The sequence below is a fragment of the Salvia splendens genome, chromosome 18 (assembly GCF_004379255.2).
Source record: "Salvia splendens isolate huo1 chromosome 18, SspV2, whole genome shotgun sequence".
NCBI classification, from domain to species: Eukaryota; Viridiplantae; Streptophyta; class Magnoliopsida; order Lamiales; family Lamiaceae; genus Salvia; species Salvia splendens.
Genome location: NC_056049.1, coordinates 20,079,084 through 20,222,679, shown reverse-complemented (window position 1 = coordinate 20,222,679; position 143,596 = coordinate 20,079,084). Strand labels below are relative to the sequence as shown.

The 143,596-nt window shown below is 39.1% G+C and overlaps 10 protein-coding genes, 1 long non-coding RNA gene and 1 pseudogene across 19 annotated transcripts in view; 4 read left to right on the top strand and 8 right to left on the bottom strand.

Moving 5' to 3' along the window:
• LOC121777018 overlaps positions 1 to 4,784 on the top strand; it is an 8,194-nt gene extending 3,410 nt beyond the window's left edge. Inside the window, exons 5-9 of one of the 3 annotated variants that reach the window (XM_042174153.1) lie at positions 1 to 36; positions 125 to 310; positions 926 to 3,336; positions 3,572 to 4,239; positions 4,313 to 4,784. The exon at positions 1 to 36 is cut by the window's left edge and continues 67 nt beyond it. In XM_042174153.1, coding sequence (XP_042030087.1) covers positions 1 to 36; positions 125 to 310; positions 926 to 3,336; positions 3,572 to 4,162 — 3,224 coding nt within the window. In that variant the 3' untranslated portion in view covers positions 4,163 to 4,239; positions 4,313 to 4,784. Of the gene's footprint in view, positions 37 to 124; positions 311 to 925; positions 3,337 to 3,568; positions 4,240 to 4,312 lie in introns of all 3 variants that reach the window. The other 2 variants (XM_042174152.1, XM_042174151.1) reach the window with 2 other exon arrangements.
• Positions 4,785 to 5,150: 366 nt separating this feature from the next.
• On the bottom strand, positions 5,151 to 5,771 carry LOC121776506. Of its 2 annotated transcripts, none has more exons than XR_006045311.1 (2): positions 5,604 to 5,771; positions 5,151 to 5,530 (listed from the first exon to the last, which is right to left on the bottom strand). It is a non-coding gene; the product is annotated as an uncharacterized LOC121776506 (long non-coding RNA). The 2 variants fall into 2 exon arrangements; XR_006045312.1 differs by having other exon boundaries at positions 5,611 to 5,771.
• Positions 5,772 to 16,650: 10,879 nt separating this feature from the next.
• LOC121777713 (DEAD-box ATP-dependent RNA helicase 31-like) lies at positions 16,651 to 21,814 on the bottom strand. Its single transcript, XM_042175057.1, has 11 exons — positions 21,253 to 21,814; positions 20,526 to 21,111; positions 19,608 to 19,714; positions 19,233 to 19,288; positions 18,820 to 19,044; positions 18,434 to 18,640; positions 18,282 to 18,368; positions 18,096 to 18,191; positions 17,403 to 17,618; positions 17,136 to 17,318; positions 16,651 to 17,057 (listed from the first exon to the last, which is right to left on the bottom strand). The coding sequence occupies exons 1-11, from the start codon at positions 21,692 to 21,694 to the stop codon at positions 16,830 to 16,832; spliced, it is 2,433 nt and encodes an 810-aa protein (XP_042030991.1). The 5' UTR covers positions 21,695 to 21,814; the 3' UTR covers positions 16,651 to 16,829.
• A 32,605-nt stretch (positions 21,815 to 54,419) lies between these two features.
• Positions 54,420 to 58,903, top strand: LOC121777129. Of its 5 annotated transcripts, none has more exons than XM_042174269.1 (9): positions 54,420 to 54,716; positions 55,895 to 55,981; positions 56,297 to 56,449; positions 56,565 to 56,670; positions 56,778 to 56,960; positions 57,262 to 57,427; positions 57,541 to 57,866; positions 57,972 to 58,061; positions 58,545 to 58,903. In XM_042174269.1, the coding sequence occupies exons 2-9, from the start codon at positions 55,967 to 55,969 to the stop codon at positions 58,613 to 58,615; spliced, it is 1,110 nt and encodes a 369-aa protein (XP_042030203.1). In that variant the 5' UTR covers positions 54,420 to 54,716; positions 55,895 to 55,966; the 3' UTR covers positions 58,616 to 58,903. The 5 variants fall into 5 exon arrangements, with proteins under 5 accessions (XP_042030203.1, XP_042030205.1, XP_042030206.1 ...); XM_042174271.1 differs by having other exon boundaries at positions 55,557 to 55,981; XM_042174272.1 differs by having other exon boundaries at positions 54,420 to 54,834.
• Positions 58,904 to 59,021: 118 nt separating this feature from the next.
• On the bottom strand, positions 59,022 to 62,518 carry LOC121777128 (long chain acyl-CoA synthetase 4-like). 2 transcript variants are annotated; one of them, XM_042174267.1, is made up of 17 exons: positions 62,354 to 62,518; positions 62,218 to 62,281; positions 62,040 to 62,129; positions 61,847 to 61,952; positions 61,616 to 61,692; positions 61,500 to 61,539; positions 61,324 to 61,418; positions 61,075 to 61,242; positions 60,863 to 60,973; positions 60,686 to 60,773; positions 60,548 to 60,614; positions 60,368 to 60,443; positions 60,170 to 60,287; positions 59,837 to 60,082; positions 59,595 to 59,734; positions 59,345 to 59,527; positions 59,022 to 59,264 (listed from the first exon to the last, which is right to left on the bottom strand). In XM_042174267.1, the coding sequence occupies exons 1-17, from the start codon at positions 62,506 to 62,508 to the stop codon at positions 59,109 to 59,111; spliced, it is 1,980 nt and encodes a 659-aa protein (XP_042030201.1). In that variant the 5' UTR covers positions 62,509 to 62,518; the 3' UTR covers positions 59,022 to 59,108. The 2 variants fall into 2 exon arrangements, with proteins under 2 accessions (XP_042030201.1, XP_042030202.1); XM_042174268.1 differs by having other exon boundaries at positions 59,435 to 59,527.
• Positions 62,519 to 62,905: 387 nt separating this feature from the next.
• LOC121777967 (non-specific lipid-transfer protein-like) lies at positions 62,906 to 63,503 on the bottom strand. The gene is made up of 2 exons (XM_042175312.1): positions 63,149 to 63,503; positions 62,906 to 63,070 (listed from the first exon to the last, which is right to left on the bottom strand). Exons 1-2 carry the CDS (start codon positions 63,472 to 63,474, stop codon positions 63,064 to 63,066), a joined length of 333 nt encoding a protein of 110 aa, XP_042031246.1. The 5' UTR covers positions 63,475 to 63,503; the 3' UTR covers positions 62,906 to 63,063.
• Positions 63,504 to 63,765: 262 nt separating this feature from the next.
• LOC121777965 (beclin-1-like protein) lies at positions 63,766 to 68,060 on the bottom strand. Its single transcript, XM_042175311.1, has 10 exons — positions 67,761 to 68,060; positions 66,963 to 67,327; positions 66,631 to 66,801; positions 66,176 to 66,300; positions 65,947 to 65,995; positions 65,577 to 65,735; positions 65,410 to 65,495; positions 65,133 to 65,204; positions 64,567 to 64,716; positions 63,766 to 64,200 (listed from the first exon to the last, which is right to left on the bottom strand). Exons 1-10 carry the CDS (start codon positions 67,909 to 67,911, stop codon positions 63,966 to 63,968), a joined length of 1,563 nt encoding a protein of 520 aa, XP_042031245.1. The 5' UTR covers positions 67,912 to 68,060; the 3' UTR covers positions 63,766 to 63,965.
• A 356-nt stretch (positions 68,061 to 68,416) lies between these two features.
• On the top strand, positions 68,417 to 70,692 carry LOC121777320 (replication stress response regulator SDE2-like). Its single transcript, XM_042174541.1, has 3 exons — positions 68,417 to 69,305; positions 69,724 to 70,285; positions 70,399 to 70,692. Exons 1-3 carry the CDS (start codon positions 68,563 to 68,565, stop codon positions 70,543 to 70,545), a joined length of 1,452 nt encoding a protein of 483 aa, XP_042030475.1. The 5' UTR covers positions 68,417 to 68,562; the 3' UTR covers positions 70,546 to 70,692.
• A 6,616-nt stretch (positions 70,693 to 77,308) lies between these two features.
• LOC121776879 (putative RING-H2 finger protein ATL21A) lies at positions 77,309 to 80,415 on the bottom strand. Its single transcript, XM_042174032.1, has 3 exons — positions 80,121 to 80,415; positions 77,561 to 78,127; positions 77,309 to 77,478 (listed from the first exon to the last, which is right to left on the bottom strand). Exons 1-3 carry the CDS (start codon positions 80,413 to 80,415, stop codon positions 77,309 to 77,311), a joined length of 1,032 nt encoding a protein of 343 aa, XP_042029966.1.
• Positions 80,416 to 107,920: 27,505 nt separating this feature from the next.
• Positions 107,921 to 108,681, bottom strand: LOC121776187 (putative RING-H2 finger protein ATL21A). Its single transcript, XM_042173336.1, has one exon. It carries the CDS (start codon positions 108,599 to 108,601, stop codon positions 107,987 to 107,989), a length of 615 nt encoding a protein of 204 aa, XP_042029270.1. The 5' UTR covers positions 108,602 to 108,681; the 3' UTR covers positions 107,921 to 107,986.
• A 642-nt stretch (positions 108,682 to 109,323) lies between these two features.
• On the bottom strand, positions 109,324 to 112,166 carry LOC121776878 (annotated as a pseudogene).
• Positions 112,167 to 130,475: 18,309 nt separating this feature from the next.
• Positions 130,476 to 143,376, top strand: LOC121775982 (protein TSS-like). The gene is made up of 25 exons (XM_042173099.1): positions 130,476 to 130,666; positions 130,984 to 131,093; positions 131,207 to 131,268; positions 131,688 to 131,780; positions 132,148 to 132,220; positions 132,315 to 132,674; positions 133,190 to 133,257; positions 133,329 to 133,460; positions 133,904 to 133,945; positions 134,066 to 134,590; positions 134,684 to 134,841; positions 135,068 to 135,596; positions 135,675 to 135,737; positions 135,817 to 135,918; positions 136,124 to 136,441; positions 137,103 to 137,195; positions 137,305 to 137,406; positions 137,673 to 137,777; positions 137,905 to 138,038; positions 138,432 to 138,615; positions 138,978 to 139,109; positions 139,345 to 139,457; positions 140,050 to 140,140; positions 140,394 to 142,669; positions 143,004 to 143,376. The coding sequence occupies exons 2-24, from the start codon at positions 131,033 to 131,035 to the stop codon at positions 142,551 to 142,553; spliced, it is 5,700 nt and encodes a 1,899-aa protein (XP_042029033.1). The 5' UTR covers positions 130,476 to 130,666; positions 130,984 to 131,032; the 3' UTR covers positions 142,554 to 142,669; positions 143,004 to 143,376.
• Positions 143,377 to 143,596: the final 220 nt, after the last annotated feature.

Genomic DNA, 143,596 nt, shown 5'->3' with positions numbered 1-143,596 from the left:
GACCTGTAGCTATTAATTGCCTACCTGATGTAACTGGTATTAAAAATTCAGATTTTTGTTATAATTCATGCCCTGTACGCCATTTCTTTCCTTGGTAAAATGTCTTGTTTGCTGTATTTTGCAGCTGAACCTCCTAGGAAAGATAGTGGGGAGTTGCTACTTAGCAAGTTGTTTCTTGAAGCTTGTAGCTCTGTGTATGCTGTTTTTCCTGGCGGCCAGGAAAGTAATGGTCAGAAATTTTCTTCCAAGCATTTTAACGTGATTGATCCCTTACGAGTGAACAACAACCTTGGACGAAGTGTTAGTAAAGGTAAGTTCGAGTAGTTTTAAGGTTTAATATTTCTCAAGTTCTCTTTTTTTTTTCATATTTGACCTTTGCGCAAGTCTTAGCTGCATGCATGTTCTCCAACCTCTTCCCTCTTAATATTTCATAAGTATAGCTATATGGATTTAGTGCCTGATTTGTTTTAAAAATCTTTTTTTACAACGAGGTGTAGAAACATAGAGTATCGTGAGTTTGAAATGTATATGATCCCATGGCAGTTGCAAAGAGTATGATACTTATAAATATCTGTCCAGTAATATTTCCTTGGGGCAAGGCTGAATCTGTTTGTAACCCGAGGGAGCTGTATCTGATATATAATAAATAGTGAAGGATGGATTGATTTTTTTTCTTAATAGATGTACGCTGCTAGATTATGGCACTTTTTTAAATAAATCAGTTTTCTGATACAAATTTTCTTTCATATTGGGTTTATTGGAGAATGAATGTTATGTATAATTTGCTTTATTATGATCCTTAAGTACATTGACCTCTTAAATTCTTTTATTATACAATGATGGCCTCCAACAGTTAGCAATGTATTGATATTCATTTTCCTGACTCATTATAAATTCATGTAAATGACATGCTTTCTATTTCCAGGTAACTTTTTCAGAATACGAAGTGCATTTGCTTTTGGAGCTAAGAGACTGGCACGGTTACTTGACTGCCCAAAAGAGAACTTAGATTTTGAAGTCAATCAGTTCTTTATGAATACGTGGAAGAGACATGGAAGTGGTCATCGCCCTGATGCACCAGGAGTTGAGTGCTTGAGATTGTCAACTCCAGATAGCCCTCATGAGCTTCGTATTTCCAATAATGGGAGGAAGGCAAAAGAAAGCTCTAATGCTCATGGGGTAGAGGTTCGGAGCACTCATACTCACAATGTTTCCTGTGAGCACGGTGAAAACTCATATGGGATGTTTCCCATGAAAAGTGATTTGTCTTCAGCTTCACGCTCACTCAGCTTAAAAAGTCAATTCAATTTAAACAGCTTGCAGGTCACTGATCATATTGGAAGAGATACTGTCCCTGATCAGGTTGTACTTACTGATAAGAACCAGAGAGATCTGAGTGCAGATCATTCGGCAAATGACACTGAGGGAAGGCGTCTTATTGCCCGAACACACTCCAGTCCTGAACTGACTGATAACTATAGTGATGTCTCATCACAAGTACAACATAGCAGACATGGAGAAAATACAGATGCTCGTGCTGCTCATTCTAGATTGGATTCGAGTTGTAGGAGGAACGGGTTTGGGCCAGAGACTTTGTTTACCCACAACAATCATACTTCAGTTGAAGATACAGTGGCAAGATCACATCAAATTCTTGATGCTTCTGCCACCAATTGTGTTTCAAATAGCTACGCCCTAAGTGAAGAGTTTGCAACCACCTCTGGAACACAGCTGATGCACCCAGAAGATCAAGATATTGTGAATATGATGGCGTCTGCTTCACTTCAAGGGTTCAATGGCCAAGTTCAAGTTCCAGTTAATTTAACGTCAGGTCATCTACCTTATTCTATCCCTCCATCCTTTCTTGCTTCTATGGGGTACAATCAACAGAATTTTCCAAGATTTGTCCCTGCAAACATCCCTATGATGGACCCATCATGCACACACTTACAATTTCCTCACGGTTTGGTATCATCCCAATTGACTCAATATTTCCCGAGCATTGGACTTAATTCATCTGAAGAGTCACTTGACCGAATCAATGAGAATTTTGGTCGTATGGACTTGGGAGAGGCCAATAATGAGTTTTGGCAGGAACAAGATTCTAGATCGTCTTGTCCGTATGATCTCGAGAATGGAAATTTAGACACACTCCAAAGTCACGAAAAACCATCAGTATCACAGTCAGGTTTAAAATATATTCCTCCACAATCTCGAGTAACTGCCTCTAGCAGTGCGAGAACTCAGCAAAGGCATTTGAGGGAAAAATGTGGAGCAGAGAGGGATAATACTGATAGTTCTCTGGAGCAGGATATCAATGTTGGTGAGGTTCATGCAGATGAAAAATCAGGCAATTCAAGGTTCTCATCAGCTGTCCATAGTAATTCTTTGAGAAGTAGAACTTCTTCAGAGAGCTCCTGGGATGGATCATCAGGGAAGGCACCTAAATTTTCGAAAGAAAAAAGGGGAAAGAAAATTGCGACAGATCTAATTAACAACCACGTAAAAGGTAAAGTTATGTCTGAGCACGCATCAAATGACACAGATGATGACCAGGAGCGGGGTTCACTGTCAAATTTGGGGACTGAAGTCACTGAAAGATACCCTGAGTCTGAGCCGGATGTGTCTTTGCATGTTTCTAGGCACCATATGCCCGACTCTGAGGTTGCTCAGACTAGTGGATCAGACTCAATGATGCCCTTTGCCCCAGTACTGATTGGTCCTGGCTCAAGGCATAGAATGAGTGAGAATTCTGGGGTAATTGCATTCTACCCGACTGGTCCTCCAATCCCTTTCCTTGCGATGCTTCCGGTTTATAACATTCCACCTGAGGCAGGTATAGCTGATGCATCAAGTGGGCATTTCGGAGGTCATGAGACTGTGAATGATAGTGAATCTGTAATGAACATCAATCCCAAGGGATTAGATCAATTACACGAGTTACATTCCTCGAGATCCTTACTAGGAATCTCAACTAATGAGACATCCAAAGAACGGAAGCCTGATATTCTTAATAGTGACTTTGTAAGCCATTGGCAAAGCTTACAATTTGGAAGGGTCTGTCAGAATCTTAGGTACCAAGGGCCTTCTGCATTTCCTTCACCTGTCATGGTTCCACCATCATTTGTACAGGGTCAACTTCCATTCGACAATCTTGGTAGACCACTTTCAACCAATGCAAACTTGTTCTCTCAGCTTATGACAAATTACGGTCACCATATGGTTCCTATTGCTTCCCTTCAGTCAGTTTCCGGGCGACATCCCAATATATATCAAAGCTACATGGATGATGTGCCAAGATATCGTAGTGGAACCGGAACATACTTGCCTAATCCTGTAAAAACCACTTCTTATTATGATTCTATTTTTTTTTGTTTTGCTTATAATTTTCACTGATCTGTTGTCATTACAGAAATTGCTAGAATATTATCATCTACTACTATTTTAGGTCCTTGCTTTGGCTTGCCGGCTAGATTTTCTTTGGACAAAAGTTACACTAGCCATGTTCTATGTTTTAGCACTTCCCATCGAGTATAGTATTTTAACAGTTTTGTTTTCATTGATTCAGAAGATTACTAGTAGGGATTACCACTCGTCAGGCAGCAGAAGAGGGAACTATAACCATGACAGAAATGATAACTTGGACAAAGAGGTGAAGTGGACTGCTAATTCAAAATCAAGGGCTGCTTCACGTAGTCACAACAGAAACCAGACTGAGAAAACTAACCCTCGAACTGAACGTTACTCTCATGGAGAGGGTCGAGGTGACCACCGTTTTTGGAACTCCTACAGGAATAACTCAACCCCATCTTACCAGTCTCAGAATGTTCATTTGCACTCAAACTTTGGTCAAGATGGTCCTCAGAATGTGGCATATAACATGTACCCTTTGGCAGCGATGAATCCTAATGGAGTCTCAAACGGACCTTCGGTTCCACCAGTTATGATGATGTATCCGTATGATCATGATGCTGCCTATGCTTCTAATAATGAACAGCTTGATTTTGGTTCTCCTGGTCAATCAGGCTTGCCTGATGCAAATGAGCAATCCCAGCTAAATGATGGAAATCATGCCAGAGCATCTGAGGATCGTAGACTGCATGGGAGCTCTGCCCACTGCTCCTCGCCAGATCAACCAACTTCGCCTCACCATCATGGGTAATGCTGCATAGGTTTTGGTGTTCTTTTAACTCCAGAAGCACACGTGTTTCTGACTCACCGCTACAAATTAATAAACAGGTTAGCATCATTTAGTATCCCATATACATTTATTCTCTATGTTTTTGTGGTTATAGATCTTCTCTCCTAACAGGAGGGTTCGATAACGAGCCCAGCTGCACTGTCTTTAAGGAACATTCTGTTGAAGGATGATAATATTCCAGTCTAACTTTGGTTCCAAGAGCAGTGGCTGGAACGGGTCATGTACAGAATGCAGCTCGGCTTGGACCTCATGTCTCAGTAATGGTGCTCAAGAATGGGCCTTCGACGTGGTTCTTGTATGTAGAATAGAAAACCAACTCTGACCTTTACCAATTTGGAAACTGGAGCTGTAGTTAGTTACCAACACATTTTTACCTTTTTTGGTTTGCTCTGCCATAGCGTAACACATTATTTCAGATACAAGTGATCTAGAATTAGAGTTCCATTTTTAGACTAATTTTTTGTTTTATTCCCTTAGATTTTCCTCATACGATTTTAATCCTAAGTTCTGTTTGTATCAGCTTCGTCTCCAATACCAGTGTCAAATATTAAATTTTGGAGGACATTTCCTCTCCATTTTCTAACTCCAGGTTCTTGCAACTTAAAACGCGTATTATGAATTATAATTCCATCAAATTAATTCTTTTTTGAATTTACGACCTTTATCAAGAATTCAGAAGTTATACAACAAAAATATGGATTGTAGGACAGAATTCAAATAATTGACAGAGTAGTTGTTAATATATCTCTTTCTAAAATAGTGGATCCTAAAATTAATTTTGTATTTTTGCTATTAGACCAAATAGTAATATACTATGTAGAAGTAACTCGAATTGTCGAACCAACACAAAGTTCATTATTAAATAACTAAGAGTCCATTTTAAGATCGTTTTAGTTGATTATTAAAAATAAAACCCCCTCTGCCAAATCATCGGTAGTCAGCACCTTACTTGATTTTGTAGCTGCTAAAGCAATGGCAGCTTTTGCATCCGCTAAAGCAAGGGCAGGGTGTCCAAGATTAATCAAACATTGACTACTTGTATTTGAGCAATAGCTTGAAGAAGTTGGGTCGAATTTAATTGGGTGGTGAAAAACAAAAGTCAATCAAAACACAATGCAAACATAATAAGGTAATGTTCACAAAATCGTTTTCCCAGAAAGCAGAGGTTGCGTTGCCTCTTTGGAAATTCTAAAAGCTATCACGTATCGTATAAGCACAGAAGGGTATCCACCAGTTCTTCTCTTTCTCTACAACTTCTTCTTCTAACTGGACAAGATGATGAATATTCAGCTTCTGCTTCTGCTTCTCCTTCTCTGCACCTTCTTCTAACTGGACAAGACCATAAATCTTAGGATCCTATTTTATCTTATTCATATGAACAACCAAACATTTAATAATTCACCAATCACCATATCCGTCCCTCTTCTTCTTTCCAACTTCCTCCATCTCCTCCTGCACAAAGTAATTAAATCTTAGCAATTGGCATATATATACTCTACATTTTTATCTTAATCATATAAGCAAGCAAATCTTTCCCTCTTCTTCTCTCCAACTTCCTCTCTATCTCCTCCTTTAAATCGTCGTTTCTAGGTTAGTAATATATATATTTACATTTATTTAATATAATCAACGAGGAAAGCCCATAAGCTCCAAAGTCCAAACAGTCATAACGGTTTCGCTGAATATTCCTCTTAATTAGCTAAATGAATTTTTCTAACCACTCTGTCCCAATAATTATGAAATTATTTGATTTTCGATACAAGATTTTATTTAGTGTTGTTTTTTAAGTTAATTGAGAGAGAATAAAGTAAGAGAGATGACAAAATAGTCTACTATAGAAAACGTTTCATTTTTAATAAGACAATAAAAAAAGAACATGTTTCATTTCTAATGAGACATGGGAGTATTCCCTCCGTTTTTTTAAAATAGCAACTATTTCTATTTTTTGTCGTTCCTTAAAAATAAAAACTTTAAAATCTTTCTATTTTAGGATATGGACCCCACAATCCACTAATTTTACTTTACTCATTTTTCTTTTCATCTTTCTTATTTTACAAATTTTTCTCACTTACTTTACTAATTGTGCATTAAAATCCATGTCATTTCAAATGTTTATATTTTTTGAATACGAAGGGAGTACAATCTAAGAGCATCCACTATGCGTCTCGTCACCGTCCCGCGTTCCGTCACGGAGGGACGGAACCGCTGCGGGACGCGTTGCAGCAGGTCGTTCCTTCCCCAGCCAGTCCTCGTACCGTCCCGAGACTCGTCACGCCGCGACGCGGAACGCGACGTCTCGCCACGCGCCGAGGCGACGTGGCGAGCTCCCAGGCCATGCGTGACGCCCACTCGCTGGCTCGCGAGTGGGTTTAGTCACGCTGACGCAATAATTCATTTTTTTTTAAAAAAAATTGAATTTAAATATAAAAAAAATTCAAACGGTAATGTTACCATTTTTTTAGCCGTTTTTCAATTTGTTTTTAATTTCTTTACTCTATAAATACTCATATTTCATACTCATTTCACACACAAACACAAATCTATTCATCTCAAATCCTCTCTATATCCACTCCAATTTCCATCTCAAATCAACTCAAACTAATTGATTCTTTTGAGCAAATGCGTCAAATAATGGAACAATCACTTGAAGAAGATCGACGCCGGGAGGCGGAGGAAGCAGCGCCGCCCTAACGACGCTCCCGGATGTACATCCATCGTAACCGAGAGGAAGCCGTCGCAAGGTTAGTACGCGAATACTTCTGCGATAACCCGGGTTGGGGAGATACCTACTTCCGTCGCCGTTTTCGCATGGAAAACCGCTATTTCTCCACATCTCGAATACTTTGGCGGCCCGGGAAGAGTTCTTCCGAGAAGGGTTCGACGCGGTCGGCCGTCCCAGCCACACGACGCTGCAGAAATGTACTGCAGCAATCCGTCAGCTTGCGACTGGACAAACGGTCGACATGTTCGACGAATACCTCCACATCGGAGACACCACTGGGTGCATGTGCTTGCTCAAATTCTGCAAAGGCGTCCGGACGGCCTTCACAGACAAATTTCTCCGGAGGCCAATCACGACCGATTATCAGTTCCTCCTCGACCTGCACGAACAAGTGCAAGAATTCCCCGGGATGCTTGGCAGTGTCGATTGCATGCACTGGCAATGGAAGAATTGCCCGGTGGCGTGGATGGGGTCCTACACGAGCGGCCACAAAGGCACCCACCCAACCGTTGTACTCGAGGCCGTTGCCGACTACCGGCTTTGGATCTGGCACGCGTACTTCGGGGTCCCGGGTCGAATAACGACGTAAACGTGCTCCACCAGTCCGACCTCTTTACCGAAGTTTTGGACGGTAAAGTGCCGGCCATCAACTTCGTCGCCAACAACCGGCTGTATAAAATGGGGTACTATCTCGCCGACGGCATTTACCCGAAGTGGCCGACCTTCGTGAAGACGTGCAGCATGCGAACCCAAAGCAGGCTCTTTTTGCGCAGAAGCAGGAGGCTGCTCGCAGGGATGTGGAGATGGCGTTCGGGGTTCTCCAAGCGCGCTTCAACATCATCAAAGCTCCGGCTCGTTCGTGGTTCATGGAGAGCATGGTCGACATCATGTATACGTGCATAATCTTGAACAACATGATTGTCCAAGACGAAGGACCCCAGGCGGGAAATTGGTTCGACCCCGAATCCCCCGGAAGCTCAATCGCAAGTAGTCCGCCTCGAAGTGGAGCACATCCTTCTATACAAGACCGGTTATCTATTCGTGCAAGGACACGCGACTCTAGCACCCACACCCAACTTCAAGAGGATCTAATTGAGCACATTTGAGCAAACTTTAGCGGATGAAATTATTAAATTATGTATTTTTATTTTTTAGGAAATTATTAAATTATGTTTTTTTACGAATTTTATGTGGTAAGTTTATTTTATTTAATGAAGTGTGTTTTTATTAATTGAATTTGGTTGGAAATAAAAAAAAATGAAATTTAATGAATAGTAATTTAAGGGACGGTTAAGGGACGAAGGGTTGCAGGTTCCGTCCCTTAGTTAAGGGATGAAGTAAAAAAGGACAGCGTGACCCTCAAATAGTAGTTTAAAGGACGGTTAAGACACGGTATAGTGACAACGCAGTAGATGGTTTATGATTCGAAACTGATTTTACAAAGAGTACTACTGTAATCTAAGTTGCGAGTTTTATATGAGTAGATTCGAGTACTACAAATAATCTTAAAAAGTCACAACTTTCTATTCGAGAATCATGAAAATTTATAACGTTTCACGAGCTCGAGTATCGTTCTTTTTTGTCAAGTCAAATTTCAAGTAGCTCATGAAATAGATAAATATTCTACTCGGTGTTTATTTAATATATATTCGATTTGGTTTGCCAAATCAAATCACATTATTATGAATATAATTTGTACTGATATTGTGTGATACAAAACTTGTAATCCACGCCTATAATTTCACCTATTTCAAAATATTCACTACAATTAATACTATAAATCTTTACAAAAATCAAGTAATCCAAATTGTATTTATGCTAAATATACTCCCTCCGTCCCCATTAATTGTCTACTTTTGCCATTTTCGTCCGTCCCCGATTAATTGTCCACTTTCACTTTTTATCATTTGGGTTTCACATTGCACTAATTCATTTCAATTACACTTTATTATTAAATTAATATATAAAAGTGAGACTCATATTCCACTAACTTTTTTAACTCATTTTTCTTTAAATTTTTAAAACTCGTGTCGGAATCAAGTGGACAATTATTGAGGGACGGATGGAGTATTATGAAAAACCGTGGGCACCTCTCACGAGAACTTTAAAAATTCCTTAAGATGAGGCGAATAATATTCAGTAGGATGAATGTATTCTAATTAAATTAAACAATTTCTTATAGTTGATCAATACGTTATCTTTTACTTTCTAAAATGGCTATTCCTGTAAGACCGGAGCGAGAAGTTTCAATTAAGGACTTGAGCATACAAGTCGAGTTTTCTTCTTAAATGATGAATTATGTTTCAAGCATGATATTATAATGCGCAAATGATAACATGTACTATATTTTATCGTGCTATGTTTTGTTTTTTTAAGGAATGTTTAGCTGCTTTGGATTTGTCATAGTATAAGTTATTATTGAATTTGGTTCCTAACATAGCCGCAAACCCTACTCGAATTAGTGTGAACAAATAGACGGTGCGTCATCCCTAGAGTTGGTCAGTCATGTGATTGTCGTGGAAGGTGATCACCTTTCGGTTCACTAATATTCAGATATGGTAGTTTCTAAATGCACTTAGATTGTGCAATCAACTTTCTGTACGAAATTATTTTAGTGTACTCGGACCTTTTAAGATAAACCGCGTGCTCACTTAATTGATGGCTTAGCAAAACTAATTTTGTTAAACTTATATTTTCTGCAACTGTCTACAATGTACCAAGTCCTCGACCATGCATATGTTTTAAAATGTGTAGGTTGAGTAGTGATGGTGATTAAAGTTGTTGAGCAGAGAGGTGAGTGTCTTTTAATTAGTATAGTGTTTGAATGTGTCATTTCTTCATATATGATGTCATTTATTTTTATGAACTCTTCTGCTGCGATTTAAACTCGGAACTTATGTTCGTTCAAGCAGGGGCGGAGCCAGAGAATTGTACGAGAGGGGCAAAAATATAAATATATACAAATAAATGAATAAACATAAAACGACAAAGATACTAAAATATATTAAGCATGAACTAAACAATTACAATTGTTCCCGACGAGGTCTCATAACTTGAAAACTATGCAAAATTCTTTCAACTTCAATCTTACAAAATATATCTCTCTCAATATATGTAACCAAACAATCATTCATACAAGAGTCTCCCATCTTATTACGAAGACGGCTTTTCACAATTTTCATAGCCGAAAAATACCTCTCAACTGATGTGGTCGCAACAGGTAGAACCAAAGCCAACTTCACAAGCAAATAAACCAATGGATAGACAATATGTCTTCCTGTAGCAACTAACGTTTGAGAAAGATCTCCAATACTTTCAAGATTTGAGAACTCTTCATGTGATCTCATGTCACGGATATAAGTCTCGAGTTGTTTGTCAAGCAACCGAAAACTAACTTCAGAGAACTCCAAAGGATAACAATGAGCAAGTTCAATCAATTTGGATTTGTTAAAAGTAGCAAATGAACTCTTTGGGCTTAAGCAAGACACGCAAAGAACAAAATTTGTGTTAGCCTCATTGAAGCGATTGTTGAGTTCTTGTAGTTGCCAATCGAACACACCATTAAAAAGCTCAAACCTGAAATAATTCAAGTTCGTCAAAACTTCACCTTTCCTTCGAGGACGACCTCGACCAGGAGTCTTATACATGTCCTTCATATCTAAGATTTCAATATAATTTTTGTCACAAAATATAGATACTTCGCTGATTAGAGACTCCCATCCTTCATCCCGCATATCTTGTAGATGTTGTTTTGCTACTTCAACTAAGGCCATCGCATTGACAATATCATGATCTTTTCCTTTGCAATGCCAAAGACAGTTGATTCGTGATTGCCATGATTGTCGTTATCAAGTGCAAAATGAATGCAAACTCAAAAGTTGGCACAACACCTAATAACAAACATGCGTCACCACTTTGTTCTGCAGTACCATCTTCTTCAACGATTTGGAGAACCTCAATAACTGGAGTGAACACCATCGACAAATTTATCAGTGACCTATAATGAGACCCCCAACGTGTATCACCAGCTCTTTGAAGACTTCTTTCTTGATTAGAACCTGTGCCCGTTGAGAGTTCACCACAATCAAATGCTCCCAAAAGTCTTTCGATTTGCTTCTCCTGAAGTAAATCTTTGCGCTTGCATGAAGCTCCAACTATAGTAGTTATATTGTTCACCAAGTTAAAAAAACAGCAACTTGTGGTTTTTTCTTTGCCACAGCAACAAGAGCTAGTTGTAATTGATGAGCAAAACAATGAACATAATAGGCAGAAGAGTTCTCTTGCAGGATCAATGCCTTGAGTCCATTAAATTCACCTCGCATGTTACTTGCTCCATCATAACCTTGCCCTCGCACTTTAGACAAGCTCAAATTATGCTTCAAAAACAAAACTTCTATATCCGCTTTTAATGAGGAAGTTTAATTTCATTCTAAAGCACGGACAAGATCTTTTTGAATATCAGGAGGTATCATTTTTTGATTTCCCGGAGCATTGTTCAAGACAACCTTCTTTATATCATCATTATGACCAACAAGAAAACGTAGGAGCATAAGAAAATTGCCTTGATTTGTAGACTCTATTAATTCATTATGACCACGGAATGCCATACCTTGAGAGAGAAGCAAACGGATACAGTCAAGTGAAGCCGTCAAGCGAATGCGATAATCCTTCCGTGAGCAAATTGGATATGTTGTTGTTTCTTCATCAAATCCTCACAACTTCTCCATGCTCTATTGTGGGCACTATCTGGACCTCCAACGTGCTCGTTGAATTTTTCTTTTTTCTTCCAATTAGTATATCCATCTGATACAAACACTTCACCACTTGATTGTGCTCTAGTATTAGGCCTATAAAGATAGCAACACAAACAAAATGCAGCATATTTTGAAACACTATATTCCAAGCAATTTCCATGTTCGTCAAACCATTTTGGAACAAAGCGTCGATATATGTTGCCAATTTTTTCTGAGGAAAATCGTGTCCCTTCGGTTGACACGGGCCTTGTTGCAGATATTGCCTTATAATTCTATCACGGTCATTAGATAGCTGAAAATATTCTTTCTAAGCCCGGGATTAGAAGGAAGGCCTTCCAAATTGATTTCCACATGTCTTCTTTTAGAGTGATCATCATTTGCTATATCTCCAATTGATGGTATTCCTTCTACTATTAAATTCTTTGTTTTGAGAAACTTCTCCATCTGTTACTTGAATATCAATTAAAATTGAATTAGTCATAGGTTTAATCAAATGATGAATATTACTAATAACCAACACTCTAATAGAAGAACATGAAAAGTTAAAAGAATTTAGCATTGTATTTGTACAGTGTACACAAATATGATAAAGTATGATAAATTAGAGACAACAATTAAACCATATAAAAGAGATGGCATTTTATTATATTAAATATATATACCTTCTCGCCTCTCGGCTTCTCCTCCAGCAGTTCAGCAGCTGAGCAGCTTCTCCTCCACTCCCACAATCCAGCAGCCGCGGACGGCAGGCCAATCTCTGTTTGGATTTAGATTGAATGAATTTCATTTCCTCCAAGAGCCAAGTCGCAACTTGCAAGAACTTTGTATAATATCTATTTGGATTGTGATATTTCTTTTGTATAACTTTCTTCTCATTTTTCTCTGCAAGTTCCAAAGCAGAGAGACTCACGTTTGGCTTCTTCAATACTCAAATGACTTTTATTTTCTCTCCAAAAAAACTAAGTTTTATTAAATATTAATTAAAATACATGTTTGACTTTTCTTTTTTTCCAAGGTGGGGCAATAAAGATTTTTCTATTAAAATACTAAGAGCATCCACTACGCTGTTCCCCCACCGTCCCTTAAACTACTATTTGAGGGCTCCACTGTACTTTATTCCTCCATCCCTTAACTAAGGGACGGAACCTACAACGCTCCGTCCCTTAACCGTCCCATATTCCGTCCCTTATTCCGTCTCTTAAATTACTATTCATTAAATCTAAACAAACACACTTTATTAAAATTAAAACAACATTTAAATTCAAAAAGATAGAAAATGGACATAATTAAAATCCTAAAAAAATAAAAATGACATAATTTAATTTTCTCCGCCAAAGTTTTCTCAAATGTGCTCAATTAGATCCTCTTGGAGTTGGGCGTGGGCGCTAGAGTCGCGTGTCCTTGCCCGAATAGACAACCGTTCTTGTATTGACGGATGCGCTCCACTTCGCGGCGGACTACTTGCGGTTGAGCTTCCGAGGGATTCGGGGTCGAACCAATTTCCCGCCTCTCGGCGTCGATCTTCTTCAAGTGATTGTTCCATTAGTTGACGCATTTGCTCAAAAGGATCTATTTGTTTGAGTTGATTTAAGATGAAATTGGAGTGGTTATAGAAAGGATTTGAGAGGAATAGATGTGTGTTTGTGTGTGAAATGAGTATGAAATAGGATTATTTATAGAGTAAAGAAATAAAAAAAAAGAAAATAAAAAATTAACGGTAACATTACCGTTTGAAAAATAATTTTTTTTATTAAAATTTGATTTTTTTTTTAAAAAACGAATTATTGCGTCATCCGTGACGACGCCCACTCGCGGGCCAGCGAGTGGGCGTCACGCATGCATCGGGGGCGCGACACGTCGCCCGGGCACGTGTCGGGACGGCGTGTCCCTTGTCTCGCGGCTACGGGACGGGCTGGGGACGGGCTCGGTACGAGACGAACGTTGCAACGCGTCCCGCGGCGGAGCCGTCCCTCCGGGACGGAACGCGAGCCTCGTGGGACGCGTAGTGGATGCTCTAAGGGGGCAAAGCTATTACATAATACACATTTTATAATAATATTATATATATACCTATGTATAAATGAAATGTTGAGGTGGAGCAATTTCCTCTTGTGTATATACAGTAGATCCGCCCTACGTTCAAGTTATGTACTGATAAGCCGATACTATAATACTTTCAAGTCTAGTCCAATTTATTCAAGTTTATGATCAATTGTGTTGATATTTATTTTTTCTTCCTTGTTTCTTTAATCCTCTCCAAGTCAAGGTAACACAAGCTTACTATATTTAGTAAGTACAGTTAGTGACAAGTAAAACTATTCATGATATCTATTTTAAAAGATGTACGCTCAAATGATACTGCCAACCACGAATGTGTCTAGCGAGAAAGGGAAATTTGGTCACTGATTCTTTACGTGGAGGTGGCAATGCCTCTTGTTACTATGTTGTGTTGTTATTATTCCAATTGTTATTCAAATGAAGATATCTTATGACAATTATGCACAATTCTTTAAGAATTTAGGCCTAAAATATTTACTAATATTTTAGTTAATTTCGTTGATGGAAGTTGACGTGGAGAATAATCTACTGAATCTACACGAAAATCAAAAAAACTATTAAGAGGAGCTAAAATGTAGTTGCATTTACGACATACTTTTGTTATATCCTTGTTGGTGAACAGTAGTTATTGAACCAACAAGCATCCGACAAAAGTTGTGTGAATGCACCTACTTTTCTATTCGTCTTAATAGTTTTCTTAATTTTTATGCAAATTCAGCAAATTATTATTCACATAAACCTCCAACAATATCAACAATAGAAATATTATACTTCCTCTCTTATATAGAAATATAGAAATATGTTATTTAAAGTAACCTAGCGTTATAAAATTCAAGTGGGCTTCACTTAGTTGGGTTGTTGCTTAGTTATTTATTTTTGTTAAAAGTGTTTTATGGTTAGAGTTGTTTATATATGAGCCGTGTCATTTTGTAGATTATGATTGGTTGTTTATAGGCATTTTATAACAAATTATTAGCTGTGATTTTTGGGATTTAAGGTGAGATCAGGATGTTAGTTAAGGTTATCCGCAACGCTGTCTCTTATCCGTCTCTTAACCATCTCTTAACTATTTATGGGTCCCACTGTATTTTTCACTCCATCTCTTAACTAAGAGACAGACCCTGCAACTCTCCATCTCTTATCCGTCTCTTAACCATCTCATTCCTTAACTATTCATTCAATTTCATTTTTTATTTTTATTTCCAACAAATTCAATTAATAAAAACACCATTCATTAAATAAAATAAAAATTACAATTTAAAATTCTAAAAAATATACATAATTAAATTCGTGGCATAATAAATATAAAAAGACATAATTTAAAATACAATTTTATAGAAATTATAAAAACTACTCCGCCGGCGAATCATCCCCCGGAGGCGGTGGAGGCTGAATACCAAGTTGTCCCGCCAGATACACAATGCCGGCATGATGGGCTTGAAATCTGGCAGGCGTCATGAAGGAAGTGTCCTCCATCGTGGCGGTGAAGTACATGGACATTAAGGAGGAGGGCGGCCTTTGGGAGCCCGCCTGGCTTGATTCGCCTCGACCCCTCCTCCCTCTAGCCGCCTTCGCCGCCTTGGTCCCTTGCGGCCGACGGCGCCCACGGGAGGACCCCCCCTACATCGTCCGCCGTGCCCTCAACCTCCTGCGAGGCAACCTCTTGTGCGGCGCTGCCTGAACCGCCCCCACTAGACGAGTATTGGTCACCCGTCGTGTGCTTCGTGCGCTTCGAGGTCGAGCCCGTGCTGGACTGGACACCGGCCCACCTTGCCTCGTCTTTGACGACCTCCCAAACATCGACATGTTTGAATTCTTTGCCGGTGTCGTCGAAATAGACTCGCAAAGTCGATCTCAGAATGTCGGCTCCCGTGGCTCCGCTTTGGTAATGAGCCGCTTCAGTCTTGTAGATGCTGCAGAATTTTTGACCTCTCTGTCGACTCCATCAAAGTGAGCGCAGAGCATCTTCAATGTGCGGCGGCGGGACCCCTTCGGCTTAATCTCGTTGTAGGCATCGGTGACCTTTTCCCAGAAGCACTTCCGGGTTTATTGATTCCCGACGATGGGATCGTATGAGACGTTGATCCAGGCGTTGTACACAGCCATCGTATCCTTGCGGCTGTACGGATGTCGGCCTACATCCTCATCCTCCTCGGCCGCCTCTGCCTCTTCCTCCACAGCGTCGAATGCCCTGGAGCTTCAACCGCCTCGTCCTCCTTCCGGAGTGGGTTCATCCGGATAATCCTCCCTAATTTGGGATAATCCATGCGAATACCTCAGGGCGGAGGGACGAGAGTATGCATCCACATCAAAATGGGGTGGTTGGTACCCCGCCGGCGTCGACGAGCCTTGGGTGCCCGACGTCGACGAACCGGAACCCGAACCACCCAATACATTGTACATGCCCCCAGTCGCCAAACGCGTTGATGTCAAACCCACCGGAGCCGCCCTCGTTTCCGTCGCCGGACATTTTGTGATGAAAATTGGACAGGTTAGATGAAAATTGGAGAGGAAATGGAAATGATTTGGGAAGAATAGATGTGTGTTTGTGTGTGTAATGAGGATGAAATAGTAGTATTTATAGAGTAAAAAAATAAAAATAAAAAAAAAGAAAAAACGGTCGAAAACGGTAATATTACCGTTTGATTTTTTTTTATTAAATTTGAATTTTTAAAAAAAATGATTTATTGCGTCAGCGTGACGAAGCCCACTCGTCGGCCGTCGAGTGGGTGTCATGCGTGGTGCCATCCATCTCGGTGGGACGAGACAGGACGCTGCAACGCATCCCGCACGAGTCTCGTCTCGGAGGGACGAGATAAGAGACACCTGCGAGATGCATTGCGGGTGCTCTAATAGTAGTATGTTGTAAGATTGATGAGTAATCAAGTCTATGACCGTAATAATATGAGGCTAGATTTCCATCAAATTATCTTTGTTTACATTTCGGCAAAAGCATAAGCATTATAAATGTTTCTCTACAAAGAAATGGCCTACAAATTTCCTTGCTTAGATTGAATTTACAAAAATTTAGGCTAATGATGGTCAAGTCTCCTCACATAAAACTAACGTAAAATGAAAATGTGTCTTTCATTGTCTACTTTGATCTCAATCCAGGGATGTTCTTCAAACCCATCTTCCCGAGGACTAGCTTCGGAATGGCCGGAGGGTTGTCCAGACACATGCTCCTGCTGAACTCATTTGCAAGCTCCACGAGCTTATATTTGTCTCGACCAACACTTTTGTTGGAGTTGTAGTACCCGAGCCACGCCTGGTATGCTGATTCTTTGCTCTTCATCTCGACTTGGCACAAAGCACGTTCGACCTGCCACACGACACCAAAACTAAGAATAAAGAATGAAAGAATAATAATTCTATCTACAGTTGTGAATGATTTACTTACCCTTTTCGTAGTATCTGGATCGACCAATGGTTCAGATGCCTTCGATATTGGCAGGTCTTTGATGGTGTTCAAGAAGAACTCTTCCCAAGGTGCCAACAACAGCACACCTTCCCCTTCTTTTCCTTTTCGGCCGGTTCGACCCAATCGGTGGATATATTGCTGTTTATCTGCAGGAACACCGATCTAAACAAAAAAAAATGACAATTCAGTCAACATGTACAGCGAGGAATTTAAAACCAAAGGAACATGGATCGAGTATTGAATAACCTGCACAACGAGGGTGACATCAGGATAATCAACACCACGCGCAGACACGTCAGACGTGACGAGAATTAGACCAGTCGACTTCCTAAACTCATCCGAGACTCTCGTCCTGTAACTTTGTGGTTTTCGAGAATGTATCTCTCTGACATTCAAGTTAAGCTCGTTGAGAAGCTCAGCAACGAGCTTTGTCATCATTGCGGTGGTGCAGAAAACAAGGACCTGTTACACAAAAAAAGGCTGGATCACATAAGTAAATATTTTCCACGTATTTCGTAATGAATTACAGAAAAGTGTCCAATCTTCTAAGAATACATCTCGACTAGCTCTCTTGCGGGTGATAAATTATAATAGATGATATAGATTACACAACTCAAAGCTGTCTTGATCTGTCACTGTTTTGTATCAGAATTATAATGAACATTCCAATCATGGAGACACAAATAGATGCTAAGAATTGTTGAAGATCTCTGTCCCATAAGAATTCTAGAGTTATTCCATTTGACATCAAAGTGATTTTTATTTATTTCACAATGGGCTCTTCAAAGAACTTCAAGGCCTTACTCCCCCAAACAAACATGCCTTTATCACACTCCATTTCTAGGCTCGCTATTCTAATTCTTAATGTGATTTGAAGAATACCTAAATCAGAGTGAGGATGATTAAGGAGAATACTACAGAGTTCGTAGATATGGATACCTTGTAGTTAACATCATCTGCAACATGCTCTTTTAGCATAGTGTAAAGAAGCGAAAAGTGTTTGTCCAAAGGTGCGACTAGGTGCGTCTGCCTGACCTGAAAAGGTTGGAATGCTACAAATTATCACGACTCTGATTTACAAAACATCAGATATAGCAGTGAGAAGAATAGCTCGCTCCAACAAACCTGCGCATGTGTATCTTCACTTCCTTCTTCTACTGTGTTTATGTATTCATGGTCTCGTTTTAGGGCAACATGGCAGATTTGACGAACCTGCGTGCTATAAGTTCAGAATTCACCAATTCACAAGGTACCACATGATCAAAGACAAATATTACCTCTTGTGGAATTGTTGCAGAAAATAGAAGTGTCTGTCGTTGTTTTGGGACAGCAGCTATTATTTTCTCTATTTCTTTGCGGAATCCCATATCTAGTAAATGATCAGCTTCGTCAAGGACCAAGACTTTAACTCCCATGAGTCGAGTTGCAAATCCAGCTGTATTCTCTACATGATCCCTAAGCCTTCCAGGTGTTGCCACGAGTATCTGCATTTTCAAATAGAACAGATGATTGAGCCAGACATAGCCAGCCAGATCAGATAGAGCCTTACAAGCTCTTATAGTCTTATGTATTATACGACCAACTGAGGACAATCGGGCTCGTATACAATTAAAACAATAATAATTAAACCAAAGGGTAACACACAGTAACATAGAGAAATCACCTGGCATGCATTGGCTTGCATCTTTTTTTGCTCCATAGCTAACCGGGTACCTCCTATGACAACTTGAACACCAATAGAAGAATGATACTTCAACAATTTGTTGGCCTCGGCAGCAGCCTGAGTAGCAAGTTCTCTTGTTGGGCATATCACTAGCACGTGTATCGGGGATCTTTTTTGATCGCGGTCAGCAGGAGGTAATTGAGCTATGATTTCAATTGCAGGAAGCTGAATTGATTCAGCAATAGTAAGCACTGGAATTTTTCATCATATCTACCAGCATTATAAAATGACATAAAATTTAATTCGATAACCTTATACTGAACTTCATAATTTACTGGTGAAAATGTGGATCATTCATTTATTAAAAGTACTATAATAATAGAGAAACTGTAATGATAAGCCAAAACCATTACCAGAAAAGCAACAGTTTTCCCTGTGCCAGTTCTTGCCTTGGCGAGGACATCCTTACCTGGAAACAGGATCATTAGCGATTTGCAACAAAAACATACAAAAATAATAGTATGATGCATTGGTTAGATCCTGGAACTATATGGTGTGCTTATGTATGTTCTCATATATCTGCAATATAAGTGTGCAACTATACCTATTAAAATCACAAACCCTAAATGTACTTATGAAATGATCCTTTCTTAAGTTTCAACTTGAAAAGTATATGTAGTAAACAGAAGAGACAACTGCTGGCAAAGCATAGACCCCTAGTTTCAGTTTATGGGTAGTTCCGGCACATGTCAGAATCACAACAAAGTAACTTCTAAAGCCTTATCAACCTTTCAAAATGATAGGAAGAGTTGCATCTTGCACCATAGTCATCCTTTCATAACCAGCATCTTTGATTCCTTTAAGTGATAAAGGTGAGATGGGACATTGATCGAACCTGTGGAGCATACCCATTCAAAACAATTAAGCAATGTTATCAATCTCGTATGGCGGCTTATGGCGGTTTGCCTAAAAACTGCCACAGAGATATGGCGTATTAGCATGGCGGATATGACGTCAATAATTAAATAAATAAAATAATACATATATATTTATTTATAATTCAAAAAATAAAAAATATTAAAAATATAACATCTAAAACACTTTAAACAATTATTAAAGCATAAAATACAACTCCAACTCCATGTGTCTTGCATAATGCCCCATTCCTAAATGCAGTACACACGCAATGTTGTCTTATGACGGATATGCCGGTGCTATGGAAACGACATGGTGCTATGCTATGGCGTTTCCACCACCGAACGCCATGCCATAGCGTCATGGCTCCGTCATATCCGCTATTTGATAACATTGCAATTAAGAGAACACAAACACTACATAAAAAGTGATAAAAATAATGCTAAGGCCCTTCAATCTTAGGCAATTTTCTTTTGCCAACTACTTTGAGAAACTGATTTTTCGCTATTCAAAGATCCTCTGTATTTAACCTCCCAGCTGATATTCTTCTCAACCCATACCCATTACCATGTAATACATTTCCTAATGCCAAACAATAAGCAACTAAGTTAGTGGGATCTCTATAAAATGAATCACTGTTAACTCAATTTTACTTAGACCACACTGACAACATTTTTTGCTCTAATCCATTAAAACTACAATGCTACAGTTATACAGGCTATGTTCCCATTCGAAAACGATCATCTAACAAAGGAATTGTGTATGTACAACTAGAAGGATATAAAATTCACCTGCTTTCGCTAAGGTATGAATCGCTACTTTGGGGTGAGCTTTTAGCAGAGCTCCCTTTCTCAAGCTTGGCTCTCACCACTTCCACTTCTTCGTCATCTCTCGCTTCTTCATCTTCATCGTCATCATCATCGTCTTCATCTGCTTCATCACTGTTAAGTAAATCCTTAAAACTTGTATACCCCTTATCATTTTCTTCCTCATTATCATCATCATACTCATCCACATCCACATCCACATCCTCGTCATCTGTAACAACAAACCCTCTTCTTTCCATCCCTCTTCCTCCTCCTTTCGTCGCCAAACCACCTCGATCCCCACTTCTTCCTCCTCTATTTCCATATGTCATTCCCGAACCTCTCTCACTCTGTCTCTTCTCTTTCCACTCTCCACCCCCCCTGCTCACATAGTCATTGTTACGCTCTCTCCTCTCATCCGAGATACCCCCAAATCTTCCACCCCTGCTCAAATTACCAGAATCACGCCCCCCACCTCTGCCACCACCCCTGGTAAATTTACTTGTTTCACGCCCCTCGCCTCTCCCACCATACGAGCTACCACCGCCCCTACTAAATTCGCGCTCCTCACCTCTCCCTCCAAACGAACTACCACTACCCCTACTGAATCTACCCGAATCACGCCCCCCGCCTCTCCCTCCAAACGAACTACCACCACCCCTGCCAAATCTACCCGAATCACGTTCCCCGCCTCTCCCACCACCCCTACCACCAGAAAACCGCCCCCCACGTCCACCACCGCCTCGTCTACCACTAAAATCGGAATCTTTATCAAATTCTCCATCTCGTCTTCTCCTCCCATCCCCACCCCTTCCACCATCATCCTCACTATCACTATACACCCGAGTTTTCTTGAATGAGCTCGAATTCAGATCAGTAACCCAGTCACTCAGATCAGCCTCATCCTCAATCAAACTCTTGGAGGCCGAGGCCCGCGAGCCCTTGCCCATGCCCGAACTCATCCTCTCCCGGGACGAACGAGTCGAGAATCTGATATTACCGAGCGGCATCGGCCTAATTGCTTGAACCGAGGCTAACAGCAATCTCCTCTGCAAATTTGCGGGCCTGAGAAATTGATAATGCAGCTTGTGAGGGAAAACATCGCACAAAATGGGTCTCAAAATTGGGTGAAATGGGGCAATTCTGGAAGCCATGATATGAAAATACGTGTCAGCGAGAAGGGTGTGATGGGAATTTGAATACGGTTTAAGGGGAAATGGAGAGAGATAGGGTTTAAGCTCTGCCTCACCCAATTCAGGAAGAGATATCAGGGTTTAAGCCTTTAACGAATGGTTGCGTCGCCCTTTCGCCTAAACGATGCCGTTTAACATATCATGACTGTAGTTTCTTGGGCTGGGCCTAACTGTAATTTGAAAAATAGGAGCATGTGCAACTCTAATCTTTCGGATTTCAGATTAATCGGGCCGAATTATTTTTTTAAAGAAATACTACATTAACTTTTTGTAAATAAAAATGAAATTAATCGCAAGAACAAATTATATTAATTTACAAAACAACATTGTTAATCATAATAAAAGAAAATTAAATGTGTACAGACTTGTGTAATTAGTAAAGTTATACATATAAACATTTCAAATGTCTCTTTCAAATTAAAAATTATCTTCTGATTACTTAGAACAATCCAATATTTACTTCAAAACTATTTATCATTAACGTAAGCCTTAGAATTTTTTAATTAACCAATAATATGATCAATTTGAATGTATTAATTCAAACATAAGGAACATATTCATTAATGTCGGTTCAACATTATTCAGTTTTTATGATTTAAATTATAGCAAATGAAATATATTTCATTATAATATTTTAAATGCAAGTAATTATATTTTTCTAAAAATGAAAATAAAATGGCACTGTTTTACCACTTCACCACTACGGTTTTTTGATAAGAAATATACTTCAATTTAGATGAATAGCCAATAAGTATATGGTTTTTCTGTCTGTCTATTAACAACAAATTTGACAATCTAATGGTCTAGATTTAGTTTACAATTTGTAGTAAAAATACATTCTTAATTGATTACACTTATATATTACGTACTCTCTTAAAAACAAATGAGAAATATTTTGAATAACATATTTATATAACAAAATGAGAAGAGTTTCAAAGGACGAAATTAAGAGGTACTCATATGTCTGTGGATTATATTATTACAAATAATTAATACTTTAACAACACAATACCATCTGAGTATCCATATCCACTGAGACATAATCCTCACTTTACTAACCAAATTATCGAGTTGAGTCTAGACCTACATTTTCTGATATGACCTCACTTTACATGTCCTAAGTCATTAGTGATTATTTTTTGAAAAAAGTTTAAAGATTGTACTTTAAAAATTGACACAACTTTGATCTTTTTTTTTTTATTTTAACCTGAATTTGCCTATCTCCATTGTTCATTTTATAGCACGAGCTAAATTTTTAGCCAATTAATGCTAACATATATTGTTGGAAAATATCTTTACATCGTAATTCAAAATTAACAAAAAAATAATTTTTAATTTTCTCTAAAAAAGGAAAGAAAAGTAAATTTCAATTTTAAAAATTATTTAATTTTAAGTGTGGTATAATAGCTATTTATTTAAATATTTCGATTTTATATAATAAAAAAATGTCTCAAACTCGCTTACTCGCACATCTAGCTAGTAGCGGAGCCACATGGCTCTTAGGTGGTGCAAATTCTCTCTCTCAATTTGTATCTATACTGGTTTTTCTTTGAAATTTACAAATTTATTAAATTTCTTCTTAATGACCCTTTCTCAATTCTTTAATATTTGCTTGTAAATATTTTTATCCCTCCTAAGTTTAATTTCAGGGTTGCCCATGCATTTAGACTCTCTAGCGCATGCGTTGCACTCGCATTGTAAATGACTAAGAGATGTAAGTACAACACACGTGCGAATGACGACCTTTTTAGCCGAAGAGCCACAAGAGAGTCTCGGGCCGGCGACTCTATCCCTTGCATGGTGGTGGCTAATGGCAGATTGGAATGGCTAGCGTTGTGATCCACCGTTATGCATGTTCTTATGTAAAGTTTTAATTAATTTACTATGTTTGTTAAAAAAATATTTAAAACGTATAACCGGTATCGGTAACTAGGTCCACTTTGTTTATCTAAACTTTCATACAAGTCTATCTCATTTAATGATCTTGACCATATATCACATGCAACTCAAATTTAAATACATCAATTCATATCTCCTATGCCTATCAATGACAAATACATCACTCTCAATAAGTTTTCATGGTTTGTGCCTCCACTCCACACCACTTTCACAATTTAATTGACATCCGGGTTTGATGAAAAATCCATCCTTATCGCATTAAAATAAATTCCATATTTTTATGACTCGCATATCCCATATTCTATATTCCACTTTATTCATATCATGTTGAACCATTAATAATTTGCAATTAACATTATGATTTCGTATTCTTATATAGAAAATCTTCTGATTCACACAGAGCTAGTATACTCCTTTTATCCGCCATTTGTAATTTCATTTCTGTCCAACACATATTTTAAAAAATGTTAAGAATAGTGGGTGAAAAAAAAGTTAGTGGAATATTAGTCCCAATTATATATACTCTTATTAGGTTCAAATGAAATGTGAGTGAAATCATTAAATGGAATATGTGACCTTATTACCACTTATAATAAATATGACCGGAACTTTTATTCACGGAAGAACTAAAATGAAAAAAAGGATCTCATATTTACATACGAAGGGAGTAACAATCAGCATGAAATGAACATGACATGTTTGATTATAAATTTATAACGACTTTTATAATATAAGACATTGATATATTTTGTAGTGTACATAATTTATTGTTCGATAATATCTACTACCTAAGTCCATAAAAAATAGTCCTTGTAGTAAATGATTCATGTTTTAACATCTTACTAGAGAAATAATTTATTATAAATAGCTAGATACTTAATTTTAGTGGACAACCAAAAATGAAAAATAAAGAGTAATATTGTTTTTGGAAGGATGTACAATTAATCTATGACTTTTTAACACTGTATGAGGGAAACAAAATTTAATGAACAAGTTAATGATAAAATACAATCTTATTGCATTAAAATATTATTTTTTTTAAAATGTCATTAGGCATTTTACGGAGCTTACCTTGAGAAACTGACGGCCCAACAGCCCATTTAACTTGGTTGGACTTTTGGGGTAAAATGAGGCCCGGAACAAGCGTGTGCACGGGCGGTCAGCTGCAAGCCACGACGTACCACTCACGAATAGACATGTGTATGGAGACAGAGCTGTCACTGTCAGGATAAACACGCTCATTGGTTGGTGTGTTGTAGACAACAAAAACATCACCAAGTGTCACCTACTCATTCTTTGTCACTCTTTTTTTTTAATTATGCATTAATTTTCAATGTGTGAAATAAAATTATTGCTTGTGATTTCATTCTTGAGCAAAATTGTTTTCGACTGATTAGAAATTGAACTATTAAAGTATCGAAAATAATTTATGAATCATCTTTCTTTGTCATGATATGTGCATTGCAGTAATTAGAGTAAAATGTATGAAATTAAGAATGGATTACATCATTTTGATTATCAATATATATCATCCTGAATATTGTTGTTTCAATTAACTAGGAGGGATTCTCAGGCTATATCGATAGTTTTGATAAAATATTAAAATATTTAGGCTTCTGAGAATTTTAATTTGGTATATATTCAAATTTAGAATAATAAGATTGGGACTTATATGAAATTAGGTAGTTTTATTTCTATTTGTATGGTTAATACACTTCAAGTAGAAGCATGTGTCTGAACTTGCGTTTTGTTAACTACCCTATTAATATTAGCTCTATTTTAAATGGTCTTATCCACGTACAAAGTGAGTCGGGAGGATGAGGATTTTCTCCTGTGCAATTTTACATAGCAGCTATTAACAAAAAATAAATGAATATATAAATAAAAAAATAGAAAAAATTATGAATATAACTGGCTGTATTAGGAATAGCTGGGGTGGTTGTACAATTTTGGACAGCAGGGTATCCCATCCCGAGTCGGAAAGGGGATTATAGAAATTAATTTATAAGCTCCGAGCACATAATTATTATTTTATTATTATTATTATTATTATTATTATTATTATCTATATAAATATTGCTATTTTACCATCAAATACATAGTCAAATTTGGAAAATATAACCTATCTAACAATGGAAATATCATAGCTTGAAAATATAACCTGTCTAACAATGGAAATAATCAAAATATCACATTTTTATTCTTATTATAGGGTACTAAAAATGATTAAAAAAGATCAGGTACTATTTATGTGTGAAAGTGAAAAATCAAGTATAATTTATGTAATTCACTCTAGACAAAAACAGAAAACAAAAATGAAAATAAGAAGAAAAAGATAAGTTTGTGCAAACCGCAAAAGGAAAAAAAGGCACTTTTTTGCCTAGACGTGTAACCAAGTACAACAACTATTAAATGCAACAACGACAATCACTATTTTCCATTATATTTTTATTTGATAAATAAACCAAATTAAAAAAAAAGAAAAAAAAACCGACACCATTTAAATCCAAACCTCTCACTAAACAAATGGTTAAAAATTTACAAAAAGAAACAAATATTCTATTTATCTACACACAAACAAATGAGAGTCAATAAAATCACTTCTCATATAGACATTATCAAACATTATATAATTGCATGTTGAACCGGAACAAAATAATAATAGTACGAAAATGTTTTAAATTTATTATAAACTTGATATATAATCATTGATTACACATCTACTGTTTCCGCACATGGGAACATATTATAAATATTTTCCAATTAATGTAACACACCAATAAACGTTTTCAATTAATATAACACCATCAATAAACTTTTCTTTCTTTTTAAATAATAATAGTACGAAAAGGTTTTAAATTTATTATAAACTTGATATATAATCATTGATTACACATCTACTGTTTCCGCACATGGGAACATATTATAAATATTTTCCAATTAATGTAACACAACCAATAAACGTTTCCAATTAATATAACACCATCAATAAACTTTTCTTTCTTTTTTAGATCTTATTTCTCAAATGCAACTAAAATTGTGTTAAGAGGCATGGACATGAATTAATCAATCAAAATTTGGATCAACATCAGTTTTAATTTTGAAATAAATATCCATTTGATCGGATTTGGACCTTAAAAGGAGGACTATAAGTTGATCAAGACAGGGGTCATAGAAAAAGATGGAAAAAGAATAAGACTTAAAAGGGCAGAAAATAAAGTCTACTCTAAGTTTAGTCTTATGTGGAAAATATCTTGCTTTTATTCTAGAAACAATCCAGCTTTATAAATTTTGTCATTTAACATAAATTTTCATTTTCTTGCCAACTATTTTCTATAAGAGCATCCCATCCATGCTCTTACGGAAGTGGGCCCGGATCCACTTTTATTCATTTTTTACTCCATGCTCTTTCCCAAGAGCACAACACCCACATTCATGCTCTTCCGCAAGGACATGCTCAAGGGTCCCACAATTCTATTATTCAATTTAAATAAAAACATTTCCACAATATTAGAATGCATTAAAAATACCCGGAATACTATTACAAATTACTAAAAAATTAAAAATTACATAATTCAAATCCTAAAAATTAAAAATTACATAATAAAAGTCCTAAAAATTAAAAATTACATAATTAAATTCATAAAATTAAAAAAACCCACTACTCGTCGCCGAATTTCGCCAAAATGTATTTGATTAGGTCTTCTTGTAGCTCAATGTGGGTTTTAGTATCGCGCATTGTGTGTCTTGTTTCGATCCTCTCTCGCACCGTCTTATGCACACCTTGGCGTGGGGGAGACCTTGCGGTTGAGCTTCCGGCTTCATCCTCGTCGTAAAAGTTAGCCGCCCTCGGTCCTTCGTCAGCTATAATCATGTTGTGCAAGATAATACACGTGTACATGATGTCGACAATATTCTTAGAGTACCACAACCGAGATGGGGCCTTCACAATGTTGAATGGGCCTTGAAGGACCCCAAAAGCTCTTTCGACGTCTTTCCGAGCAGACTCTTGACGCTTGGCAAAAAGAACCTGTCTCGGGTCTTGCGGATTGCTAAGCATCTTCACGAAAGTCGACCACCTTGGGTAGATACCATCGGCTAGATAGTAACCCATGTGGTATGGATTTCCGTTGACGGTGAAGTCGACCACCGGTGCCACACCATTCAAAACATCATTGAAGAGTGGTGAAGAATAGAGCACGTTCAAGTCGTTGTTGGATCCGGCAACACCGAAATATGCATGCCAAATCCATAGGCGGTAGTCGTCGACCGCTTCAAGGATAAGCGTTGGGTCGCCGCCTTTGTGGCCGCTTAAGTGTTGCCCCCTCCAAGCATTCAGACAATTCTTCCACTTCCAATGCATGCAGTCAATGCTGCCAAGCATACCGGAAAAACCGTGGACTATTTCATGAAGATGAAGCAACCGTTGACAATCTTCGGTGGTGGGTGCCCGAAGGAATTCCTCACCGAAAGCAGAACGAATGTCGTCACAAAAAATTTTGAGGCATAGGATTCCAGTTGACTCACCCACATGCAAATACTCGTCGAAGAGGTCAGCCGTTTTCCTAGTAGCAAGTTGTCGGAGGGCACAAATACACTTATGCAACGCCGAGAGAATTTGTCGACCGGTTGCGTCTCTACGTGATTGAAAGTATTCAACACAGGCGGACAATGTGTTGACAATACGCATAAACAACCGTTTTGACATGCGAAAACGGTGCCAGAAGTAATCTTCTGGAAACCGCGGCGTGTCGGAAAAATAGTAAGCAACGAGCCTTTCATGGGCTCCTTGCCAGTCACGAGGAATGTAGCGGCGTTTTGATCTAGTTGGTTGAGGAGGAGGGGCGGGGGTGGCGACGGCGATATAGGCTTCATAGGCGGCACGATATTGTTCATAGTATTCTTGTTTTTTCGAGCTCCGCTTCAGCCATGATATCAGTGAAATCCATTTTTGAATTTTTAGAGAGGGTTTGAGTAAGAAAGGAAGATGGATGATGAATGTGTTGTATGAGAAAATGGATGATAAATGTGTGTATTTATAGATGATTTTGGGATTAAAATTTTTTAAAAAAATTCAAAAAAATTTCAAAAAAACGGTAATAAACGGATATATTTTTTGGGAATCCGAAAATATATATATTTTTAATTTTTGGTATTATTTTCAATTTTTTTTAAAAAAGGAAATTACAACGACATTGCCGTTGGTCAATCGCACGCCACCACGTCGACCTGCTCAGCGGCACGGACGTGCTCTTATTATCGAGCAGCGTCGTGCCGTTGGCGCGAGCACAACGGCGGACGGGGCTGTGTCGCTCCGCTGGCACGAACGCCGTCAGCCTCGGAGAGTAGCTATGGCGATGCTCTAATGTCTGCAAGAGTGTGATACAAATTGTATATCGCCGATTATGTTATTCCACTGTCGTGGTCTAAACTTTTTTTGAAAATTATACAGAATCACATATACTACTAGTACATATCATTTGTGTGTGAAAAATTTGATTTACCATAGATTCATAATGGCTACACTGGACAAATTGAACCATATGCCATTGTCTTCTTATTTTTGGTAGAACGTGGATGACACTTGGCATATTTCCAGAGGTCTGATTTTCAAATCGTGCGATCCAGGTGAGTTCTTAGTTAGGGCATTCACAATAGGGACGGATGTCCCGGCGGACATCCCAAAACACTTCCTGCCACGTCATAAGGACATCCCACTCCACAATAACGGACATCCCCAAGCACATCCCGGCAACATCCCAATAATCAAAATTCACAAATTCACAAATATGCAATTTTATAGAATTAAAATTTCGATACGAATACGGGGAAAATGCAACCACTTTATTTAAAAAACATACATAATTATTAAAAAAATGCATAGTTAAAAAAAATGCATAGTTCAAATTTAAAAAACATCCCAAAGCTTCGATACACGCGGCCCCCACCTCACTCCTCGCCGTCCCCTTGGCCAGATCTGCCGTCACTCCCGGGCAGTGGTGCGAGACCCAACTCGCGCTTCATACTGTCGATGACCCCCTTCAACATCTCCTTGTATAAGGGGTCAATCGCCTCCCGCCACTTTTCTATGGTGTCGAGTAAAGTATGATTGTGCTGCATGCACGCGAGGTGGGTGAGTTCGGCATTGTCCTCGCTAGGAGCTGCCGATTGGACCTTGTGGGACCCGCTGGCACTTCTCCTAGCCGTCTGCATCGCGGTCTTTTGCCCAATCGGGCTACGACGGCGGGAAAACGATGGAAGGGTCGAGATCTCTGCGGCGGCTTCGGGGAGGTCGTGGGAATCGGCACTACTGCTGTACTCGCCGGAGGCGTTGAGCTTCGTCCGCTTCGGCCAGCCAGCTTCAACACCTGCATGAAACTTGGCGGAATCCTGCAGCACAAGATAGACATCCCAATATTTGAAGACGCCGAACTTCTTCTTCTTGTCGATGAACTGCTGCATTGACAAATTCTTCACATCCTCCATGGACATGCCGTTGGTTTCCGTACGGACGTTGTTTTCGTAGATGCCGGAAAATCGGGTGAGCGATCTCCTCGGTTGCTCCCACTGTTTCCGGCATTGCTCTCCATCGTGAAGCTTCCTACCTGCCGGGCTGAATTTGATGTAGTTCTGGCTAATGCGCCACCACATCCTGTCGCTAGTCTGGTTAGCTCCGATGTAGGGATCCTCGACTATACTCCTCCTAGCCTTTGCCAGGGCGACGCACTCCGCCTCGCTCCAGACGGTCCTCTTTCCCTCGCCGGCCTCCTCCTCTCCCTCGTCCCCCCCTCTCGTCGATGAGGACACGCGAGGACTCACTAGTGCCCGTACCCTTCCCTTCCCTTTGATCTTCTTCTTCGACTTCCCTACCGCCGGTGGTATCTCAGTGGGAGACTCCCTGACCGCAGATATCTCCAACTCCTCCAAAGAGAAAGTCTCAATGCCGGTGAACTGAGTTTCAAGTGGAGTACTCTGGGAATCACTAGACAATAAATCCATGTAGTGGCGATACACATTGTCCCCAGGTGATAGGGGGACCTCCACTCTGCTACCCCCCGCAGCAGCAGGCATGCTCTGCATCATACCGGGCATCATCATCCCACGCATCATTACCCCCATCACGGGCATCATTTGGGGCACCATCCCCCCACTCCCCTGGGCATCATCATCCCCCCACTGCCCCCGGGCATTTGGGGCACCGTCCCTCCACTTTCCCCTGGCATTTGGGGCACCATCCAAGGGCACATATTATAGTACCCGCCCATCATCGCCGGCATTTGGGGCATCATCGCCGCCATTCCGGGCATTATCCTGGGCATCCCTGCAGTTCCGCCGGCGTTTCCCCCACCTCCAACGGGGAACGTCGGCGTTTGGACTCGCTCGTGGCGGGAGAATCAATGTCATGCTCCATTTATCTTCACAAGAAATGAAAGTAGAGAGAGAGAAACTCGTTAATACAAGTGGTGCGAATGAAATGAAGTTCAACGAGCCGTATATATAAAGTTTTTTTAAAAAAATAAAAAATGGGACGTCCGTCGTGTCACCGCAATAGCGGACGTCACGACGGACGTCCGCTCACACCCGCGGACGACCTCTCGTTCGTAAGGGACGTCCGTGTCCGTCTGTTCCGCTGCAATAGCAGACGTCCGCTATTGCGGATTCTATTAGTATCGAAGAAATTGTTAGTATTTGAATATATAGTCGGCCACATAAATAATTTTCCACTTTTGCGGCATCTCATATATCATAAATCATAATATTATCCCCGCCGAGAGTCAGATTTCAACACAAATTTTACCAAAATCCAACTGTTGAATAATTTGTGGACTCTCATGTTGGGCTGATTGTTTTGTAATGGCCTATGTGAAGTTGGATTGGGCTTGGCCCAAAAACTTATGCCTCTTACTCCAGATGCAGCCACGTGTACTCTCACCCGGATCAAGGTTCTTAGCCGTCGGATTGTGATGTGTGTTTGTTATGTGAGAGGTTAGTCTTTTGGCTTTTATTGATTCCTAACTCTACACTCTCTCTCTTACTCTCTTGATGCTCTCAGAAACTCTCTTCTTCTCTCTTTCTGCTTCCTTCTCCGACGGTTCTCCGGCGGTTTCTTTGTGACTTCTCACGGTTGGAAGTGTAGTAGACCTTGCTACAGTAGCAGAGAAGGCAACCACTTCGGTTGCTGAAGTGTTGGTGAAACTAGGGTTTTGGTGTTTGAATGTTTCTGTGTGAGTTCGTTCTCAGAGGTGATAGATCTGGTTTTGTGGAGTCTGTTGACGCTGGAATCTGGAGTGTGAGGTTAATCACTGGTAGATTCAGTTGTGCTCCTTTGGATCTGAGCTCTTGAGAATAGGCCTGTGCTATCGGCGGGTGTCTGAGCCGAAGCATCAGTTTCTTCTGTGTTCTTTGCATATTTCTTGTGTTTACTCGTGTTAGTGTGTTAGATCCGAGAGGATCTGTTCCTTGTGATACTGATACGTTTGTTGAGTGTGCAGGTGAAAGAAGCTCGATCTAGAAGAGGATCTTGATCTTGTGTAATATATAGAACTCTATTCTGTATTCAAGTTTTTGTAAACATTGAATGTAAATCAGTCGCGTGGTTAGAGTTTGACTGAGCTCTTTGATGAAGAACAAAGAGGTCTTGGTAATTTGTGAATCCGATCTACGTCTGATCCCTACAGTGGTATCAAAGCCATGGGGGGACTAGATCGGCACGCCAAGTCGCATAAGGAGGTGGGCAAGTGGAATCCTCCTTCGAGAGGGGATTCACTCTGGTAAATTGGCTGAAACCTGCTGGTATTTGCTTTTCTGTTGTAGTGCCAATCATAGGCTTGGGAATTTTTGCTGGTAGTTGGTTCTTGGCAAGAACTTAGGACATCGCTGCTTTCTTGTGTTCTGTTGTTGCTTCTGCTATTGTTTGGTAGTGCTCTGTGTATCTGACCTCACTTCACTTGGCCACCAAGCACTGATACTGCCAAAGTGACCCCCTGCGCCCTCCAAGAGAGAGTGATTGCGAACTGGGATAGCCTTTGCCAGTGTGATCGTGACAGTCAGGGAATTGAGGCTGGTTGTCTGTGAGAAAGTGTGTTCTAAGTATTTGTTGTATGTCTCTGTGCTGTAAGGTGTGTAAGGTTCTCTGTGTTTGTCTTGCTTCCTGTGCTCTTGTGAAAATCTTTGCAAAAATGACTCAGCCTGTCGGCCTGATCCCTTTCAATGGAAAAAATGACTTTATGATCTGGAAACAGAAAATGAAATGTGTTTTGATGGCTCCTTACCTGAAGGTACTGATCAGGATAAAATTGATGAGATGAATGAGTTGGCTAGAGCCACTATTGTGTTAAATCTGTCTGATTCTGTGATTAGGAAGGTTGATCATGTAGAATCTGCTTCTGAAATCTGGAAAAGTCTTGATTCTCTGTATACTGAAACTTCTATGTCTTCTAGAATGTATCTGCTTGAAAAATTGTTCAAATTTAAGCTTGACTTATCTAAAGACATTGATGATAATATTGATAGATTTCAGAAGCTTGTGCAAGACATTAAAAGGTCTGGTGATAAAACCATAGATGAATACACAAGTATAGCTCTAATGAATGCCATACCTGATTCCTATAGTGATGTTAAAGCTGCCATTAAGTATGGCAGGGATTCTGCCCCTCTTGATTTAATTGCGAGCTCCTTAAAATCTAAAGAATTGGAATTAAGGGAAAGGGCTGCAGTTAAGAGTACCTTTAATAAGGCCCTAAATGTTAGAGGTAGATCTCAAACTAGAGGGGGTAAAGACTTTAATAATGGATCAGGCTCTCACTCAAAGTCTAGAAAAAAGTATAGATCCAGGTCCAATAGCAGGGATCCTAAATCTTTTAGGAAATGTTTCAATTGTGGGGAAGTAGGACACTATAAAAAGGAGTGCACTAAGCCTAAAAGGAAGAAAAACCCTAATAATGACACTCAAATTGAAAATCTTGCTAATGTGGCTAAGTATGATGCTGATAATGAATGTGTTTTCATGGTGCATGATTTAATGTTTATTAATGCCTCTCCTGATTGCCCCTTTACCTCAAATGATTGGCTCTGTGACTCAGGGTGTACTTATCATGTTAGTCCTTACAAGGAGGTCTTCTCTGAGCTAAAATCTGTTACTAATACTTATGTGTCTATGGCTGATGATAAGAAATGTGAAATTCATGGTATTGGCACTGTGTATTTAAAGTTTGACAATGGTTTTGTGCTCTGTCTGAAAAATGTGAGATATGTCCCTGATCTTTGCTACAATTTGATGTCTTGCACTGCTCTTGAAGCTGCTAGGATGGGGGGAAAATGGGGGGATGGTGGCATGAAAATTTGCAGAGGATCTATGTGTCTCTTTAAGACCAGCAAGAAATGTGGTTTATATGTCTGCAATGCAGTGCCTCTTTCATGTGAAAATGCCTATGCTAATGTGGTTAAAAGTAATAAAACAATGTTATGGCATGATAGATTAGGGCATATGAGTGAAAAGGGTTTGAACATCTTGAAGAAACATGCCATTTTATTTGAGTCTGATGTGGATAGTAGCTTACCTTTCTGTGATACATGTGTGCTGGGTAAACAACACAGGGTCTCTTTTCCTTCTCCTGTGCCTACTAATGTGAGCAAGTGTGTTCTGGAATATTTGCACATGGATGTTTGGGGCCCTGCCTCAGTGTCTTCTCACTCTGGTTCTGTGTATTTTCTGTCTATTATTGATGATTTCTCTAGGAAAGTGTGGTGTTTTCTCATGAAACATAAGTATGATGTCTTTGAGAAACTGAAAAACTGAAAAATCTTGATAGAAACTCAGACTAGTAAGAAGATTAAAGCTATCAGAACTGATAATGGCCTGGAATTCTGTAATAAACAGATTGATGACTTATGTGCTGCATATGGTATTAAAAGACATAGAACTGTTCCTTATACACCCCAACAAAATGGGGTGGCTGAAAGAATGAATAGGACATTGCTTGAAAAAGTGAGATGTATGCTTAGTAAATCTGGTCTATCAAAGAAATTTTGGGGTGAAGCTTTGTTGACTGCTGCTTATTTGATCAATAGGTCTCCCTCTGTGCCTCTTAAGGGACAATGTCCTGAGTCTGTGTTTACTGGAAATACTATATCTCTTTCTCACCTAAGGGTATTTGGCTGTGCTGCTTTTGTGCATAACAAGACTGACAAACTTGAGCCTAGGTCTAGGAAATGTGTTTTCCTTGGATATCCTGAGGGTGTTAAGGGTTATAGGGTCTGGATAAGGGATGAATCTGGGTTTACGGTCATAATTAGTAGGGATGTGGTCTTCAATGAAGCTGAATTCCCTTGCTTAAAGTTGACTGCTGACCCAACTCCACAATATGTGGACAATGAACCTCTCAAGGAGGTGGAGTCCATAGAACCACTCACTGAAGTGGAGAATCAGGATGATACTCCAAGTGAGGTGGAGCAGCCTTTATGGAATACTTATCCAGTCTTTACACCTGATGAGACACCCAATGAGGGAAATCTCAATGATTTTGTTCCTCAAAATGTGGATATTGATGTGGATAACAATGATATGCATGCTAGTCCTTTAAGGAACAATTCTCCTGTCCAGAATATTATACAAAGTCCCTCTGGTGTGCAAAATGCTATTGATGATATTGATTTGAGCAATTATGTGTTAGCTAAAGATAGAGCTAGAAGACAGAATGTGTCAAAACCTACTAGATTTGTTGGCTTGATTGCTCTTATTAATTAGGCTTTTAATGTATATGAGTCTGATGGGGATGAACCCCAATCCTATAAGCAAGCAACTAAATCTAAGTTTTGGAATCAGTGGCATAAAGCTATGTTAGAGGAGATGCACTCTCTTAAGATTAACCTTACCTGGATACTTGTTCCTTTGCCTCCTGGAGCATCTGTGGTGGATTGCAGGTGGTTATACAAACTGAAAAATGAGGTGGAGGGTCTTAGGTACAAGGCCAGACTAGTTGCAAAAGGGTTTACTCAACAAGAGGGGGTAGATTACACTGAAATTTTTGCTCCTGTTGTTAAATTCACTACAGTCAGATTAATGCTTGCCTTGTGTGCTCATTTTAATTGGGAATTAAAACAGATGGATGTCAAAACTGCCTTTTTGCATGGTGATTTATATAAACCTATCTACATGAAACAGCCTGAAGGCTTTGTTGATCCCAAATTTCCCAATCATGTGTGTTTACTAAAAAAGGCTTTGTACGGTTTGAAACAATCTCCTAGACAATGGAATATTAAGTTTAACAGTTGTATGCATAAGTTGGGTTTTGTGAGAAGCACTTTTGATGCATGCTTGTATGTTAAGGACCTTAACTCTTCTGTGCCTGTGTTCCTGTTGTTGTATGTTGATGACATGCTTATAATGGGACCTTGTTTGAAAACCATAAAGTCTGTTCAGTCTGCTTTGGGTGTGAATTTTGACATGAAGGATTTAGGTGATGCTCAGAAGATCTTAGGGATAAATATTTTCAGAGATAGAAAAGTTTCTACCCTTGTGTTGCATCAGGAACCTTATGTGTGCAAAATTCTTAAAAAATTTAACATGTTGGATTCAAAGCCTGTTTCTGTTCCTTTGGCTTCTCATTTTGTGTTGAGTAAAGATCAGTGTCCTCAAACCAAGTCTGATATTAATGCTATGAAGAGGGTTCCTTATGCTAATGCAATTGGTTCTGTGATGTATTTGATGGTAAGTACTAGGCCTGATATTGCCTATGCAGTTTCATGTCTTAGCAGATATATGTCAAATCCTGGATCTGTGCATTGGGAAGCTCTGAAATGGCTTCTGAGATATCTCAAACATACTGCAACATATGGATTGTGTTATTCTAAGTGTGAAAATGGTGTTTCCTTAACTGGTTTTGTGGATTCTAACTATGCAAATGACAGGGATAAGAGGAAGTCAACTACCTCCTATGTGTTTACTGTTTGCAGTTCTTGTATCAGTTGGAAGTCCCAATTGCAGCCTATAGTGGCACTATCCACTACTGAGTCAGAGTACATTGCTATCACATAAGCAATGAAAGAAGCAGTTTGGTTAAAGGGAGTTCTCTCTGAACTTAAATTTCTGAAGTTATCTCCCTCTGTGTTTTCTGATTCTCAGTCTGCAATACAGTTATGCAAAAACCCTGTTTTTCATGATAGAACTAAACATATTGATGTAAGGTTCCATTACATTAGGGACATAGTAGAAAAAGGTGAAGTTTTTCTGTATAAGGTGCATACAGATAAAAACCCTGCTGATATGGGTACAAAACCTTTGCCTACTGAAAAACTTATTTTCTGCATTAAATTCCTGCATTTTGATCTAGGATAGTTGCTGTCCCGGGGATTAAAGACCTCAGTCATCCTACTTGTCTTGGTAAAGCTGGTATGTGAACTGAGGCAAGAAGTCCTCCTAGACTAATGGATTTAAACCCTATGGTGTCTGGAGGCAGCATGGTGATTCCCTAAATGCCAGTGAACCTTGTTTGTGTTCTTTGAGGCTGAGGGGGGATTGCCTTATAGGCTGTGATGAGTTTCACTTTAGCTTATAGCACAGGCTGGTTTCTCAGAATGAAGTCCAAGGTGGAGTATGTTGAATAATTGGTGGACTCTCATGTTGGGCTGATTGTTTTGTAATGGCCCATGTGAAGTTGGATTGGGCTTGGCCCAAAAACTTATGCCTCTTACTCCAGATGCAGCCACGTGTACTCTCACCCGGATCAAGGTTCTTATCTGTCGGATTGTGATGTGTGTTTGTTATGTGAGAGGTTAGTCTTTTGGCTTTTATTGATTCCTAACTCTACACTCTCTCTCTTACTCTCTTGATGCTCTCAGAAACTCTCTTCTTCTCTCTTTCTGCTTCCTTCTCCGACGGTTCTCCGGCGATTTCTTTGTGACTTCTCACGGTTGGAAGTGTAGTAGACCTTGCTACAGTAGCAGAGAAGGCAACCACTTCGGTTGCTGAAGTGTTGGTGAAACTAGGGTTTTGGTGTTTGAATGTTTCTGTGTGAGTTCGTTCTCAGAGGTGATAGATCTGGTTTTGTGGAGTCTGTTGACGCTGGAATCTGGAGTGTGAGGTTAATCACTGGTAGATTCAGTTGTGCTCCTTTGGATCTGAGCTCTTGAGAATAGGCCTGTGCTATCGGCGGGTGTCTGAGCCGAAGCATCAGTTTCTTCTGTGTTCTTTGCATATTTCTTGTGTTTACTCGTGTTAGTGTGTTAGATCCGAGAGGATCTGTTCCTTGTGATACTGATACGTTTGTTGAGTGTGCAGGTGAAAGAAGCTCGATCTAGAAGAGGATCTTGATCTTGTATAATAGATAGAACTCTATTCTGTATTCAAGTTTTTGTAAACATTGAATGTAAATCAGTCGCGTGGTTAGAGTTTGACTGAGCTCTTTGATGAAGAACAAAGAGGTCTTGGTAATTTGTGAATCCGATCTACGTCTGATCCCTACACCAACTTACGATTCTATCGTGTCCAACCATGTCTATACCACTATGTCCAAAAAGAATACTATTGTGTCATCAAGAACATTACTATATCCAGTCATGTCCGCAATAACATTACCATGTCCTCAAGAACAACCGAGATAGATCCAATCACACCGATCAATGTAAGTCAATAATCTGACTATTTTATTACATCAATGTCACTCTTTTGTACTCCTCTTTCCCCACTCCTCTGATCACCATTATCGCCAAATATTCTGAGAGTCGAGTTTCACTTTTATACTATCGTTTACTCTTTTTATTACATGAACATCGTACTCAATTTGATGCGTTGATATGTTATTTCATTAGTCTAAACTATTTTCCCCCAAGTGCAGGTAAAACTCAGAAAATGACACCTATTTTTTGGCCCAAGAATCTGAAGTACCAATTGGGCCCAACCCGACCCTTCTAACAACACGACTGTGAATATGTTACTACTACCATTTAAGTGAATTATTTGGAAAAATATTTTTGCAATATTGTCTATTATTAGAACAGTGGTCCATACATCCTCCTTCATTTCATACCTTAGGATTTCTTAATCAAAGTCAGTTTGATGGGCGATTGGATATAGGACATGGGACCACACAAACTATGGGCCCAATTCATATTATAAAAAAATGATTAATTTTCCCTATATTGTGAAGAATATGTGAAATGCCAAGAATATTATTGGCAAACAAACAAACAAAAAACAATTTGAGATTGTATTTACAGGCTGCAAATAACACAAAGTCATTTTCTAAGACCCCTCAAAACTGAAATAATTGTTACCTTTTTCAAAACAAAAAATAAAAAAATTAGTTCAAATGCTACTTAGAAAGAGCTGATACTTTCCAAACATCTATTTATATGGCCTACATCTAATATTCTTTGCCCACAGCTCTTCTTTTCTTCCTCCTTTTGTTCAAATCTGAAAAAATCAGAGCAAAAAAGTGACGGAAACTTTTGAACATTTATTCCAACAATTTTATTAATTGTTTCATACTAAATCACAACATGCATATAATAACAGTACCAAAATAATATTGGAATAACTCAACTGAGGGCAAGGTCCTCCTCCAACCTTATTTCAATTCGCATATATATATATATATATATAGGGTTGTGATCAATTGAGATTTTTTAGCCTAATTGAGAATTGAGATGCATTATAAGCCACTCATTTTTATTAAATGAGTGGTCCAGAATTTGCCACATGGAAAATATTTTTACATTAATTAATTGTGAAAGGGCATATTTGTAATTTCATCATATATTTTATTTAATAAATATTTTTTTATTTTTTTAAAAAAAATTATTTTTTTTCGATTTTTTATTTTTTTATTTATTTTATTTATTTTATTTTTTTTTATTTTTTGTCAACTACATATACAATTCATGTCAACTACACACATGTAATGTCAACTACATATACAATTCATGTCAACTACACACATGTAATGTCAACTACATATACAATTCATGTCAACTACACACATATAAGGTCAACTACATATACAATTCATGTCAACTACACATATATAATGTCAATTATAAGCTGTTGACATTTGATGTGCAGAGCTATTGACATTTGATGTGCAGACTACACATCGTAGTTGACATCATGTCTCAGTAGTTGACATCGCGCGAAAATTTAAAAAAATTTTAAAAAAATTAAAAAAAATTAAAAAAATTAAAAAAATTAAATTTTTTTTAGTTGTTGACATTTTAATACGAGTTGTTGACATTTGATATTCTGGCTATTGAAATGAAATGACGATAATACCCCTTAGTTGACATAATCTACTTGCAGTTGACATTTCAATATGAGTGGCTGAAAATGCATCTCAATTCTCAATTAAGCTAAAAAATCTCAACCTAACAAGACCCTATATATATATATATATATATATATATATATATAGGGGTGCATTATAATGATAACCCCAATTTGTGTGATAACCCTATAACTAAATTTGGACCACACATATTTTCTAATCATGTGGTTCAGATTCAAACTTAGCTTTCCTTCATAAAAAAGGCGCAGAGGGTAAATATGTCATTTCGCTCATTTAATTTCTGAATTTCGCTCATGATAAAATGATAACATGATAAAATGAACACCTACTTCGATTCGGATTTAGTTGATTTATGTTTTAGTATCTGGTTTGTAAGGTGTTAAGCTGCGACTACTCATGTTTTAATTTCTGATGATTATTCATGAAAACAGATGTATGAGGTTCAGTTACACGTATGTATGTATGTATGTATATGGCGTCCGAGTCTTTTATATTGATGTGATTGGTTGTGGACTAGATTCAACATGGATAGAGTAAATTGAATTGTGTTTTGACAGTCTGCATAATCGTGTGGATGCATAATAAATTCTTGTCAGTTATCATTTTATCATTTTATAGGCCAACATTATCATTTTATCATTTTATCAGTCAAAAGTATCATTTTATCAACTCAGAGTATCATTCTATCCGACAAAACTATCATTCTATGCAATAAACCTAACATATATCATTTTATCATTTTATCAGTCAAAAGTATCATTTTATCAACTCAGAGTATCATTCTATGCAATAAACCTAACATATATCATTCTATGCGATAAAATGATAGATTCCGGTAAAACTATCATTCTATGCAATAAACCTAACATATATCATTTTATCATTTTATCAGTCAAAAGTATCATTTTATCAACTCAGAGTATCATTCTATCCGGCAAAACTATCATTCTATGCAATAAACCTAACACATATCATTTTATCATTTTATCAGTCAAAAGTATCATTTTATCAACTCAGTCAAAAGTATCATTTTATCAACACAGAGTATCATTCTATGCAATAAACCTAACATATATCATTCTATGCGATAAAATGATAGATTCCGGCAAAACTATCATTCTATGCAATAAACCTAACATATATCATTTTATCATTTTATTAGTCAAAAGTATCATTTTATCAACTCAGAGTATCATTCTATCCGGCAAAACTATCATTCTATGCAATAAACCTAACATATATCATTTTATCAGTCAAAAGTATCATTTTATCAACTCAGAGTATCATTCTATCCGGCAAAACTATCATTCTATGCAATAAACCTAACATATATCATTTTATCAGTCAAAAGTATCATTTTATCAACTCAGAGTATCATTCTATCCGGCAAAACTATCATTCTATGCAATAAACCTAACATATATCATTTTATCAGTCAAAAATATTATTTTATCAACTCAGAGTATCATTCTATCTGACAAAACTATCATTCTATGCAATAAACCTAACATATATCATTTTATCAGTCAAAAGTATCATTTTATCAACTCAGAGTATCATTCTATCCGGCAAAACTATCATTGTATGCAGTAAACCTAACATATATAAGCCAAAAGTATCATTTTATCAACTCAGATTATCATTCTATCCGGCAAACTATCATTGTATGCAGTAAACCTAATATTTAGCGAAATTCAGAAATTAAACGAGGGAAATGACATATTTACCCCGCGCTTTTTTTTATGAAGTAAATCTAAGTTTGAATCTCAACCACAAGATTAGAAAATATGTGTGGTTCAGATTTGGTTATAGGGTTATTACGTGATTTAGGAGTTATCATATTATCATATGATTTAGGAGTTATCATATGATCACAACCCTTGGATCCTTGAATTGGATGGTTGTGATGATCTGCATTATTACACTATAATGGTGTATTATTAGTCGGTGTGCATTATTAACTGAAAATCTGCATTATTACACTATAATGGTGCATTATTAGTCGGTATGCATTATTCAACTGAAAATCTGCATTATTGAATGACACGTGGCATCAATCTAACAGTCGGATGACAAAATCGTAGGACTGAGATTAAAAAGAACAATAGAACAAAAGATACAAAAAGGAAATGAATACATCCCTATATATATATAGGGATGTATTCATTTTCTTTTCCCATATTTCCTCCTCTTTCCTTTTTCGTCTCAACCGTCTATTTTCATCATCCTAAGGCCAAAAATATTGAACTTAAATATTACATTTTAATCAATTTTAATTCGTGTAAGGGCATATTAGGGAAATAATATGTTGGTGGTTATGGAAATTTCCATGAAATCCTCCCTGGAAGATCTTACGCTTTTTTAAGTATTCCCACGCGTTCCAGAATCAATTTTTTCCATCTTCCATCGTTGCAATTTTTTATTTTAGAATTTCCGACGTTGCAATTGTCGACTCTCGGTTGGCGGATACTCGGTTTTTCGATCTTGGTTCGTCGGCGTTGTTGCAATCGTTTTTCTCTCAATAATGGAAGGTAATTCAATTCTTTTTTATCCGTATGCGTTATTTGTGTATCAATCGGCGGTATGAATACCAATTCAGATCCGTTTTTTAACCCGATACTTGTTGATCACGTATTTCGTGTATTGTTCTATATTGCGAAATTTTTTTTGCCCAGGTTTCAATTGTTGTCCGATAGGTTCTTGTTATGGCCTGTGGTTGCCCAATTTTGGGGGATTGCTGATTTAGTATAGGCTGAGAGACAAAACCATGATGATGGCCCGTTAGTATATATCAGTACTTGTGGGTGTAGATAACGGCGTTGCTAGTGTAGTACTGTAATTTGATACTAACAATACACCAAATAGTAATGGATAATGAATTATATAGACTATATAATGCGTAATATATGAAATGCCATGTACATGATAGAGTAAATAATGAGAGACCACGATTATGAAACATTCCTTCAGGGTTTCGCTCTCAGCTTATCTAGGGTAGTAGTTTAAAATGATACATGTAATGCACAAAATGATAAAGTATAAAGAATTTTTTTGACTATATAATGCATAATACGTGAGCGGCAATGTATAGGGTATAAGTATTGGGTTGTAGTATTGATGTTGGCACACGTTTCTTGTTTCCCCCAAGGGTTTAATAAGCCTAGGGGCTAGGGTATAGTACGTACACATTGATAACAACGTTTAAGAATAGCTTGTGTTTGACCTATAACTAAATCACGTAAGTTTCCAATGTACATAGTATACTGAATAAAGTTGGTACCAATAATGCACCAATTGAATACACGTAATGGATTATAATGTCTGTATAATGCATAATATGTTATTTGCAATGTATAGGATGTACAAATAAATATAGGACCGCTAGTATTCGTCGTTCCTCTAGGGCTTAAATATCGGTTAGTAGTTTTGATATTTGGCACACGTTTCTTGTTTTCCCCTAAGGGTTTAATAAGCCTAGGGGGTAGGGTGTAGTATGTACACATTAAAAACAACGTTTAAGAATAGCGTGCGTTTGACATATACATAAATCACGTAATTGTCCAATTTAAATATTTTACCAAATAAATTTATGAAAATCGTGCATTAATTGTCAGCATATTACATGGCAACATTGTACTTTTATGCTGACCCATTTTTTTTCCTATTCTGTACAGTGGTTGTTGTACCTGAATGTTCTCCCGAGCTAAAGCCTGTGGTTGGTCAGAAATTCCATTCCTTGGAATTTGCTTTCACTTTTTACGAGGTATATGCCCGCGCAGTTAGATTTGATACGCGCAAACAAGCGATGAGGAAGGGTGAAAAAAATTCCGGAGAAATACTGTGAAAGCCGATGGATGAAGACTCCCTTAGCCAAGGCTGTACATGGGGAGTTTCAGGATCCCCTGCTTACCCATTCCTCCGTTGACGATAGGCAAACTGTGTCTAAGCAGGCGATTTCGATGTTTTATGGGTTTCTTAGACGGTTTGAGACCGACATCGAGGTGTTACGTGCATTCGTAGGTTGCGTCGAAGAACTTGACAACACTGTTCTTTTTTTGGTCATATATTTCTTGTTAGTCGATTTGTTGTAATAGAAATCCAAGGTTTACTTGCTTTTTGAGAACCATTTTTTGGTTTGGTAGTAGATTTTAAACTGGTCACTTACTCTATTAATAAGCATTAGTTTAACTCAATCTCTCTTTCCCGAGAGCCCGCTGATATAAAGATATGATCTATTGCAAATAATGCAATTATATAAAGATATGATGCAAAGTATTTTTAGTCGTTTTCTGTATATGGCTTAATATACTTAGTGTATAATATATAAGTGCATTATATGATGCAGAAATTGCATTATGTACAATGCTTTATACATTATGGGGCGTACATTTAGCATTATGAGAGTTAACAGTAAACCTATGTAGTCAATTAAAATAATGCACACTAATTTTTAAGTTGATACATGCCGACATAGGTTGCTATATAATTTAATATCCCAAACACAAGTTAACGACATAAACTATAAAATTTAATCCATGTGACTTACCACAAAACCAATTCACCCAAATACACACAGAAAGTTTAATAATGCATAATCTTTTACAAATAATGCCATTATATGCAGATATGATGCACAGCATATTGAGTCGAATTCTGTATATGGATTAATATATTTAGTGTATAATATACAAATGCATTATTTAGTGTAGGCATTGCATTATGCACAAGGATTTGTACATTATGTGGTTTGTGTTCAACATTATGAGAGTTAATCGTACACCTACATAGACAAATAAAATAATACACACTGGATTGCAAATTAACGTAAACCGCGTTTAAAATAAAGGCAATTTGAATAAACATCATTCACATACTGTTCGGCTGAATGTTCGCCTACAGTACACATGTTCACTATTTCGTCCCTTAATCTGTTTTTGTTCACCATCACATGCGGACGTACTAGGGACACCCTCTGCCAACCTATCCCTCAACTTCTTAGCCAACGCAACTGGAATAACATCATCTACTGCATCGTCGATTTCTGTTCTTAGCCGCTTCTCTGAAATTGAACAAACAAAGTAATCTATCATAACGTTTTCAATAAAGTAGACTACAAAATGCTTACAGATGTTTACATATAAATGCATATATCATATGAATTAATGAATAACACAGCCTAATAATGCATTAAATATTACTGACAATGCATTGTTTCAACATGAAAATGCACATGTGTTACACACAAAATTTATTAAACTATATACATAATACCACTCATATAATGCAGACAAGACTACAAATAAATGCACTATTACAGTTTCACAATGCATTGCTCACACAACATAACAAAAAAAGTTCGTCCTGACTGATCATATATTACAACACATCCAATACCCTACCTAATGCATATTTTTGTAAACATAATGCATAAATTATGTTCCATAATGCATTGTCTATACTAAAATATGCACATATGAACTGATAATGCATCTTCTCAAAATGAAAATGCACAGGGGTTACACACAAAATGTATTAAACTATATAAATAATATCATGCATATAATGCAGACAATACTACAAAAAATTGCAAGATTACAGTTGCACAATGCATTGCCCACTCAATATAATACAAAAAACGCATCCTGACTGAGCATATATTACAACACTCCCAATATCCCGAGTGATGCAAAATTTAGTACACGTAATGCATAAATTATGTTCCAAAATGCATAGTCTATACTAAAAAATGCACATCCAATACCCTACCTAATGCATATTTTTGTAACCATAATGCATAAATTATGTTCCATAATGCATTGCCTATACTAAAATATGCACATAGGAACTGATAATGCATCTTCTCAAAATGAAAATGCATAGGGGTTACACACAAAATGTATTAAACTATATAAATAATACCATGCATATAATGCAGACAATACTACAAAAAAATTGCAAGATTACAGTTGCACAATGCATTGCCCACTCAATATAATACAAAAACTTCATCCTGACTGAACATATATTACAACACTCCCAATATCCCGAGTGATGCAAAATTTAGTACACATAATGCTTAAATTATGTTCCAAAATGCATAGTCTATACTGAAAAATGCACATCCAATACCCTACCTAATGCATATTTTTGTAACCATAATGCATAAATTATGTTCCATAATGCATTGTCTATACTAAAATATGCACATATGAACCGATAATGCATCTTCTCAAAATGAAAATGCACAGGGGTTACACACAAAATGTATTAAACTATATAAATAATAACATGCATATAATGCAGCCCATACTAAAAAAATGCAAGATTACATTTGCACAATGCATTGCCCACACAACATAATAAAAAAACGAATCCTGACTGAGCATATATTACAACACTCCTAATATCCCGAGTGATGCTAATTTTAGTACACATAATGTATAAATTATGGTCCATAATGCATAGTCTATACTAAAAAATGCACATATGAACTCTTTCCTGTTTTAGTCACCACACCACAAAACATGGATACTGCAGAATCTACCGAGTTGCTAATACCCTTTCACACAATCAACAAATAAGATATTGAATTGCATAAGGTTCGACGCAAATTTTACCTGCAGCCTCTGATACTTGAGAGAGCGGTCGGCCTCTCTTAGGAATTTTGGATCTGGCAGAAAACAAAAAAACATAAGATACTGGGATTCATGACTATTTAACCGAACCCAATGTGTAGACGACTGATTCAGAGAAAACCATAAATAAATAACAAGTTATGTCTGAAATTTATGATCCTCGACATATTCAAAGTTTCAATTTTAACTATTCGTGTCTGCAAAATCATGAAACAAAAATATCGGAATCCCTTTTCAAAACTACCTAGTCGAAAGGTATCGGTGTTTTGGAGCAGATGTTAGCGCCGGTGGCTAGTTGTCGTCGAACGCGTGGTAGATTGCTGCTAATTCTTCACACACGGCGAAGGGGAGTGAGATATAGGGTTTTCGGTAGTGGAGAGAGTGGAGGGAGTGGTTTCGGATGTGTGATTAATGAATGAGAAAAGATGAACAGACGGATTGTTTCAAATCCCTCAAAATTCGCAATTAACAAAATATGGTGGTTCATTTTCCGCCGAATGTCTATATTACCCATGTAATGCATAACGACACCTTCTATAATGCAACGAGGAACTAGATTTGTAGAATCAATCTGATCCGTTGATGCATAAGATCTAACGCGTAATATTAAGAAGAGAAAAGGATCTTAGAGATGAAAAGGAGAATAATGCTCCCCTATATATATATATAGTTGTGATCAATTGAGATTTTTTAGCCTAATTGAGAACTGAGATGCATTATCAGCCACTCATTTTTATTAAATGAGTGGTCCAAAATTTGCCACATGGAAAATATTTTTAGATTAATTAATCATGAAAGGGTAAAATGGTAATTTCATAGTATATTTTATTTAATAAATATTTTTTTTAATTACAAAAAGTATTTTGTTATATTAAGATCATCTCCAAATGTTACGATGAAACCCAAAATGGAATAAACAATTAGTTTCAATGGTTTCTAAAGCTAAATTCATTTTTTATTTTTGAGTAAAAATACCTATTTTTAGATTTACACTAAACCAAATTCAAATCATTTTTTCAAATTTTGTGAGTAAAAAAAAGGTAATATAGAGAATATTATTTTAAGTTTGAGTATAGTGTAAATTATTGGAGTAAAAGTATTTGATTTTGATGTGTCATTTACACTAGAATGAGTTTGAGTTTAGTGAAATAGTTAGAAATGCTCTAAAAAATACATTTTTAAGTTTATAAATTACTTCCTTAGTATAGAAGTCTAATTTAAAAGGTACTGTGACAAGATTTAGACGATATTTTATAACTAATTCTTTTTCATAATTTCAAGATTTACTTTTTCTTTCCTTCACTCTCTATGGCACCCACAACGAATGCCCATTCATGATGGACCTAAGGTATATATGTTGTGGGTGGGCGTTACAGGTGTCTGAACACGGGCCACACACAGAGGAGGTGCTGCGACTCGTGTTGCCGCGAACAATGCTTTCACACTTAGGGCATCATTAACCCCGTCCCCATTTCCGGCCCCAAGTCACCTCCACGTCATCATTCCTCTACAGTTGCGGCCCAGGCCCCAACTGCTGTAACCCTGCAGGTTGCGGCCCGGGCCGCAACTAATAAATGACACTATTCACAACTCCAACCTATTTAACTCGTAAAATAAAAAACGCTGGAAATTTATAACACGGAAAATTTAATTTCATCGAATACTGCAAAATTACAACATAGAAATTTTAAAACTGAAAATAAAATACATAAAAACATAACGTCAATTCTGGAAAACATTGGTGCGAGTCCAAATTTCTTCGATTAGATCGGCTTGGAGGCGAGTGTGTTGTTCCTCTTGGCGCATCGCAGCTGAACGGGCCATGACATTGCGGATGTCGTGAGGAAGGCCCTGCACGGGCGGCTCGGTGACAACGTAGTTGCTCCCGGTGCTGGCGAGCGGATCGTCGCTCCACAAAGTGACGTTATCTTGCTCGTCCTCAACGATCATGTTATGCATTATGATACATGCATACATTGTGTCGGCGATGTTTGACCGCTGCCAACCACGGGCCGCTCCCTTCACGATAGCCCACCGCGCTTGGAGGACTCCGAATGCACGCTCGACATCTTTCCGAGCCGCCTCTTGCCTTTGGGCAAACATTGCCCTCCGATCAGTTGTCGGAGCTGTGATAGTCTTCACGAACACGGGCCATCGAGGGTAGATCCCGTCTGCCAGATAGTACCCCATACTATACCGACGGTGGTTGGCCGTGAACTCTACGTTCGGTGCTCGCCCAGCACACAAGTCGTTGAACAATGGAGACTCGTTCAACACATTGAGGTCGTTGTTGGACCCCGCGACACCAAAGTAGGCATGCCAGATCCACAATCTGCAATCGGCAACGGCCTCCAACACAATCGTGGGATGTGTGCCCTTGTGCCCGCTAGTGTATTGTCCTCTCCAAGCCGTTGGACAATTCTTCCACTGCCAGTGCATACAGTCGATGCTTCCAAGCATCCCCGGGAAGCCGTGGGCCCGCTCGTGCATGTCGACCAACTTCCTAACGTCGTCGGTCGTTGGCTTTCGCAAGTACGTATCCTTGAATGTTTCGACGACTGCCCGACAGAATCTAGCGAGGGACTCCCGGCCAGTAGGCTCGCTTACATGGAGATACTCATCGAACATATCTGATGTAGTTCCGTAAGCGAGTTGACGAATGGCAGACGTGCATTTCTGCAACGTCGATATACTTTCCCGGCCCACAACATCGGTAGTTTGGCAGAAATACGGGTCACGAGCTACAACTGTGTTGACAATGCGTAGGAACAACGGCCTCCGCATCCGGAACCGGCGACGGAACATCTGATCACTCCATCGCGGATCTCTAGAGAAATAATCCGTGAAAAGCCGCAAGGCAGCTTGTTCACGGTCTCGATGAATATACATCCGGGTACGTGGTACCCGGGTTTGTTGTTCGTTCCAAGCTTGAATAACAGCTTGGTAGCGTTCAACTTCGTTGTTGATTTCTTCTTGGATTGCCGGTAGCGCCTCTGCTAACGACCGGGACATTTGATCTTCGAATATTCTTTGACGTGGAGGCATTTTTTCGAATTCTAGGAAGAGATTTGAAGTTGAATATGAAGTTGAATGTGTATGAAAATGGAGTAGTATTTATAGAAAAAAATTTCAAATTTAAAAAAAAAAAAATTGGTTGCGGCCCGGCCCCGAGGAGCGTGTAACGCTGGGCCGGGACTCTACAGTTGCGGCCCGTCACCGTGCAACGCCGTCCCAGGCCGGGACGCGGGACGCGCGACAGGCCGGGAACGCGGCCCCGGGACGGGCCTGGGCCGTGACTCTCCTACGTGCAACGCTCGGGATGGGCCGGGACTCGCGAGATGCGGCCCGGCCCCTTGCGTTACAGATGCTCTTAAGAATTACTCCCTCCGGCCCACTTTAGGAGTCCCGGTCACTTGAGTACACTCATTTTATAAAAATAATACTTAACAAATAGTTAAAGTGGAGAAATGATAAAATAAGAGAGAGAATAATATTAAAAATGACATTCTCCACATTATTCTCTTTTTACTTACGAATAAGGTGAGTGCATGTGTGAGCACGGCCATATTTATAGGACTATGAAAAATCAAAGAAATAAATATAACATTTACTAGACTTTTAAACTTCTAACATTTGACGATAAGAGTTCTAGACTTCTAATAATTAAAGATAGACTTATGGGCTTACAATATTTAATAATTTTGCTTTAACCATGTAATCCCCAAAGTTCCTATTTTTTTTCGATAAATAGAGTATACAAAAATGTATCCCATAATCTATTATATTTTTTCACCAATTTTTCTCTATATTTTTTAAAATCCGTGTCTCACTTAAATGAAACTTCTAATACTAGGAGGAAGGAGTAATTGAAATACTATAAATTAGAACAAAACAAACTATAATTCTCTTACGATACCAATATTGTAATCCTTTGAATTCAAGCATTGACGGTCCTCTCAAATCTATAGGAACGTATTTATAGGACTCTCTAAATACAAATGAAATAAAGAGAACATTTAATCGGAGACTTTTAGACTGGTAATATTTTAATATAAAATTTCTATATTACTATACTCTCAGTCCACCAATACAAGGCTAATTTGATTGGGCATGGCTTTTAAGAAATATAGTACTCCCTCCGTCCCAACTAAATTGAGTCGTATTCCTATTTGGGATGTCCTAACTAAGTTGAGTCATTTCATTTTTTAACAAAAAACAAAACATCAAATTACTCTTACTTTAGTCCACTATCTACTTTACTCTCTCTTTATCTTTCCCACTTTATTTATCTCTCCTACTTTTCAACACAATTTCTTAATATTCGTACCCAAACATTATGTCTCAAAGTAGTTGGAACGAAGGAAGTAGTAAAAAATGAGTGGAAAAAGTTAGTGGAAGATGAGTCCTACATTTATATATTAATTTTATAGTAAAATGTGAGTGAAATAAAATTAGTGGAGTGATGTCCATTACTAAAAATAATAAAAAAAACAATGAGACATTTATTGGTGGACGAAAGAAAATGACAAAATGAAACGTTTATTAGTGAACGGGGGGAGTAATAATTAAAGATAGACTTGTAGCCTTATAGATTACCAACTCTTCAGACGCACAATGTATGATATGATTTGTTGATTCATCGTTGCAAAGTATAATAGGGTATCAAAATCACGCGTATCATAATGTATGATATAATTTTCCAGTTAATCGTTGGAAAGTATAATAGGGTATCAAAATCACGTGTATCATAATGTATCATAATGTATGATATGGTTTGTTGATTCACAACTGAAAAGTATAATAAGGTATTAAAATCACATGTATCATATGATTTGTCCATTCATCGTTGGAAAGCATGGTATCAAAATCACGAGTATAGTGGTATAGTGCTGACATGTATAATAAGGATTAAAAGTATATGTAAATAGTAAATGTATATCATGAGTACACTAGCACGTAATCTATTAAAGCATCCACATCCCTATCTCCATTCAATCTCTAATTCATCTCATCTCTACACTATTCATGAGTCACGCACCACTTTTTACTCCATCTCTTCATCAAGAGATAATACTTGCAAATCTCCATCTCCAAACCATGTCATTCTTTCAAAATATTTCATTTGAAAAACATTTCAATTAAAAAAATATTAATTAAAATGCCCAAAAAATTACAATTTTAAATCATAAAAATTTAAAAATCCATAATTAAAGTCCTGAAATTAAAATGCATAATTTAAATTCTAGAAATTAAAAAATTACATAATTTCAAATCCTATCAATGGTGGCTGTCCGGAAACTACTTTTTTTAAAAATTGATTTTTTTATTAAGACTGATTTTTCGGTTAATAAAAAAATTAATCAGCTAAAATTAAAACGTCCACTTGCGGAGCGGCGAGTGGGCCATGCGCCAATGAGAGCACACCACGTGGGCGTCGCGCGTGGCGAGCTAGCTCAAAAAAATCTCCACTTGGAAGAAATTTTGGAGACAAGGGAGCTGCAGCACCAGCTTCTCGTAAGCTCTTAGTCTCTCCGACTCATTATTAAAACTGACTCGTATTTTTTTGGATGATATGGACACATTTTATTTTTTAGCAAGAAAAATATCTTTGTTATCTCCTATTATTTCTTGACTTCACTATTTATTTCCTCTCCTACATTATTATATTTCCACTTAACTTAACAAATACGTCCTCTGTTCTCTCATAGTTAAGTCATTTAAGTATATAGTAATAATAAAAACTTTTTCTCAGTCTTACTTTACTCTCTTTTACTTTATTATATCTACTTTATTCACTGTCTATTCTATTTTCTCTACTTTTTTCTCTCTATTACTTTGTTATCTATCTACTTAATATACTAATATTAATATCTTAAATTCCATCGAAAATTTTTGCCTCAACTATAAGGAAACAAAGGGAGTATAATTTTTTATAATCTCATACCCAAGAAAATGTATCTCTTTTAATGGGAGGAGTACTAATATTTATTCTATAACAACGAAGCTACATATTATCTCAGTCCAATTTTACTATCTCACGACGCACACCTTCACTCTTTACTATTCACAATCCTATCAACTCTCGCTCTCTCACTCACCTTTATGACAACAACTAAATCACAATAACTCCCCTAAAATTTATTACTGTAGAACTTATTTAACAAATAAGACTCTCTAAATACAGATGAAATAAAGATGATATTTAATAATCGACATTTACTGTTAACATTTAAATATAAAAAACTTCTATACTATACTTCTAATAATTAAAGATATACTTTTAGTCATATAATTTACCAACTCTTCAAGATCGTATCATAATGTATTACTCCATATGATTCGTTGATTCTCGCTGGCAAGCACTATAGGGTATCAAAATCACGCGTATCATAATTTATAGTACTCTTTCCGTCCATAAAAAATAAACTAGTAGTTTACTATTTTGGAGTGTCCACCAGTATTAGACAAAGTCTAAAAATGAAAAGGTTTTCAACTCATTCCCCTACCTTTTCCCTTCATCTCTCTTACTTTACCATTTATACATTAAAAATCGTGTCATTCATAACCTTGTCTATTTTTGGTGGACGTAAGCAGTATGATATATTGATTCATCATTAGTGAGCACTATAGGGTATCAAAATCACGCGTATATAATATGATTCGTTGATTCATCGTTGGCAAGCACTATAGGGTATCAAAATCACGCATGTCATAATGTATAATATGATTTGTCGATTCATCGCTGACAAGCACAACTGAGTATCAAAATCACGCGTATCATACTGTGACTTGTCGATTATCGTTGGAAAGCATTATGGGGTATCAAACTCACGCATATCATACTGTGATTTGTCGATTATCGCTGGAAAGCATTATGGGGTATCAAACTCACGCGTATCATACTGTGATTTATCGATTATTGCTGGCAAGCATTATGGGGTATCAAAATCACGCGTATCATACTGTGATTTGTCGATTATCGCTGGCAAGCATTATGAGGTATCAAAATCACGTGTATATTGCTAGCAAGTATAGTAAGGATTAAAAGTAATTGATAATAGTAAATGTGTGTATATCATGACTACACCAGCACGCAATCTATTAGTACTCTCTTTAATTCATTAAAACTGACTTGTATTTCTTTTTGGGATATATCACCTAATTGAACACTATTACTCCCTCCGTCCCGTGCTACTCGCACGTTTGCTTTTCGGCTAGTCACAAAGTCCTTACACTATTTATAATTTAAGTTAGAATTAATGCATTTAATTAATATGTTAGTTTAAGTTAAGAGCTCTTTTATTAAGTGATGTCTCATTACACCTAAAATTCTTTTTTAATTACACAAAAAAATCAATCCTAAATTTACGGCCTAAAATGAAAAGTGCGAGTAGCATGGGACGGAGGGAGTATTTAGCAAAAAAAACATCTTTACTATCTCTTATTTTATTATTTTTTAACGTCTCTATTTTATTTTCTCTCCTATATTATTTTATTTCTATCATTTCTGAAAATCTCGTATCCAATATCTCTGTTAATAGTACTATAGAGTAATACTCCCGCCGTCTCACAAGAATATGCACTCTTTCCTTTATAGTCTGTTCCACAAGAATATACATTTTCTAATTTTGGAACCAAAAATTAATTGAGACTCATTATCCACTAATAATATTTTAATTATTTTTCTTCTCTACTCTTACTTTATTAATTTTGCATTAAAAATTCGTGTCAAATTCAAAATGCATATTTTTTTTTAGGACGGGAAAGTATTGATTTTATAACAACAAAATAGAGATTATCAGAGTCTAATTTTACTCTCTCCCACGTTCACTTTCACTGTTCACAAGCCTATATAAGTCTCGCTCTCTCACTAAACTTTATGACAACAATAAAACCCCTCACAAGATTCAGCATATCCACCATTTTTACCAAAGGCAAAATCCTCCATGATTCTGACCAACCACTACTTTCTTAGTTTCCTCTCCCTCAATTCAAAATTTGCTTCAAATTTTCTCTCATTAAATAACCAATTCAAGTTTTCTGCAAGAATGCAACTTTAGATGGACTCCAGGGGAGGAGATTTCTTGAACTTTTAGTTTTGAATTGCACCTTCAAGTCTGAAACTTTTCTGTGACCTCCTTGCTCATCTCAGTGTTCTTGGTTCAGCTCGTAAGTTTCTTTGCCCTGATTAAATCTGCTTATTTCCAAACTGGGCGTGCATAATTTGTCAAAAGAATCATAAAGTTTGGATCTTTTAGGCGTTTGAAGTCGAAAGTTTCTTCAAAAGGTAAATAACTTGTTTTATAATTATTTTCTATAATTCGGTGATGACATGCGCCTTTTAGATTCTGTGGATCTTTTATAAGAGGTGATGTAGTGCATAAGAATGAGCTGGTAAACTTGTGTATTTTGATTCACAAAATCAGTCTACATTTATAATTTATCAAGTAGAATCAAGTAACAGATAGGACAGATTTCATAGCCAGCTCTGGATTATGAAATTTTCTGAATTTTGCTACATCTTTTTGCTGTGGAAGTGCTATTTAATTCAGTTGCTTATTTTTTATGGTTGAATTATTGAAGTAACTGATTTTCATTTCAAAGTTTGAATCTTGGTTTAAAATGCGCCAGATCTTTTCTCTTAAGTTCTGCCAAAGTAATTCACCGAGGCCAATGTATATTCTTTTTAGGATGTATTATAAATTTTTGGTTACCTTGGGGAAAAATGAAATTCTATTGGCAGTGCTTTCTTCAGTATTTTAGTTCCTCGCGTAAATAGTTCACTGGACTTTTTCCTTTCTGGATTCTTGTTCAACGATGTAATTTGTATGGTTGAAGGTAGTGGTTCTGTTAATGCTGAGATTTTCATATGCAAGGCAGTAGTTTATTTCTTTTCAATTTAGATTGGATAAATATCTTGTGTAATATGTATGCTTTAGTGCTTTGAAATCTCTGGAATTGAATAATGGAATAATTACTAAGAGAATGAAGGCCTGGATTGTTTGTTAGTATTAATGAGGATTGCCGACTCTCTTAAGCTTGGGCATGATCTGTATGGCACCAGTGCAGCTAGAAGTTGTACATCATCATGTTGAGCTCATAATGTTGGCTTATGCCGGTATCATGCATCCTGAAATCCGAAGACCAACTAGTGGATTGCTTGAACATACTTTTCTTACTTCAGCCTGTTGTCATTTGCATATTCCTCGAACTGTATTTTGATCAAATGAGTCCTAAAAGAATCTGTATTGACCAAGATATGGTAACCGTGCATTTCTCTATAGATGGCAACTGGCAAGTGAACCATGGATGTAAAAACTAGTTAACTCTTGAATTTTCTGTTTCAGGTGGAGAGTGGAGCAATACCACCCATTGGATAAACAGTTTCATGAAAAACTGCTCCCGTCTTGCTTGTTAAAATGAAGAACGTGCAGGTTGAACTCTTACATTTTAATAATCATTTTCTACTATATGAAGGATATAAGAAGTGTTACAGAAGTTATTACTAAAAGTGTTTCAGATTACTATGCCATATAATGCTTGTGATGTGGTGTCTATATTTTCACTTATTAAGGTTGAGATTATTTTTGTTCCATTTCATGCTTATCCTCATGCATGATCCCCCATGAAAAAGGCGCCTAGTCGATTTTATACAGCTTATATTCAGATTCCGATCTGATCTCAGTTAGGAAAGACCCTAGAGAAAGGGAGAGAGAGAGATCATTATCATTCTCTTTTTGTATTCTCAGGATCAACAGCAAGACATCAAGCCTAATATTATTGCGCATGATTACCAAACTGAGCCGCCAAATAATGCCACAGAGGCGGCTATACCAGACTCAGGTTCAGTCTCGGCATCAAGCAATGACAACAGAAAAGTATCCCGTGAGGATATCGAACTTGTAAGGCTATAATTTTCTCAATTCTTTTTCCCGTCTCTCTTTTCCTCCTCTCCTTAGGGCTTCAACTATTAATGCTGAGCTGCATACTGATTTTTGTTGTTTTATTCTGCTGCAGGTGCAGAATCTAATAGAACGATGTCTACAGCTGTACATGAATAGAGATGAGGTGGTAAAGACCCTACTCAATCGTGCTAGAATTGATCCTGGTTTCACAACATTAGGTAGGTTAGGTATTCTGTTTAACGCGTTGTTAATTAGACATTATACCATAGTTATAATAACTTAAATCTATTTACTCATTTACCAATATATTTCTCTGTATTGACAGTGTGGCAGAAGTTAGAGGAAGAAAATGCTGCCTTCTTCCGATCCTACTACATAAGGCTTAAGTTGAAAAAACAAATAATTTTATTTAACCACTTGCTAGAGCATCAGTTTCATCTAATGAAATACCCTGTGCCTCCGAAGGTTCCATTAGCTCCCATGCAGAACGGAATCCATCCAATGCCTGGTAAACCTTTTCTTCTGATTTGGAGCATCATAACCTCAATTTGTAACATATTTTGCTTTAGTCCCATCAAAAAGATTCATTTGTGAAGGTTTAGACACAAATTAAAGTTGCCCAGTTTGGTCTTTACCATCAATGATGTCTTTTTTGGAGCATGGCTAGCTTTCTGCTGGCTGTATATTCAAATAGAGTAGGATATCATACAAGAAAAAACAAGGCAACTACCAACTGGAACAATGGTCTCGTGTTGTATTTCCTATATTATATCGTCATCGTTATTCAGTGTCACTTCTTTGCAGTGCAGTCACCAACTTGCCAATGGGATACCCTGTTATACAGCATCCTCCCGTTCCAGCTACCGGTCAACCTCATATCGACCCTATGGGCTATTCAACATCTAGCTGTCACATTGTCAATGGTGTTCCTGCCCCGGGAAATTTTCATCCTATGCGAATGAACTCTGGGAACGAGTGAGTCCCTATTCTGAACTTCATTTTCTTGTTTGGCATTTGGGGTATGAAAATAATTCTCAAGTTTCAGGATTTTGTTTTGATGACTTCTTGCTCTCATCCTTTCTCTGCAGTATGGTGATTGACACAAATACATCCGATGTATCCCCAATTATGCCACCAAACAATGCGATGTCCTCAATGTCGGATATACCTGTAAGCCCTACATCAGTGGCATCAAGCGGCCATTTCCCGTTTAGCACATCGGAAATATCAGGCATGGGGGTTGATGCTTCGGCACTTGACACAGCTTTTACATCTGATGTGGCAAGTTCAGTAGGACTGCAGCTTCCTCCGGATAATGGAGTTGGAAATTCTAGAGATTCCCTCAGGTCCTTGGCTCAGATTCCCTGGAATTTTAGTCTTTCAGACCTGACAGCAGATTTATCAAACTTGGGAGGTAATTTCTGTTTAGTTTGAAATTTTATTCTTTAATACAAGACTGTAATGATCCTGAGTTCTCATATTTTATGTGATTCTTGTTGTTAAAAAATAATGTACGCAGATTTAGGAGCTCTCGGAAACTATCCTGGCTCTCCATTTTTGCCTTCTGATTCTGATATTCTACTTGATTCTCCAGAACAAGAGGATATAGGTGAGTACCAAAATTGCCCTTTGCTTGACTACCCTTTGTAGATCAAAATGTTGTTTTGGATCATGGATGACATAGAAGTGCGACTTGATGATACTTTTCACGAAAAACCTTAATGATCTTCAAAAGTTAACGTTGTAGACAATAACTCTTTTTCATATTCCCAACTGCATGAACTTACCTTTCTATTAATTTCCTTTGGCACCATTTGCAAGCGTTATTTGAACCCCCAAAGTGTACTGTAGAAGGTCTATTTGTGGGTGCATTTCTAGTTTTGTAGACATTTCTTGCATATAGCCGTTCATTTGACCTAATGCTTTGATACATCCCACATTGGTTCACACGAAAGTGTGTAAGCATATAAGTGAGTCAACACTTCATTTGATCATGGTTTTGGGTTAAGTAAGGGCTTTCTATCTTATATTGCTATCATGTTTGCTTTGAATACTACAACTGGTTCCTTACTCGTGTCTGCCTTTGTTTCAGTAGAGGAGTTCTTTGTCGATTCTGATTCTGTGCCAGGGCAATGCCCACCATCGGATGAGGAGAAGTCGTAGCTGGGGACCTCAGTTTGCTGAAGTTTGCCAAACTTTAGTCTAGTTTGAGGTTATGTTTACAATAAAATCATTAAAGGATTATCTATATTAGGATACAACGATGAGGGCCTAGTTTATAACAACGTTTAGAAACCACCAGAGATATCGGAACATTAACCGCTCCATCTCTGTTGGCGTTGTAGAAGCAGGCGTTTTAGTTCCCACCCTTTTGTGGTGGATGTTGTTGTCCTAATTTCATGTTTTGATGGATTTTCGCACCACAGTTTTTTATAAACCAAGGTTTTATCATGCTGTGCTTACTTTACTTTTCTCTACTGGAATAATGTTGTTGCATTTTGGCCGTGTTTCTCGTGTTTCATTTCATATGTTACGTGTATAGTGATGGTGTTACGAAAATGTTGTAGAGGTGTAAATGCATGGTATTTGAGATGATTGGTTTCTTTTCTGATCTATTCTAAAAGGTGCATAAATCACACTCTTCTCTGTATCTCTCTCATTTGGTGTTCTTGTACATATCTTCAATGGGCTTCTGGTAATACTTGAGAAACTTGTTCCTCTTCTTCTTGTAAGTCGGAGTTATAAGATCGCGTTCCATGTCAAATGGCACCGGCTCTAGATACATGCCTTTGATAAACTCAAATCCCTTCAGCTGCAAAAGAAAAAACATCATTTTCCACAAAAAAAAACCCTTATATCTTCATTCTTCAACCATCATAGTCAGAGACAAACCTTGTTCTCTTTCCCAGTCTTTGTCAGCTCTCCAAGAATGTAGTCTATAGCTCTTGTATCTCTGCATATGGCACTAACATCTCCATCAACCTTGTTCTCTTCAGCCCAGCGCTCAAGGGAATCAAGGTTGGGGTTGACAACAGCAACGAGGAATGACTCGTAGCTGCTGCCATAGATCCATATCTGTCGATAAACATGCATCAGAATAATCTGATCATACAAAAGAATTGTGATATAGCAGAGAACTTACCGAGTCTATGGTGGATGCTAGGGAATAGATGCCTTCCAAGTTCTCGACTGACACGTACTCCCCCTGCGAGAGCTTGAAAATATTCTTCTTCCTGTCAATGATCTTCAAGCTCCCATCTGGCTGCCATTCACCAACATCCCCTGTGGTAATGCACTGCCTTATTAGTACTAAAACGACGAGGTGTTTTTTCAAGAATCTTGAATGATTTCTGAACTAGCTAGGTAGTGAACCTGTCTACCTACCTGTGTGGAACCATCCATCAATCATGACCTCCTTGGTGAGATCTTCGCGCTTGTAGTAACCCGAGAACAAGCATTTCCCTCTTATGCATATCTCTCCACGAGAAGTTGAAGATAGAGCGTTATATTCCATATCAGGAATAGATTCTAGGCATATGTCTACAACTGGGAGGGGAGGGCCAACTGTGGCCACCATACTTAGGTCATCTGGCCTAGCAACGAACGATCCTGCGCAGGTTTCTGTCAAACCTGCATCGCAGTACCACTGTTTTGTCACAATTCTTAAACACACAGGTGACTTATAGTAATCATAAAAAATTTATCCGCCCAATCTACCATATCCTTGTAAGACATGAGCACAGGTAACAACGCGTAGATATGTCTCCACGTTGGGAGAGAGAGGCGCTGCTCCAGATAGGATAAGGCGCAGTTTTCCTCCTAGGCCTTCTCTGACCTGTTTATTAGGGTGTAGTAAGTTTGTTGAATTTGAAGGCGAAAGAAAAGTTCATACGTTGCATTGTGCAATTAAATTACCTTCTTGAATACAAGTTTGTCGATTTTTGGAGCTGCCTCAGAATGCTTGTACCCTTTGCTCATGTTATGCAGCTTGCTGCATTTTTTTTTTCAAATGCAGTGTTATATGTAAGAACTACTATTAAAGTTTTGTTCAAATTCTTTAAGTGGATGAATGGAGCGAGCACATTCGGTACTTACTAGGCATAGGCCGCGTTGAAGAGTGTTTGTCTGACTACACCAGCTGAAGAAATCTTCTCCATCAATCCTATACAGTTGGCCAAATCATTTTACATGAGCTTCTACTCTTTCAAGATTTTAGTACATGATTTGTTATACCTGTGTATATCTTGTCTAGAACGCGCGGAACAGCACATAGGACTGTCGGTTTGAGCTCTTTGATGTCGTCTAGAAGCTTCTTAATATCCTGATGAGACCACTCACTAACATCAGATAAGATAATTTCAAGAGATGCTGCAGTCTACTTTGATTTTTTTTCTATATTCCAAAACTTGCCTTATGCCAGAATCCAATCGAGGCGCCCTTTGAGATGAACAGTTCTTCAATAACGCGGTCAAATATATGTGCCAGTGGGAGATAGGAAAGGAACACATCTGCCTCACTGAACTGTAAATGGAAGAGAATTGGTAAATAGAAGAAGAAATTATGCTATCTTGTGTACCAAAGTATTTATTTTTATATATAAAAAAGTATGAAAAATGTCACACTTCTTCATTTATGCTCTCTAAATGGTGATTCACTCCAGAAATAACTGACAGAATGCTTTCATTTGAGATCATCACTCCCTTTGGATCGCCTGTCGTCCCACTAGTGTACATTATTGTGCAGATATCGGCTTTTTTCTTCACCGGGATGTCGTATTTCTTGCTCTTTCCCTGAGATAGCCGCATCGTATTACAATAAAACTCTTGTTTGGAAATCATGATAGAAGTTTATTAGGCCTAGAGGAATTATACCAGAAGCAAAAATTCACTCCAAGAATATATATTTGTGCCAAAACTTGCAGCAACCTCCCTTTGTTCTTGAGTTACCTCTCCAAAGCTTACAATAGCTATAGGATGTTGTGAGTTTCTGGTTATGTATCCTTCAAAAATCACACACATATACAGAATCGACAGAAAAAAAAGCTTACTTTTCAAGTATTCTTCAGAGCTGGGAAATGTTTTCAACAGCTGCAGCATTGATGATAAGACAAGTCATTTATTTACCTCAATTAAGCAAAAAAAGTGGGGAAAGAAACTGCATTACCTCAGAGATTTTGGTTTCTTCTACAAAAGCAATTGAGATCTCGGCATGGCAGATGATGTATTCCACTCCACCAGCACCTGGTATCAGAAGCAGAAGAGACGGGAGAGTCCAAAATTAGTCAATTGTCGATATCATTGTCGGTAGTGATGCTGAATCTAATGAATGATCATATGAAACTACTTTTCTGTGTTGATTTTGGAAGAAGAGTGAAGGAGATGGCGCAGAGCGTACCTAGAGTGTCGTATAATGGCACACAGTAGAGACCGTGTGCATTGCATGCCTGCATGCTTACAACCCAACGCGTGCAATTTGCACCATAGATGCCACATTTGTCGCCCTGCATACATTTAGAAACTTGTCATAATTCAGCATAAATTTTTATCTTGAACTCAACATTTGGTAGGATATATGTGAAAATTCTTACTTGAGTGACACCACAGGAACGGACAGATGCACCGACTGCTAGGACTAAATCGTACACTTCTTTGTAAGTTAACCAAACGTATTGGCCCGCCTGCCAAAACATGCTTAAACAAACTGTGACAGTGGAACTACAAAGCATTTTTTGAGAAAATGCATAAAAAATCTCCCTATACTAATACCTTTCCATCTACCATTTCTCTTTCACCAAGCATTTGGTTATTGGGGTATTTCTCCACAGATTGGCTGCAAAATATGCAAACATTATCAATTAATTATTGCTAGTTTCTCTATTTTGTATACTGACAAAGTCCTCACCAGAAACTATCCCAGCAGCTCTCCAGGCCTTGTGGCAACGGCCTGAATCCATCTTTGACAATCACGTTTCTGTAAACCGGCCCAATTGATGGCTTCCCGTCTTTAGCTTCTCTTGCCTTCTCAATCTCTATGATGAACTTCTTAGTTTCTGCCATCTCTATCTAGTTTTTTTGCATGCAAAAGTTGAGTATTAAAAATGCCTTCTTATAGGAGGGATAAACTGAAACTTCAGTGGAGCCTTTTCAAGATTCTTGGTGACCAAAACATAAGTTTCTGCTTTTATTTTTATTCAAAGCCAACCACCCTACTATAAAATTGACAGTAGTTTCTTCAAGAAGAAGGAAACAAATGTTTCGTCCATGCATATGAATTAAAAAAAAATAAAATTAAAAATACAGCAGATATATTTGATTCAGTTCCATAAATGTTAGGTAAATCTGATCAACCCCTTTTTATCATCACCAATATTAATATTCTCTTATTGGTTTACTTGTTCCTCATTTTAGTATAATCCATAAGGCATAAGCACTGTTTATACATGTAAAAAGAGGAAAAGCAAAAGGCAAATATCTTTTACCCAAATGTTTATTCTCCATCTCAGCAAGATCTATTACATCATCATATTATAACAACTTGTTTGATTTATTTATTTTTTCACAAACAACTAAAGATTTGTCTCGTCCACCAAATCATATCTCCATCTTCATAATCTAAACCCTGCAATCATCATCCAAACAAATCACAGTCAAAAGTGAAACTGAACATAGTTAAAAAAAAAGGAAAATTGTTGCTTACTTGGAGCAATCATAGTCTTTATCAATGGGTGGTAACTCAAGGTTTGATCCACATTTCTTAGGAAGAAGAGGGATGAGCTTGGGATCATACTTATAGGAAGAAAGAGCTTGCTTCACACAGTTACAAATGGCGGTTCGATCTTCTTTGGTTTTAGCGTGGCCACTTAAATCATTCACCCCTTGGCAGCACTCAGGGGAGGCGTCTTTCCCCTGCATGTACCCGAGGCAAGGCGCTATGTCCTTCACAACCAGCTCACATGAAGGAGCAGAGAAGACGTATTTTGAGACGAAGAAGAGGAGGGCGAGTATGTAAAGAAAGCGACTCATTTTGATGTGTAAACAGAGGAGTTTCAAGTGAGGCTTATATAGTTAGCTAAATTTGTTTTTGTTAGTTAGTTGAGTTTGTTTAGTGATAGTTTCTTGTGTGGCTTTCTTGATGTGATATTTGCATGATCTTCTGATTGTCACCTTTTTTGTGTTGTGCCAGAATTCAAGAAAACATGGCTTCGTTTCATTTACTGCTATCTGATTTGTAAATTTCACCCTTTCAATCTCGATATACCTACACATCATCAAACTTTTAAATCACAGCTTGATTACTGAATCGAGCATGATGAATTCAAACAACGAAAATTATTAAAATTAGAGCAATCTTATCATGTCAACAGAGAAGAAGTAAGATTACACTGTGCTAGCAACTCAGAAACTGCATTTGTGGTACAAGTTGGAGTTGCCACTGCCTATTTATATTACAGCTGTTTAATCACATTGTGCACTGTACAACCATGGTCTCTAACCTTTCTATATGAGCAGAAGATTTACTTTGACTGTAACCTGGTATCGGCTGGTCGTTTATTGTAGATCGACCCAGCGCTTGAGACGTCAGCATGGGTTGCTACGGAGGCAGTGAGCGGCTGGAAGTTTGTATTCCCAACAAACCAGTAGAGAGCCCATTTGAGATCACAAAGGGTGTATTTAAGAGCTTTGGTCCAATACTCCTGCTTATTGAAGCTCTGTGTTATGGAGTAATTTTCCACTTTGTCATTCTCAATTCTGTGAATACATCATGTGAAAGTCAGAAACCAGAGTAGATTGGTAAAAGCTCTCGCACAACATCATTGTTCTCATTAAGCTTCAAAAGTAATTTTAGGCCCGACTAATAAAGCTGCACCGCAACTGATTGCGATTAGTTGGTCAGATGAAAGCAAGCACAATAAATTACGCCAGCTTAACGTTAACTTAAGAGAATCAGCTGAGGAAACTAGAGACTGCAGCGTTTCTGGCAGAATGGTATGTGTTTCTTGAGATTGGGGATGCTTCTGATTTTACGAATTCAGTAGCTAGTAGCTACTTGGACTTTTTGAATGAACAATTAAATGATACCACCAATGTAATACATGTATATGCAAATCAACTTACTTGTAAGGAAGCTTGAAACATTTTTCTGGAGGAATGTTGTTTTCCTTATCCTTTGAGTTTGCAAATTCCGCAAACTCCTTTAGACACGTTAAGAATAACGTCATAGCTTTGTCATAACGAGTGCTCCAGAATACATTCACAGGGCCAAAGCTGAGAAATAATTAACATTATATGTGTCAATATGCAAGTAAGATCAAACACTTGTGCTTAATTAAATATACAGCAAACCATGTGTCCACTGTCCCGTTAAAAAAAGAGCAGCAAAATTGTTGAAAAATGGCAGGCTACATCTGTAAGGTTTAAAAAAGAATGAGAATATACCTAGATATGCACAAATAAATGGAACTAAAGGCACTGTCTACAATTAGACATTAGATCCAGAGAAGGTTGCAGAATAAAGATGCAATTGGAATTATTGGATTCTTACAACATGAATCATTATGAATTTATGATATACACAATAATCAACCCCGCTACAAAATATCAATGTTTTACTACCCTTTTGGATGTGGCCAAAGAATAATGTCAAATTTGGTGAAGAGATGTGGGCATCATTTCCGACTTACAGCTCATAAGTATTGTTGCTGCTGTCCATTATGCGAGGATAACTTCCCATTGGAACTATTTTAATGCGATATCTGAAAGCAAGAATTACGGAATAACAATTGAGAAGGCAGAGATTTCAGTTCTATGAAAATAACACTCAGATATGCTTGAGCAGAAAATAAAGGATAAACCAGAAAGGTAACATAAATTTTTGAACTCAAAGTTCATTGCTAGATACTTTTACAAAGTAGAACATCAGAAAATAATATGCAGACATTTGACATTATAGAAGGATACAGAAACTTTGGTCTGAAGTATTGTGCCATCGTATGAAGGAGAAGGCAAGCTTGTCCCCAAGCAGCATTTATCTCATCCCACTCAACCTAACAATATTCCACAGACCAGGTGAAAAAGGTGGACATTTAAAGAAAAAATAACATAATTCATTTACACAGTTAATATACCTGAACTTTAGGAAGTCTTCCCAGGCGAAAGTTGTTGATAGTTCCAAATTCTCCATCATACCAGATCGGGAAGGCGTCATTTAGCACATTGGTGCGCTTCAACTGCTCTAAGTGAGCTTGTGAGACCTCAATCTTCGCCAGAATTGCATCCCGCTCTTCCTAGCGACCATACATTTGAAGCTAAATGATTTTACAGAACATATTTCTGAGAGAAAAAAGCTAGGACAGATAGGAGAAAGGGATCTTTTCTTTTCAAGCATCTCTATCTTCTAATCTTAAGGAAGCATGGAAAGTATAATGCCCTTAAGGAGTGGCTGCGAGGAAGAGCAAGAACAGAAACTAAGACTCAAGAGGAGCTACTGAGATAAACCTGATGAGAGATCAACTGAAACTGGAAGTTATTGAACTCCTGCCAGTATCTGTAAAAGATATAACACTATATGAATAATCCAAAGGAATTGCAAGAAATATGGCAACAAAGAAATGGAAATGAAGAAGAATGAATGAACAAAAATATGCACATTTTTCTCAGACATCACCACAGAAACAACTCAAAGGCACATGTCCCAGAATAATATAATGAAGTTTATTGGCATTACCGCTCTTCTAACTCTTTGAAGCGGCTAGACTTTAACTCCAGCTCATTTAGTTCAGCAGTTACTTCAGCGCATTGTTTCTCTGTTTCTGCAATTGCTGCTTCGAGCTTTCGTTCTTCTTCTTCTATCTTATAAGTTAACCAAATATGACATAATCAGTCTTTGAATTCTAGTTAGATACTAAAGGGCACACTTCCCACAAAGTTACTCAGTGCATACAGCATAAAGTGATTAACTATTTCCCCTTTGACATTGATTACATAATTTCTGGAGATACATAAGCATGATCTACAGTGTATTTCTATTTCAATCATGAAGATTTAACATCAACAAATAACTTGAACATTCTGCTAGATGACAGACAAACTGGTAAACAAATATAGCACTGAGCTCCATAAAATTCACATATACAAAACAAACACGACATACTAATTTCAATATGATCATAGAATAAGCACCTTCAGTTTCTCCTTAAGAAACTCTGGTTCGCTGAGCACAGTTTTGGCTTCTCCTTCCAATCTTTGAAGACACATTTCATATGATTTTATGTCCCTATTCACATCTTCAACCTCCTTATCAAGTTTATCAGACAAAACACGCATGCACTCCAGACACATAGGCTGCTCAACCTGAACATAAGATGTACAGAAGATAAAGGAGTTTGGAAATTGTTAATTGCATGCCGCACGCTGAACATGAAATGTTTGAAGTCAAATTAGTACAATGTGGAATCTTAGACAATGTGCCACAAACTTTTGCAAAAAACATGAATAATATATATTATGTGCACCTGTGTTTGTGTAGTGGCAATATCAAATGCACGATTCAGGACTGTTATTGTGGAGTGGAAGCCAGAATTGAGTGGTTGTGTAGGGGAGCTAGTGGGTCCACCCTCAGGTGACGACAAGTTGGTCCCACCTCCATCAACTCCAGGTTCCGATTTATACACTGAAGCAGCTGGCGGAGGTAACACAACAAATGACTCGTCTATTGCCTTCCCAGACTGGCTAGCATCTGGGTGCATTGCTCCCCCTCGAGGGCGAGGAGGAACACCAGGGGTCTGATTCCTTTGTTTTGGCAACACAACAAATGAGTGGTCCATCCGTGTTGAACCAGAAACACTACCCGTTCCAAGGATTGAAGAACCTTGCATACCTGCACAACACACACCAAAAATCTCAATGCAGAATACTTATACTCATCAACTTGCACCTAAATAAAACTATGCAGTTCCGATAGAAGAGGGCATCATCTACATAGTTGACAAAAATAATGCTAAACTCACATATGAGCTAAAGCAACTACACATCATAGCTATGCCCTAGAAGCACAATAAAGCACATACTTTTACAAACAATGAACTAAACTAAACTTGTAAATCAATCCTGCTCAAACAAAATCTCGATCACTCGAAAAAGTAAAAACTAAGAAAACAACCAGTTTAGCTAAAAATAAGCATTTTTTCCAAAAATATTGTTCTCCGTCACTGTACAATCTAAATATAATATTCTATCAACCACAATTTCGACAATCAACTCGAGTAAAAAAAAGAACAAAAATTGAAACCCGAGAATCATAAAATTGGAACCTGAGCCGGGGAATCTGTCGGCATAGGAATCGACGCCGACGATGCAGAGACTCTGGCGGCATTTCTGGCAGAGAAACCGCGGGAGATTCGGGTCGACCGCCAGGATCCGACCCTTATCAGAAACGTTGCTCGCGCTTCCGTTTTTCTTCATATCAAATTGAATTTTCTGTATCCCTCGATCCGTTTGAAATTCTTCAATCAAAATTTGGATGATGAATATTTGCTTAGTTCGCAAAGCAACAGAATAGTGAGATATCGTGCATCCAATGGAAATATTTTTCCCTAAAATTTGGACAAATAAAAGAAAATAAAAAGATTAAGTATAACGAGTATTTTAACATTTTTAATTCTTAATTAAGATTTGTGTACATATAACCCATTTTTAACCCTAATTAATATTTGTGTATAGGAATGGGAGTTAATTTGTTTTTAGTGTATGCACAATGATGCGTGTTGAAAAATAGCTCATTTCTTAAAGGGCTTGAAAATTTATGCAAATTTATTTTGCATATGAAATAAATAAAATAAAAAGAAAATAAAGTAGAAATAACATAAGGAGTCTTATTGGGCTTACAGTCTCACTAAGAAGCCCAACCAACTATAAGGTTTTGAGCAAAGCCCAGATATTTTTTGAGTGTTCATATAATCGGAGAAGCATTAAAATTGGTAGCAAAGTTGGGAGTGATTTCAAAATCATTGTCCGGTTTCCTCCTTCAATCAGATTCCAAGTGCGCGCACGTTAGCAGAGAAGAACAACCGTAACCTTATCAATCCGTCGAAGATCGTTCATCACAAGTTATCAATGGATGCGTTCGAGTCCGAGATTCACCAGGTGTTTGTCAAATTGCTAGATGGGAGCCACCGGATCTTGAATTTTGCCGCGCCTTCCGTCTCCATCTCCGTCCTCAAACGCCGCATCGAAGCCCTAACCTCCATCCCCTCCGGCCTCCAGCTCCTCCTTAACAGCTCCCGTATCCTCGATGACCACCAAACCCTAATCCTCGGCCAGAATTTCCAATCTTCTGAAACCCTAATACCTGATTCCAGTTCCGAATTAGGCCAAAATCGAGGCTTTACTCGATCCCGTTCTGATGGATTTGGGAATTTTCCTGTTGTGCTGAATTTGTTGCTGAGGCTAAGAGGTGGGAAGGGGGGATTCGGGTCGTTGTTGAGAGGGGCGGCGACCAAGGCTGGGCAGAAGAAAACGAACAATTTTGACGCTTGTAGGGATATGAGTGGGCGGAGGCTGCGGCATGTGAACGCCGAGAAGAAGCTGGAGGAGTGGAAGGCGGGGGCAGAGGAGAGGAGGTTGGAGAAGATGGCGGATGAGTTCCTTAAGAAGAAGGCGAAAGAGATCAAGAAGAGTGGCAAGGGAAATGGGGGTGATGGTGCTGAGAAGTATGTGGCTAAGTATAGGGAGGATTCGGAGAAGTGTCGGGAAGAGGTAGAGAGGTCGGTGCGCGAGTCTGTTAAGGGATTGATGAGCTCGAAGAGGAAGAACCAGGATGAAGGGAATGAGTCTGCGGCGAAGAAGTTTAAGATATGGTATGGAATTTCTGAAACTCCGCATTATGATGCATTTGCTTTGTGATTGTTTGCATTAGGTTGGTATGAGTAAATTTATTTATCGATTTCTGCAATTATAGGGTGATTAGTTAATACTAGAAGGCTTGATTAATATGCTGCAATGGGGTGTTTTCTATGACCTGGGTTATCGCCTTATCGGTGAAAACAGAAATTTGTTTAGTTCATTGCAGCTTAATTTTTTGCCCTATGCTGGTTGTTTGAAAGAAGATTATAGTTTTGGTTTCAATACCATTCGTTTATATCTGAGGCTTTTGTTGTAGTTTGATATATATGTTATGTATACCAAGTGTGGGGAACCATGCTCTGAATCTCGAGTATGTTTATGTGTTCTGTCCACAACATTGGTCATAATTGTTGAATGCACTTTGTTCCTCAGGTATGGTAAGAGAAAATTGGGTGACAACGACAGTGATGAGGATGAGGATGACGATGAAGATGGTACATGCGCAAAAGAAGAGAAAAATGAGGGGTCTGTGATAATAGATGATGGGAATCATTCAGATTCAAGCAATGAAGTAGGTGGAATTTCAGGTTCAGTTGCTGGTGGGGAACTTGGTGCTGGAACTATTGAGCAAGGTTCCTCTGGGATTTGCTCGGAGGAAGAAGGTAGCGAGGAGTCCTTAAAATCGACAAAAGGTCTCGATGGCTGTGGTGAAGATGGCGATAGTAAAAATGGGGATACTCCTGTGATAACGATAGAGAGTCCCAAAGAAAGTAAAGACAATAATGGAGTCGTTTCTCCCAGTGAATCTCACCCCAGTGAGGTACACGAACTGGTTAGCCAACCCCCTGGTACCTCTGGTTCAGAGGATGAAGTGGTTCTAGCTGCAGAAACAAGAGGAGTTTCTGCAGTGGAATCAGCATCCGCTGCTGCAACTCTTGAAAATGTAGAGAAACCTCTTAACTTTGATGATTATAATTCAGCTGCTATGATCGAGGTGCGTTTCTGTTTCTCTTCTGCTGATGATATGTCAACCTCAGTTGTCATGTGTATTTCTGTAAAGTTAAATGTTATTGGCAACTTATCCTTTGTTTCATGGATCCGTTGCAGGTTCTTGGCTTGGAACGGTTAAAATCAGAACTTCAAGCGCGTGGGTTGAAGTGTGGTGGCACTCTGAAAGAACGTGCAGAGAGGCTTTTCCTTCTCAAAACCACCCCGTTGGAGATGCTTCCTAAGAAGCTGTTTGCCAAGAAATGAAACCCTAGTACTCCTTGTCTTTCTATGACGGGGAGCTATTCTACTGTTTGTATCGAATAGATGATGAAGTCGTCACTATTTACTGATGATGTATGTGAATTTTCAGTGTGAGCTGTTCAAAGAAATGAACTTTCTGCTTCATATTTATCTTGTTCTTGCAATTTAAACTTGGTAATATTTGGCTGATATAATTAATTACTGTATTTATTTTCTTGTACATTTTGGTAAAATAAGGATGCTTTTATATTGCAGTTTTGCAAAACATTCAAGAACAGGTATTAAATTCCAATTTACTTATAATATTTTATGTTTGACATTGGCCTTTGAAATAAGTCCGTTATATTGTTGTTGCTAGAACATCTTCAGCGTATAATTTTAGTAAACCTATATTTAAGCACCAGAGCTGCAATCACCAATCACAATATAATTAAATCAGAAAATATTTTACAATTTTAATCAAAAGCAAGTCAAGTCGGATGAAGAATCATCAGACGAAGCTGTGGCTCCCTCTTGGACTTGAGTCGAAGATATGACTGAAGAGTCATCAATGGAATCTGTCGCCACGAGCTGCAAGGATGCTGAAGCCATGACTCAGACGAAACCATCAACGACATCTGCAGCCAAAACATTGTAACACTGTTATTGCACTAACTCACTCCTAGAGTTTGTTGCCAAAAACCGTGCTGAAAATGCAACGATAAATCAGCAACCTCTGCTGTTTCCTTTGGAACTAGGATCAATCTATGCCAACTGAAGATCACCATCACAGCCATTGTCCACATACTCTAAAACCTGCGAAACCCGGACTTGCAGACTGTACATCCTTGATCTCATCCATCATAGAAATTTCCAATGCAGATGCGACCGAGGTGTTGAGTTGCTCAAGCAGCATATCCCAGTGAGATTACGAGAAATCGGGCTTTCGAGAAGGCAGCTTAAGAAGGTATAATTCTGATAGCTCACGGCAACAAATGGAGAAGACGATAAGCTCAAGAGCCTCCTTGGAAGGAAGTTGCTTGGGTCTTAGAGCTCTGTCTGCTGCTGAAAAATGCGATATCTTGAAAGTAGAACTCCCCAGAAAAAGGGAATTTCATATCATAGCGGATTATGTGATGAGCAAATCTCGAAACAGACAGCAGAAACTAGCAGAAACATAAACAACTTGAGTTGCAATAAGCCCATATTGTTCAGCCATTGGTCACATTTTGGAAAATTAGCAAAGATATGATGAAGGTTTAAATGTAGCACAGATTTTTAATATTTATGCGTCAAAGCACTCGATGACTAGAAGATAAGAGGTTTCTCCATCAGCTAATGCGTTTTTGTTTTAATTTCCATACTTATCCAAAGATATGTGTAAGAGATCACCCATTTATAAAAGTTCATTTGATAAACTTGCAAGCTTTGGTGGTGATAAAGTTACTTTCACTCTCTTAAGTGGATTTTCTTTTCAGGACCTGATCTTGGAATGCAAGAAAACTTTTCATACAAATTCATAGCACTGACTGTCTGATATATAACACACACTTATATAAAGAAACACACACACACACACAAACATAGGAAACAGAAATGGGAGTTCTACAGATTGGGCAACTATTGCTTTTCAGTAGCCATTGATCTATGCATTCAGCATGAAAAAGGTGTCCACATTGACCCAAACTTCTCACCCTATCTTTGCCATGGTATTCTTCAAGGCATATTGAGCAACACATCAATGCTGTGTCTTGATTCCCTTCATCAATGACCATCACTTGTGAGAAACTCTCCACTTTGGAGGCCTCGGCGCTGGTGGGCCCGCCTGCAGTGGCTGGTGGTGGTGGTGGTGGTGCTACTGTTGCTGTGGTGGAACCTTCTGGGATGTTTCGGGCCACTGTGGTGGTGCTGCCGCCACCGGCTATGAGCTTCAGAAGGCGAATGATGCAAGCTATGCTGAAGAATGTTGTGAGTATAACAGCTAAAGGAATGAAGACAGATGATCCTGTGATGAATTTGGCCAATCTGCTCTTGGTTTCACCTGTGAGAGTTAGTGATTTCAAGAAAGATGATTATACTAAAACCAAACTGTCTTACATCATGATAAATTCAGAAAATGTTGAAGAAAGCTGAGAATTGATAATTAACATAACTTAACCTTGTTTATCTTGACCATAAAGCAGTTCACAATGTTGTTGGCAGCTAGGAAGATTCCATGTTAGTTCAAGATGATCAATATTCTGCCAATCATTGTCTTCATTTAACAATGGGACAGGGATCATCGAGCTAACTATTGGCCGGCATCCTAGCCCTTCAACATGTCCACTTGAATCTCTAGTCATCGCCACAGTTGCTTTAGTGGAGTTGCTCAGGCATCGGATCTCATACCGACGTGTAAAGCGATTTTTGTCACACACGAAAAACGTGTAATTCTCAACAGAGAAGGCAGCTAGAGGAGACACAGAAAAATTTGTCATGAGCATTCTTGGAAGGCAGTTTTTTGCATATGTCAGAGCTATTATTCTGAGATTGTAGTTGATATCAGTGACATAAAAATCACCAAAATGAGGGAGATTTATCACTGTCCGGCCATCATCACCACATCTCAGATTGATGGAGTTGTGACAGTTTATTGGTGGCTCGTCCGTTTCTAGCTTGAAAGGGTGCTTTATTGGGAAGGAACTGCTTCCACAGCTTGAATTCAGGCACAAATCTTTGGAGTGGATTATGACAGGGGAAATTATGAGAATAATGAGAAAAGTACGCTTGATTGTAAGATCCATAGTTTCAAAATCTGGAATTATTTTCTGGGTGATTAAGCTGCAAAATATGGCAGCTGAATAATGCATGTGGGAGAGAGCAAACTAGAGACAAAATAGTTTTCTGCTAATATATATCATAATCTTAATGTTAGTATTAGAAAAAAGCAAGCATTGACTGATCATGCAGTGTTATTCTGTCATCTTAAAAAGAAGAAGACAAAAGTATCATTTACAAATAATGCACATAAAGTTGCCATTTTATCACAACTTTACATCAACAAATGGAAGTCAAATACTTTTCAATGCAATGATCAAGTGCATTTAGTTATCATGAAAATAATGGTGACACCAAGTTAAGACCATGTCCATCTAGAGGGCCTTTATTTCCAAGAAAGGTAGAAAATTGCCACTCTACTCTCTGCGGTGGTGGTGGCAGCGGGCTGTTGTTACATTTGGGCTGCTAACATGGTGTACGGAAAGTATGAGATGCGCAGGAAGCTGAATGCTTTAGTAAAACTTTGTGATGTTTTAGTTTTATATAGTCACAGCCAACTAGTGCCCCAAACAACAAAGGGTGCCACACTAGGCTCAGGGCCAGGTGCGCCAGGTACTAGGAATGAACTGCAAAGATAAAATTTACATATCCCAAAACCAACAAAGAAAATACACGTGAAAATTACAACGTATCAAATATAATCTACATATATTTCACAGTCTCTCTATCTCTCTGACACACACACACATTATACATCAAAGATTGAGTTCCTGCAAACTGGACATGTGTTGTTATCTTGGAACCACCTATCAATGCATTTTGAATGGAAATAATGGTGGCATGAAGTTATGCACCTGATTACATCTTGAGGACTATATTCTTCAAGGCATACGGTACAGCAACTACCTTGTTCATGTCCCTCGAAACTTCCATGATTCCATTCAACAAACGTCGAAAAGTTCATGGTTTTCAAGCAGGCCTGCTGACCATCAGGGACCATCATAGCTTCAACGCTAACCAATCGTGGCTGCATTACACCATCACCAGCGTTGGTGGTGGTCGTAGATTGTTGTGTCAGAGCCACATCCCTCCTGGTGGATCTTGCTGCTGCTACTCGTTTGAAAGATGCAATCAGAAACGCCACCACTATCGCCAAAGGAATCAATAAGACGAATTCAACGTGTTTGAACGTATTTCCCTTGGATCCATCTGTCATGATTTATTCTTATATTAGATTTTGGATACAACAAAGATAGTTATACAATAAGTCAATAACTATGTAAATTTTTTGGACAAAATTAGTTTAAACTTGCTCTTGAAGTAATATAGAAAACAGTTTCTACCTTTTCCCCGAGGTCCAAATCCTTCACAATCAGCACAACTTGGAACATTCCATCTCAACTTGAGTTCACTAAAAGTATCATTCTCAAGAAGAGGGAATTCCTCAGTACTAATTTTGCTGCAGCCATAGAATTTCATCATTTCTGAAGACGAAAGCTGGGAGCTAACAACAGTAACATTAGGAACGATGCTGAGGCAATTAATCACTTTAAATTTGTTCATCGGACTGTCACCAGGGAAGTTATAAAATGTAAAGTTCTGGTAATCATATGCAGCTGCAAAAGGAGAAGAAGAAAGGTTCAACTTCATTAGCCGCTTTACAAGGCAGTTTTTAGGATCGAGAAGTGTGACTGTTCGTGCAGAATAGTTGACAGAGTTGACATAGAAATCTCCTGAAAAAGGAATACTCAGAACAGTATTGGTTTGAGAAATGCATGTGAGGTCTATGTAGTGACTGCAAACTTGAGGCCGTTGGCCTTTTAATATGAAAGGGTATTGTATAGAGTAAGGATTGCTACCACAGCGAGAATATGGACAGTTTATGTTGAGGGCATGGATGACTGGATCATCGAGGAAGATGAAGATGAATACAGAAAAGGAAAAATTAAGGATTCTCATGTTGTTAACTGATCTTTTTACAGTGCGTTTTTGATTGATCTTTATTTCTACAAGGGATGATATGTGCAATGCCAAAAACATTACCTGTAAAATTCCCTAAAGTCAAGTCTGAATGAGATTGATTCATTACATAAGACAAAATGGTGTCATGTTTCAACTATTTTAGCTTGAGTTATAACAAGGAAACATATGTGAAAGACAAAATCAGGTCTTTCTTTATTCTTGTTCTATCTTTCTTCTAGAAAATATATTACTCTATCTGGTGTTTGAAGGATTCAACAATCAAAAAGCTACACGCACCGTATGATAACACATATATATTTCGGGAGAGAGAGTTTTTCTTGCCATCGTTACATGTGATTATCGTGCTTCTCATTTATTTAAATCTATGTCGAAAATGGTTTTATACATTGGAACATTTTCTGAGCAGTTTATCTGTCACAACGGGAGCTAGTTCATACGTTCTCCGAAAAAAATTCAAAAACTAATCAGCAATACCAAACTATAAAGAAAAGGAAAAAAGGAAAGAAAGGGAATGCCTTCTCATTGCTCTTGAATATCAGATTCTTCACAATCTTTACACAAAAAATAAAATGGTTACAAATTTGTCATGTTTTAAAACTTGAAGAAAATGCTACAATTTCTCATCTAACAGAGACACTCTGCAAATAGGGCAGGTGCTATTCTTTCGAAACCAATGATCAACACAATCAGCATGGAAGCGATGTTGGCATAGATTTATCTGCCTTACCTTCTCGTTGGCACAGTATTCTTCTAAGCAGATCGAGCAGCCATTCTTCTCACTCTGGCCTTGAACTCCACTGCCATTAGTCTCCATGTCTATCAGCTTGCAGCATGACTTAATTTGGGCATCATCAAGATATGTTGCATTAGTAGCAGCCGGAGCTGCATTCAACGTGGTGGATGAAGTTCCAAATTCAGCCATGATCCTTCTACGAGCAGTTTCAGTGTCTATTTCTCCAGTGTAATTGTCCATTGTGTACGAGAAGCATGCCACGCAGAGGAAGACCACCATCAAAAGGAAAGTGATAGCTGGTATCATAAGTATAAAACCAAGTATTAATCTCAGAACATTCATCATTCACATCCACCTGCAAAAAAATTTAAATTTTCTCTCAATGCATATTCAAGAACATAGATTTACTAACAAAATCCACAAACAAAGATCATATTCATAGTCAAGATTCATGGTATAACATAGGAAACTGAACTTATTAGGTGGGCTGAGCTAATTTGGAGTGAGTAATATTCACCCTTTTCTCTTCTTGGAACAATCTTCTTATTTATGCAACAACTACTATTCTTCCAAAATAACAATTTTGGACTATCTATTGCAGTTCCATATGTAATGAAACTTATTTTCTTGTGCCTCGTTGTATGTATGTGAAGCTGCCGGCCAAAGTAGAATCTTTGGAGTGTGTTTGAAACATTGTTGATATCACGTTTTGGACACTGGCAGCGCTAATAGCTCATTGCTATTAGCTTTGAGTTTTCCAATGAAATTTACGAGGGAGAGAGTGAGAGAGTAGGACAAGATTACCTTGTTTGACAATTAACCTTGTACTTCCCCAAAATAGATGACGAAATATGCTGTTTCATCAAATAATCGTACATCACGCAAAGATCAATCTCGATATCTTCTTGTTCTCTGCATCAATATAGTGACTGAACCATTAGCTTTCCTTCATAAAATATCCATGATTGTTGGTTAAGACCATTTGTCTCTGTCTAATACCTTCAAGAAATGCATTTGTCATTATTACATAGTGTGGTTGAAACATTTGACAGCAGATCATTGTTTGTGGTTAGCATTGCAAGAAAATTTCTTTGTTCTAACATCCTTGATTCGTGGGAAACAACTAGATATTTTGTCTCAAACTATGCATTCATCTTCAGACAAAATGGGAACTTGGCAAATATACACATTTTAGATATCTCAATAGAAAAATAGATTTTCTGATCTTTCAAGTATTACACTATTGACTAATAAGCCTCTCCTGTAACAAATTCAAGCAATAGCCGCAATCTCTAGGCCGAAGCCTGAAAACAGCTAAGGTGCATTTGAGATGCTAGTAGGTGCATTTGACCTATTCGCCTTGAGTTCCTTCCTAAACATTGAGATGAAACTCACACAGCAGCCTATGCAGATTATACCCGGCACTATTATTGTAGAGTAAACGATCATAACTAAGGCCATCCAAACAGGACCCGAAACCACTCCTGCGAAAACAAACTAAAACACTTCATTCCAAGCTGCATTGATGGTTGATGAAGGTAAACACTATGAAAAAATAATGTTTACCTGTTCCCATATAAGGGCAACTCACACAGCTACCGGCACGCCATTCCAAAGCAAAATCAGTCTCGTCTCCAATAAAATCTGGTGGAACGCGCCCTGCAACTGCCACAGATGAGGTAACAACCTCCTTGCAGCTATACATGTCTGTCATCGTCTGCCTTGAAACTGCGTGAGTAGCTACTACAGCACTCGAGGAGTTGCTTAGACAAGCAATGGTCGGAAATCCTGTCCGAGCAATTTCTTCAGGAGGGCAGCTGTAGAAGGTGTAGTAAAGAAAATATGCAGCCTTCCCAGGTTTGAACGACGAATAGTTTGAGGCCATGAATCGCTTAGGGAGACATTTCTGAGGGTCATAGAGCAAGATCAGAGGGTCTTCTTGTCCATAACGTATGTCTCGTACGTAGAAATCTCCGAAGTTAGGAAGGTTTATGATCACTGCACCTTCACTGCTGCATCTGAGATCAGTATAGCTGCACTGTGGAGTGTGATAGCCTTGTATTCTGAAAGGGTATTTGACAGGCAAGGTGTTGTTTGGACAATGTGAAGTTGGGCATAGGTTGTTAGAGTTTCCTGATAAGAATAGATTGAAGAAAATCAAGAGTTGAAGAATATCCATATGCATAATTAAGATTGAGGTTTTAACTGGAAGAAGAATAAGAAGGTTGTTGTATAAGTCTGCATCATAAACATTTACTAGTACTACTTTACATGTAAACTTGTTTAATATTTTGTCTGATGCCCCATATTTTATTACTCAGGCCTGCTTAGAGAGTAAAGACAAGGGAAGGTAAATGTTGAGACATTGTCAACTTTTGCTTTAGTCTTCTTTATTTTTCTGGATAATATTTTTCTTTTTTTCAGTTGGAAGACTGTTCTGCCGTTTGCATGCTGCAAACTAATTTATTGAATGTTTTAGTAAAACTTAGTAGTTGGGAAAAATTTATTCTGGGAAAGTGATAGACATTTTTCTGATTTCTCATTCCCTTCATTTTAGCATGAATTTGCTCTGATATCATGTTAAACATGAATTGAAAAGCTATGATAATAAAATTGAGTTCAATGGAATGAAAGCAATGTTGACACTCTAAGCACTCTAAGCATTTGAGTTCATCTTTTGGACAATAATCAACTAGGCATATCGAACATTTGACATCATTAGGTCCGGTAACATGTTTGCTTCCGCCTAGTACAATTTTCTTAAATGACTTGATGGTTGTCTCGTCGAGACCCACCATCACCAGTGAGGACGCCGGCACAATGGCAGCCATAATCCGCAGAGCTTCCCTATTCCAAGCTGCCCACCTTGCCTCTATCAATCCGAAGCATAGGATGATTGGTATCACTATTGATATTGTAAAAATGGTTGTGAATAGCTGAAGCCCTCGTTTACCTGTGCCTGTAGTTAGATCATAATTTCTCACAACTTTGATAAAAACTAATCTCACAACAAATAAATATTGTTTTAAGTAAGTCAAGTAAAAAGAAAATAAAGTAAAAAGGAAAAAAAGTGGAGATATGAAGAGATAATAAAGTAAGAGAGAATAAATATATTGGTTTTTTTTATCAAAAAAGGAAATAACACAGTTACAATGGGACAATCCAAAAAGAAAAATATGTCTCTGTTAGAGGGAAAGGCTGTCGGCTTTATTGAGTACTGAACTGAAAGGAAAATGAATATGAATATGAAAGAACTATCCTCGCCAAGGAGGCCTGCGAATACTTCGCCCAAAATATTGATCCCCAAAGATGATTCTCCCCACTTTGAGTCTCTCTATATATAGGCGATTACAATGTTAATATAAAGGAACAGAATAACAAATTTGACTAATGAATAAAGACTTCTTGACTGTCGAGATTTGATGCTGATGCAACTACTTTTACTCCCCCATTTCCTCACTTTCAGTTTGCTGAACTTCTTCCTCAATATCCTCACTTTCGGTTGGGTAAACCACTCTCCTGCTTCCACGTGTATATACCTTCCACACTCCCCCTTTATCAACTGCCCTGTCGGACAAAACAGTCTGGTCCCCAAGGCGGAAGTAAGGAAACTGTCTGCGTACGTCAGCCACGTCCATCCACGTTGCCTCGTCTTCTCCCAGACCTTCCCACTTTATCAACTGCCCACCCGCGCCTCAATCGCAAAAGGACCAAAATATCGTAGAGCCAGTTTTTGGTTAGTGGAAGTAAACAAGGTCGACTGTCTGTAAGGTCTGAATTTCAAGAAGACCGAGTCGCCTACTGCATATTCAACATCCCTCCGATGTCAATTAGTTGCCACGGTCATACGATGTTGCGCGCGCAGCAAATGGTGTTTCAAAAGGGCAAGAGCCTCGTCCTTGGAGCGGAGGCTGTCGACAATGGCATGTGAACGAATCTCGCCAGGGAGGAAGTTGTGAAGAGTCGGCGGCGGCCGGCCATAAACAACCTCAAAGGGGGTCGTGCCCGACGCAAAATGCACACTTGTATTGTAGCTATATTCAGCCCATGCCAGCCAACGGTTCCAATTTTTTGGTCGATCGGAAGAGAAACAACATAAGTAAATCTGTAAACAACGATTTAGTACCTCCGTTTGGCCATCCGTTTCTGGGTGATATGCGGAGCTCATCTTGAGTTTGGTACCCGTAGCTCGAAACAACTCCTGCCAAAATGAGCTCAAGCAAAATTGGGTCTCGGTCTGAAACGATGGATCTTGGGATGCCATGAAGCCTCACTATCTCTTTAGTGAACAGGTCTGCGATCTGTTTTGCTGAGAACGGGTGGTGGAGTCCAGTAAAGTGGGCGTATTTGGACAAACGATCCACTACCACGAAGATGCAATCCATCCCACCTGTCCTGGGAAGACCGGAGAGAAAATCCATGCTAATATCTTCCCAAATTCGCTCCGAAATAGGGAGGGGTACTAGCAGCCCTGCCGGGGACTGCGTGTCAGACTTATGGCGTTAGCATGTTGCGCAAGCCGCCACAAAATTTGTGACATGCTTCATCATTCCTGGCCAGTAGACGTTGCTCGCGAGGCGTCTATAGGTGCGGTATGCGCCAGCGTGACCTCCACTTGGTGTGAGATGAAATTTAGCCAGGAGCTTAGGAATCCAAGATGATTGGGCTGGTATCACGATGCGGCCTTTGTAAAACAAAACGCCATGGATGAGTTCATAATGGGCTGCTACCGGCCGATCTCCCTCAAGGTCAGCCTTGATCTTTGCCAAGAGGGGATCAGCTGAGATCGTGGCTTGCACCTCGGACCAGGCCGGCCAGGTTGGTCGTGATAAGGTGGAGAGCTAGCGAGTCTCCTCGTCTCTGCGAGACAGCGCGTTAGCGACGCGATTAAGCCTCCCGTCTTTGTACAATATGGAGAAATCATAGCCAAGAAGTTTGGTTGCCCAATTCTGTTGTGCCGGCGTGGAAAGAGGTTGTGCCAATAGTTGCTTCAAACTTCGCTGGTCGGTGTGAACCACAAAATGACGCCCCAATAAATATGGACGTCAATGGTGGATGGTCAGGACTAGAGCCATAAATTCCTTCTCATAAGCTGATTTAACGAGCCAACGACTAGACAAGGTCTTGCTGAAATAAGCGACCGGCTGTCGGTCCTGCATGAGAACGGCGCTGAGACCACGGCCAGACGCATCGCACTAGATGACGAATTCCTTCCAGAAATCAGGCATACGAAGGAGGGAGGCAGAAGTTAGGGCCGCCTTCAGATCAGAGAAGACCATTTCCGTCTTAACAGGCCAAACCCATGCCTTTTTCTGGGGACCTATCGCTGATTTCTTCAAAAGTGCAGTTATGGGAGCCGCAATCTTGCCATTGTCTTTTATAAAATGCCAGTAATAGCCGGTAAGGCCTAAGAATCCACAGACCCCCTTAAGAGTTGTTGGAGTTGGCCACTGCAGCACCGTTGAAATTTTGAATGATCCATTCGAACTCCTTCGAAGGAAACTATGTGACCAAGATATTCCATGCTGTCACGCCCCAACAAACACTTCTTTGGACCACCAGCGCGTGTTCCTGTAGTAAATAGAAAACCTGTTGAAGGTGATGAAGATGGGTTGACCAAGAATCGCTGTAGACGAGAATATCGTCAAAAAATACAAAACAAACTTGCGCAAAAATGGCCGGAATATGTCGTTCATGAGTCCTTGAAATGTGGCGGGAGCATTGGTGAGGCCAAAAGGCATCACAAGGAACTCGTAGTTGCCCGAGTGAGTGCGAAAGGCAGTCTTGTGAACATCAGCAGCAGCCACGCGGATTTGGTGATATCCAGCTTTGAGGTCCAGCTTGCTAAACCAACACGCCCTATGTAATTCATCTAATAATTCTTGAATCACTAGAATAGGGTATCTATCGGGCACCGTGCGTTTATTCAGCTCGTGATAGTCCACGCAAAAACTCCACGAGCAATCCTTCTTGCGGACGAGGAGGACTGGGCTCGAGTAGGGGTTCGTACTTGGCTGGATGAGCCCTGATGCCAGCATTTCACCGACGAGCTTCTCTATCTCATCCTTCTGCAAGTGATTATAACGATAAGGCCGCACCGAGACTGGCTAGGACCCTGGTTGGAGAGGAATTTGGTGGTCAATCTGGCGCACCGGAGGCAGCGCAGTCGTCGCACAGCTGACAGAGGGAAATGCTGCGATGATATCCCGAAGCTGGCGCTGTGCTATGGCTGAGACTGTCTCGCTGAGGCCGAAACCTGTTAGCTCTGTAGTGCTTTCCAAGGATCGCAAGACCCAGCAAGAGTCGTCGTCTGTGATAGAATTGATGTCGTGGGAGGAACAGGCCCTTCGAGTGAGAGTAGGATCTCCCTAGATAGTAAGCATTCGGTCATCGACTGAGAATGTCATCCGCAAGGTCTGCCAATTGGCAGTCACATCTCCCAACGCTGCCAGCCACGTTACTCCTAGAATGACATCCACATTTCGAAGGGGGAAAACGTAGCAAGACAGATGAAAATCTGTTGAAGCCATAGTTAAAACCAAGTCTTGGCATATCCCAGCAGCCTGCACTCTAGAACCATCGCCCAACATCACTAAGTAGGGCGAAGTCAGCGTGACCGTCAGCTTGAGGGCGAAAATGACTTGGTCTGAAATAAAACAATGGCTTGCGCCGATATCAACCATTATCTTGACTTGGTAAGGACCGATGGACCCAAATAGCTTCAAGGTGTGTGACGTGTCAAGCCAATTTAAAGATAACTCAGAGAGCTGCAATTCCGCCTTCTCAGCCTGGTCATCGGATTCGTCGGAGAACAGCTCGTCCCCATCACCCACCAATACATTCAGTGTCTTTGGAGGCACCGGTGAGTACGCCCGAACTTCAGACCACACTTGAAACAAGTCCCAACTGCAAGGTGCTTCGTGTACTCCTCCGAAGACATAGTCCTAAAACGGCGCGCCGGAGGTCGAGAGGACCCCCCCCGTTGATTGTGAAGAAAAGGACTGTGAATATCCTTTCGAGAATGATCTCCCCTGACTCACAGCCGCATGCGCAGGTTTGGGTATGGATCCGCCGGGGGTTCTCCGATGTCTGGTCGATGTCTAGGGCTAGCTGAACACGTCTGCATAGTGGGCGATCTTGGCCACCTTCATCCTTTCGAGAATGATCTCCCCTGACTCACAGCCTGCGCAAGACGAGATTCGAAGGCTGCTACGAACTCCGGAAGGGACCCCGTGTGGCGTACTGCCGCGAAAGCCTCATATTCGTCGCGAGCCACATTGTTCCCAAATCGTTTTAGAAGCTCCCGGATAAACTCCGCCCACGAGAGCGTAGGGCAGCGCTTAATCAGCATCTGGTACCAAGGCAGAGCCTGCCCTGCCAACGCCACCATAGCCACCTTCACCTGATTTTCCGATGGCGTGTTCTGAACCAAAAAATACCGCTCCGCTCTGGCCAGCCAAGCCATTGCTTCTGAGCCGTCAAAAGTGGGCATAGTTAAAGACCCGCTACCCTCCGTAGTCGCTGTGTTGGACTCGAGATTGTTGCTGGAGCCCTCACCAGTGGGCCAAGACTTTGGGCCAGAATTTTCGTTGGAATGGCTCGCCCTTAATTCCTTAACGAGTAGGTCGAGTTGAGACTGGATCACCTTGACTTGGACGGTCAGTTCGGCAATCGACTCATTGGCAGAGTCGACCCCTTTCTCCAAGTCTCCGGTCGCCTTCTCTAACCCATCTAGTCGCGAGTCCGTGCTTCGAGTTGCCACCACGTTCACCGAACCAATCTTTTAGAGGGAAAGGCTCTCGGCTTTATTGAGTACTGAACTGAAAGGAAAATACTATATGACAGAACTATCCTCGCCAAGGAGGCCTGCGAATACTTCGCCCAAAATATTGATCCCCAAAGATGATTCTCTCCACTTTGAGTCTCTCTATAAATAGGCGATTACAATGCTAATTTAGAGGAACAGAATAACAAATTTGACTAATGAATAAAGACTTATTGACTGCTAAGATTTGATGCTGATGCAACTACTTTTACTCCCCCATTTCCTCACTTTCAGTTTGCTGAACTTCTTCCTCAATATCCTCACTTTCGGTTGGGTAAACCACTCTCCTGCTTCCTCGTGTATATACCTTCCACACTTCCCCTTTATCAGTCTCAATTGACAATAGGAATTAAAGAAGAAGGCAATACTATATCATAACTTAAAACTTCCATTAATTTGAAAATTTTCTATTTAAAAAATGTACATTCAAAGAACAAAGAGTTATATATATATATATATATATATATATATATATATATATAAACATAAGTATCAATGTGTATGTTTTACTTAGTCACCTAATCAAAGAAAATCATTAGGATATCAATCATATATAGACTCATAGTTCCTCAATCCTACATCCAAGATTTGATTTTGCTTGAATTCCAACAAATTAATGTCTCAACAAAGTCATATCCAAAAAGAAATACTTATGTATTAAGTACTAATATTATCACCCTAATTCATAAAACATAGTTTAATTTTACCATTTTGAATCATCAGACCAATTCTAAATAAAGAAAATTTTAAACAACTAATAATATAGACTCCATAATCCATCAGCGATACTTATACTATTTTTTCTCTATTTTATTTTTACTTTACCAATACGCATTAAAAATCGTGTCATTTATAGTACCTTTTTCGTTTTTGCACGTAACCCCTCTTCGGACGGTGCTGTTCCAATCATACCCACAAACTCCACCCCGCTCCTCACATCCTTTGCAGTCGGGAAAGCTCCACGTCAGCCTCAGATCTCCGCCAAGATTCAACGACAGCCAATCACCACTTCCTCTGGTGCCGCTGTTCCACGACACGGGGATCGGGAGAGCGAACATAGTCATGCACATGCTCAATATCGGCAGGCGAGGGTCCCCAAAGTGGTGGCCACAACCGCGGAGGTGGAGTTCCCGAGGCAATCGACGGTGGTGAGCCCCGTCCCGGACACCGCGGCCCGGGGGCAGCTGAGGAAGACGTACTCATCGATGTAGATGGCCTCGAAGGGAGAGGAGGTCAGGTTCAGTGCCATGAGCTTCCGTGGGAGGCAGCCGTCTAGGTTGTATAATTGGATCTCTTAAATGAGGTAGCTTATGCAGCGGACGGAGAAGTTTCCGGAATATGGATTATTGGAATCTTGAATTTAAGAAGCCCGGTCAATGAAGTTTGACCAATAATAAATGTGACGAGATATTTAATTTTTTGGAAATTAAATAATATAGCGTTCTACGTTCCGCGTAGATGACCGTAGTATATTCACTTTCTCAAATCCGATTCCCGGTGAGTGAGAAAAAGTGGATTAAAGTTGGTCACATTGTAGCTTTTAATAAAGCTATGAGATTAAAGCTTAGGGAGTAATTAACTAGTGATAATTATCCCACATAGGAGATGAGACACATCTTTTAATGTGTATTTATTAAGTGACTTTACTACACTTCATAATTATAGTGGACTAAGATGGGTTGAAGAAGCCCATACGCGCGCCGAGCCGAGCCGTGCCCGCTCCCGCACCCGCGCCCGAGCCCGTGCCCGAGCCTGTGCTCTTGCTCTTGGCAATTGGTCTTTGGGTGGTCTTCGGGCTTGTCCCTGGGCCCAAACTTAATGTTTTGGACCAACGCTTAGTCAGCGAGACCAGTGGCATGACACATCGTCAACTATGACGCAGTCAAAGTCTACGAGGCTGCCACGTAACGAAGTCCACATGTGACGGATGAACTGGGCATGCATAGCGTCTAGATTCAACGTCGACCACTCCAGCTTTCAAATTCGTAACGGCTAGCCGTTACAGCCACGCCATGATGACAGCCATCAAGACTGAGTTGACCCCTGCAGTGGACTAGGCCTATAAATAAGCTAGTCATTTCTTGCATCAATATAGAACATACACACAAGCATCATACTCTCTCTGCATAGTCTTTCTTCTCGAAGCACTGCCCTCTCCTCTTCCAGTTTGACGGAGCTCTGCTGATAGTGGTGCTGCTTCGCCAGAGACGTTGCCATTTTATCGTTGGGGACGACACGCCAAATCGAGAGCACTACCGGGGCGTATCTCCTTTTGCGGAAAGAGGACTTTCCTCGACTCGGCTAAGTTTGATTTCCAGTTTACAGTTTCATTTTTCATTGTATTTTCAGTTTCCGTTCTTCCTTCTTGGGTTGTATTACGCCCGGTTTTTGTTTATCTCTTGTAATTCCAGTCATTCGTACAACAATCGCAAGACGAGATAGACTTGCCGTTGAAGGATCGAACCTTAACTGAACTTAAAACTATCGGAACCTAATCATTTGCTTGGAGATGTCGACCAACGCCAACACCTCCGTTGCCACTACTCCGGCCACCGCCGCCTCCACTGTTCCGACCACCACCGCCTCCACTGTTCCGGCCACCACCGCCTTCACTACTGTGGCTTTCTCATCAACCTTGATGGGTCAAGGCACTCCCTTTTCTGCCTCAAATACCTCTTCGGTATAGGACAACCCCTTTGGGGCGTTCACTGGATCCACCTTTGGTGGGTCGATAGGTTCCACTTTTAGTGGTTCCTTTGGATCCTTTAATAGATCGAGTGTTGGTGCCTCCGGGCTCAATACTAGTGTTGGATCTATTCGGATCAACACGAATGTGGGGTCCTCTATGGGCAACACATATGTGGGGGACAATACGCTCCACACAAACTTTGGAGGCTCAACTGGAGCCAACATGAACGGTTCATATCAAGGACCAAACTCGGTGCCTTTGATGCCGAGGATGATGCCTCCCGCCGAGAAGCCCTCCAAGTTTGGAGGATCCGACTTCAAGAGGTGGCAACAGAAAATGCTGTTCTACTTGACAACATTGGGTGTCGTGCACTATCTCAAGGAAGACGAGCCACCCACGCCAAGCGATCAAGAGACAAGATTGGAGGTCTTCTCCGACTAAGACGCATGACACAAAGGGGATTATCTATGTAAAAATTTTATTTTAAGTGCATTAGATGATAGCCTCCATAATGTATACTCTAATGTAACAACATCTAAATAAATGTGGGAAAACCTAGAGAAAAAGTACCGTAGTAATGATGTCGGTACTAAAATGTTTGTAATAGCTAAGTACATGGGCTACAAAATTGTCGATTCAAGACCAGTGATAGACCAAGTACAAGAGTTCCAAATAATCATCCACGAACTCGCCGCCGAGGGGATGATCTTGCCAGAAAACTTTACTTCTGGCACGATAATTGAGAAGCTTCCACCTAGTTGGAAGGACTTCAAGAGCTACCTTAAGCACATGCGAAAGGAGATGACCCTTGAAGAACTGATCGTGAAGTTGCGCATTGAATCTGAGGTGCGCAAAAACGATCTAAAGGCTAAAGACCATGGCCCCTTTGAAGCCAAGGCCAACTTGTTGGAGCGAGGCGGTCCCTCCAACAAAGGAAAAAGGCAAGGCAAAGCAACCTGTGAAAGGCTACTGCTACAAATGTGGCAAACCTGGGCACTACGCCAAGGATTGCCGAAGCAAGAACAAGAGGCCTGCTGCCCACGTCGTCGAGAAGGAGCTCAAAGACTGGGACGAGAATGACCTCATTGTCGTGGTCACTGAAAATGCCAACTTGATTGAAAACAAGGGAAGCTGGTACATCGACACTGGAGCAACTGCTCATGTTTGTGCCGATAGGAACAAGTTTTCAACTTACAATCCTGTTGATGGGAGGAAGATCAGCATGGGGAATCAAGCATCATCCGAAGTGAAAGGGACTGAGATGTGATCCTCAAAATGACATCTGGCGTCTCTATCACCTTGAAGGATGTGCTGCATGTGCCCGACATCTGAAAGAACCTAGTCTCTGAATCTATACTATTTAATAAGTGTTTTAAACTTGTATTTGAGTCCGATAGGTTTGTATTGTATAAGTTTGGAAAGTCCCTCAGAAAAGGTTATATAACCGATGGACTTTTTAAGCTTAGTGTGGCTACGCGCCTTGTTCCAAAGCCTTTGGCTATCAATAACAATGCATCTACTTCCTCTTACTTGACTGGGCATTCAAACTTGTGGCATTGTAGATTGGGACATGTAAATATAAACGCCATTAAAAGATTAGTAAATCTTGATTTACTAAAGGCAAGTGAAGTTTATAGTACAGATAAATGTGAGATTTGTCTTGAAGCCAAAATGGCTAAATTACCGTTTCATTCAGTTGAAAGAAACACCAAACCCCTTGAATTAATTCACATTGATGTATGTGACTTAAAATTTGTGCAAACAAGAGGTGGTAAAAAGTACTTTATCACCTTTATAGACGATTGCACAAGATATTGCTACATCTATCTTCTGAAAAACAAAGATAAAGCAATAGAAGCGTTCAAGAATTATAAGAACAAAGTTGAAAATCAACTTTGTTGTAAAATCAAAATGATTCGAAGTGATAGAGGAGGCGAATATGTAGCCCCGTTTGAAGAACTATGCAATGCAAGTGGCATAATTCATCAAACAACTGATCCCTATTCACCCCAATCTAATGGGGTTGCAGAACGCAAAAATCGAACTCTAAAAGAGATGATGAATGCACTGCTTCTGACTTCAGGATTACCACATAACATGTGGGGGAGAAGCAGTTTTGACCGCCAACTATATCTTGAATAAAATCCCTCTCAAAGGCAAAGATGTTACTCCTTATGAGCTATGGAAATGAATGAAACCATCCTACAAATACCTCAAAGTGTGGGGGTGTTTGGCTAAGGTGATGGTCCCCCCGCCCAAACAAGTTACAATCGGACCTAAAACAGTTGATTGCATCTTCATTGGATATACACTTAATAGTAGTGCATACAGATTTGTGGTCTACAAGTCCGAAATTCCAACAACGACTGTAGGAACAACGATTGAATCAAGAAACGATGTATTTCTTGAAAACATATTTCCTTGTAAAAATAAGGAAAACATAGCATCCAATTCTGAGACAAAAATTGAGGATGAAACCATCAGTTCTAAACCATTGGAGATAGAGCCCGATTCACGCAAACGTGCAAGGCCTGATCCGAATGAGGTAGCACTGAGACGTGGGAATAGGGTCAGAACACCAAAGACATTTGGTCCTGACTATATTGCATTCATGTTGGACGAAGAACCAACATCAATAAAAGTAGCCTTTGCAGGCCCAGACGGGTTGCATTGGAAAGAAGCTGTTCAAAGCGAAATTGATTCAATTTTGCTAAACCACACGTGGGTGTTGGTTGATCTACCTGAAGGTGCTAAACCTTTAGCATGCAAATGGGTCCTTAAAAGAAAGCTTAAGGCCGATGGAACAGTGGACAAGTATAAAGCTAGACTGGTAGTCAAAGGCTTTAAACAAAAGGAAGGGTACGATTTCTTCGATACCTACTCAACTGTAACGAGGATTACATTAATTCGAGTGCTTCTCGCGATTGTTGTTGTACACAATCTTGAGATTCAACAAATGGATGTTAAGACTGCATTTCTAAACGGTGACCTTGAAGATGAAATTTATATGGAACAAACTGAAGGTAGTGTTGCCCACGGTTCACGAACCGGCGGTTCCGGTTCGGAACCGCCGGTTCCGGTTCGGTCGAAGGCGAAACCGGAACCGAACCGTGAGGCTATTTCACGGTTTCGGTTCCGGTTCGAAAACCGGCGGTTCCGGTTCCGGTTCGGAACCGCCGGTTTTTTCGGCGGTTTAGGCGGTTCCGGTTCGGAACCGGCGGTTTCGCGGTTCGGTTGTATTTTTTTTTAATTTGAAATTTGGATTTATACAACAAATTGGAACAAGACAATGTATACTTCAAATAGAAATACGGCGAATAAGGAAGAAATGATATCTATTTTATTGAGTTTGAGTTGTAACGGACAACGATACATTACAATTTACAATATGTATACAAGTATACAACATATAATAATGTAATATAAATTTGAAATTTGGACTTATACAATAAATTGGAACAAGATAATGGATAATTTAAATTGAAATAAGACGAATATGATGAAAATGATATCAATTTTATTAAATTTGAGTTGTAACGGACAACGATACATTACAATTTACAATACATATACAAGTATACAACATACAATAATGTAATATAAATTTGAAATTTGGACTTATACAATAAATTGGAACAAGAGTACAAGACAATGGATAATTTAAATTGAAATAAGACGAAGAAGGTGAAAATGATATCAATTTTATTGAATTTGAGTTGTAACGGACAACGATACATTACAATTTACAATACATATACAAGTATACAACATACAATAATGTAATATAAATTTGAAATTTGGACTTATACAATAAATTGGAACAAGAGTACAAGACAATGGATAATTTAAATTGAAATAAGACGAAGAAGGTGAAAATTATATCAATTTTATTGAATTTGAGTTGTAACGGACAACGATACATTACAATTTACAATACATATACAAGTATACAACATACAATAATGTAATATAAATTTGAAATTTGGACTTATACAATAAATTGGAACAAGACAATGGATAATTTAAATTGAAATAAGACGAATAAGATGAAAATGATATCAATTTTATTGAATTTGTGTTGTAACGGACAACGATACATTACAATTTACAATACATATACAAGTATACAACATACAACAATGTAATATAATTTACAAATAAAAAAACATGAAATGGAGGGAAAAATGGAAGAACTACGGGAACAAGTATAAGTGTATAACAATGCGTAATAAGAGTAGCACTTGAGTAATTAAATGGAAGCACAATAGCACAAATGAGAAATTGGAGACAAAGAAAGAGAATTGGGAGATTGAAGAGAGAAACTCTTATTAACATAAGAGTGTGGTGAATGTAAATGAGAATAGAGGGGGGTATTTATAGATTAAAAACTGGGGGGAAATGGAAGAATTTAATTTCAAATTTATATTACATTATTGTATGTTGTATACTTGTATATGTATTGTAAATTGTAATGTATCGTTGTCCGTTACAACTCAAATTCAATAAAATTGATATCATTTTCACCTTCTTCGTCTTATTTCAATTTAAATTATCCATTGTCTTGTACTCTTGTTCCAATTTATTGTATAAGTCCAAATTTTAAATTTATATTACATTATTGTATGTTGTATACTTGTATATGTATTGTAAATTGTAATGTATCGTTGTCCGTTACAACTCAAATTCAATAAAATTGATATCATTTTCATCATATTCGTCTTATTTCAATTTAAATTATCCATTATCTTGTTCCAATTTATTGTATAAGTCCAAATTTCAAATTTATATTACATTATTGTATGTTGTATACTTGTATACATATTGTAAATTGTAATATATCGTTGTCCGTTACAACTTACAACTCAAACTCAATAAAATAGATATCATTTCTTCCTTATTCGACGTATTTCTATTTGAATTATACATTGTCTTGTTCCAATTTGTTGTATAAATCCAAATTTCAAATTAAAAAAAAAATACAACCGAACCGCGAAACCGCCGGTTCCGAACCGGAACCGCCTAAACCGCCGGAAAAACCGGCGGTTTTGGCGGAAAACCGCCGGAACCGCCGGTTTTCACGGTTAACCGCCGGTTTCCGGTCCAAAAACCGCCGGAACCGGCCGGTTTTGCCGCTGAAAAGCTGCCGCCGTCAGCCCCCATCCCTGACGCCTTGATTTACGCGCCCGAACCGGCGGTTCTGCCGGTTAACCGGTGGTTCCGAACCGTCCCGAACCGCCGGTTCGGTGACGGTTCCGGTTCGAAAAATCATGAACCTGAACCGGACCGCGACCCGAATTACGACGGTTCCGGTTCGGAAAAATTGCCACGGTTCCGGTTCGGAACCGGAACCACCGGTTCCGGTTCGCCGGTTAACCGCCGGAACCGGAACCGGAACCGGTGGGCATCTCTAACTGAAGGTTTGGTAGTACCTGGACAAGAGAAAAATGTATGCAAACTGGTTAAATCCCTCTACAGATTGAAACAAGCGCCGTTGCAGTGGCACTTGAAATTTGATAACGTGATGTTATCAAATAGATTTAAAATCAACGAATGTGACAAATGTGTCTATATTAAGAACACTAATAATGGATACGTTATAGTGTGTCTCTATGTTGATGATGTGTTAATCATGGGTAGTAACACCCAAGTGATTAACGACACGAAAGCCATGTTAAAAAGAAACTTTGACATGAAGGACATGGGTCTAGCCAATGTAATTCTTGGAATGAAAATTCTAAGAACATCCGAAGGAATCACCTTAACACAATCTCATTATGTTGAGAAAGTACTAAAAAGATTCAACGCTTATGATAGCATGCCGGCTAAGACACCTATAGAGATAAATGTTCATTTAACCAAGAACAAAGGCGAACCTGTCGCACAAGAAGACTATGCGAAGGTCATTGGGTGCATTATGTATCTGACTAATTGCACCCGGCCCGATATCGTTTGCGCTGTGAACAGATTAGCACGCTACACGTGCAATCCAAACAAAGAGCATTGGACTGCTCTTGTAAGGGTTTTGAGATATTTAAAATATACTCAAAATCATGGGCTACACTTTACGAGATACCCCCGGTACTTGAAGGGTACTGTGATGCAAACTGGATATCCGATAACAAAGACTCACTCTCTACAAGTGGATACGTCTTTATTATTGGGGATGGTGCTGTCTCGTGGAAATCCACAAAACAGACTTGTATAGCCCGATCAACAATGAAATCTGAATTCATAGCTTTAGATAAAGCTGGTGAAGAAGCCGAGTGGCTTAAGAATTTCCTAGAGGACATTCCTTGTTGGTCCAAGCCTGGGCCTCTAGTGTTAATTCACTGTGATAGCCAAGCAGCTATTGGAAGAGCAAATAATGGCTTCTATAATGGTAAGTCTCGACACATTCGTCGAAGACACAACACCGTGAGGCATTTGATCACAACTGGCGTGATTACAATCGACTATGTGAAGTCAATAGATAATCTAGCGGATCCGCTAACCAAAGGGTTAAACCGTGATCAAATGAATAAACTGCTAGAGGGAATGGGTCTAAAATCCACAAACTAAAGGAATAATCATAGTGGTAACCCAACCATGATGACTGGAGATCCCAAGAACTTGGTTCAATGGGAAAACTAAGCTATGAGAGTTCATGAGAAACACTCATCTACATCTATTCCTTAAAGAGCAATAGAGTGTTGAAAAACCTGCCTAAGTGGTAAGGCTAAGTCTATGACTTTTAATGGTTCTTAAGGATCTCAAAGAGATGGAGTTCTCAAAAAGACCAAGTAGGGCAAGGTACTTGACTAAGAATCGCCTATGTAAATGCAAAGTGTGGTCGCTTCACAAAACGCATTTATGAATCCAAAGTGGTGTTCAAGACAGCAATGGACACAAACCGTGAGAACGGAAGAGGTTGAGGTGTTTAAGTGTTAACATCATTGTCTCGGTACACGCCGTGGAGGAATAGTTCAAAGCACCGCACTACTAGTCCGCTTGTGTATCCGATGGTGCTATCTATGGATGGTTCAAAGCCAAAAACTACCTATCCTTATACTTATATACATCGTGAGGGTTGAGCTTATGTTTGCATGCATATGCATTTGGCTTTTTCCACTCATGTGGGGGATTATTGGAATCTTGAATTTAAGATGCCCGGTCAACTAAGTTTGACCAATAATAAATGTGACGAGACATTTAATTTTTTGGAAATTAAATGATATAGCGTCGATCTATGTTCCGCGTAGATGACCGTAGTATATTCACTTTCTCAAATCCGATTCCCGGTGAGTGAGAAAAAGTGGATTAAAGTTGGTCACATTTTAACTTTTAATAAAGCTATGAGATTAAAGCTTAGGGAGTAATTAACTAGTGTTAATTATCCCACATAGGAGATGGGACACATCTTTTAATGTGTATTTATTAAGTGACTTTACTACACTTAATAATTATAGTGGACTAAGATGGGTTGAAGAAGCCCACAAGCGCGCACACGCGCGCCGAGCCGAGCCGAGCCGTGCCCGTGCCAGTGCCCGCCCGCTCCCGCACCCGAGCCCTTGCCCTTGCCCTTGCCCTTGCCCTTGCCCTTGCCCTTGCCCTTGGATCTTGACAATTGGTCTTTGGGCTTGTCCCTGGGCCCAAACTTAATGTTTTGGACCAACGCTTAGTCAGCGAGACCAGTGGCATGACACATCGTCAACTATGACGCAGTCAAAGTCTACGAGGCTGCCATGTAACGAAGTCAACATGTGACGGATGAACTGGGCATGCATAGCATCTAGATTCAGCGTCGACCACTCCAGCTTTCAAATTCGTAACGGTTGGCCGTTACAGCCACGCCATGATGACAGCCATCAAGGCTGAGTTGACCCATGCAGTGGACTAGGCCTATAAATAGGCTAGTCATTTCTTGCATCAAAATAGAACATACACACAAGCACCATACTCTCTCTGCATAGTCTTTCTTCTCGAAGCCCTGCCCTCTCCTCTTCCAGTTCGCCGGAGCTCTGCTGATAGCGGTGCTGCTTCACCAGAGACGTTGCCATTTTATCGTTGGGGATGACACGCCAAATCGAGAGCACTACCGGGGCGTATCTCGTCTTTCGGAAAGAGGACTTTCCTCGACTCGGCTAAGTTTGATTTCCAGTTTACAGTTTCATTTTTCATTGTATTTTCAGTTTCAGTTCTTCCTTCTTGGGTTGTATTACGCCCTATTTTTGTTTATTTCTTGTAATTCCAGTCATTCCTACAACAGGAGGGTCAAGAGAAGGGCTCCTCTCCCTCCAATATCGTCGGAGCAAGTGAGGGAGAAGTCGAGGTAGCCGCCGCAGTTTTGAGGCTGCTGTTGTCCCTGCAGTTTGAATGGGAAATGGATAGGTATGTCATTGCTTCTACAGAATTGCGGTGGGCAAGGGTGTGTTTGAGCTTGGACATTGTGGGAGGAGAGGATGAAAGTGAAGAAGAGGATGATTTTTATGAGAATTTCCATTAGTCAAACATAACCTGAATTTGACGTGTTAAAGAACGTTCTGATCAATCTAAATACAGACTCGGTCTGCTACCTTCAATTCTGAACGCTGCCCGCACACGGCATGAGCTAGTTAACGACCCAATATAAATATGGGTTTACACAATAGCTCGAACCTGATTTACGCGATATGAGCACGATATTTCGTAATTAAACATTATTTACACGATTAAAACTTGATATTACGTAATTGAATCTTATTTTTAAATGTGATTTACGCAATTAAAACCTGATTTACAAACCTTATAATATAGTACACAATAAAAATATGATTTATATTATTAAAATCTGATATTATACCATTAAACTTGATTTACTCGATAAAAATTTGATTTATACAAAACTAAAGAATAAAATATAAATTTGAAAAAATACTACCTCCGTATTTTAAAAATAGAAACTATTTCCATTTTGGGTCGTCTATTAAAAATATAAACTTTACAATCTTTCTATTTTTGGACGTGGACCCCACAATCTACTAACACTATTTTCACTACTTTTTCTCTTCCTCTCTTATTTTATTCATTTTTTTCATTCTCTTTCTTACTTTACCAATTTTTCTCTCTTATTTTACCAATTGTGCATTAAATCTCATGTCGTTTCAAATGTTTCTATTTTTTAAATACGGAGGTAGTATATATTATTATTTTTAATGGGTTATTTGAACACAACCTAACAGAACATGTACCTGAATCCAACAAAAAATTATCGACCCCCAACATGTCAATCTTATAAGGAACCAAACCAAATCCATTATTTTTGTACGTGTCTGTATCAAATTTTCATGCCTTATTGAAAATGGTCGCTCTTTGGAAAATAGTGGATTGATAATCGTGTTTTAACCAAAGCAAATAAGTAATTGACTTGGGTGTTATTTGGAAATGAATGCAATTCTAGAGAGTACATAGAGAAAAATATAGGTCACCTACTATTTACCTCATAGTTAATTGGTAATATTAACATACGTAAACGCTACAAAGTTTTTGATAGCAATTGTCTTATTTAGAAAGCATGTTGGCTCAATTTAGAACTCCCATAGACCATAACTAATTACATAGGTCCTAGCACCTAATTTGAGAAGGTTCTCTCTGTCTTCTTTCTTGATCTCCTATCACATGAGATTTAATTCTTGTTTTTATATTGCAGAAGTTGAGCGTGCCGACCACATTCATTTGATATTAAATGTCAATGTTATTGCACTTCAATTAAGTTTAAAATCAAAATTATGGAGTATGCTTTATTAAAATTGGTAACATCGAAAAAGGTTGATTTAAATAATCTTTTTGTCTAATAAAATAATGGGCAGATATAGTTCTTCGTTGATGAGCATGGATCGTGCGGGCTTCTAAGTTAATATTATCATCTACTTTCTTTTTCCTCTTCTTAGTTATCTAATCAAATAATTGCATGTTACTCCTTCTGTTCCACCAGAGGATTCACTCTTGTTATGGGATACGGATTTTAAGAAAAGTAAAAGATAGTGGTTTGAAAAAGTTAGTGGAATAGTTTTATAATAAAATGCGAGTGAAACGAGTTAGTGAACCAGAAATGTGACTCTTATCGTGGGACGGACCAAATTGGCAAAATGTGACTCTTACTATTGGACGAAAGGAGTATAAAATAAGCTTTCCAAATCTTCATTGTATTCTATCATTTTAATTTATGAATCATATTTCACGGTTACGACATCCACATTACTGGGTATAAAACTTGCCCGAAAATCCGTCATTGTGGATGTTCTTAGGGATGTAAATAAATCGACTCGAACTAAATATCTTTATATTGAATTTGTATTTATTAAAGGGGGTGAATATACAAATTGATATTTAAATAATTTACGAATATAATTTGCATTTCGCGGTTCATATTCAATTCGTTCGGGTATAGGGAATATCAAATCGAGCATTCGATTCGCTTTTTAAGGTTAATTAGAAAATACAATTAGAATATTTGATACGTTTAGCAATTTTGAAGGAGAAAATTTGTAAAATCAATACTATGGAATGTATCCAACACAATTACTGTAAAATTTATGTTTCTTTATAGTTACCTTTTTATCCCTTTTCAATAAATGTTCATCGAGTTCAACAACCTGTGCACTCATATACAAAGAATTATGGCTAATTATTTTTTTACATAACTAAATAGTCAAAACTAAAATAGACTTGATAGTAAAATATACAGAAAAAAGAAAAAAAAACTCTCATGCCCTTATTGATTATCATGTATAACTCCAGAAAATTTTATTAACATGATGTATCCTTTTAAAACTTACAATAATCAACTAGGCATATAGGGCAGGTGACACCATTAGGTCCGGGAAGGCGTTTGCTTTCACCGAGTACAACCTTCTTCTATGACTCGATGGTTGACTCGTCGAGACCCACCATCGCCAGTGGCTGAGGTGGAGGCGGCGCCACCGTGGCAGCCCTATTCCGGGCTGCCCTCCTTTCCACTATGCATGTGAAGCATGAAATGCATATGGAGCATATGATGGCTGGTATCACTATTGATAGTGCAATGATTTTGAATACCTCAAGCCCTCGATAGTGCAATGATGGTTTGGCGAATTTTTGATGGTGATGAATGCAGGAAAATACAGATCTCGACACAGAGATTTACGTGGTTCGATTTACTGAGGTAAATCTACGTCCACGGGAAGAAAAGAGGGCAGAGTTGTATTGCTTGATCTGTTTTTTACAGCTAACAATACAGACTTGCTATATGATGGTTTTATCTCTAGAGAACTTCTTTAGAACTTAACCCTTTTCTATCTGATCTAAGTTCTATTTATACATTGAACTAAGATCGTGGCTTGCATCACCACTAATGATGGTTGTGGATGTCGTGGAGGTCATGGAGATCCTGCATGGGTCCACTATCTTGCATGAGATCCTGCATGAGTCCACTATCTCTGTACTTGGTCCACTATCCTGCATGTGATCCTGCATGAGTTGACTATCTTCCAGTTCGGTCGAATACTGAGACCGAACTGCTGAACTATTGCCGAGCAGCTTTAGCCGATCTGAGAGTAGAGCTTGACTGGTCGGCTTTTACCGAGCTGTAGGCTGGGGCCGAACTCTTTGGTAATGCCGAACTGATACTCTTCCTTGGGCTTTGGGCTGATGGGCCGTCACTGCTGTTGGGCTTGTTTAGTCCGTACCCCATCACTACCCCCCCCGAAAAACGAAGTGAATCACTTCGGCGAAGCGAGTCACTTCGGCATTTTGATAAAGGTACGGGGGAGGCTGACGTCAGGGGACGTGCCTTGCGCGTGACTGCATTAAATGCGACAGTAAAATCCGGCCGTTGAATCCTAAAAAGGTGGGATTCGAAACGGTGCGATGATTTTGAAATCTTCTCCGAATCTGATAAATACGCCCTTTCTTCATCCTTTGAATACTTTTGCTATTGCTTCTTCTGCACTCTGTCTCTTTTGCGTAAAAATTTCCTTCCGCTTTCAAGAATTTCTTCAGAATTTCTTCAGATTTTGCAAAGAGTAAGAACCATGTCTTCTTCTTCTTCTTCTGAGTTAGGTAGCCGTAGGAAAGGGGGCAAGGGGTCTTCTAGCCGGAAAGAGTCCGGGGAGAGGACCGTAGAGTACTTTCACAGCAATTTGAGTAAGGACACCGTGATATCCCTACCCGAACAATACTTTTTTCCCGGGGGGAAGGCGGTGGTACCTGACGGTGATCATAGGGCTGACGCCCCGCCGGAGGGTTATGCCACCGTTTACGAAGCCTGCTTAGAATGCGGGCTTCGTTTCCCTCTTCCCCCACCTTTTGTAGAGCTTCTTGATTTTTTTCAACTCCCTTTAGGTCAGGTGACTCCGAATTCTTGGAGGCACTTGTCGGCTTTTGCTGCCGAACTCCGTAGGCTAGATAAGGATCTGTCTCTGCGGGCAATCCTTAATTTTTTCCAGTTTAAAAGGAAGGGATCTTGGTTTTACTTGATCCCCTTACAGCCTTTTAGGGCCTTCTGCAAAACCAAGTGGCCGAAATGGCAAAACCGTTTCTTTTTTTATAATAGGACTTCGGCTCCGGGCTTTCCTTGGAGAGGGCCGAAGTCCGTGATTCCCCATCCTCGGTTAGAACCGTTGGCCGAGCTCGAGGGCGAGCTCAATAAGATTCCTATGATTAGGAAACAATACTCGGAAACTGAGCTCGTCAAGGGCGACCTCGTGTTCAATATCTCGTCTTCGGACGAAGAGACTGAGGGTGAGGATTTCTTTTTTATGCCTTACTGCTTTAGCGGCGAAAACTAACCTTGTTTCCTTGTTTTTCGGTAGTGAACATATTGAATAAGCTGAGCCGCAAATCTTCGGAGTCCAAGGAGCCGGAGAGGCCGAAAACCACCAGCTCGGCGTCTGATGCCGAGAGGACTCCGAAGAGGCAAAAAACCTCTTCGGATCCGAAGAAGCCGGAGTCGACTTCGGCAAAGGGGAAGGGGAAGGCCCAGAAGCCCCCAAGAGCGTCGGAGAGAGACATCGTCATGGGGCCCCCTTCGGAAAATGTCTGTGAGCCTTTTGCATGGCCCACGGACTTCGCCGAGGTGAATTGTCTTCTTGATTCTTTGGCTTTGCTTCTTTCCTGTATTTTTGGTGCCCTCTGTTGACTTTTTTCTTTATCCATTTTCAGAGGAACGATATGCTCTCCAAGCTCGTCGCCGTCGAACTCTCCAAAGCGTCCAATGACTATGCTGAGATGCAAAGGAAGTTGGCGGCTGCTTGTCATCGGGCCGAACAGGCTGAGGCCAAGTTTGAGAAGGCCAGAGCTGCTAGGATCTCGGCCCAGGATGAAGCTCAGTTTGCCAAAAACCAGCTCATCATCCAGCGAGAGCAGACGAAGCGGAGGGATGCTGCCGCCGTGGTTGCCCAAGGAGAGGGTCTCCGTGCTTTCGTGGAGAAACTCTTTCTGAGCAACCAATTCTCGGCCTTTGTCGGTGATCTTCTGAAACTGATGACCGATAAAGCCGAGCAGGGGCCTGAAGTCGTCCTGCCGCTGTACGGCCGGGAGATAGCAGCTCGGCTCCAGAGTCTGCCGGTGCTTGAGGAGCTTGCTTCGTCCTCGGTCCTGCTTTCTGCGGACCAAGTTCGTAGTTGCCGAGCTGACCGCGATGAGAATATGGAGGCTATCTTTGCCTCCATAGGGTCAGTTTCACCCGCTCCAATTTTCCATGGAGAGGGTGAGACCGAGCAGCATGAGCGGCAGACCGGCGATGAGCAGGCCGAGCAGGAGGCGCAGCCGATCGGCTATGGGGGCGCCGAGCAGGCTGGGGGGAGCAAGGAGGCCGAGGCTGAAGCTGAGGCAGACAAGGAGAAGGAAGCTGAACCTCACCGAGGAGCCGGAGACGAAGCTGGCGGAGTATGATTTCGTCTCCCTTCTCCTAGTTTAGTTTCTTCCTTCTTGTAAGATGGCCTTGAAGCCCTCCTTGTGTAAAAAAATTTTTCCTTATGTATGAAAAAATTCTTCTGTCTACCCTTGTGTCTTCGTATAGCTTTTCGTACTCTCTTACTCCTGTTGTGGTTTACTACCTGCTCGGTAAGCTGAAATGCCGAACTGACGTAGCTGCTTTGTATTCTTAACTCTCAAGGAGCTGGAGGTACTTCACTGGAAGCGGCTGTACTCTTCGGCTTTAGACGAAGCTGAGAAAAGAGCTATAGCTGACCAGATGAAGAATGACGAACTCTTGGCTCGTTCAATGAAGCTGGAGGCCGATAATAAGGACTTAGAGTCCGAAAAGAAGGATCTGGAGGCCGAGCTGAACACTGCCGTCGCTGAGAGGACTGCGTATGAGGATTTCATCTGCAGGCGTGGGGGAATGACCATCTCTGAAGTTCAGGAACGAGTTGACGAACTGTGGGAGGAATATCATGTACTCCGGAGGAACAATGCGCTGGAGAGCTCGGCTTGCCAACAAGTCGTGAAATCATTGCGGCGCTGGGCTTCTCGGTACGACATAGTTCTTTCCCGGCGTCCCTCAATTGAGAGATTCCTCAGGCATTTCCCGCCAACAGATGCTAGTACTCCAGCTCAAACCTCTGATTCACTTGCTCAAAACCCTACTCCAAGTCAGCAACGAACTCAGGGACAACCAGAGACGTCAAGTCGAGGACGGACTGAAGTTCGCAGAGGAGCTGAGGTTATGAGTGAGCAAGATCGGCAAATGCTTCGTGAAGAGACTCTTCGCCGCCGAGGTGCTAGGGCTTCCCGGGCTCAGAGAAGAGGTGGCAGGTCGATTAGAGCATCTCGTCGACCTGCTTATTCTGCAGCTGCCTGGAACGCCCGAACTCAGCTTCACGAGGATTTTGTGAATAGATGGCTCAACTTTAGCAACCCTGGACAGTAGAATAGTCCTTTGTAATAGCGTAACGCCATCTCGTAGGGTAGCGGAGTTGTGTGCCGAACAAGATTTGAAAAATGAAATTTTGTTTTCGCTTCTAACACTGTGTATTTACAGCTTAGCGAAAAAATTTCATCGTACTTGTCCTCGGTCTCATGAAGCAAACTTCTTTGACCGGACTTGGTCCTTGGTCTTATGAAATAAACTTCTTTGACCGGACTCGTCTTTGGTCTGATGAAATAAACATCTTTGACCGGACTCGTCTTTGGTCTGATGAAATAAACATCTTTGACCGGACTCGTCTTTGGTCTGATGAAATAAATTTCTTTGACCGGACTAAGCTTGTGTCTTAATTTGGCGAGTTTTATCGCTTGGATCGGACTTTCCCTTGTCCTAATTCGGCGAGTTTTATCGCGTGGATCGGACTATCCATTTGTTGCAGTTCGTTTCAGACGAACTGCTTGTTTTTTAAGCCGAATTGTGGTCTTGTATCTTCTTCAGAAGCTTGGACTCACAATCGTTGGCTTATTGTTGCAGTTCGTTTCAGACGAACTGCTTGTTTCTTAAGCCGAATTGTGGTCTTGTATCCTCTTTAGAAGCTTGGACTCACAATCGTAGGCTTATATATGTTCTAAAAAGGGGATCAGCCTTCGAAGAACAAGATACCTCAGCAACATTTGTAAGAGACGACACGCACATAGACAAAACACACCTAGACAAATAAAAAGCACATAGAGACAAAAACGCACATAGCCTTAGGACCGAACTAGACACAAGACTGACTGACCGGACTGTCTCTTACAAATGGAACTTTTTGAGGTTGGAAACGTACCATGTTCGGGGTACTTGTGCTCCTGACACGTGAGTCAATTTGTAAGACCCTTTGCCGAGGACTTCTGACACCCGATATGGACCTTCCCATGTGGGTTCGAGTTCGCCCAGCTTTTCTGCTCGGCTTACTTCGTTGTTTCTCAAGACGAGATCTCCCACTTGAAATTGCAGCTTTTTCACCCTTTGGTTATAATACCGGGCTACTTGCTCCTTGTACTTGGCTGCTTTTATGCAGGCCAATTCTCTTCTTTCTTCGGCCAGATCTAGTTCGGCTCTCAGTCCGTCATCATTCATTTCTGAGGAGAAATTTAGAGTTCGGGGACTGGGTATGCCGATCTCAACCGGAATCACGGCTTCAGTCCGTTTGCTTGTGGGTGGGAGACCGAGCTTTTAAACCTCTGCTCTATGACTTCAGAGACGATTTAGTCTTTCCGGCAGGGAGAGCGTCAATAGTTAGGATTACTCCATCATATTGCGGCTCGTTATCGTCTTCGGGATCCTGTTGCCTTTTCGGATCCTGAGGAGCGCAGTTCGCACCTCCCTGCTTTTTGTTCTTTTTCGGCTGCTTGCTTTGGTATTTTTTTAACGTCCCTGCTTTCACAAGGGCATCAATACCTGCAGCCAAATGTCGGCACTCCTCGGTATCGTGACCGTAGTCTTGATGGAAGGAGCAATATTGATCCTGAGGTCGGCGCGCGGCCGATTTCGTCATCCGCCTTGGCTTTTCGAACATATCGGAATGCAGTTCGAAAATTTCCGCTCTTGACTTGTTCAATGGTACGAACTGAGCGGGCGGCTTCTCAGGATTGAGACGTGGCCCCAATCGGTCTTGCACCGGAGTCCTTTGAATCCTTTCAAAAGGAGTTCGGCGAGGATGTCCCTGATCGCCAAAAGGAGTTCGGCGAGGATGTCCCTGATCGCTATGATCGGGCTTCCTCCTGTCTCCTCGGGATGAGCTGTCTAAAGACCGTTTGCGACGGTCTGCCTCATCGGCACGGGAGAACTGGTCCGCAATGTCCCACATCTCTTGAGCTGTTTGCGGACTGCATTCCACGAGCTTTCTGTAGAGAGCTCCGGGCAGGATTCCATTTTGGAATGCCGAAATGACAAGTAAATCGTTGAGATCATCTACTTGTAGGCATTCCTTGTGGAATCTCGTCATGAAGTCGCTGATCTTTTCGTCGCGACCTTGACGTATAGAAAGCAGCTGAGCCGAAGTGATCCGGGCTTCCGCTTTCTGAAAGAACCTCCTGTGGAAAGCATCCATTAGATCTCGGTAAGATCTAATGCTGCCTTGGGGGAGGCTATCGAACCACCTTCTCGCGTTCCCGATAAGCAGCTCGGGGAACAGCTTGCACATATGGACCTCATTGAGACCCTGGTTCGCCATATTATACTGATAGCGTCCCAGGAAGTCATGAGGATCCACCAACCCGTCATAAGTCATCGACGGAGTTCGGTAGTTCTGTGGAAGGGGAGTTCGGGTGATATCGTCCGAGAACGGAGTCTTCAATGCTCCGTACATGGCGAACCCGACATCTCTTCGGTATGGAGGAGATGGAGATCTCCTGTGATTTCGGCACCGAGGAGGGACAGGAACATGTCGGGGTGGAGGATTCTTCTTCCTGGAAGACACGGCACTACTGCGGTAGTGACTTTCATGTCTGGAGGAGGAGGGAGAATCCACCGTTTTCGTCTTCGGCTGTTGGCTCTTTTGCAGGAAGGCTAAGAACTCATCCTGCTTCTCAGCCAAGAACAGCTTGACAGCCTCATTCAAATCAGGCTGCTGGGAAGACTCGGTGTGTGGACCTTTTGAGCGGCTTGTTCCTTCATCGTGAAAACTGGAAGTAGCTGTCTCCCGAGGCTGTTTTCCGGACCTGCGGGCTGGACTAGCTTCCTCATGGTTTTCACGAACGGTATTACGGGTAGTGTGTGATCTGGTATGCATTTTTTTGGGGTGGAAAAAGGGTCAAAAATTCGCTTTATCACAAATTTGGTTCTCTGTTTTCCCACAGACGGCGCCAGTGATGGTTTGGCGAATTTTTGATGGTGATGAATGCAGGAAAATACAGATCTCGACACAGAGATTTACGTGGTTCGATTTACTGAGGTAAATCTACGTCCACGGGAAGAAAAGAGGGCAGAGTTGTATTGCTTGATCTGTTTTTTACAGCTAACAATACAGACTTGCTATATGATGGTTTTATCTCTAGAGAACTTCTTTAGAACTTAACCCTTTTCTATCTGATCTAAGTTCTATTTATACATTGAACTAAGATCGTGGCTTGCATCACCACTAATGATGGTTGTGGATGTCGTGGAGGTCATGGAGATCCTGCATGGGTCCACTATCTTGCATGAGATCCTGCATGAGTCCACTATCTCTGTACTTGGTCCACTATCCTGCATGTGATCCTGCATGAGTTGACTATCTTCCAGTTCGGTCGAATACTGAGACCGAACTGCTGAACTATTGCCGAGCAGCTTTAGCCGATCTGAGAGTAGAGCTTGACTGGTCGGCTTTTACCGAGCTGTAGGCTGGGGCCGAACTCTTTGGTAATGCCGAACTGATACTCTTCCTTGGGCTTTGGGCTGATGGGCCGTCACTGCTGTTGGGCTTGTTTAGTCCGTACCCCATCATGCAATGATTTTGAACACCTCAAGCCCTCGTTTACCTGTGGGTAGTAGTTACATTAAAATTTCACAACTTAGATAAAAATAATTTAACAACAAATAAATAACATACAATACAAAGTTGACGGGGTAGGATTACTTTATTAGTCCAATTAAATTAAGATATTTGAGTTTACCAGGATTTTAAATATAACAAAGAGGTGGCTCATAAGGTTTCGGACTTTCGGTCATTGTATTTTCTAATTTTGTGACTTTAATTTTGGTTGAATACCTTAGCTAGCTTCAAAACTACAAAAGTGACAAGTGGAACTAAAGAAGAAGACAATATATCACGAATTAAAATCTTCATTAATTTGATAAATTTCTCGTAATGTTTATAAAAAAAAGAGTCGTATGTTATAAAAACATCTTAATTATAAAAAAAAAATCATAAATACGAGAGTTCCAGTAGAAAAGAAATCATGACACATAACAACAATAATTAAACTCCATTCTTTTCTTGAGGGTTAAGTTAAAATCCCCATTTATCTATTTAACATACTAAAAACAAATCATTACAATGATATCATAATCCATCAATATCCTACATCCAACAACATTGTTGACTTTGCTTGAATTCCAACAAAAGGCTCAACAAAATCATTATTAATCAATGATTACCTTTTCCGTGATCAAAGTAGCACGTAATCCCTACGACAGTGCTGTTCCGATCATACCCACAAACTCCGCCCCGCGCCTCACATCCTTTGCAGTCAGGAAAGCTCCACGTCAGCCTCAGATCTCCGCATGATACGAACCTCTATTATTTAGTTTAGATATTATAGGGATTTAGCATATCCTTTTCTATATCTTTGTTTTCTTGTTCATTAAGTCAGTAGCATTATAAATAAGATAGATTGTTATCTTTTTTATTCATTCAATCAATATATGAAATTATCATTCTTTTGGCTCAATTGAGTAGCAAACAAGAAACATCTCCTAAGGTTGCCGACGAGGCTGATCTCGCGCTCAACCGCCCCTTTTTTGCCGTCCAAGTCACAACCCAACGTTGGGCGCTCGACAACGACGACATCTCGTTTCTTGATTTTGTGTGGAAATCGACGTTACGGATTTAGGTCCTTAACAACTGGTGCTTTCATTGAGAGCTGGCCCTCCCACCATCTCGAACCGAAGCTACACCGCTGCCCTACGGAAAACATTCCGCGCACAACAACTGCTTTGGTTGTCGAGTCCCGCCTGTCCGCCGAGCTCTAGCCGCAGGACAACACTACTTCTGCAACGCCGACGGTCCCGCGTGCCGCATCGAAATCAGACGATCATCATCCACCACAGCCACGCCTCAGTCCGTCAACATGTCATACGACTACGCCGGCTATCGCCGTCGTCAATACGACTTCCCTCAGGCCACACAGCCATTCTGTCCCTACCAGCCGGCCCAACCTCGCCGTGTAACCAGTTGGGACCCTCCGAGCAGCGGGGTGGAAGTACTTCATCCGCCGTCGTGGCCTGATCCAGAATCACCCTACGTCTCACACCACTTGGATCCACCTGATCGTCGCCCACGGCCGAGATACCAGCCCATCGGGTACCGCGATCGCGCGCAAGACGCCTGGCCCCGACACCGCGGTGGCTACGTCGAGAGGGGTAGCCACCTATCTGATCGCGGAGATCATCAGACCCAATTAGGGTTTGATCGCTACCCGCCAACCGCAACGCAGCGGCACCGCCCAACGTGCTGGGACCCACCGGCTCAACAGCAGGACCGCGGCTATCCGAGCGTTGACCGGCCCCGACGCTCGGAGACGTGCTGGGACCGACCTCGCCCTCGGGAGGATGTGAGAGCGCGAGTTCAGCCCGCCTCCCACCAACCCCGCTACTCCACCGAAAAGCCAACGCGGGACCTGTACAATCAGCCCGCGCGTGTGACCAGTCAAACTCCAGAGCAGCCACGCCTGCCGCTAATACGGGTCTCCCAGGCGGAGAAGTCAGAACGGTCCAGGTTGGGTCTCTGCTGGCACTGTCCCGAGAAATGGGTGATGGGACATGTGTGTAAACAACGCATTCTATGTTATGCGGATGATGGGGAGGAGTTTGAGGAGAACATTCAAGATGAGAATTTAGCCGAAGAGAAAACTGATAATACTCCCACGATAGTATTCGGTGATGATGTTCCCAATGACGTTACCGATGTTCACAATGATGGCGCTCCTCTTGATGTTCCAAACAACGAGTCCCCTGAAGAGTTCGTCAAGAACAAAGGGATGGTCAAGAACGACAATGAGTCACCGCAAGTGCTCATTGGGGTATATGATGAGAAGATTGGTGAAAAGGAGGAGACATTGCTAGAAGATAAAGAGGAGGATGGTTCTATTGGTGAAGTAGAGAAGATACTTGCCTCACTCAATGTTGTTCAAGGGTCATCCAAAAATGTTGTTGGAAATTGTTGGGGCAAGAAAGAAGATGGTGCTTACACCGATTTGCCCGTAATTGCTTGTGTCTATGTGGATTTGAATGTCGGTGATGTTCCAAGTATGAATCATCGATCAACATCGCTCGACAAAGATGCAAGGTTGATCCCTCCGAGTAATGACATGCCATGCTTGGGCATTCTGGAAGGCGTGGACAAGCTTTTCGATTTGACAAGGAATTTTTCCGACAAAGTTGGGTCTCCTTTGTTGATTTTTTATGGAAGTGAAGAAGGGAGACGTTCATCTGTTCGGTGTGTGTTTGATCCAGGAGGAGTTGCCTCGCTTAAGCGCCTGCTTTCAACTCTCCTTTTTGCTTCGTGGTTCCCACCTTGAGGACAAGGTGGATTTTAACCGTGGGGAAGTTGATACGAACCTCTATTATTATTATTTAGTTTAGATATTATAGGGATTTAGCATATCTTTTTCTATATCTTTGTTTTCTTGTTCATTAAGTCAGTAGCATTATAAATAGGATAGACTGATATCTTTTTTATTCATTCAATCAATATATGAAATTATCATTCTTTTGGCTCAATTGAGTAGCAAATAAGAAACATCTCCTAAGGTTGCCGACGAGGCTGATCTCGCGCTCAACCGCCCCTTTTTTGCCGTCCAAGTCACGACCCAACGTTGGGCGCTCGACAACGACGACATCTCGTTTCTTGATCTTGTGTGGAAATCGACGTTACGGATTTAGGTCCTTAACATCCGACGACAGCCAATCACCACTTCCACTTCCTCCGCCGCCGTCGTCCCACGACACGGGGATCGGGAGCGTGAACATAGGCGTGCACATGCTCATCGACCCGGAGAGGGTCCCCGAAGTGGTGGCCACGACCGCGGAGGTGGAGTTCCCGAGGCAGTCGACGGTGGCGAGGCCCGTCCCGGCCACCACGGCCCGGGGGCAGCTGAGGAAGACGAACTCGTCCATGTACATGGCCTCGAAGGGCGAGGAGGTCAGGTTGAGGGCCATGAGCTTCCGCGGGAGGCAGCCGTCCGCGTCGTAGAGTTGGATCTCTTGAATGAGGTAGCTTATGTAGCGGACGGAGAAGTTTCTGGAATATGGGAGGGTCAAGAGAGGGGCTCCTCTCCCTCCAATATCGCCGGAGCAAGTGAGGGAGAAGCCGGGGTAGCCGCCGCAGTTTTGAGGCTGCTGATGTCCCTGCAGTGTGAAGGGGAATTGGATAGGTAAGGGGTTGGTTCCACAGTATTGTGGTGGGCAATGGTTTTTTTGAGCTTGGATTTTGTGGGAGGAGAGGATGAAAGTGATGAAGAGGGTGAGTTTTATGACAAGTTCCATTAGTCAAAGAAGTTGGATCTGTCATTTGTTTGGGGTTTTTAAAGAGAGAATTCATGTATGTGTAGGTTGCTAATAAAGTAAAAAAGTCAGATGCTTGCTTGGTGGGCTAACCAAATGATCAAATTCAACTTAAATATAAAATTGATGATATTAACATGTCACTGATCATCTCACTAAATTGATAAAAATGGCCTGAAAGGAACAATTGCAATCTTGTGGAGAACCGTAAGGGATTTTACTTCTAGTTTTCAACATTAATTATACAATATTTTAAGGGTTTATATTTAATTACATGCGACATATATCCCTATACATGTTTTGGCTTTTGCAAAAAATATAGATTTTACTCTTTCAAGTTGCAGCCAGGGAGTTGACATGAGCAGAGCAGGGGATTAGATTATTGGAGAATGATGGATTGACAATCATGTTATTTTGAAATGAAGGCAATTTTCGAGAGCAAAAAAAGGGAAATAGAGGTGACCTACAACTACTGGATAATGTTGTCAACAACTGTTGTAGTACTATTTGGGTATTTCGATTAAGAAACAGGTTCAAAGCGCAGGAAATAAGGTAGTGCTAAATGGTAATACAATGTGCAAGAATGAATTACAGGGAGGGCTACATGCTTTAAGAGAAGCCTAAAAATGGTTATATTTGCTGAGAAGTTAATGAGCTAAAGACACTCACTCTTATTCAAAAAATGAATAGGCTAAGGGCAAAACTTAAAGCAGCTACTGAGATATACAAATCGATACGACTTTGCTATCTACCCCGGCCCTCATAGCCTGGTATTTAATCTGAAGACCTGATTCATACTAATCACAAGTAGCATTCTTATCACTATTTTTAGCTTTGCAACTAAATCAATCTGTTTGCTAAATATAAGGCTTTGTTTCAAATTCCAAGATGTGAATGATGTAGTACTATTACCAAAAATGGAAATAGTACCTTCATTATCTTGCAAATTAGTTTTTACTGCAACTGAGTGATGAGTTATCACAGCTTATGGTTGCCAGTCATTTCTTTTTCCTACCCAGGACTTGAGATCAAAGATAACTGGAATTTAATTCAGAATGACACAGGCTAACTTAAGGTTTATTGTAGTAGTGGATATAAAAAGAGTAAACAGAATGTAGGAGGAGGATACAGAGGATTGGATGAATAAATTCTTAACAAGGAAATGTGATGATATGAGATATATACCAGAAGTTGATTCATCATTGAGATATTTGACGTCGAAAATCCCACCAAAAGCCCCATCAGCCTGCTTGTTGACATTATGGGATCCTAAAAGGTGGTAGTCCCAGCTCCCACTACGATATTCTTCATTCTGGAAGAATTCAATATGCCTAGCATCCAATGTCATCATTGTACCTGCATCGAATACTTGTTTAGTTCAGGGAAAGATCTTTTTTATAGATGAGCATGCCAGAGGAGATAATGACTAATGGTTTCGTTGTTTCTCATATTTCCAGACAGAATGTGCTAATGCAAGCTGATCAAAGATTTTGGCATGTGTTCTTGAATCAAACCATACTAAGGCAGTTTGAATGTAAACTGATAAATGATGTTGTCGAAGTTTTAACTCACCATCTGTTACGAGCACGCCAACACTGCCAACTCCGACCACTGGAGCAGAGGAGGTTGAGGAGAACCAGCCGGAGACCATGGAGGAGGAAGCACCGCCGGAAGAAGAGCAGGTGGAAGACACGGTGGTCAGGAAGCTCTGGCCAAGGGAGCAGATCAAGCAGCCAGGGAGGTTTCGGGACTACAAAGCCAAATAGGCTTGTACTCCCTCAACTTGATTAGATGGAGTTATTTAATTATTTTGTTATTTAAATTATGTTCTATTTTTTAAACATTTTGTTTTATTTTAAACATTTTTTTGAGTCGAGTCGTTTTATAAGCTCCGTTCGTGTTTTCTTCGTTGATTCTTTCCCGGATGAATAGGTTAGGTCGAATCAACCTTAGGTCCTTAGTCGATAAATAGGGCTATTCATTAATCATCATGGAGGGAATGAAGAATTATTTTGCCCATTGGCTTGTGTTCCAAGTTTCACACTAAACCCTAAAACTGCCGACGGGAACTCTCCCGCGCCAGTCGTGTTTGTGTCGCCGCCGATCCTCTCAAGGACGCCGGTTCGTCGTGAAGTTTGTGCAGGAGAGGGGAGATATCAGTTGAGAGGAAGAGGGCATTGGACAAGCTGCAAGTCTTCAAACCGAAAAGCAGTTGAACAAAATGCAATTAGGACACACATTTTATATGCATGATTGGTCAATATAATTAGAGAAATGAATGGTGCAATTTGATTGAATTACCAGCAATCCAGATTCCAGTTTTAATATTGTTTAACAAACAGTATCCTTCTTTCTTCACCAATTTCTCCGACGTCTCCTCTTTGGGAGTTTTTATGCTTTCTATTAAACTCTGTCAGGAGAGCGTCAGGTGATTCAAACAAATCGCATCCAATCTGTTACCAGAAAAAGCTAATGAATTTGGACAGAAGAATGTTTATTGTCCTCTGAAGCATGAAAGTGGAGTAAAAATCATAGTAGAATGCAATAGATATATATCAAAATGAAACTTGAGGGAAGAGATAGCTAATCGTGCCATTCACTGAAAATCACTACCTCGAATAGATTACATTTTTACCTAGTCATGGCACTCAGAGCCATCAACATTCTTCAAACACTTCACTATAAACAAAATTAAAGAGAAAACGGGAAAATGTACAGAGAAATGCATTACCAATATGTTTCTCCTGCTGCTGACGGAATATGTATGTGTGACTTCCGTCTGTAAATTAAACTCTATGCATATTGTACAAAACGTATAAGGAACTGAAAATACCAAAAGCTGTGGTATAGAGTTTGATCCATTTGAATGGGACGTTCCAAGCATCACTAGAGATCTCCCATCCAGCAATTTGGCAACCTCGGTCCAAACATACTCTTCATACATATTCATGTTAAAGATAAATACGAGAAGGATTTCAATTCATATACCTTCAGATTCACATTTCAACTCATGGATAAGATTGGGGCAATCTCTGCATTATTCAAAGTGAGGCTTAGCACACTGCTTGAAATTGATACAGAAGGAAAGCCAGTTTTCAAGCTAAATATTCAATGTAAAAGTGAGGATCAGCAAATGTATGCAATTCATAAAAACTTAAGCGAATCCAGAAACAGAGTGAAGCTCTCAACAGAAGCAGTGATTATGTATCATGAAAACATTTAAGCTGAATATAAAACACAACAAAAACACTCAAACACAAATTAGAGCCACATATCTCACTCCATCCAAACCCACAATCAAGCAATACATTCTCACGTACTAGAACTCAGATCAACAATACTCCGTTTTATTCATCTTCAAGTTTAGACACTCCAAAAAAAACGGAAAACTAAAAATCGTAACACAAACTAAAAAGCATTGAAAAACATTGATACGTACCAGCTGAAAATCGCGTGAGGAGTCCGGTACGATGGCCGTGGGGAGGTACCGGTAGCAGTAGCAGCAGCTGCAGCAGATTGATCGCGCTTTCCTCAATCTCTTCCCCATTTTCTGCAGTTGGCGATTTGTAAAATAATTTTATATTAATTCAAATTTTTGCCGGTGTTTTTACAAATGGGTCTTACTCGGGTACCGTTTTCGGGTCGGACCTCTTAACTACTAAATAGCTCTTGAATTGGGCCTATATGACTAGCTTTTGTTTAGCCCTTCAATTGGTATAAAGTATAGAAATCGTTTCAGTCCATTAATTGTTTTTAATAATAAAATTTTAAAAAAAAATTTGGTTATGTATTTTGTATCTCTCGTTACTAAAATATTCGAATTGTACATATAATTTCTGGTGAGGAGGGCAACTATATAAAATTAGGGGTCCAAATCTCTTTAACATTTAACATTGAAAAAGTTCCCAAAAGGTGTATATATCATAATTATAATCTTTTTCTAATTTTCCGCTTTTCAAATTGTAAATGAAAGCGACATCCTATCAAGAATTAACTCCAATAAGACGACTCTAGAAAAAGTCAAATAAAAATATAAAAACACAAATTATTTTGTATGTATAAGGCGCACACTTAATCTTTTTTTAATTAAATGCTGTATCTTAGTTAAGCTCTTACCTCAGCTAATCCTCAACGGAATTCGGACTAAGCTCCTACCCCATTGGTGAATATTTCCCAATCGTATCCTTCAAATTAAGAGAACGTGACATATTTTAATGTTTTGAACTAGTGTTAGCAGTCACAAATATATAAAATTACCCGATTTTATCATTCTTGCATGACAAAGTAAGTCTCATATTTCGTTGAACACTCATACGTTGACACTTATATTGTTCACTTATTTTTTTAGTAATATCTATAACCTCTAAGCACTAAAAATTTAGCACTTACATTATTCTATGTGTTTTTTTAGTTTATACTACATTATTCATTCTTAAGTACTACTCATTCCTTCCGTTCTGGCTAAGATGACACATTTCTTAATCAGCACGGAATTTTAGGAGTGTTGATTAATGTGTTTAATTGGGGAGAACAAAAATGAATGTGAGTATTAAATGGAAAGAGGAAGCGAGTTGAATATTTAATTGGGAGAGAAAATATAATTGTGTGTATTAATTGAAAAGAGAAAGTTTTAAAAATAGAAACGTGTCATCTTATTTGAGATAAATTAAAAAGGAAAGTCAGTTATCTTAATTGGAACAAAAAGAGTAGTAAATAGTTGAGCATTAATGTCATATGACAAACTCTAATTGGCAGTGCAATAGTGTGCTCTTACACTCCACAACACGCTCAACTGTTCCTCATGCGATCAAGTCATGCCTTGTGGTAGGAAACGTCGGTACGTGCTCATAATTGAATCGTCGGGTGCCCTTAAAAGTTTCAATTTTATCTTTTCAACAATAAAGTAATAATCATTTATTTCTAGCAAATTTTTCCTTAAATCTATTCTCATATTGACTCGTTTTCATGTTTTTTCACTCGTATAGTTGTATTCATGTTGCTATGGTGTATATACTACAAAAAAACTTATTAGTGACGGATTAGTGACAGCGACTAACAGCTCAAGAACTTTGTGACGAATAAATGATTTGAAAGCGTCAGTCACTAATTAGTGCCAGATAAATCCGTCACTAACACGAAACTTACCATGGCAGTTGTTACATTTTTCGTCATTGAGTGGGTTAGTAACGTTAGTGACGGACACATCCATCAATAAATAATTTTAGGGACAAGCTTTTTAGTGACAGATCCGTTGATATTGTATTTGTCACTAACCGTGTTTAGTGAAGAAATTTCGCTGATAGTGACGGATAATTTTCGTCACTAAAAAGTGAGTTTTTTTAGTGATAATACTCCTTCCATCCTAAGGTAGTTGGGGCATTTCTTTTGGTACGCAATTTAAGAAATTGATGTGTTAAATGTTAAAATAGAGAGAGTAAAGTAAGAATGAGAATAAAGTAAGAGAGATAAATAGATAGTAAAGTAAAAAAAGGAAATAATATTTTTTTAAGAAAAATAAATGACTCATCTACTTTGGAATAACCTAAAAAGAAATACGTCACAATTATCTTGGGACCGGAGAAAGTATAAACTCTTAATGTAATGGTAGAATTCAACCAATTTGCAATTTTTAATGATGAAATAACGAGGTGACGAAAATATGTGTCAATTTTTTAATCATTTGACTAAACGCGGTGAATTAAGTAATGTACTAATGTCATATTTAAGGATGAAAGAATAAATTAGTACTAGGGTTTCTACTTTCTACCGCCCCACTAAATATCTTAATCATGTTGTAATAATTCGTTAATTGATTAGTGGGTATTGCGCATTAGTTGACTTCTCCCAATGTTATTACATCTTTTTCCTAATGTTATGCTAGTGCGGTTACATATAAATGATAGTGATTAAGAATTACGTAGATGCATTATGGAAGCAGTACATACAAAAAAATAGTTCAAAGCGGAAAATTTATAGTGAAAGAACTAGTTAATGCTACTTTGTAGTTTTGAATATAGGAAGTTTTCTCGTCACAAAACTTAAGAAAAAATAATTAACTTTAATTTTAATAAATTAATTAATCACAGTCAAAGTTGCAACAGCCATCGATACAAATTACAAAATGAATTCTGTGTGCTATGTAGACATACGAAAATGAATCCAATAGTCATATACTCCGGAGGGAGTATATTTAATGATTTTATTATTAAATTTTATGAATCATCAATTAATTGTATCTAATTTATATTACTCCATATAACACATTATGGATACACTCAATATTCGATTTCCATGTATCCTAATTCTCGTTCCGATTGAATTAGGCGAACCATATTATTGAATGATCATATGCGATTCAACAAATCGTTTGACAACAGTAACCATTTTTATAAAATGAGACGAAAACTCTCTTATAAATATCTCTTTTATTGATCTCAGTACTTCGAGACCTATTATTCCTAACACAACATTTACTTGTATAAATCCAAAATTACGAGTTTTTATTTACATGCATGTATATTTGAATGATTATTCGTGTATTACGATTTTACATGAATATTTCGGATCCAGATCACAAATTCAGTATTGATAGAAATGGGTTTCTTGCCGTATGTGAAAATATATACGGTACTTCCTTCGTCTCAATTATTGGCAGACCTAAATGGTGCCTTGAGGGTCTTATGGAACCCCCAAGTTTTATACTTTTCGTATATACATAGAGTGGTTTTTCTATTTTTAAAAATATATAATTTACAGTGGGATATTATAAAAAGGAAAATGATTATAAAAAAAAATAATGGCTCACTTAATTGAGTATATAGATATGTTAGCACAACTAGCAAACACATGAGAGCATCCACAACGGTGGTGGCCCAACCCGCGTCTGTCCGCGCAGCTGGCACGGACGTGTCTCGCCGCCGCTACGCTCACGCCGTGCCAGCGAGCAGGACACGTGGCGCGCGGCGATTGGGCAACGGCATAGCCGTTGCCTTTGAATTTTTTTTAATTAAAAATCAGTTTTTAATTAAAAAAACTGATTAAAAATAAAAAAAAAATCACTTCCCAAAAAAATATATCCGTTTATTACCGTTTTTTACCACTTTTTAATTTTTTTTCCCCCAAAAAATACACACTTTCATCTATAAATACCCCCACTTTCACACCCAAAAATTCACATCAAACTACACAATTCTCATCTTCATTCTCTCATATACATTCTCATCTTCATTCTCCCATATCCATTTTCATCTTCATTCTCTCATACCCTACAACATAACAATGTCCGGCCAAGGCGATGACCACCCGCCCTCTCACGGTTGGAACCCCGAATGGTTCGGTTCACAACCGTTTCCTAGTCCGGAAACGGAATATTCGGCCCCTCCTCAAACCCAAGATTCGGGGCGTTCCGGGTGGCTACCGGCCATACCCAATCGACGACCAAGGTGCCTCCGAAGGACGATACGGGTGGACACCGGAGCCTAGGCCGACCGCCCCCTCCCAAACTCCCCCTCCTCCTACTCGCGGTGTCCGCACACCGTACACTCCGGCGGAGATGGATAAATTGTTCAAGGCGTACTTGGAAATCTCCGAAGATGCGGTGGTTGGCACGAACCAATCCGGCGATCACTTTTGGTGGCTCGTCTCTCGCCGGTACAATGAAAACCGGCTGCCGGGAACGATTGAGCGCAACGAGAGTATGGTGCGCAACTCCATCGGCCGAGCCAACGAAGAAATTGGCAAGTTCAATGGCTATTTCCTCCAGGAGACGCGGAATGCCGGGAGCGGCCGGAGCGAGGTCGACATCATCGCTGCCGCGCTGAGCACCTACCAATCCATGAACGGAAAGTCGTTCAAGTACCTCAACGTTTGGCAGGACACGCGGACGCACCCGAAGTATATGGGAGGCGTAACATCCTCCTCTAGCGGCTCCTCCAAACGGTCAAGGTCGGTATCCCTATCCGACGCCGGCTCTGAAGAAGTGGCTAGCCAACTCGCCGGAGCTAACTTGGGTAGCCCCGACGCTGGACCAAGTGGTTCCCGACGCCGACCGCAAGGAAGGAAGAAGGCGGCGGCCGACCGCCGTCACGCCGCGACTCTATCTGCCCCCGCTCCCGAACCCGCTCCCTATGCGCCACCTCCACCCCCGAACAACTCGCTGTGGATGCTCTTAGGCCAACTCAATATGGTCGATAGGTCAACTATGACCCCCACACAACTTCAAACGCACGAGACCATGATATTGGGTCTCCAAAAATAATTGGGGTTAGTGCCGCCGGATGAGTAGTCTTCCTCGGGTAATATTAGCCAATAATTATGTAATTTTTAATTTTTAGGAGTTTAATTATGTAATTTTTAATTTTTAGTATTTTAATTATGTAATTTTTAATTTTTAGGATTTTAATTATGTCTTTTTATTTTATTTGTAATTTGTAATATTTATTGTGGTTTTTTAATGAATTTTAATATTATGGAAATGTTTTTGTTTAATTGAATTTTAAATTGAATTGTGCTCGTTCTTGCGGAAGAGCACAGCTGTGGGTGTTGTGCTCTTGCCAGAGAGCAGGAATGAATAGTGGCGCCGGGCTCACAACCGTGCTCGCTGGCAAGAGCACGGTTGTGGATGCTCTGAGCCCTTCTAATAGAGAGAGCCGAGTGCCAACCCCACAAAGGCCATAATTTGCTTTACGTGCACAAGTTATTTTTCCCATTTGCATAGTTTTTATTTTGTCTAACTTTAAATTCTCCTAATAATCTTTATTACTATTATTCAAAATAAATCATTTAAATTATATTATATGTGCATAGTACTAGTTGATATTATAAATATTCATAACAATGTTGTCTCTTTCAATGTCGATGCTACTTTTAACGACAATGATAATAAGTATCTCTAATTATTGTCATCACCCTTTTATTATTTGTCATTCACTATAATCTGTATATCTCACAACTTCACTCATGCCACAACTACTTATGGTGAGGTATCGAAAAATTCTCCGCAACTGTAAATAAGTAATTTGAACCCCCAAAGTTAAGACTTGCGTCCGCCACTAGTCCTAACTAAGTTGAGTCAAAACTTTTGGACACATTGATTAAGAAATTGTGTTGAAAAGTAGGAGAGAGGAATAAAGTAGTAAAGATAAAGAGATACTAAAGTATGTGACGAAATAAAGTAAGATTAACTGGATGTTTTATTTTTTGTCAAAAAACAAAAGAAATACGGCTCAACTTAGTTATGATATTCCAAAAAGGAATACTACTCAACTTAGTTGGGACGGAGAGAGTGTTAAAATTCACACAATAGGTGAGTCATCAAGTTTGTTGCACACTTGTCATGTAAGCCATATTTGTTTGCTAAGATTTGGTCAAAGAAAGTAATACTCCTTTTGTCCAGAAATATAGTACTCCTACTCCATCTGTCCCACTAGAATATACACTTTCCAATTTTGGAAACTCTTTTCTCTCTAAAGAGGTGGGACACATTCTCCACCAACAATACTTATAACTTTTTCTCTCTACCTCTCTCTTACTTTACCCATTTTGCATTAAAACTCGTGCCAAACCCAAATTGCATATTCTTTGGGGACGGAGGGATTACATTTGTAGACGCACGAGCTTTCATGAGAAATTGATAAAGTATGAGAGAGGGGGAGGAGAAAAAGTAAGAGAAAAAAGTGCGAAAGTATGAAAAAAAAGTTTTCATTTTGTGAAATGAGACTATTTTTCGTGGATATCCTAAAATTGTAAAATGAGACTATTTTTTGTGCTTGGAGAGAGAGTAGTAAAACACATAAAATATTCTCAAATTCGAGATAACAAGAAAATTTAATATGAAATGAATATTGTTTAAAATAAGAAATTTTGTGTGAAAAATGATAAAGAATAAATTTAAATAAAGCTAGTGGTCCTAAAATAAAAATTTTGTCACAATTTGATATTTCTCATTAATTCAAAATTTGCTCGGAAAAATTATAAACTTGTCCCTTGTAGTGAATTTTCATGAATTGAGAAAAAATTGATTTAGTGAGAAATTTACTACAGAGTCTAAGTTCATGAGTTTTGGATCAACTTAAAAGTTCATGAGAAATATTAAATTTCAAAATATGTGATTTTAAGACCAATACTCTTTAATTTATTATTAATTAAATAAATTTTTGTGTTTGATAATTAAAATTATACGTATGATACGACCGCAGCGTATGTACTTTTCTTTGCCTGTTTATATTATTGAAAATCAGAGTTTTAGAAAATGAAGTTCAAAAAATTGAAATAAAGTTGCGTGTAAGGTACAATAAATAAAGGTCGCAATGCCGTTATGAAATTCGAGTTGATTACACCACATAGAATTTTGTCTGTATAGTTTATTCATCCTTTTTAGTCAATTTCTGATAATTGACTATTTGTTTCTTAATTCGGAATCTCAAAAAATTTAAAAACTTGTGGTGCAAATTGTATTATCCTATAGTCGTAATTTTCTGCAAACATATATTTATATTTATATATAATATGTGTGTGTGGTTTTCCTATCTAACTCGTGAAATTAACGCAAGAATAATCTACTAAAAGGTCATATATTTGAATGAGGATTTTTTTTGTATGAGTGTAACTATGAGATATAATATGAATTTTTTTTGTATGAGAGTGTCATTATGAGATAATATGAATTTTTTTTTATGAAATGAATGTGATATAGTCATTTGAAAAGGCGAGAAAAATATTTGCAAAAATTAATTGTAATATATAATTAATACAAAGACAAAAAATAATGGCCAGATATTAATATAGCTGTCCAATATTGATTCACATTCTTGTACATGTTTTCCAAGTTGCAGTTGGGGAAATTAGCTACATCCTGTCATCTGATCAATCTCCATCATTTCTTTTTTTCTTATTGATAAAAATTATTTTCCATTTCCTATATCTCTTTAATATTCAAAGAATAAGAAAAAGAAAAAACACAATAAAACAAGCACAAGACGTCGATACATTTTCTTAGTTTGAACTGATCAAGATGTTTCTTTTTTGGTTTTATTTTATACACTGAGTACTTCTGAGGATAAACTTAGGCAAAGTGTGATATGTCTCATTTTCTTTTATTTTATTAAAGTTTCAGTGAATGGTGTATTTTTTCTGTAATTCCATTTAAAAATGACGTATTCAGAATTTAAAAAAATGAAATCATAGCTCGAATATATACACGCATGATGAATTTATGGTACTTTTTTATAGTTAAATTTATAATTTTGTTTTATCATAATTTTATTTATTAAATATTTAAAACATTTGGTAATCATAATTACCATTAATTAAATCTTATAAATATTTATGTTTTAAATGTTGCGTCTGAGATTAACTCTAAGTCTATTTGAATGACAAATAAATGTTTTACATTATTGATATAAAAACAAAGACGTAAATATAATAAAACTTCAATTTAGATAGTACTACTAGATTTATATGCGTCGAGGCTATCTTCATTAGGAGAGGTTCGGTTTGCAAGATTGTAACTTGAGATTAAATATGTAATGTGTTTGGTTCATGAGATTCAATAATTTGGTATGGATCAGGATAATCATAGAATAATTAATCATAGCTAATTCTTTATACTAAAATAATCTCACAATTATATCCTAAATTATATTTTTATTGAGTATTAATTTATCTAAAAAATTGAACCCCACATGATCCTATAATAATAGCAATAATAACAAAAAACTATTCAACAAGTGGTACCGTCGCATTTGTGGGGTAGATAAACAACAAGTGGACCCTTTTTCTCCCCTGCAATCTGCTAAGTGTAATCTGCTCCCTCTTAATAGTATAAATAATACTACTAGTAGTATAAATAAGTAGTAATAATAATAATAATAATAATAATAATAATAATAATAATAATAATAATAATAATAATAATAATAATAATAATAATAATAATAATAATAATAATAATAATAATAATAATAATAATAATAATAATAATAATAATAATAATGCGACTAAAGTGCATAAAACTAATATTAGCTACCAAGCTTATCTCATGGGGTATATATCAATTCCAGCAACCCAATTGGTTAAATAAGCGAAAATCGTTGGTTTCTGGATTACAAGAGATAAAATCGAGCGTAATACAACCTAAAAAAAAGAATATAAAAGAACAACTGAAACGAAATTACAAAGTGAAAATAGAAACAGTAAATGTAGGTTTTACCACGTCATACTGACGAGGCTGACCCTGGACGGACGTATCGGGACACGCTGCGCTTCTGGGTTCGTTCACGACGTGGACTTCATCACGTGTCAGTCATGTAGGTTTTACCGCGTCATACTGACGAGGTGTCATCCCGCTTGGCTCGCTAACGTGGAAACGTTGGTGCTCTAAAAAGAACTAGACCAACCTATCTTGGGTCGAACCCAAACATTGAGCCCCACGACCAGACCCAAAGAACAATTCAAAGACCACCCAAAGACCAATTGCTAAGATCCAAGTCAAAGTCCAAGGACACGGACATGAACACGAGCACGGGCTCGGGCTCGAAGCTCGAGGCTCGTGGCACGCGGCTCGCGGCGGGGCGGGCGGCGGGGCGCGCATGTGGGCTCTACAGCCCATCTTAGTCCACTAGAATTATTACATGTAATAATCCTTCTTATTAAATACGTGTTTAATAAGCTTGTTACTTTCAATGTGAGATAATTAACTCACTTAATTAATCCCATAAGTTCTCTCATAGCTCAATTAAATAACTCGCAATTTTGCACGACTTTAATCCATTATTTCTCACTCACCGGGAATCGGATTTGAGAAAATGAATATAACATGGTCATCTACTCCGAACGTAGATGGACGCTATATCATTTAATTTTACAAAATTAAATGTCTCGCTGGAAATATTATTGGTCAAAGTCATTTGACCGGGCATACGATTCCAACAATCCCACACATGCGTGAAAATAGCCAAATGCATAAGCATGCAGACACAAGCTCAACCCTCGAGAGGTATGTAAGCATAAGGATAGGTAGTTGTTGGCTTTGAACCATCCATAGTCAACACCATCGGATACACAGGCGGCCTAGTAGCGCGATGCTTTGAACTATTCCTTCACGGCGTGCACCGAGACAATGGTGTTAACACTTAAACACCTCAACCTCATCCGTTCTCACGTTTTGTATCCTTTGCGGCCTTGGACACCACTTTGGATTCATAAATGTATTATTTGAAGCGGCCACACTTCACACTTACATAGGTGATTTCTAATCGAGTATCTTGCCTTACTCGGTATCATTGAGAACTCAATCTCCTAGAGATCCTAGGAGTCATTAAAAGTCATAAACATAGCCTCACCACTAGGCAAGTTTTTCAGCACTCTATTACTCTCTATGGAATAGATATAGATGAGTGTTTCACACGAACTCTCATAGCTTAGTTGTCTCATTGAAACAAGTTCTTGGGATCTCCAGTCATCATGGTTGGGTTAACACTATGATAATTGTTTAGTTTGTGGATTTCAAACTCATTCCTTCTAGCAACTTATTCATTTGACCACGATTTAACCCTTTGGTTAGCAGATCTGCTAGATTATCTATTGAATTCACATAGTCAATTGTAATCACCCCTGTTGTGATCAAATGTCTCACGGTATTATGTCGTCGACGTATATGTCGAGACCTACCGTTATAGAAGCCATTATTTGTACTTCCAATAGCAGCTTGGCTATCACAGTGGATCAACACTGGTGGCACTGGCTTAGACCAATATTGAATATCTTCAAGAAAGTTCTTAAGCCACTCGGCTTCCTCACCAGCTTTATCTAAAGCTATGAATTCCAATTCCTTGGTTGATCGGGCTATACATGTCTGTTTCGTGAATTTCCACGATACAACGCCTCCCCCAATTGTAAAGACGTATCCACTTGTTGAAAGTGAGTCCTTATTGTCGGATATCTAATTTGCATCACAGTACCCTTCAAGTACCGGGGGGTATCTCGAGAAGTGTAGCCCGTGATTTTGAGTATGTTTTAAATATCTCAAAACCCTTACAAGAGCTCTCCAATGCTATTTTCTTGGATTGCTCGTGTAACGACTCAACTTGTTCACGACACAAGCAATGTCAGGTCGAGTGCAATTAGTCAAGTACATAATGCACCCGATGACCCGTGCATACTCTTCTTGTGCAACGAGCACGCCTTTGTTCTTGCTCAAGTGAACGTCGAGTTCAATAGGAGTCTTAACCGGCACACCATCATAGGCATTGAATTTCTTCGATATTTTCTCAACATAATCTGATTGTGTTAAGATGATTCCATCAGATGTTCTTAGAATCTTCATTCCAAGAATTACATCGGCTAGACCCATGTCTTTCATGTCAAAATTTCTCTTTAACATGACCTTTGTATCGTTAATTACTTAAGTGTTATTACCCAAAATTAACATATCATCAACGTATAGACACACTATAACATGACCGTTATCAGTGCTCTTAATGTAGACACATTTGTCGCATTCGTTGATTTTAAACTCATTTGATAACATCACATTATCGAACTTTAAGTGTCATTGCAACGACGCTTGTTTCAATCCATATAAGGACTTTACGAGTTTGCATACATTTTTCTCTTGTCCAGGTACTACAAACTCTTCGGGTTGTTCCACATAGATCTCATCTTCTAATTCACCATTTAGAAACACAGTCTTTACATCCATCTGATGAATCTCAAGATTGTGCAGTGCAGCAATCACGAGAAGCACTCGGATAAATGTAATCCTTGTTACAGGTGAATAGGTATCGAAGAAGTCGTGTCCTTACTTTTGTTTAAAGCCCTTTACTACTAGTCGGGCCTTATATTTATCAACTGTTCCATCGGCCTTAAATTTCCTTTTAAGGACTCATTTGCATCCTAAAGGTTTCGCACCTTCAGGTAGATCAACCAATACCCAAGTGTGGTTTAGCAAAATTGAATCAATTTCGCTTTGAACAGCTTCTCTCCATTGTAGCCCGTCTGGGCCATCAAAGGTTACTTTTATAGATGTTGGTTCTTCATCTAACATAAAAGCAATGTAGTCAGATGACCAAATGTTTTTGGTGTTCTGACCCTACTATCACGTCTTAGTACTGTATCCACTGATTTAGAACTAGTGACTTCTTCTTCAATTCTTGTCTCAGAATTGGTTGCGACCTCTTCTTTGTTCTTGCAAGGAAATGTATTTTCAAGAAATACGGCATTCCTTAATTCGATTGTTGTTCCTACTGTTATAGTCGATATTTCAGACTTTTGAACAACGAATCGATATACACTACTGTTAAGTGCATATCCAATGAATATACAATCAACTGTTTTAGGGCCAATTATAACTTATTTGGGCAGGGGAACCATCACCTTCACCAAACACCCCCACACTTGAGGTATTTGTAGGATGATTTCCTTTTTTTCCTCAACTCATAAGGAGTGATGCCATTTCCTTTGAGTGAGATTTTGTTTAGGATATAGTTGGCTGTCAAGATAGTCTCCCCCACATGTTATGGGGTAATCCTGAAGTAAGTAGGAGCTAGACGTCCCCAAACCGAACCGAACCGGAACCGTGCCCGGAACCGCCGGTTCCCCCGGGCCGGTTCAGGTTCCAATTGTGCGCAAACCGTAACCGACGGTTTTGAACCGTCGGTTTCGTCGGAACCGTCGGTTTCGTCGGAACCGCCGGTTCCGAACCTGTGGTTCGGCGGTTCCGGCAGCTTTTCATGCCTATTTCCGACCTACACACTAGGCTTTTCAGAAACCGTCAGCGGAACCGCCGGTTTTCGTCAGAAACCGTTGACGAAACCGGCGGTTCCGTCCAAAAAACCGCCGGTTCCAGCGGTAAACCGGTGGTTCCGCCGGTTTTTCAAAAATTTAAAATTTTGAAACCGGCGGACCATACGGCTACAGCAGCGGAGGAAGGACGTCAAATTCGACAAGTGAGTTAGATTTATATTTTGACTCACATTTTTCTTTCAATGAAGAAGAAGGAGGTCCCGTTCCCCAACAAATCGACGTCCTAGATTGGTGGGGATCACACGAGAAAGATTTTCCCATCCTTGCATCAATGGCCAAGGAGATCTTTTCCGTTCCGACTTCCACTGTCGCCGTCGAGTCCGCCTTTAGTGTTGGAGGCAACGTCTTGGACGACAGAAGAAGTAGACTCACCGGGCAAAACATGGAAGCCACCATGTTACTTGATGATTGGTGCTCCGCCGAAATTAGGGACCAAGAACCGGATTTGGACAATCAAGTAGTACAACCCGACCAAGACTACTTCCCCGACGAAGAGTAGGCTAATTCCTCCGATCAAGCCAAATAGGTAAGCAAGGTAAGAGAGCTACATTGACTTTGATTCCAAAATGCAATTGAGCATTGAGGATACATAGGCATCTCAACTTAAATTTTAAATTTTAAATTTAAGTTGAGCTCAAGTCCTTTTCCTTTATTTCTTTTTTCTCCCATTTGTTTCGAATATGTAATTTGTAAATTGTACTCAAGACTTTAAGTCTTTTGTAATTTATAATTTTTCAGTTGTAATTTGTAAATTTTAAGTTGTAATTTATAAATTTTAAGTTGTAATTTGTAATTTGTAATATAGTTGAAATTTGTATCAATAAAATTGCATTTGTACATCGCATTATTCTAATTTTATTTATGCAAGTATATTTACATTTTTTTACTTGAATTACAATTTTAACAAAATAAAATAAAATAAATAAACATGAACCGGTCCCGAACCGGTCCCGAACTCGCCCGGAACCGGCGGTTCCGGACCTTGACGTGAACCTCCGGTTCACGATTTAAGAACCGAAACCGTCCAAGCTAGGACAGGCCGGTTTAGGTTCAAGAAAATCTTGAACCGGAACCGGCGGTTCCGAACCGTGAACCGCTGGTTCCCGAACCGTGGTGATGTCTAGTAGTTGTTTGATTGTGGTGAGTATGAAGCAGTTGTTTGATTGTGGTGAGTATGAAGCAGTTGTTTGATGAATTATACCACTTTCATTGCATAACTCCTCAAACGGGGCTACATATTCGCCTCCTCTATCACTTCGAACCGTTTTGATTTTACAACCAAGTTGATTCTCTACTTCGTTCTTATAATTTTTGAACGCTTCAATTGCTTCATTTTTACTTCTTAAAATATAATTGTAGCAATATCTTGTGCAATCATCTATAAAAGTGATAAAGTACTTCTTACCACCTCTAGTTTGCACCAACTTTAAATCACATACATCCGTGTGAATTAATTCAAGGGGTTTTATGCTCCGTTCAACCGAGTGAAATAGTAACTTGGTCATTTTAGCTTCAAGTCATATTTCACATTTGTCTTGGGTATCCACTTCATTAGCCTTTAGTAAATCTAAATTTACTAATCTTTTAATGGCTTTTGAATTTACATGTCCCAATCTACAATGCCACAAATTCGAACATTTAGTCAAGTAAGAGGAAGTAGATGCTTTATTATTATTAGCCAATGGCTTTGGGACAAGGCGTGTAGCCACACTAAGCTTGAAAAGTCCATCGGTTACATAACATTTTCTGAGTGACTTTCCAAACTTGTACAATGCAAACCTATCAGACTCAAATACAAGTTTAAACCTCTTATTAACTTGTATTGATCTTGACACTAGTTTCTTGCGGATGTCCGGGACATGCAGCATATCCTTCAAAGTGATTGAGACCCCAGATGTCATCATGAGAATCACGTTGCCAATGCCGATGACTTCGGATGATGCTTGATTCTCCATGTTGATCTTCCTCCCTTCAACAGCAGTGTAGGAGACAAACTTGCTTTTGTCAGAGCAGACATGAGCAGTAGCGCCGGTGTCAATGTACCAGTCACCCTTGTTATCAACAAGGTTCACTTCTTCGGTGACCACAACAACGAGGTCATTCTCATACCAGTCCTTGAACTCCTTCTGAATGACGTGGGCAGCCGACTTCTCCTTCTTGCTGCGGCAGTATTTGGCAAAGTGACCAATTTTGCCACACTTGTAGCACTCGCCTTCAAATTTCTTCGCAGGCAGTTTCCCCTTCCCTTTATCCTTCTGATTTGGGCGAGGACGTTTGTTGGAGGGACCACCCCATTCCAACAAGTTGGCTTTGGCTTCAAGTGGGCTAAAACCCTTAGCCTTTTGGTCACTTTTGCGCATATCAGCTTCAATGCGCAATTTCACGATCAAGCCTTCAAGGGTCATCTTCTTTCGCTTGCGTTTGAGATAGCTCTTGAAGTCCTTCCAACTAGGAGGAAGCTTCTCAATGATCGTGCACTTTGTAAAGTTGTCGGGCAAGGTCATCCCTTCATCCACAAGTGCGTGGATGAGCATTTGGAACTCTTGAACTTGTTCCATGATGGGCCGAGAGTCGACCATTTTGTAGTCAAAGAATTTGGCTACTACAACATTCTCAGTACCTGCAGCATTGTCGATACTATACTTCTTTTCTAGGCTTTCCCACATCTCTTTTGATGTGGTTGCAACGGAGTATACATTGTACAAACTATCATCTAAAGCACTTAGAATGAAATTTTTACAAAGATAATCTCCTTTTCGCCAAGCTTCATAGTCCGTCAAGACTTCGAACATTGTCTCTTGATCACTTGGCGCAGGCGGCTCGTCTTCCATGAGGAAATTCACGATGCCCAATGTCGTTAAATAAAACATCTTTTGGTGCCACCTTCTGAAGTCAGATCCTCCAAACTTTGGTGGTTTCTCTGCGGGTGGCATCATTCTTGGTGCCAAAGTTGCCGCACTTGGTTCATGAAAGGAACCAATCTCATTGCCCCCGAAGGAGCCAACAACTTGGTTGGGCATAGAGCCCCCACCATTCATGTTGGGCATAGAGCCCGCCATGGTCGTACCGGCACCGAAGGAACCGGCACCCGTGTTAGACCCAAGGGCCCCAACACTCGATCCAATAAAGGATCCGATGGAACCACTAAAAGTGGAACCAACCTACCCACTCGAAGTGGATCCAACAGTGGGCTCAAAGGGGTTCGAAAACCCCCATGAGAGTGTTGATAAAGAGGTTAACCCAGGGGTTGGGATCATTGTCGTATTCGATGACGTGTTGAACAGTGCAGTGGTCGACATGGTGGAGGAGTTGCGGCGGCGGTGGTGGTAGCGACAGTGTTGGATTCAGTCGACATCTCCAGCAAATGTTTTAAGTTTCGAAAGTTTTTAGGTTCAGTTATGTCCAAATTCCTTCAAAGGCAAGTTATATCTCATCTTGTGATTGTTGGTTTCTGGATTACAAGAGATAAAACTGGGCGTAATACAACTAAAAAGAAGGAATACAAAGGAACAACTGAAACGAAATTATAAAGTGGAAATAGAAACAGTAAATCGTAAAGGAGGAAATAAGCCGAGTCGAGGAGGCCTCTTTCCGGAAGACGAGATACGCCCCGGTAGTGCTCTCGGATTGTCGTGTCGTCCCCAAAGATAAAACTACTTTCATCTCTGATGAAGCAGCACCGCTATCAGCAGAGCTCCGGCGAACTGGATGGAGGAGATGACAGAGCTTCGATAGAAAAGAAAATGCAGAGAGTAGGGGTGTCGAAACGAGTACCCGCGGGTGCCCGCACCCGACGAGTCTGGTACCCGCACCCGATTTTGGCCGAAAAGTTAGTCCCGATACCCGTCCCGCATTTAGTCGGGTATTACCCAATACCCGAGTTGGGTATCCCTCACCCGACACCGCGGGTACCCGACCCGAAACATTTTTTTTGAAATATTCTTTTTTTAAATATTATTTGTATATTTTAGATGCTTTTTAAAAAATACTACTCCCTCCGTTCCACAGTAATAGAGGCATTTCATTTTGCGCACTCATTTTGAAAAAATAATTATAAATAGTTTAAGTGGAGAAAAAGTAAAGTAAGAGAGAGAATATTGTAGATAAGACTCTTCTCTACATTATTCTCTCTCTTACTTTACTCTCTCTCCACTTTAACTATTTAATATCATTTTTTCAAAACGAGGGCAGAAAATGAAATGCCTCTATTACTGTGGAACGGAGGGAGTACTTGTAATAGTCTCACTTGAAACTTTTTATTATTATTTAATTTTGTTGAGAATTGAGATTAAGCCATGTAAAATATTAAAAAAATTACATCATGGAGAGCAAGTATTAAAATAAAAAATTATAAAATGTCAATATATATATCGGGTATTTTCGGGACTATCGGGATTACCCGGTCGGGTATCGGGATACCCGATACCCGCAAAACCCAAAATTATTATACCCGACCCCGCCCCGTTTCCCGATTCCGTCGAGTAACGGGTACCCGATACCCGGCGGGTAACGGGTCGGGTTCGGGATTACCCGTTACCCGCTACCCATTTCGACACCCCTAGTAGAGAGGGATAGAGCTTATGTTGTGCATGCTTGTGAATTGGTGTACAGATGTATGGAATGACTAGCCTATTTATAGGCTCAGTCCACTGCAGGGGTCAACCAGCCATGATGGCTGTCATCATGGCGAGGCTGTAACCGCCGACCGTTACAAGGCGTTATGAGAGCTGGATAGACTGACCCTGGACGAACGTATCGGGATACGCTGCGCGTCTAGGTACGTTCACGACGTGGACTTCATCACGTGTCACTCATGTAGGTTTCACCGCGTCATACTGACGAGGTGTCATCCCGCTTGGCTCGCTAACGTGGAAACGTTGGTGCTCTAAAAAGAACTAGACCAACCAACCTTGGGTCGAGCCCAAGGACCAAGCCCCAAAGACCAATTGCCAAGTCCAAGGACACGGGCTCGGGCACGTGGCTCGCGGGGGGGCGGACGGCGGCGCGCGCGTGTGGGCTCTATAGCCCATCATAGTCCACTAGAATTATTACATGTAACAATCCTTCTTATTAAATACTTGTTTAATAAGCTTGTTACTTTCAATGTGGGATAATTAACTCACTTAATTAACCCATGAATTCTCTCACAACTCAATTAAATAGTTCGCAATTTTGCACGACTTTAATCCATTATTTCTCACTCACCGGAAAATGGATTTGAGAAAATGAATATACCACGGTCATCTACTCCGAACGTAGATAGACGCTATATCATTTAATTTCACAAAATTAAATGTCTCGTTAGAAATATTATTGGTCAAAGTCCTTTGACCGGACATACGATTCCAACACCAAGCACTAACTCAATTGATAAGACATTTATCCTCTATCTAATATAATAGGTAAGTCCGTTGAAATTTCATTCGTTATAAAGTAAATGAAGAACTATCGTTAATATATAACATTCTATAAACATATTAAGCAATGAAAAATACAAAATTCTATACCACAAAATGTTGCTTATAATAAGAACTGATTTAGTAATCTTGAGCTGAGCACGTATACAAAATTGGGCCGTTTGATTTACAAGAGTATATCTCATAACTGAATGTTTGTTTTGGTTTATGAAATTAAATCATAGATGAATAATCATATGATACGAGTCATAATCATTACTACAACTATAATAATCTCATAACTTAATTTTAGATGAACAATCATAATGAATCGTAACTGAATAAACGCAATAACTTTTTAACCTCAATTAAAATTAAGAATCGTGCAATAGATAAATGTCAATTAATGATACTCGTCAAACAGTTTACCACTGTGACAATTCCTAAGGCCGAACATATATATAAATAATAATCCTATCTTTATTCGCTATATATAATTGGGAATATAAATTTAGTAAAATACTTACAATAAGAAAATAATTTAGGTGGAAATGAAATACTATAAAGAAAATATAATGACTGCCTATGGACAGAAGCTGCCACAAAATGCCACTATAATTCTGACTGTTAAATCTCAACCCTTCCTTCCTTATCACACCCCACTTCCCTCTATATCTCTTCCTCTTTGCTCTTCTTCCATTCTCCCTCTCTCTAAATACGTGAAAAGCTTCAACACAAACTCTTTAATGGTGCACTTTTTTTCATTACCATCTAAACTCTTAAACCTTACATAAACCTCTGCAAACTGCAACAGCTATACGCAGCAGCAGGTTACAACCTTCTGCTACTGGTTAGTACTTTTCTTTCCTCATTCTTACTTTGTTGGATATTCAAAGCCGCATTAAATAACTTGTTCCATTAAATTTTGGATCCTAAGCTGTCAGAATCCCATTCTTTTATTGGGTGCTGTAATAAATTTGAATTTTGTATTTTAAACTTATTGTTTCTCCTCTACAAAAATACTAGAAGTACCAATTAACACTGTAACAAGTTAAATTTAATGTGCTACGTAACTACGTATGGTAGATTATTGCAAATAATATTTCATGTGGAATTACGCATATAATAAATATATCTTTCAATTTTAATAATATACAAATACTCCAGTGAGCCTTCTGTCGTATCAAGTAAACAAGTCGAGAGCTCGAGCTTGGAAATGGCACCGAAGAGTGGGCGTGGCAAGACCAAGGGAGACAAGAAGAAGAAAGAAGAAAAGGGTAAGTATTATATTTACACTATGTATAATTTTTAATTGCCATGTTATATTTCTATAGTATTTTGCTATATTCACATGTAGTTATTAATAAACCAATAATTTATATTTTTGCAGTTCTTCCCGTTGTGGTGGATATAAAAGTGAATCTACCGGACGAGACTAATGTTATTTTGAAGGTTTGTAACATGCTATTATCTGTTACGTAAATGTATTCAAATAAATATAAAAGGATAAAAAATTAAATAAAATCAAGTACTCCATTTAGATATGCACACCGATATATTCTGCAAATTCGAATGACCAACACAAAATAAACATTACTCGGCGTGTCTTCTTCTTTTTCTTCTTTTAATATATTTTTCTTTATTATGTTAAATATAGTAGTATTGTACATGAAAAATAGTTTTAATAGTGCAAGAATTTTAATACGTATAAATTTGCCTAGTGCCTACACCGGTGGTGAAAAAAAAAACACAAATAGAAAAGGAATTAAGCTTACATTTTAATGTAAACAGATGACATAATTGCCTTAAATGATTGTATCGCAGCGATTCAATATATATAATCTTAATTTTTATTTTTGAATTTAATGCAGGGAATTTCTACCGACAGAATTATAGACGTTCGTCGATTGTTATCTGTTAGTACTATTACGAGCAACATCACTAACTATTCCTTATCTCACGAGGTAATTAAGTGGCTTATCATGTTTACCTTCTGTAGAATTTTTAGTAAAAATAATTCTTTTGTTCATATACGCTGATTTATATATTTGATTATTGTTATTGTTATTTAAAATTAGTTGTTTTTATATTGATATTCTATTATTCATCATAGTGTTCTAGTATAAAAAATTGGCAGCTGATGCTCTGCTATCCTTCATTAATTGCCAAAATAATTAAAATAGTATCCAAAAAATATATGCTTATCTATGAATGATTTTCTGAATTAGCTAAAAATGTCATCCCATATCTGCATTCTGCATATCATTCCCAAAGTGGAATTTGTTGGAAACAAAATTCATTACTTTTTACATTATTTTGTTACATAAATAGGTGAGGGGCCCACGATTAAAAGATACGGTGGACGTGGCCGCGCTGAAACCCTGTACCCTCACTCTTGTGGAAGGTAATATTAAAAAATTGCAAAAATAAAAACATGAAATTACCAATACGGCGTCGTACCAACTAAAAGGTGCTAATTCTCTTTTTTGCCCTCGCAGAGGACTACGATGAAGGTAGCGCCACGGCGCACGTTAGACGGCTTCTGGATATCGTCGCTTGCACGACGTCGTTTGGGCCGTCGGCGGCAAAGGGCTCTTCTCCCGCCGCATCTTCCAAGGGCGGAGAAGAGGGAAAGGATGGCCGTGGATCTCAAGACGGCAAGGTTTCTAAGAAAGCGATCAAGTCTCCCCGCGCTAAGAGTAAGAAAGAGAGTTCTCCGCCGCCGCCGGCGGAGTCGGAGGCGAAGGAAGGATCTGCAGCTGCGATTGATCGAGAAGGAGAGATGAGCAACACTTCTCCGAAGCTCGGGAGCTTCTACGAGTTCTTCTCTCTGTCTCACCTCACGCCTCCTCTTCAATGTAATGTCTACCGCTTTTTCGTACGCCGTCTCTTTGCATTTTTATCAGCTGGAATTACCTATCCAATCACTTCAATTGTGTAGTTTTGTTCTGTTTCCTTTGAAACAGTTGAACTTGATATTGTGAAATCTGCGCCTGAAATTGAAGCATATGTGATTGATAATACAACGAAATTTGTTTGGAGGTGCATAATGATACTGCGTGGTGGTGTTTGTACTAGAAAAAACTGAGTATGATCGGAGGACTGATGTGCAAGTAATGGTAGATAACAACTGTTTGTTGGTGTATTTCATCATGAATTATGCAAAGCATCTGTTAAGATGTGAAAACGAATTCGAGTTCTGCCGTGCAAAGTTGATGCATTGTTCTATTTTGTTAAATTTAACACAGATTTTAACTAATGACGTTGCTTTATGTGTGTCCGGTTCTTTAGTTTCTTGCTTTCTCATAGACTTCTTCTTCTTAGAGATTTCGACTAGTATATGAGGTGTATACTTATAAAATCCTTTATGCAGTTATAAGGAGAGCGGAGAGGAAAAGCATCGATGAAGTTTCTGGTGATGATCACCTTTTCTCTCTTGAGGTGAGAAATGTTTCTATCGCATGAATTTGCTGAGCTTTTAATGCATGAATTTGAGCAACGTTTGTTTGCAGGTAAAATTATGCAATGGGAAATTGATTTTTATAGAAGCTTCAAGGAAAGGTTTTTATGGCACTGGAAAGCAGCAGTTTTTTTGTCACAATCTGGTTGACCTGCTGAGACAACTCAGTAGAGCCTTTGATAATGTAAGCACTCTAACCTTCATTGATGGGACTTAAACTTGACATGCATATTTAATATTCCAATTTTGTCTATGCACACAGCACATAAGAGTTTTTGAGTTTCATAGCTCCTGTCAACTTTAAATTGAAATGGATGTAAATCTTTCAGTTATGTCTCATAGAGTTGAGCTGTGTAGACTTTACTTCCTTATATCTGAGGTACTTGGGAGCCCAAACAAAATTTGGTGGACCACTGAACTGGGGTTCCCAGAATCCTTGTAAGAATGGCCTCAGCTAGATAGTACTTGCTTGCCAGGTTGACAGATGACAGGTCAAGATGGCTAAATATGTGTTTCTGGTCAACAATGTTCCATTTGTTGTCTGAACATTTGTTGGAGTATAACTGTTCCCTTTCAAAGGCTGGAAATATTTATGAGATTTGACGTACCTTAATTTATGCATTTCAGGCTTATGATGAACTCATGAAAGCATTCTCAGAAAGGAATAAGGTAGACGGCATACTACTCCTAATTTCTCTGCAGCTTCACTGATAAACTGTCATCTTAGAAGATTTTCCTTCACAGCATTGTATTGCAGAATATATGTGACCTGATATTTTCTTACTGCAGTTTGGAAACCTCCCCTTTGGCTTCAGAGCCAACACGTGGCTTATTCCGCCCATAGCTGCACAATCACCATCTACATTTCCCCCTCTGCCCACAGAAGATGAAAACTGGGGAGGCAATGGAGGTGGTCTAGGCAGAGATGGCAAAAGTGACCTGCTACCTTATGCAAATGAACTGTTGTTTCTTGCATCTATGCCATGCAAAACTGCTGAGGAGAGGCAAATTAGAGATAGAAATGCATTCCTTCTTCACAGTTTGTTTGTCGATGTTGCAATATTCAAGGCCATTGCGGCTGTGAAACATGTAATGCGAACTTTAGAATCAGCTCATTCTGCTTCAAATAGTCGAATTGTCTTTACAGAGAAAGTTGGAGACTTGAGCATAACTGTCATGAAAGATGCATCTAGTGCTAGTTGCAAAATTGATACTAAGATTGATGGAGAACAAGCTATAGGATTGGATGACAAGAAACTGGGAGAAAGAAACCTGCTTAAGGGGATCACAGCTGATGAAAATACAGCTGCTCATGTAAGAAACTCAGGGGAATGGTAGAAGTACTGCTGTTGTCCATTCTTATCTTGCTTATTTTAGATTGGACTTTTATTGAATAAACATTTGCAGGATATTGCCACTTTAGGTGTTGTGAATGTGAGGTATTGTGGCTATATTGCATGCGTGAAAGTTCAAGGGATTGACAATGCCAGTGCAAATACTCCATTACGAAGCCAAGAGCTTCTTGACCAGCCTGATGGTGGTGCTAATTCCCTAAATATTGATAGGTTTGTATGCTATACTCTTTCTTGTAATTATGTTTAGTAGCACATTAATTACTATTGATACTTCTTTGCCTTACACAATTTTTTCCTTCACCTCCACCTTGGATCCACAAAAGAAGTTGATTATGCAAGCATGGATTTTAAAGTATCTTATCGCGTATCTTATTTGAGTTTTCTATCTTTTTGTCTTTGATTTAATTAGCCCTTACTTTGACCTTATATTTTGCAGTTTAAGGTTATTACTACATGAAAATGTTACAACTGAACAAAATAAAGCATCGGCACATTCTCGAACATTAGAATCTGAGCAACTTGAATCTTCCCAAGCTTTTGTTGAGAGACTGCTGCAAGAGAGTCTTGAAGAGCTTCGGCAAGAAGAACATGATCTGGATGCTTTTGTGAGATGGGAACTTGGAGCCTGCTGGATACAGCATTTACAAGATCAGAAGAAAACAGAAAAAGAGAAGAAACCGCCTAGTGAGAAGACCAAAAATGAAATGAAGGTTGAGGGACTAGGAACACCGCTTAAATCCCTTAGAAATAGAAAGAAGACTTTGGACGGAAATACTGCAGACCAACAGAATGAGAATTTAAAATCTTCTGCTGATGAAGTGAAGGATGAAGTTGAAAAAGCATTGAATGTGATAGAATCTCAGCTTGATAACGGTGCAAGTGAAAATGAGGTTATGTTAAAATCAATGTTATCTGATGCTGCATTCTCTCGATTAAAAGAGTCAGAGACTGAACTTCATTCAAAGGTAGCGTTTCATATATGTGGGTTGAGTATACTACTTCCAATGTTGAAACATGTTTTTGACTGCTATTTATCTTGACAGTCGCTGCACGAACTGATTGAGCTATCCCAAAAATATTATGATGATGTAGCGCTACCAAAACTGGTAACTATATATATCCTTCCATATAAATCAAATTGGTTGTACCATTTATATTCCGAGTGACACTTTTCATGGATAACAGGTTGCAGATTTTGGTTCTTTAGAGCTCTCACCAGTAGATGGTCGGACATTGACAGACTTCATGCATACTAGAGGTCTTCGGATGCGATCCCTTGGACAAGTTGTACGTTTTTACAGTTCCTTCTGATATGTTTATCACTAGGACATTGTCTATTAGTATCACCATCGACCCAGGCTCGGATGCATGACTTGTCCTTTAGTCTGCATATGTTGTTATCGTTACTTGCTATTTGGATGAAGTAGATCCTGGCATATAATCTTACTTGAGTATAACCTAATTATTTTCACTTAATGTTTCTTTTTTCCAGGTTAAGCTTTCAGAAAAGTTATCACATGTGCAATCTCTTTGCATACATGAAATGATAGTACGCGCTTTTAAGCATATCCTGCAGGCAGTAATATCTGCAGTTCAGAAGCCTGCGAAAATGGCAGCAGCAATTGCAGCGGCATTGAATTTAATGCTTGGAATTCCTGAAAATGTACAACCAGATCAGCCTTCTGGTGTCAATTCCATTGTGTGGAATTGGCTTGAAGTGTTTCTTCTGAAGCGCTATGAGTGGAATATAAAGAATTTAAACTATGAGGATATCAGAAAGTTTGCAATCCTTCGTGGTTTATGCCATAAGGTATATCAGATTTAAGCCTGAAAAATTAACTATGGTCTGTTCCATTTAATTTATTCTGGAAATTGGAATGCAATTAATGCATAACTTCTTTATTTCTTTCATGCATGATGATTTACATAGTGAAAATTGTCCAGAAAACTAAATATGACCTGATCACCAGATGTCACTAGTTGTAGGAATATACTGGAAACTGCCTCTAACATAAGGTGAACAAATGTGCATACATGTAATCGGTGGACATACAGACTCTCTTGCTACCTATATTTTTAAATTATTCACCAATGTGCCGACGTGCATAAATCTGTAGGGTTCAAATCAAGCAAGATATCTAAGTCCATTCAAAGAATACAAGATGGAAAAGTATTTTTATGCATATGCTTTTCAAAGCATGAAGTTTGCTGATGTACCCACCAAATACTTTTATTTATATATTTTTTGCAGCTCTGAATCAGATTATCTATCAAGAACACCAGCCCAAAACCGAGATGTCAAATTAGGTTGTTTGGTTAGATGAACATAACAAACTAAATTACTAAGTCAAACCCTCTAGTTGGCAGAAAGAAACTATAGAAAGAGGCAATATTTTGTTTGATTCAGACAATATAGGAAAGAGTTCACATGATAGTAATGCTTTGAAGGCCTGACTTGCTCTGTTCCTTAGGTGGGTATTGAGCTTGTACCAAGAGACTTTGATATGGAATCTGCACGCCCTTTTCAGAAGGAAGATATAGTGAGCCTTGTACCAGTGCATAAGGTGAGCTTGGATTGGATCCCCTATCCACAATAATGAAGTAGATTTTGAAATTTCACATTTCCATCTATGAAGTTTTCACTTAAAAAGAAATGTCATATGTTTACTGTAGCAAGCAGCCTGCTCATCTGCTGATGGACGGCAGCTCTTAGAATCCTCTAAAACAGCCTTGGATAAAGGAAAACTTGAAGATGCTGTTAGCTATGGAACAAAGGTACTATTTCATAATTCATATGTAACGTGACAATAATCCTTTGGGGATTAATGTTTGTCAGGCTTCCTTGCAAATGTTCTCTACATGGAGACCAGACCAGCAGTTGGGTCAAAAATTATGCATTGCCTTCTTTTCTCCTTTGGTGTTGATAAACTCCGAAAACACAATTCAGAATAAACAATCTGTAAAACCTGATTTAAATCTATAGCTACTGCTTTGGTTTTTGGATAATGAGTTAAACAGTTGTAATTTATCAATCACTTTAGGCCCTTGCAAAGTTGGTAGCAGTATGTGGTCCTTATCATCGCATGACAGCTGGTGCTTACAGCCTTCTTGCAGTTGTTTTATATCACACTGGAGATTTCAACCAGGTCCTTGCTCAATCTTTTGTACTATATCATGATTCCATATAGAGAAATATTGAAGTTTATTTAACGTATTATGTTTGCATGTTACATGTCCATTTCAGTACTGAAGTCTTTTGTTCATTAAGTACAGGCCACTATCTATCAGCAAAAAGCCTTGGACATCAATGAACGAGAGCTAGGTCTTGATCATCCGGATACGATGAAAAGTTATGGGGATCTTGCTGTTTTTTATTACAGACTACAACACACGGAATTGGCCCTCAAGTATGTTAATTGCCTGGTGCCATTTACGCTGAAATTATTCAACGAATTCCTACCCGTGAAGTTCCATTTTAAAAATTTGGAAGAACTTTTTGCTTTTTTTGATACAAAGATAAACCTTTTGCATTTTCCAAAATTATATATGACTCCCAATGACATGATATAAGTAAGATTAAACAACAGGGACAGTTCCTTTCCTTTAAGTATCTTTATATGTGAATTTACTTCAATGCATTTCAGATTTTTGGCAACTACGATTAAAATAATTCTGAGTCTGAATAATGAAAGTCTAATAAAATACTGAGACATTGATCTCTCTAGGTTTAACCTATAATTATATTAATGTTTGATGATTGATACATGGTGATGATAATCCTTTGATTTTCCATCATTTAGATACGTGAAGAGAGCATTGTATCTCTTACATCTCACTTGTGGCCCATCACATCCAAACACTGCGGCAACATACATAAATGTGGCTATGATGGAGGAAGGCCTGGGTAATGTGCACGTTGCCCTAAGATATCTTCATAAAGCACTGAAATGCAACCAAAAACTTCTTGGCCCAGACCATATTCAGGTTTTGTGCAAATTTAGCTAATCATTTAAAATTCTTATTATTGTATTCTTCTTGTATACTTCTGTGATTTTTTTCCTTTAACGTGATAATAGCCACAATTAGAATACGTACTCTTTTTGCTTCCAAATGATATTTTTATAGTTCCATTGCCCCAATACTAGTGATATTTAGAAATCACTGCTCTTACTTTCTTTGATTGCTGAAACTTTGTTTGAACCATCTTTCCTATCAACTGAAAACTTTTGGTGTGTTTTCTTTTACTTCAAAATATGCACATAAATTAATAATATTTCTATAATCTTTTTAAGCTTGGGATTTGTATGCTTCAGATAAAAATATGCTTAATCCTTTAATCGTTTCAGACAGCTGCAAGTTATCATGCCATTGCCATAGCCCTCTCATTGATGGAAGCATACCCTTTAAGTGTTCAGCATGAACAGACAACATTACAAATACTTAGGGCAAAGCTGGGACCAGAGGACCTCCGGACACAGGTATTAGTATCTATGATTCCTCAAGATGCGATAAGTTGATACCAGTTCTTTTGCTAATTACATTGCATTTTGCTTGGATAATCAAGGGGACAGTTGATGCTATGTTGCACAGTTTTTCCTTTAAGTTCCAGAGATTCTTCATCTCCTTACTATAGTTTCTGGTTGCAAATGTATCTTTCACAAACTTTTACAGAAAGTTTAATTGAACACTGGGTTTTATTTGTGTATGCTACAGGATGCAGCTGCATGGCTTGAATATTTTGAATCCAAGGCTTTTGAGCAGCAAGAAGCTGCTCGAAATGGGACACGGAAGCCAGATGCTTCTATAGCCAGCAAGGGCCACCTAAGGTAAATCAACCTATGGGATCTGGCATATAATCAATGCATTTAATTTTTCTGCAATGCTGACTGACCCCTTTTGTAGAGCCATATTTAACACCCTTAACTGAGTATATTTAGAGCACTCCCATTTGCAGATATTATTCCTTCCTTCTGTTCGTTAGTTTGGATTGCATAATTATTGATTTAAGCATCTTTTTAGATAGGTATAACATTGTCGTCAGTTATACTAAATGGAAGACTTAGTTTTGGTCATTCTTTATAGTGTGAGATCAAGACCAATAATATATCCTAAGTTCAAATTTAAGGACACCAGGGGGCTTCAGTAGCAAAGTAACTCTTACGCACATGATTGTTCACCAATTAGTGCTATTAAATGGTCCTCTTAGTAAATAGTTTTGACTTTTGGATTCGGTGGTCATGCAAGAGCAATCATGGTGATGCAATAGAGAATACAAATCCTTCATTTTGTAACTTTCTTTTAATGTGATGTGCATACATTCTCTCACCAATTCAAATTGAACAAGGCTTCTTGTATTGGATAATGATCAAATTAGAAACCTAGATCAGTCTTTCAGTTACTCACAATTGTTATTGCCAGTGTATCAGATTTGCTTGACTACATAAATCCAAGTCAGGATGCTAAAGGGAAAGATGCAATTGGATCAAAGAGAAGAAATTACATTGCAAAGGTTTTTCTTATTTATTCTAGTTGATTGTTTTATGCAAGTGAATATATCCATCCAGATAAGGCAGATAAATCTTCTCTATAAAATCGAGGGCTTGTGGCTGCTCACGCTTCTAATTAGCTACCCAAGTAGCCATTCCGGCTAAAGGAATGCAGCTTTTCTTTTTAGCACAACAAATAAATATGCTTTTCATATAAGGCTCTCAAATTTCTATGTAAAAATCTTATTTCCATGTTTTTATCTGGTTGATTTTTAGGCTATGGAGAAAGTCGTCCATGACAATCTAGCCATCTCAGATACTGAGGTTCCTCCGACAGGTGCCTTTGCAGTGGAGGCTAAGGAAGATAAACAAGTTCATGTCTCTGACACTGATGCAGCAGTGAACAATGCTTGGCCAGTTCAGTTTGAAGACACTGTGGAAGTATTTCCTGATGAAAATCCCGTCCAGCCTGGAAACCTTGAAATCCGAATTCCTGAGTCCAGTGATGTATCACTTGAAACACATGCTGAAGGAGAAGACGGCTGGCAGCCAGTTCAAAAACCAAGATCGTCCGGCTTGTTTGGAAAACGGCTAAGGCAGCGACGTCAGAATGGAACTAAGACTTTAAATCACCAGAAGAAAGATCTTGTTACTGAATTGGATCATGCCACACTGAAGAATAACCACCAAAGTGGAAAAATTTATGTTTTAAAGAAACGAGCAGTTCCTGCAGGAAGCATAGCAGAATACTATGTAGCAAAGACTTCATCGCCAGGGGCTAAGTATGGACGGAGAGTTGTGAAAACTGTAGCATATAGAGTGAAGTCGGTGTCTCCATCCACCATGGATGGTGCAGGGGGGAACTCTAAAAATGAAGACGAGACATTATGCTCCCCAACAGACTCAAGGCCAGTATCTGCACAGAAAGAGGTTGGAACTGTTGCTAAGAGAAGTTCAATAGTAAGTCTTGGTAAATCTCCCTCATATAAGGAAGTAGCTCTGGCACCACCTGGTACCATATCTATGTTGCAAGTGAGACATCCTGAGGATGATGCGCATTATAACAGAGTACTTGAACCTGAAGAACAGAACAAAAGGGCCCAGGAAAAATCCGCGTCTGTGGAAATAAGTACACAAAACGACCAGGAAGGGAACATTCAGGATATTGTCATGGGTTCCACAGATCAACTGAAAAATGAAAATGAAGCTCTTGAAGAGAAAGAGGAAACTGCAAAGAATCATGAAAACTCGGTGGTTGTATCTGAGTGTATGGTACAAGTGCAGTCCAGCAATCATGAGTCCAGTCAACACGAAGAGCTAGGTACCGACATGGATAATGTGCCAAATTGCGCTGGCTCGTCATTGGAAACTGCTACTTGTACTGAAGATCTATTGATCTCTAATAGATCGAATGATGATTCGGAAACCACTTTGCAAGGGGTGGAAGAACAGAAATCAAAACTTCCAGTGGCTTGTCAAGGTGACTCAAGAGAAGTTTCTAACAAGAAGTTGTCAGCTTTAGCAGCTCCGTACAATCCATCAGTCGTTAGTCCACATGTTGCACCATTGCCTATGAATATTTCTCTCTCTTCTGGTCCAGGAGCTGTTCAACCAGTTGGTCCTTGGCCAATGAATATGGGACTTCATCAAGGTCATGCTACACTTTTACCCAGTCCAATTTCCTCACCCCACCACCCCTATCCGTCGCCGCCAACAACACCAAATATGCTCCACCCCTTACCTTTGATGTACCCTCCTTACACACAGGCCCAGTCCCTACCACCTAGCACTTTTCAAGTAACCAGCAACCAGTTTCATCACGGTCAATTCGCTTGGCAATGCAATATACGTGCTAACACACAAGAATACATTCCTGTCACACTTTGGCCTGGCTGCCATCCATTAGAATTTCCCTCCCCAACAGTGGTTGAACCAATTGCTAAACCTTTTTTGGAGGAAAAGGAACAATCCATCATCTCAGAGAACCTAAATTTGGCTTTACCTTTGGATCTTGACTCTGGGAATGAGTCTAAGAAAGAAATAGATCTTCCTGCATCAGAGGCAGTGGAGAACTTACGTGATATAGATGTGGTTCAATCAGGTAATGGGGAAGAAATTGAATCCAAGTTCCATGGTCTACCGATCCCTGTTAAACTTCTACATAGCAGTAATGGTCCAACTGAAAAATCCGAGAGATGCAATGATTATCATGTTCAGAGACAGCAGTTTAAGGCTGACAGTGAGAAACAATTCAGTGTTTTAGTTAGAGGGAAAAGGAACAAAAAGCAGATGTTGAGAATGCCATTAAGTTTTCTCAAACGACCATATAGTTCACAACCATTCAAAGTTGTGTATAGTAGAGTTGTTAGGGATACAGAACTTCCTAATTCCCCGAGCTTTGACTCCAAAGAGACCAGTTCAGCAAATGCTACATGAGTAGATTTATCATCTTATTCACATAATACAACAAGACGGACGAGAAGAGATTGAAGTTACATTTCAGAAAATCCAAACGTGATACGCATATCAAGCATGTTGATCAGCTGATAAAGGTTAGTTCTAATTATACCCTTTAGTTCTAACTTTCCTGTATCTGATCTGTCTTAATAATTTACCCCCCTGAAACTTCTATAGCAGATATCCTTATCATTGGTTTCAATTGTTTACATAGATTAGTCCCGTAGCGTTATTTTGTATGAGCTGAAAACAGATCCTAGTTTTGAGATAGGGCATACCTTCTATCTGAAGGATTGTTACTTTTAGTTGTTTTCACAAGCACGGCTGTTCAATATAGAATAGCAAGTTTTCGGAATAAGTGAAAATTTCCTCAATTATATTCCAGGATCTTTGATCTTGTGCTGATCTTCGTGATCTTTAAATGCACAGGTTCCCTTTGAAAATTGTTCTTGGTTTGTGTGGATGTGGTGATCCTGGTATATGCTTCTTCCACCATACAGTAAAGGAGTTGGAGTCATATTGGTGCATTCTTTCCTTTATTTTGAGATATATTTTGACAGTGCGTAGCAAAGATTTTGAAGTCCCGGTTAATTCTTTCATAGAAAGCAATTCTGATATCAATATTTTGGATACTATGATTTGATTCAGTACTTGGTAACTTGATATCCCCTTCCGTAGTTAACTTTTCTATTTGCTATGGTATTCCATTTAGTGTCAAAGCTGAAGATTTTTTGAACTTATCATACTCCTTCTATGAACCCTTCATGAAGATAATTAAATGTTATATCCCCTTCCATAGTTACCTTCTTCTATTTGCTATGTTTTTCTCTTATGTGATAATTAAATGTCGTCGTGTAATTTATGTGATTATGTGAATTGTTAACTAGATGAATTATGATTAATCATGTGATAAGGAATTTATGGAATAAAATATAGAAATATGATGAGCAGTAGAATGAATTGGTAATGAAATATATGAAAATGCAAGAATGAGTATATGGATATGGGTTGTGCCCCTCTGC

Excerpts from the sequence above, each read along its gene's own strand:
- LOC121777713 (XM_042175057.1), bottom strand. The coding sequence starts at position 21,694 with ATGGCTTCCAGAATTGCCCCATTTCACCCAATTTTGAGACCCATTTTG. Across the intron at positions 21,112-21,252 it reads ACGTGGGGGGCGGTTTTCTG|GTGAGGAGCGCGAATTTAGT; the intron begins GTGGTAGGGGTG and ends TTGGAGGGAGAG. Across the intron at positions 17,058-17,135 it reads ATCCAGATACTACGAAAAGG|GTCGAACGTGCTTTGTGCCA; the intron begins GTAAGTAAATCA and ends GTCGTGTGGCAG.
- LOC121775982 (XM_042173099.1), top strand. The coding sequence starts at position 131,033 with ATGGCACCGAAGAGTGGGCGTGGCAAGACCAAGGGAGACAAGAAGAAG. Across the intron at positions 133,461-133,903 it reads TCAGTAGAGCCTTTGATAAT|GCTTATGATGAACTCATGAA; the intron begins GTAAGCACTCTA and ends TATGCATTTCAG. Across the intron at positions 135,738-135,816 it reads ATGTAGCGCTACCAAAACTG|GTTGCAGATTTTGGTTCTTT; the intron begins GTAACTATATAT and ends CATGGATAACAG.
- LOC121777967 (XM_042175312.1), bottom strand. The coding sequence starts at position 63,474 with ATGAGTCGCTTTCTTTACATACTCGCCCTCCTCTTCTTCGTCTCAAAA.
- LOC121777129 (XM_042174269.1), top strand. Across the intron at positions 56,671-56,777 it reads TCCTGGTTTCACAACATTAG|TGTGGCAGAAGTTAGAGGAA; the intron begins GTAGGTTAGGTA and ends CTGTATTGACAG. Across the intron at positions 57,867-57,971 it reads AGATTTATCAAACTTGGGAG|ATTTAGGAGCTCTCGGAAAC; the intron begins GTAATTTCTGTT and ends TAATGTACGCAG.
- LOC121777128 (XM_042174267.1), bottom strand. The coding sequence starts at position 62,508 with ATGGCAGAAACTAAGAAGTTCATCATAGAGATTGAGAAGGCAAGAGAA. Across the intron at positions 60,615-60,685 it reads TCTAGACAAGATATACACAG|GATTGATGGAGAAGATTTCT; the intron begins GTATAACAAATC and ends CCAACTGTATAG. Across the intron at positions 59,735-59,836 it reads TGATGGATGGTTCCACACAG|GGGATGTTGGTGAATGGCAG; the intron begins GTAGGTAGACAG and ends GCATTACCACAG.
- LOC121776187 (XM_042173336.1), bottom strand. The coding sequence starts at position 108,601 with ATGGAACTTGTCATAAAACTCACCCTCTTCATCACTTTCATCCTCTCC.
- LOC121777320 (XM_042174541.1), top strand. The coding sequence starts at position 68,563 with ATGGATGCGTTCGAGTCCGAGATTCACCAGGTGTTTGTCAAATTGCTA. Across the intron at positions 69,306-69,723 it reads GCGAAGAAGTTTAAGATATG|GTATGGTAAGAGAAAATTGG; the intron begins GTATGGAATTTC and ends TTTGTTCCTCAG. Across the intron at positions 70,286-70,398 it reads ATTCAGCTGCTATGATCGAG|GTTCTTGGCTTGGAACGGTT; the intron begins GTGCGTTTCTGT and ends GATCCGTTGCAG.
- LOC121776879 (XM_042174032.1), bottom strand. The coding sequence starts at position 80,415 with ATGGATTTTCTCTCCGGTCTTCCCAGGACAGGTGGGATGGATTGCATC. Across the intron at positions 78,128-80,120 it reads AAACGGATGGCCAAACGGAG|GAAACTCTAACAACCTATGC; the intron begins GTACTAAATCGT and ends TATTCTTATCAG. Across the intron at positions 77,479-77,560 it reads TTGCCCTTATATGGGAACAG|GAGTGGTTTCGGGTCCTGTT; the intron begins GTAAACATTATT and ends TTGTTTTCGCAG.
- LOC121777965 (XM_042175311.1), bottom strand. The coding sequence starts at position 67,911 with ATGAAGAAAAACGGAAGCGCGAGCAACGTTTCTGATAAGGGTCGGATC. Across the intron at positions 67,328-67,760 it reads CGACAGATTCCCCGGCTCAG|GTATGCAAGGTTCTTCAATC; the intron begins GTTCCAATTTTA and ends TGTGTTGTGCAG. Across the intron at positions 66,301-66,630 it reads TTCTTAAGGAGAAACTGAAG|ATAGAAGAAGAAGAACGAAA; the intron begins GTGCTTATTCTA and ends TTAACTTATAAG.